Source organism: Phoenix dactylifera, chromosome 14, assembly GCF_051530095.1.
Source record: "Phoenix dactylifera cultivar Ajwa chromosome 14, Ajwa_hap1_PhDact_Kaust_v1.1, whole genome shotgun sequence".
Classification (NCBI taxonomy): Eukaryota; Viridiplantae; Streptophyta; class Magnoliopsida; order Arecales; family Arecaceae; genus Phoenix; species Phoenix dactylifera.
In genome coordinates, this window is record NC_143203.1 from 27,212,252 (window position 1) to 27,353,873 (window position 141,622).

At 40.6% G+C, this 141,622-nt stretch overlaps 12 protein-coding genes, 2 non-coding genes and 3 pseudogenes across 36 annotated transcripts in view; 7 read left to right on the top strand and 10 right to left on the bottom strand.

Moving 5' to 3' along the window:
• Positions 1 to 6,200: 6,200 nt before the first annotated feature.
• LOC103697080 (oxysterol-binding protein-related protein 3A-like) lies at positions 6,201 to 17,813 on the bottom strand. The gene is made up of 10 exons (XM_008778862.4): positions 17,411 to 17,813; positions 14,848 to 14,941; positions 14,009 to 14,125; positions 11,807 to 11,879; positions 11,608 to 11,726; positions 11,252 to 11,373; positions 10,839 to 11,015; positions 10,277 to 10,421; positions 6,992 to 7,170; positions 6,201 to 6,730 (listed from the first exon to the last, which is right to left on the bottom strand). The coding sequence occupies exons 1-10, from the start codon at positions 17,512 to 17,514 to the stop codon at positions 6,484 to 6,486; spliced, it is 1,377 nt and encodes a 458-aa protein (XP_008777084.1). The 5' UTR covers positions 17,515 to 17,813; the 3' UTR covers positions 6,201 to 6,483.
• A 1,490-nt stretch (positions 17,814 to 19,303) lies between these two features.
• On the top strand, positions 19,304 to 23,611 carry LOC103697089 (Rab5-interacting family protein). The gene is made up of 4 exons (XM_008778874.5): positions 19,304 to 19,582; positions 19,773 to 19,876; positions 22,840 to 22,969; positions 23,271 to 23,611. The coding sequence occupies exons 1-4, from the start codon at positions 19,478 to 19,480 to the stop codon at positions 23,307 to 23,309; spliced, it is 378 nt and encodes a 125-aa protein (XP_008777096.1). The 5' UTR covers positions 19,304 to 19,477; the 3' UTR covers positions 23,310 to 23,611.
• Positions 23,612 to 32,324: 8,713 nt separating this feature from the next.
• Positions 32,325 to 36,105, top strand: LOC103697097 (scarecrow-like protein 9 pseudogene; annotated as a pseudogene). Of its 2 annotated transcripts, none has more exons than XR_015973356.1 (2): positions 32,325 to 35,647; positions 35,738 to 36,105. The product of XR_015973356.1 is annotated as a scarecrow-like protein 9 pseudogene, transcript variant X1 (transcript). The 2 variants fall into 2 exon arrangements; XR_015973357.1 differs by having other exon boundaries at positions 32,501 to 35,647; positions 35,726 to 36,105.
• A 618-nt stretch (positions 36,106 to 36,723) lies between these two features.
• On the bottom strand, positions 36,724 to 41,319 carry LOC103697106 (UPF0161 protein At3g09310). 7 transcript variants are annotated; one of them, XR_015973360.1, is made up of 7 exons: positions 41,096 to 41,319; positions 40,919 to 40,979; positions 40,765 to 40,824; positions 40,208 to 40,348; positions 39,542 to 39,582; positions 38,035 to 38,120; positions 36,724 to 37,083 (listed from the first exon to the last, which is right to left on the bottom strand). XR_015973360.1 is itself a non-coding variant. In XM_039132476.2 (6 exons), exons 1-5 carry the CDS (start codon positions 41,246 to 41,248, stop codon positions 38,062 to 38,064), a joined length of 474 nt encoding a protein of 157 aa, XP_038988404.1. In that variant the 5' UTR covers positions 41,249 to 41,319; the 3' UTR covers positions 36,724 to 37,083; positions 38,035 to 38,061. The 7 variants fall into 7 exon arrangements, 4 of the variants coding, with proteins under 4 accessions (XP_038988404.1, XP_038988407.1, XP_038988403.1 ...); XR_015973359.1 differs by lacking the exon at positions 39,542 to 39,582 and having other exon boundaries at positions 40,179 to 40,348; XM_039132476.2 differs by lacking the exon at positions 39,542 to 39,582.
• Positions 41,320 to 49,257: 7,938 nt separating this feature from the next.
• Positions 49,258 to 49,329, top strand: TRNAD-GUC (transfer RNA aspartic acid (anticodon GUC)). The gene has a single exon. It is a non-coding gene; the product is annotated as a tRNA-Asp (tRNA).
• A 1,920-nt stretch (positions 49,330 to 51,249) lies between these two features.
• LOC103697141 (uncharacterized protein C24B11.05-like) lies at positions 51,250 to 53,677 on the bottom strand (annotated as a pseudogene). The gene is made up of 9 exons (XR_015973051.1): positions 53,601 to 53,677; positions 53,220 to 53,295; positions 53,071 to 53,136; positions 52,872 to 52,969; positions 52,723 to 52,760; positions 52,553 to 52,640; positions 52,198 to 52,458; positions 51,946 to 52,011; positions 51,250 to 51,570 (listed from the first exon to the last, which is right to left on the bottom strand). The product of XR_015973051.1 is annotated as an uncharacterized protein C24B11.05-like (transcript).
• Positions 53,678 to 56,953: 3,276 nt separating this feature from the next.
• LOC103697161 (ATP-dependent zinc metalloprotease FTSH 8, mitochondrial-like) lies at positions 56,954 to 70,494 on the bottom strand. 2 transcript variants are annotated; one of them, XM_008778971.4, is made up of 8 exons: positions 70,181 to 70,494; positions 69,857 to 70,088; positions 69,664 to 69,738; positions 67,983 to 68,116; positions 64,228 to 64,713; positions 63,285 to 64,052; positions 59,929 to 60,156; positions 56,954 to 57,549 (listed from the first exon to the last, which is right to left on the bottom strand). In XM_008778971.4, the coding sequence occupies exons 1-8, from the start codon at positions 70,238 to 70,240 to the stop codon at positions 57,064 to 57,066; spliced, it is 2,469 nt and encodes an 822-aa protein (XP_008777193.3). In that variant the 5' UTR covers positions 70,241 to 70,494; the 3' UTR covers positions 56,954 to 57,063. The 2 variants fall into 2 exon arrangements, with proteins under 2 accessions (XP_008777193.3, XP_088567260.1); XM_088711134.1 differs by lacking the exon at positions 67,983 to 68,116 and having other exon boundaries at positions 70,181 to 70,465.
• A 3,414-nt stretch (positions 70,495 to 73,908) lies between these two features.
• LOC103697177 (uncharacterized) lies at positions 73,909 to 76,398 on the bottom strand. The gene is made up of 3 exons (XM_008778989.6): positions 76,033 to 76,398; positions 75,781 to 75,924; positions 73,909 to 74,635 (listed from the first exon to the last, which is right to left on the bottom strand). The coding sequence occupies exons 1-3, from the start codon at positions 76,281 to 76,283 to the stop codon at positions 74,119 to 74,121; spliced, it is 912 nt and encodes a 303-aa protein (XP_008777211.3). The 5' UTR covers positions 76,284 to 76,398; the 3' UTR covers positions 73,909 to 74,118.
• Positions 76,399 to 82,007: 5,609 nt separating this feature from the next.
• LOC113461133 (cyclin-dependent protein kinase inhibitor SMR5-like) lies at positions 82,008 to 82,440 on the top strand. The gene has a single exon (XM_026800629.4). It carries the CDS (start codon positions 82,098 to 82,100, stop codon positions 82,317 to 82,319), a length of 222 nt encoding a protein of 73 aa, XP_026656430.3. The 5' UTR covers positions 82,008 to 82,097; the 3' UTR covers positions 82,320 to 82,440.
• A 3,757-nt stretch (positions 82,441 to 86,197) lies between these two features.
• Positions 86,198 to 89,057, top strand: LOC103697197 (laccase-17-like). The gene is made up of 6 exons (XM_088710745.1): positions 86,198 to 86,373; positions 86,478 to 86,629; positions 86,802 to 87,046; positions 87,131 to 87,259; positions 87,594 to 88,532; positions 88,668 to 89,057. The coding sequence occupies exons 2-6, from the start codon at positions 86,493 to 86,495 to the stop codon at positions 88,796 to 88,798; spliced, it is 1,581 nt and encodes a 526-aa protein (XP_088566871.1). The 5' UTR covers positions 86,198 to 86,373; positions 86,478 to 86,492; the 3' UTR covers positions 88,799 to 89,057.
• Positions 89,058 to 93,886: 4,829 nt separating this feature from the next.
• Positions 93,887 to 94,987, top strand: LOC148700142 (small polypeptide DEVIL 3 pseudogene; annotated as a pseudogene).
• Positions 94,988 to 98,907: 3,920 nt separating this feature from the next.
• Positions 98,908 to 106,670, bottom strand: LOC103697206 (putative protein S-acyltransferase 16). 13 transcript variants are annotated; one of them, XR_015972997.1, is made up of 7 exons: positions 106,045 to 106,657; positions 102,633 to 102,851; positions 102,426 to 102,503; positions 102,220 to 102,318; positions 102,043 to 102,136; positions 99,803 to 99,923; positions 98,908 to 99,581 (listed from the first exon to the last, which is right to left on the bottom strand). XR_015972997.1 is itself a non-coding variant. In XM_088710434.1 (6 exons), the coding sequence occupies exons 1-6, from the start codon at positions 106,291 to 106,293 to the stop codon at positions 102,131 to 102,133; spliced, it is 576 nt and encodes a 191-aa protein (XP_088566560.1). In that variant the 5' UTR covers positions 106,294 to 106,657; the 3' UTR covers positions 100,495 to 102,130. The 13 variants fall into 13 exon arrangements, 5 of the variants coding, with proteins under 5 accessions (XP_088566560.1, XP_088566561.1, XP_088566558.1 ...); XR_015972996.1 differs by lacking the exon at positions 98,908 to 99,581 and having other exon boundaries at positions 99,627 to 99,923; XR_015972999.1 differs by lacking the exons at positions 98,908 to 99,581; positions 99,803 to 99,923 and adding an exon at positions 100,495 to 101,019 and having other exon boundaries at positions 102,759 to 102,851; positions 106,045 to 106,670.
• A 989-nt stretch (positions 106,671 to 107,659) lies between these two features.
• LOC103697263 (aspartic proteinase PCS1-like) lies at positions 107,660 to 109,866 on the bottom strand. Its single transcript, XM_008779091.5, has one exon. The coding sequence runs from the start codon at positions 109,416 to 109,418 to the stop codon at positions 108,069 to 108,071; it is 1,350 nt and encodes a 449-aa protein (XP_008777313.3). The 5' UTR covers positions 109,419 to 109,866; the 3' UTR covers positions 107,660 to 108,068.
• Positions 109,867 to 113,012: 3,146 nt separating this feature from the next.
• LOC103697915 (amino acid transporter AVT1C-like) lies at positions 113,013 to 121,796 on the bottom strand. Its single transcript, XM_008779857.4, has 11 exons — positions 119,806 to 121,796; positions 117,643 to 117,935; positions 116,714 to 116,928; positions 116,571 to 116,594; positions 116,280 to 116,460; positions 115,964 to 116,183; positions 114,919 to 115,054; positions 114,555 to 114,717; positions 114,195 to 114,238; positions 114,036 to 114,098; positions 113,013 to 113,395 (listed from the first exon to the last, which is right to left on the bottom strand). Exons 1-11 carry the CDS (start codon positions 120,009 to 120,011, stop codon positions 113,297 to 113,299), a joined length of 1,644 nt encoding a protein of 547 aa, XP_008778079.4. The 5' UTR covers positions 120,012 to 121,796; the 3' UTR covers positions 113,013 to 113,296.
• Positions 117,955 to 118,035, top strand: TRNAL-CAG (transfer RNA leucine (anticodon CAG)). The gene has a single exon. It is a non-coding gene; the product is annotated as a tRNA-Leu (tRNA).
• A 3,913-nt stretch (positions 121,797 to 125,709) lies between the features above and the next one.
• LOC103697270 (E3 ubiquitin-protein ligase RDUF2-like) lies at positions 125,710 to 127,801 on the bottom strand. Its single transcript, XM_008779104.6, has 2 exons — positions 126,239 to 127,801; positions 125,710 to 126,122 (listed from the first exon to the last, which is right to left on the bottom strand). Exon 1 carries the CDS (start codon positions 127,370 to 127,372, stop codon positions 126,254 to 126,256), a length of 1,119 nt encoding a protein of 372 aa, XP_008777326.1. The 5' UTR covers positions 127,373 to 127,801; the 3' UTR covers positions 125,710 to 126,122; positions 126,239 to 126,253.
• A 12,883-nt stretch (positions 127,802 to 140,684) lies between these two features.
• The window catches only part of LOC103697924 (glycerol-3-phosphate acyltransferase 5-like), a 2,344-nt gene continuing 1,406 nt past the window's right edge, over positions 140,685 to 141,622 (bottom strand). Inside the window, exon 2 of the mRNA XM_008779866.5 lies at positions 140,685 to 141,622. This exon is cut by the window's right edge and continues 302 nt beyond it. Within this exon, the coding sequence (XP_008778088.1) occupies positions 141,007 to 141,622 (616 nt within the window). The 3' untranslated portion in view covers positions 140,685 to 141,006.

Sequence of the window (141,622 nt, forward strand, 5' to 3'; positions counted from 1 at the left end):
GGCTTGGCGCAATGGGTCGGGCCTGAAACATTAGTCTATTTAGTAAATAGGTCAAACTCCGGTTGAGGGATCAAAGCCCCGTCAAATCCTGGCCTGACTTGAAATTTGTTGTTATGATATTTTTTTTTTTATTTATTTATATTTGATGTATCTGCAAACTTAATTAACAACTATTGTTGATATGTAAACTAAATGGAAGAATATCTAAAATCTTAGAGTACCTTTTTTTTTCCAAGCAATAAAATTACCATTGACAATATTTAGTTATTCATATTTAGTATTTTAAAGTATTTAAAAAAATAATAATAATAAAAAAGGTTGAGAAGTCTCAGACCTAGTCCAAGTAAGGGCTAAGCTAGGGCCTAGAAAATAGACCCAAAGGCCTAGCCAAGCCCAGCTCAGGCCTAAGTAAAATATGTTAACCTTCTTCGAGCATAAAGCAGGAAATTTCATGCATTTTAATTGAATTTGCAGTGCAAACCACTATGATTTCTTTGAGAAAGAAAACACGGAAATTTCTGCCACTTTAGTTATGTTATCAACAAGGCAAAGGGAGCGAGGCGGACCATTAGATGCGTCATGTCCTATCTTTATCATTCCACTGTTTCAAAAGAAGAGAAGTTCTTAGAGTTCAGGATATGTTGCATGTTTTATAGACTAGTAGCTGAAAGCATCAGTATTTCTTTAATTATTATTTGATTTAATTTAGTTTAATTTAATTTTATTTTGAGAATCGGGATGGAAGTTCGACCAAAATCAAGATGATAATGAGACCGATCTAGGTCATTGATGTACAATGTAAAGTGACTTAACCCACTCAATCAGATGGCAGCCTAAGAGCATCAATGTTGATTTTTTTTCATAAAAAATATAAGTAAAAAAACCATCCGTCGTCGTATTAAATAGTAGCCAGAAATTACACTATTTTTCTTTTATCATTATTATAAAATGACTTATAGGTTGCTGCGTTGCTACACCTATAATACTCAGAATCCAGCAATTCAAACATTATAATAGCAACTAGGCCTTGTGGGAAGCTTGATTCTTGGATCAAAACCTTCTCAGAAGAAATGGCTAGATTAGTAACCTAGCCTGCAGTCATATTTTCTTGATAAAAGACGCAAGAGATGTACATATCCTCTAGTTGCCATTGCATATCATGGATTGGAGAAAGACAAGGACTGTAAGCATTCACTACATCACCTTGTAACCGGATAAACATAATTTTTGATCACCTTTAATCTATAGTTTAGTAGCTTGTGACTTATGAATAGCATAAAGAACTCCTAGCCAAGCAGCATGCAACTCTTCTGAAGGAATACGGACATCCAAGATTGGTGCATGAAAAAATAGTTTGTGTCCAAGATTGGGGTCTATGAGAATAAAGCCAAAAACATACAACAAATTTCTAAATGTTAGATCAGATATTATTCAAAATCATTACAATTCTAGGTAATTTTCAGGAAAATTAATGATGCAGCATTTATTAACCTGAGGTTGAGTATTTCAGTATTAATAACTTTTGATATCTTTAAGTTGGTAATACATTACAATTTTCTAGAAAATTCCCTCCCTCCAAATAAAGAGAATAAGCAAAAGAAAGAAAAAATTGAAGAGAGAGAATGAAAAGGGATTGTACAGCAAAGAGGGGAGTTCTTTGAAGCACCTTAGCTTTGGCATGGTGAGAAAAGACGATGTCATCAGTCAAAATCTATGGTATGCCCAACGGCACCTTTTCTAACATGTTTGCGTATTCACAATTTTATCAAAGACAACATTATTTGATCATTTTGACTCTCAAATCGGGTTGCTGGTGTCAGAAATTTAGAAAGAAAAAGATGTTTTTATTCTATATATTTTTTTAGAAAAAACAAAAATGATACCGATGCCAAATGTAGCCCTAAGTCTATCACAAACATAATATTCAAAATTTGTAGAATTTTAAGAGGCAGCTGGCATAGCAAATCCATGTTTGGACCATTAAAAATTCTATCGATAGTTATGGTGGATAGAGTTCGTATATGTATCCTTGTATATGCATGTACACATACGTCAAACATTGATGAAATGCACCTTCTGGTGCTATCTGTGGGTGCAACAGAGAAATTCCATTGCTTATCAAGGTGAGGGCACCCAAGCTTAGCCTAACTAATCTTCTAATGAAGATTACATCATAGCCACTAGCTCATTATTATTGTCTATTGATAAGAATTGGGTAGGCATAGGTCCTCTATAGTACATGAGTCCCGCAATCAGAAGATGAACAACCATCAAATCAACCAACAAACATCATGTATAATATGGTATGTGCTCATAGACCGCCTTGTTTGATGACTATCCATCTTCTGAAGGCAGTGCACAACATTCTTCGGTGTACAGGTTTGGCCATTTGATAAAGAAGTGGATCGCACGAATCAAGGGTCCACATGCAGCTGAAAAGAATATATCGCTTTTGGTCCCTACCTTTTATAAGTTTTATTTGATAACGATCTGATGGCAAAGAAGAGGACTTTCTCGCCTACTTCGACACTGATGACGCTCATTCAAAACGCAGCTGGGCCGGAGGGCCCCACCTCATCCTGCCCCCAGCCTCTAAGTCTAGCCCTTGCACATATGTACATGTCTCCAATATTTTATAAGAATTTCTCTGCCATCATCTTCTCGTGGTTGGATGTAGTAATAAGGCAACAATTATATGACAAATTGGTAGTTGACAACCAACCATATAAACTAATAATACTCATGATTTGTTCTCATCTGGAAAAGAGAAAAAATGAGCCTATGGTCCCACCTACCATTCGAAAGAAACACAGACAAATTAAGGCCATGGCATGTGTTGTTATACCTGTGGCTGGGGATGATTGGTCCCAGAGATCATAAACTGGGGTAAAGCCTCCCTAGTTTCTAAAAGAGTTTTGGCGCTATTTTCTTTTCTTTCTTTTTTTTTTGGTACAACAAAAGGGAAGAGGGGAGAGAGGAAGATCTCTCCAGCATAACAACCCCACACTGCCCCCCCTCCCGCAGGAGAATGTTCGATGCAGATGGACAAATTTTACTTATACCCTCTCCTACCCGTGGGTTACCCCACGTGTGAGTACGTCACATCTACACCACCTAAGTACCGGCGGACCAGATAGCGATTTCACCGGATAAACAAGCGGGGGGCATCCGGTCCCGACATTTAATCGACGCCCGCGCGTTTCGAACCTAGGCCACTCCAGTGAAATCAAAGCCTCATTTCCACCGTGCTACCACCTCGGTGATGTTTTGGTACTATTCATCTGCTATCACGGTACCATGATATCTAGGTCTCGAATAACATAGTAATACTGGGAATAATTGCAGCAGCAGCAGCACAACGGATAGTTGAAATCTTGGTGCTTTCTGAGAGATTATGGCTCGAACGCTTGGATCATGCTTGATGGAAATTAGAAGGTGGGTATGGGTATGTGTTTCCCATCTAATTTAGTTTCATGTTTGATAAATCATTTTTAACATGGATTTGCTGATTTCCATCGTAAAAATGTTTCGATACGTAATGATGACGGTGGCATTGTGAACATATAAAATGGAACAACAGATTCCTACTGGCTCCTCCTGTTTGAGGTAAAATAATTCCATCTCTGGTTTTTTTTTTTTTTTCTCCAGGATAAAATGAGGGGCAACTCCATTCCATATCATACATTTCTGGAGTAGAAACAGCACCCAAGTGTCAAACAAGAAGTAAAACAGCCCTTTCTCCCTCTATACATTAGAATGAAAGAAAGCATACCCATGGGACTAGGGAGCCGGGAAGGACTGCCCTTTGCGAGCCAAGAAAAGCAGGTTACCGAGGGAGCCATCGTCGTCCCATAACAATTTATTGGCAATTAGAAATGCATGCCACCAGAGGCCCACCACAAACATTCGCCAGACAATGGAATTGTCTTCTAATAACCCGTGAAAGATCAATGTGATATATGACAATGTGCACACCAAATATTCCTTTAGGCCAGCTACTTAATGTCTTGGATTTAGTTGAAACATGAAATGGCAAAACTTCTTACTTGTCAGAGAATGTTAGAAATTTAACTCTAAAAGATGTGTCACCATAAGATGCCTCACCATATTGTACAGAGAGGCCTTTTAAGTATATGAAGTTGGGACCATCCACCCACTGAGAGTCGTGAAAGCAGCGCTACCCACACTTTTATTTTTCTCTCTTTCTGAAAAAATTACAGTTTCACCTTTTTCAAATTTCGGCTAATCTCGTGTACGCTCCCTTATTCTTTTTTTTATTTAAAAAATCACCCTTATTTTTTTTTTAAAATAAAATAACCTTTCAAATTCTAAAAGTATTTCAAAATAAAGCTCCAGCTTGCCCGACTAGCCCATGCTATTAGCATATGATAAAAGATAAAAGAGTTCTTTGCACGAATACCCTTCTAAATATCAAATTTTACATGAATATCCTCCTAAACCTGATATTTATATGTATATCCTCGTAAAACACTTATTTCGTTATTCTACCTTTTTCTAATCCTCATTTTTTGTACATGTACCCATGTCATCTAACGCCATTAAAAAATTAACAATTTCAAAATAAAATGACTAAAACATCCTTAATGGGTAGATGTGCAAAAAAAATATTTATAAAAGACAATTACGATGAAAAATAAAAAAATAATTTTTAAATTATATTTTATTTTTAATTAAAATAAATATGATTTTTATTAACAATATTAGAAGAACCGTTATATTAGAAACATTTGTGGAAAAACAATATTTTACGAGAATACAGAAATAAATATAAATTTTAAAAAATTAATATTTGTACAAATTTAAATTTTTAGAAGAATATATAAATGCAAAAAAAACTCAAAATAAAAAGACGCTCCCTCAACAAAAATATCCCCTCCCTCCCACATCCGGGCCTACATTCAAAACCTCCACACCAACAGCTTCCGCCTCTTGGAGATGGCATTCGAGATGGCACATCTAAGACCTCCACCACACCAGCAAGAACACGTTATTTCTCAACGCATACGAGCAATCCCAGCAATCCCTTCGACGTGACGTTTCTTAGGGGGGAAAAAAAGAGCACCAAGAAGAAATAATCCACTTCGATAGATAAATTTACAGCAGCAAGAGAAAACAGGGAGAGTAGAATAAAAAAGAGGAGCTCCGTGGATAACTATACCCCTATCCCCATGGCTATCCCCCTCCTCCCTACCACCTGCCGCCCCATCGCTACGTCCACCCATCCAACTCCTCTTTCCCTCCCATGAATCCATTCCCACAATTCTACCGCTCCGACCATTTGCATTACCCCCTTGCCTTTTCTCCTCTCCCTTTCCCTCCTATGATGCCTGCTACAATCCCCACCCCAATTTCTATCCCCCCAACCCCAACCCTTATTCCTCCCCCCTGCCATTCCATCCCCTATGATTTCCATCCCAATTCCCCCAGCCTCCACCGCATCGATAGCTCCCACCATGAGTCCATCGCCTCTTTCAGACCGTCCCTCATTCTCCGACAGCTTCACCACCCATAGTGCAACCCCGACAATCCTTCACCCTCCGCCGGCTCTCGGCCTCTCCCACCACCATCTTGTTTAGGGTTCACCCGGACCAGAGGAAAAAGCCGGCGGCGACGATGGGCGGCATCATGATAGAGGAGCAGCACGCACAGGCAGCCTCCCACCACCGCTCCATAAAGAAGATTAAAGTCTACCTCCAAACAAGAAGGTATCAGAAGTATTTTTTGTCCTACAACTTTATGCTATGCTATGATGCGATAGCCGGCACCACTTTATTAACAGAAATAAATATCCGAATCATTTTAGAATAATTTGAAAACTCAAAAGATCGCTCCCAAAATTCTTAAAGATGAGGGAGTGTGTACCAGATTTCCCTAAACTTGAGTTTAGGGTGGAACGTTATTTTCCTTTTTGTTTTTTTACCTGTAAATTTCATGGCTATCTGCAATAAAGCTCTAAAAGTTCCGGGGAAAATAACATGACAGGTAACTCTAGCAGACAAAAGAAGTCCTGGAAAGTAAGATCAAATTTAGACACCCAACAAGCAACAACACCTTTTGAACCTGGAAAGCGTGCACAAACAGCCAACCAAACGGGTCTGACCTCATCATATTCAAGCCTTGTAACACCCTAGGAAACTTGAATTATACTTGTTGCAATATAAATTATACACAAATGGACATTGCAACAACTTTGGTGCTCAAATAAAATTCAGTTTCTGGAAAGAAATGCAAGCATGATACAATAAAAACAGGTTAAAAAGGAGAGGAAATCTCACAATGTAAAGCAAGCTTCTAAGAATAACTAATAGACAAATATATGAAAGTGCACACAACCTCAAGCTAAGTAACAGTAAGCCATACTAATTCAAACCATCAGCGCACCACACCAAATACAGAACAATATATAGCTCAAATGCATTTGTAAATGAAGGAAATAGGGAGATAGCATGCAGATCCGATACTTCATTTGGTGGATACATTACCGTACTGCCATGGGTTAAATTCAATTGATTTGATGTCAACCTCCTCAATGGAATCTGAGTTATCAATCATAGCCCTTTGTTCAGTGTATTTACCGTTGTACTCGTATACTTCCAAGTCTCCCCAAGGTGTCGGAGTAATTTCACCAGTCAAGTTGAACCATCTTGGAGTGAATTGGTGCCCATTTGCTTCTCTGTTTCTTTTTTCTGCTCTCTGCCTCTCCTCCAGACTGAGAACCAACCACATCAACCATAAGAAATGCAAAATGTAAAAGATACAACATGTACTTCAGTGGCAGCAAAGTTCGGCAAATGCATTCAAGCTTTAGGTTGTGTGCAACAATGGAAGGTGCAATTTTTCCCTCAGACATCCAGTGTCATTTACTAATGAAACCAAACTTCAGCGACGAGCACTCTTTTAAGTTTTTAACATGTTCAGTAATGCAACCAAAGTTGAAGGCACATGAACTCGGATATATGTGCAAACATACCTGCTCTTTTCTGCACCAGATTTAGACATATCACCCTTCTCAAGTGCATATCTATCAGGCCGCAATCGGGAATCTGATGCTAATAACTTCTTAGGTGCCGTGTCAAAGCTGTTTATTTTATGGGCAAAGTATGTGTACTGGTATTTGTCATTATCCGGTGTGGCAGCAACCCTCCAGACCTGGATTCAGATATCCAAATATTTTACCAATTACTGCAGCTAGAAGAAAAAACTCTAGATGTGATTGGATAATATGGAAAGCAAAATGAACCAAGCCATCGATGCTGCAGAATTAGTGACATCTGCTTGGCATATGGATCAGACAAAATGAAGTGCAGAATTTAAAAAATTGAGCTATAAAGAAGCCTTGATAGATAACCTGAACTGCAAAATGTAATTCCTAATCAAGTAAACATGTACTAGTCAAGCAAGTTTATGCAGGTTTTTCATAAATTAAAAACCATAAGTTCCTACTTGATAAATGACTAAGTTGCTGGAAGCTTGAAGGTCGTAATAACTTGCAGCCATTTCCAATTCCTGAATTATTTATTTTTTTTTTTTTGCAAGGGAAGAAGCCCACAATTTTTTTTCCACGCTCCAGTGAACCAGTAACAGAAAGAAGAAAAGCACTAATTCTTAATTATTCTTTTTACCAGATGGTGCACCAGAGAGAGAAATATACTGTCAGAAAAGTGCGACATGGAGGGAGGATTAACCAAGATCTAGCCTATGGTGATGATGCTTCTTCAGAGTATTGAGATACGACGGACCAGATATCCAGCAGCAAGGCTTGACATAACATATGCTACATATCCAGCAGCAAGGCTTGACACAACATATGCTACATATCCAGCAGCAAGGCTTGACATAACATAGGCTGCTTTTCTGAAACAGGGTAGCCCTAATATTTTTGGTTGTCCAGTGCCTTGTAGCTTTTACGTTTCAGATAACTGCTTTAACAAGCATGAACAACAAGGTATGATCGACCCTGGCCATCAGGCAACTTTTGTTTATTTCATCCCTACTATGAAATAAATTAGATCAGTCTTCATTCACCTTCCCCTTCAGAGGAAAAATAAGATAGCAAAAGTATAGGAACACTTGTTCATTCATGCACTCACAATTTCTATTGCTTGGTGTCTAGATCTTGAAAACGTAGCCAGATGTGATTTTTTTTTTTTAAATTCTAAAATTTACAGATTTTTAAGAGTGTAAGATAAAGGGGGTTGAGATTTGACTACTCTCTAATCAGCATGGATTTGGACAAATTATGTAGCAACTCTTCTTTTTTTAAAAAAAATTACATGTTAAGCTTCCATGCTAGGACTCTAAGAAACAGATGCAAGAGAGATTAGGTAGCACTGGGACTCTAAGAAAAAGATAAAGTTAAAAGTTGAACATTTTCTTTCTCACATGCTTATCACATAAGCAAACCATGGAATGCCTTCCCCTTCAGAGGTATTACGGACACTCTGGAAGACCTCTTGTATATAGTATAGATTTGTTTACTTTTACTAAGCTAAAATTACTGACTTGATACTTGTTGTTGATAGCCAGCAAAATTCTTCTACTACTGCTTCTGGGTTAAACTAACTTGCGAATGCTGACTGAATGCCCTATTCCGCCTAATACATATTGAAGAAATTTCTTTCAGATTTTTGATTACTTACATGAACCTCCAGTATACTGCTGATAACATTTTAGGTTCTGACAGGAAATACTGTAACTAATCTAGAATATATACGATCTTCTTGTCATGGCTGCAGGACTGTGTATTTCCAAATTTCAATAGGCCGAACCAAAATATCATAAATTTGTAACTGCATGCAAGGCTATTAGCAACCCTACTTCTAGATTCATAAAAACTAATACACATCATTTGAAATATAACATATTTAAAAGGCAGTGGTGTTAGAAGGAATCCAACTAATTTGATAAAAAATAGGAAAAAGGTGTAAACTTTGTAATTTCAAAATAAAAATTGAATAGAAGAGTAGCAAAACTACTGAGCCATAACAAGGAAATTCTGAAATGCCGTGAAGCAGGATTGTATCATACATAAAGCACCTTGAACACAAACCTGAAATCTTGATGCAACATCCTTCAAATTATATCCAGTTATACACAAACTTGTTAAGAACCTTTTCTTGTTACATGTGATAGTCCAATATGCCTTAAAATTTCTTAGTTGCTTTGGTATCCCCTTCCATTGCCTCAATCGACAGTGTTTACCTAGAGACAACAACTCTAGCCACAGATATTGCACGACTTGGTCGGCATTCAGATGCTCATCTTTTCTTTTGGTTAATTGCTCACCACCAAATCTGTAGCACTGGGAATTAAATCTCTTCACAGTTATTTGCTCTAGAAGGATTTTGAAATTTCAAGTATCATGATTTGTATACACGCTTAAACCTACATCAGATGTGATATATGCATCCCCTAAAGCTCAAGAAGAAAACATCGTGAAATGTTTAGAATACTTACATAATGCGGGCTATCAAGTAGAGAACTCCTCTTGCCAACTATATAGAACATGTCTACTTTTATAAAGTTGGACTACACACATTACGTTAACTCCTTTAACAATTCAAAATCAATGATCGATCATCCAAATTCAAGATCTAAATTGCTAAACATGATATACATCACAAAAATGTCTAAAAATCAAAATTCATATATTTTGGTGGTCTCTAATCTAATCATCAAGTAGGTATCAAAGTGGATACTTTTTATAGCATGATACTATGTTTTACTATGATTTAATCATTAAAACCTAGTGAATCTAAAACTACTCATGTTTTAAGATGTGCAGATCATAATCCATAAAGTGAATTTTCAATTTATGCGCCCAATCATGAATTTTACCGCACTAGTACAATTAATATCGTTAATTTTTGTACCTATTTGATGCATAGGTTAGAAACCACCAAGATATAAGAATTTTAGTTTCTAGGCTTTTTTTTTATAGATCATGTCCAATGGTTTAGATCTGTGGATGGCCTATCATTGACTTTAAAATTGTAAACTTTTTTTATAAGGAGTTAACATAAAGTATAGAGTCCAACTCATTTTTATACCCAATGGCAAAACTAGTTGGTAGCTTATATGCACAATATGGTAAGCACAAACATGGTCATCAGCACAAGGATCGAATGCAGCAACATGATAAAATCAATAAATGATGAATAACATGCCACAGAATAAACATGATGACAAGCTACTTAATGAAATGAAAGAGAATAACTATAAAATAATGACAATTTACATATAACATGAAATAGACCTCTTTCAGTTCAGTGCCTGTGAGGGGCTCTCCTTCCTGATCACAAGGTTGGCAACTCAATGACTCGTTCCATTTCCCAGTCATTAAAATCTTAGGTTCTTCTGCTGCATCATATACATATCCATCCACTTCATATCGACCAGCCCTGAAACAATTGGCAATTTCATATAAGATGCGGAGCAAAAATTCACTATAAGACCTAAATATGGTATTTGGTCTGCATTATTATGTAAAGTATGCAAGTCGAGTTTTGACATAGACTTTGCTTTTCATTGCAGTAAAGAAAAAGTTGGCATTAACAATCTTTCCTTTTGCCACCATTTTCCTTTGCAGCAGAGCAATATTATTTGATATGCAAAAATCATCAACAACAAAAGCAACCTAGGTAACCATATCACAGGTCATGTACAGCTCCAAGGATATTCCAGAGAACGACTTAACTGACAGCTTACACCACTCTTCAATGATGTGCTATACTCCAGTTTTCATTGCCCAATGCTATCAAACTTGAATATTTATTAAACTTAGGGCAAGTCACGTGATGTCAAGAAACAAACCATACCCAAACCAGCCACATGGTTGAAAATATAGCACAACTTTATCTCCAGTTGTCAAATTCGTCATAACCATTTCCCCAGGTGAGTCAACCCAGGTGCGCCCAAAGATAAGGTTATTAACCTTCGTGGGAGGGGGCACCAAATCCACGACCACACCAGACTTCTTAAGTGTCAACCTTGTCCTGCATCATAGTAAAGATAATCGTGTAAGCAATTGCAACACCTTAGCACCAATTTATGAGAGTGCGCACGCCTTTCATATGCTTTCTCAATTGAAATTGTTACAATTTTAATATCAAAATTAAATAAATTAAATATAAAGGTTAATAATGGAAGATATTGGTAAAAGTCAACACTTGAGAATATGTCATGATAATGGCCTTTCCGGAGGAGGGAAAGAAAGATACATAATGCTCACCTTCCAACAGGATATACCTCTACGGAGTTGCCTAAGAATTTAGTTCTTAATTTGGAAGTAATATCATAAATGAAGTGCTCATTCTCAGCATGTGCCGCGCCCATGGGAGGATGATGACTCACCTATATTGGTAAAGAAGGAAGACCAACTACGAGTCAATGAATTCCTTAGAAAAGAAAGCCACTATCATTACTCAATGGTATAACATTATCTCTTGTGAAGATTAGGATCATATATGAATAGTTATAAACCTACTCCATAAATTTGCATGTGATGTTGGATGCTCTGCAAATAATGCAGAAGAAAAATTTCCAGAAAAGAGCAAAAGAACAATACAAAGAATTAACAAGCAATACCTGCTCTGCGATGAATGTAATACCACCATGATTGACCATTTCATATGTCTCCCCGAGGATTGGATTAAAAGGCTTCCACGTTCGTTGATAGGCATAGTAGACGGATATTGCCCATGAAGCTGCATAGGATAGCCAGAATTCTGTTGTATCTAACACTAATACATGTACAGAATAAAACGATTCAGAAATGTGCACTTACAAGTATAGACCAGACGCATGTAAGGATCTTCACATTCATCTGCCATGTCTAACAGGTAAGAGTACTCCATTATCTGTAACAAAAATCACAAAATTTATCATGTTGCACATAATTAGCAGTGTCAAATAATAATATCTACCAGCAAAGCTGGCATGATGGCCAACTGCAAGGAAACATAACAAAAGAACCATTTTTTGGTAAAAATTTGACTGGATGGTCCATCTAAACTTAGCAAGCCAGATTATATAGTTTAACAAATGGACTTTCTTTTTTTTCAATTCTGGCAGAATTTAGAATGATAAAGTGGATGTATGATGAGTTTAGAGAGATAGGGGGAAAAGTGAGTAAATTAGATGAAGCATGCAAATTGCCCATAGAAAGGACAATGTGGTGGACAACCACTTGCAACAGCATGGGTATGACTAATGAAGATCCTGGGAGGCTTGGATAGGGAGAGAGATTAGAATTTATCTCAAGGAGGTTAGAGATAAGGAGTGGAAGAATAAGTAACGTCACTGTGAGTTCTGGTAAACAATGCGAAACAAATTGCAGGATGTCAAAATAGGCTGCAATCCAACCGTCTGACACTTGGAGGAGGCTCCAGGATCAAACCTTGGGAAGCATTTCCCCAAGTGTTTGGGATGATTGGTGGTGCCCCCATTGTAATTCTCAAGAAACTTGCAGTTATGGTCAACCTTATAATAATAGCCCTTTGTATAAAAAAATAGTAAAAAGTAATTTTAAAATCCAACACAAATAGTTAAAAGAACTTAAAATTATGGTCAACAAATAGTTAAAAGAACTTATAGTGACGGTCAACCTTATAATAGTATTCAGCACAAGTATTAAGTGATGCTACAGACAGTCTTCAAGGAGCTACAATGGCATGCATGTTTAGCACTTCTAGATTCTACATGGTAGATAACTCAGACATGCTAATCTAAAATTAAAATCCGATTATCTAAATACCCATAAATGACAATCGTAGTACTCGTTACTTGCTTATTAACCCATATAACGAAACTAACATCAAGCCAAATTTACCTGAGCAATATTTTTTTCAATTCATTGGAAACAAAGAATAGAAAATTGAGTTTTGAAAAAGAGGGGCAAAGCCTTATTATTTGACACAATCTAAGAAGTTCTTCTTGCATTTCCTGAATCTGCAATAATCTACAAGATCTTTAAGATATTAAAGCCTACTGTCAGTTTCTTGCAAGTTGCAGCCAACGAGGCAACTTATTTATTTATTTATTTCACAGCATCGTAGCTCAAAACTGAAACCTTTCTGTTGATCTGCTTATATTGACACTGCAAATTTTCATGTAGGCCATGTATCAAATCATACTCACTCTACTATTCAAAAAACTATGATCTGCAATAAATAAGGTTTAATTTACATTAATCAATAAACTAAAAATTAAAAAGATTTCTTAGTTTCTGCACTCCATTATACAGCTCTCTATGGTTGTCATTGCTGTTCTGAATGAAACGAACGATATTGTACATGAAGACGTAGGCCTTGCACCAGTGCCCTATATTAGCTAGTATTAGAGTCCAAGTAACGAAGATAATGATGGAGAAATAGAACAACTGCAATCTAGGAGAATGTGATATAAATTCGAATGGTCATGGACAAATAACAAGCCTTTATTCCGCAAGTTCATCATAAGGGTAGCAATTCACATCTTTTTTCAAAGCAATAAACATCTTATCAAATAAAAACCTCCCAGTCCTCAACTAAAAAAAACAATAATCCTCTATAATCCACCTCTTTAACTTCCCCATTTTTTAAAGAAATGAGACAAAACCAAGCTCCCAGATTATCATGGGCAGGAGGCACTTTCCCCTCATGATGGAATCATAACTCTAAATCAGAGTCTCAAAAATAGTTTTCAACCGCTAAATCATTGGATCTAATCTTTTAAACTCCATGATGGTTATCATTCATAAAAGATATGGAAAAATCAGTACCAGCACTATGGTAAGGCTATAATACATTGCATGTAATGACTAATGAGAGAAAAAAAGGCAATTTTGTGCCCAAATAATAACATGAAGCAGAATGATAATTGCATATTATGAATTAAATAAAGCAATATTTTGTTAAAAATTAAATCTCTAAATTAACAGCTGGGTTACATAACTTTTAGTGACAAGTCTCCTCTTGGTGACAGGTTAAAAACACCTTTCAGCACATACCTCTGCCATTTTCTGAAGCATTGTCATTGGCTCAAAAATGATGACCGGAAGTGTCACCATTGATGTAACATCTGATCCTATATAGTTTTGCATCATCTTCCAATAGCCATCCCGATCCTGTAAGTACAGAGAGATCAAAAATCACTAAATCAATATAAGCTTCAAAACAATGATGCCGTATAGCAGGGATTATGAAATAAGGTAACAAAATCCAAGAAACATGATAATTTAATCAACAATCTGATGCTCACATGTATGATAGAACTGAGCAAGTCATTTCTTGTTGATGCTAGAATAATCAATCAGAGCATTTACAATATAATAAATTGAGCAAAATATATACATAGTTAAGATAATAAATAAATAATCATTTCAGAGTATTTACAACATAATCTAGAATGATTAGTTAATAACATACTTGAGAAGCTCTTCAAAGGCAACCAAAAGAAAAAACCTTTCTTCATCTATTGTTGGTTGCTTAGAAGAACAGCAGTTAATTTTTATATATTATATAATTTAGACCTCTTTAGCTTATACAGTAAGTCATCCTAGAAGAATAGGAAAATTCAAATATATTCAAAAATGCTAGTTGCAGATAATAAAAAAGGATAGTGACAACCCTCCAAAAAAAACAAATCATGGATGGAAAGGGAGCTTCAACAGCTTGCATGAGCACAACCCAACCAAAACCAAAAGAACATCAACAAGTTCATAAACAGCGATGTTAGTAATAGTAACTTCTGGAAAAAATTAATATGTAGTTGAGAATGAAGTTTCCTAAAAAATAGTGGATAAAAATTCCTAAATGAAATAGTATGGAAATTGATGGAAAGCAAAACCTCCTGCTTCCATCTTCCTCTTTCAGCTTCAGCCTCTGCATCATCTGTGCCCCCTTCTGGGTTTATAACTTCAAGTCCTTCATAGCCCAATAACCTGAGATGTGAAAATATGTCAGTTGATATTTCTTATTTCTAGTATGAAATAAATCAAGTTAGTCCTACCAATAAATAAATAAATCAAGTTACTTGAAAAAATGTTGAAACAAATCAACTAAGTACATGAACTCAACAATCACTACAATGTTGAATAAAATCAGCACGAGCTGAAGGAAAAATATGATATACTCAAACAAAGTTGCCCAGGAAACGGGCTTCCTACTTCCCTGGGAATTTTCCTTCAAAACTAAATCCAGAAACAGATTCGATTTATTGGGGATACATTTTCCAAAATGCATATCAACTGTACAGGAAAACTTCATGGGAACAAAGAGGGAAAAATCGCTGAACTATAACTACAAGTGGATAAGGAGGAGTCTAAATAATCTCTTTGACGGATCTGATAAAATAACTGTCTTACCATGGCATGTTGAATCCTTTTTTCCCCTTCTCTTATGCAATAAAGAACAATAGCATGTGTGTATATAAATATATATATATATATATATATATATATATATATATATATTAAAACATGAGGAATTTCTATACTCAACTCAACAAAGCCTTAATCCAAACTAGTTGGGGTCAGCTAAAAAAAAAGGAGTTGCTATATCTTAAATTTATGATTACTATTAAACATCACCCTATGTCTGAAATGAAAATCCAATGAAAACTAGTTCTCTGTAGTGATTTTTCATGAGATTTTTATTACATTTTTGCCTATATATATATATATACACATATATATATTCTTGCTTGTTTTAGGATCATAATTTATGGTTTCCCAAATTAGGGTTGTTCTTAACCATGTTTCTTGTTTCATGCTTTGCTAATGTTTCTTGCACCATTTTCTGATCGTGGAAAGAATGACACCACTTTCCTAGAAGTTTTAAAAGAAAATATATTAGGATTTGCGATGCATGCATCTACCATTCACCAAATGAGTACTTTTCATTGACAAGATAGATGACACAAGTTGAATTAATGGTTTGGATATATCCAAACCCACAATTTCAGTTCATATGCATCTTAAGATGTTTCATCAAAAGATATATGGCCACAATACAACAAATCCTAGTGAAAAGCATGTATGTTGACCAAGGTCTGCTAAACTGTCCCGAACCGCCCGGTTCAGGGCGTTCCGAGCCGCCGTGACGGTTCTGCCATTGAAACCGAGATGCCTCGCTGAAGGAGAAGAAGGAGAAGAGGAAGAGAGAGAGAGAGCGGGGAAGGGAGGGAGAGGGAGAGGAAAAGAGAGAGAGGCCGGCCGGGGCCTCCTCTCCCTCTCACTCCCTCCCCTGCTCTCTCTCTCTCTCTCTTCTCTCTCGTTCTCCCTCTCCCCCGCCGTAGAAGATGTGTCAGTACGGGCCGACACGCACAGGCCCGGACCAACTCGTTCCGTCGGACAACCGGTACGGTGTCCGGTACCGATTTCGCCGTCCTTGATGTTGACCATACAGAGTGGCCATGATTTTAGCATTAAGCATTACTCTATGGACTTTTGTTTCCTCTAAAGTTCTACTATTGGAGTTCTCTTGAACTGCTGTCATTCTATGCCATAATTTCACTTTAATCATGAACATACGGCACAAGGCATAGAAGTAATAGCAGGTAAGAGAACAAAAAAAAAAACAAATATCAGCAGATCTAATTTAGATGTAAACAAACTGCACATGAAACAGTAAACCAGCTAAAATTTTAAAATAAAAGAATTGGAGAAAGGTAGCTCTACCAAGATAATTTTGTTGTTGGAGCGAGTATAAAAGAGGTCATTGCCTGGTGCAATGGCAAAGATTTGGGCTTGCAAGCACAATGACATGGGTTCGAGTCCTAGGCAGCCATTTTGTGTAAAAACATGCCAAAAGTTAGGCCTCTCCCCATTTCACGTAATGGCCCTTAGGGAATTCTAAAGTAAAAGTAACCAAAAAGTTACTGATTTCAGTGCACTTGAAAAGTCCAAGCTCTTCTATCATCAAATAAATAACCAATCACAAGCAAAAAATACCACGGTAAATTTATTATAAAATTCTACTTATAAATGGGGTTTGATAGTGCCGAATCTAACAGTCACTGAAGCTTAAGCATATCTTGACGACAAGACTAACAGTTACGGTTTCAAAAGGCAAACTTGAAATCCTGTGAATTAAAACAATAGAAGTTACCAATTTCATGGCGTTTAAAAAGGCCAAGCTCTTCTACCAACAAATAAATAACTAACAACAAGCTCAAAAATATGGTAAATTTGTTACAAAAATGTACTGAAAATTGAAATTTGATGGTCTTGAGATCTTATAGTCGCTTAAACAGTTAAACTAAAGCACATCCTTATCTCAAGAATAAAAATTAGGGTTTCCAAAGGCAAAATTAAAACGGCAGCGCTTCCTTACACTCATTCAAGAAATCTCGACAGAACATAAAATGAAAAAGAGTTAGAAAAAATATCAGAAATACGGCGCTTCCGTACCCATTGACCGATTTGTGCACCGCGCTCCCCCAACCCCTAACACTCGCCGTGATCGATGAGAAGAAGCCACCACCGGCCGCTGGCTTCTCATCCTTCGAACCCATCTCCGGAAATCCTAACTCCAAGAAGAATCCCTCAAATCGCAAAGAAAGAAGCCCTCGGCGAGATCTCGAGTCAAAGATCCCCAATTCTCCGATGAAAATTCCCTCGATTAACACGAAGAGATAAGAAAAGGGCGAAATCTAAAGGCGGAGGGAGAAGGGGCAACGACTTCTAAATTAAGGAATAAGAAAGAAAACTTTGGCGCTTCCACTGTTTCAAGGGCGGCCGGCGATATTTCTACGCGTGGGAGAAGGCTATCGAAGAAGACCTCGTTGAAAAGACGCATCTACGCCTAAGCGTCATTTTATGTGTTCCTGCGGAAACATTTTAACTCAAAACTGTTCCGCATCGCGACGGTCTCTTGAGCTCAACGGCTCAGATCTGCAGGTTTTTTTTTTTCCGGGTACATGCAGCTCACACCGATCTCGCATGTGAGCATTGCCATTAAAATTAAAAAATAAAATATTCTACATAAATATAAAATAGTTTAAAAAATACCTTTAAAATAATAAATAATAAAAAAGACGATTCAACCAGCAGCTGGGTTCATTTTCTAAAATATATACATAATCTGATTAGCATTCTATTTTCTCAACAACCTCCAGATGAGCGGATAATCAAATACTATCAGCTTTTTCTGTGCAATATGCTTAGTACTTGGACTAAGTCACCTTCCAGGATGTAGGCCTGCAGTTATGATTCGAGCGCTGTTCGTTTATTCCGAGAGCCTGCCGGAGCAGCGAGAGTCGGCGAGAGTGTTTGCTGGGCGAATTTGGAAACGAAACAAAGCGCCATAAAATACGGAATTCTTTTGGAACTTTGCAAACACAGCCTCCTGCCATGTTGTGTGAGCTGGCGGGGCTAGTAAAATATCATTGGAGTGATTGGGGCACGTGAAGCATGGTACTTGATTTTGCACTGTATTCGCTGTGCGGAGTTCGCCGGCTGCTGCCCGTGTTCCGGGTTCACATTGTTAGTTGCCGTATTCCGAAAGATTCCCAAAACGTGGAGCGGTAGAGCGTGCCGGAGCACAAAGAGCTGAGATCATTCGGACAAACTTACACATGGCCTTTGATAGCTCCGTACATATGGGACTTCCATATTACTCAAGCATCACTTTGTAGAGTATATTTCACCTAGGAGCCTCTACCTCCAAGTTTTCTCAAAGTCAATTTTGGCGGCGCTGTTTTGAAGGGCAGCAAAAGGGGAGGAGCAGGCTTCGTCATTAAAGGCCCGAGTTCCAGAGTGGTCGCTGTTGGCGGTCGCCAGATCTTTGACATCGATGTGCCAGGTGCAGAGCTGAGGGCGGCTTGGATCGGATTATATCATGCCAGGCGAGCATTCCGGGCTACTTCGATCATATTGGAGGGTGACTCAGCCATCGTGATCAGTTGGGTCCAAAAGAGATCAAGCTGAGGAAAAAAGGTACACCCGTTACTTCGAGATATATGAGATATAGCGAGTGATGTACTGACCTTTCAGGTTAAATGTGTGTATCGAGAAGCCAAAAGGGTTGCCGACTGGTGGCGGCATATGTCACGTGCCACTCAGGAGACACTTTATGGGCAGAGGAGGAGGGTTTATCTAGAGCACTATCTGACTTAGTTTTTGCAGATTCTAGTGGGTGTATTTATTCAAGTAATATATGAAGCATCCGGAGGAAAAAAAAAACCAACGTGGAGTGGAGTCTGATACTAGTCTCGGCGATATGGGTACCGACATTACATAAGCAATTTTAAATATAGCTGGCCATGGAATTTTAACTCCATCCGTCAACACGCCAGGAGTTTCGCGTTAAAATATTCGATCTTGGAGATCATATTGGAGAGCGCTCGTCTTCGTTCAGAAACCCTAGAATTCCGTAGTCTCCGCGAATTATGACTATTGAGAGCTAAGCGATCGGAGTTGAAGCAAGAGGAAGCGAGAAAGTTCCGGTCCTCCGTCCCACTCGAGCTCCCTCGCATCATGAAAAAGAGTAAATCGGCGAAGGTCCAATCTCAGCAGCAGAACGGTCACGTTCTTCCCTTCAAGTTCGCCAAGTTGCTAGATCCGGAGGCTTCTTGGGACAAGGTATAGAAGTCCGCTCTATCGGATGGTGTTTTCGTCAAATCTGACGCGGAAATTTAAGAGTTACATACGAAGATTTAGGTTTTTTTGTTCCGCAATTTTGTTCTCTTAAAAAGACTGGATCTTGACATTTTTGTTCTTTTTTTTTATGTGCTGATGATCTGTTTGTGTTGGTATTATTAATTTGATTCAGGACCAGTTGGGTGATGTTCTCCATTGGATCCGTCAAGTGTTGGGCCTTGTGTGTGGATTGCTGTGGGGTGCGATCCCTCTCGTCGGCGCAATATGGATTCTTGTGTAAGTTTCTAAATCGGCAATCTTTTCCCCTGTTGTGAGTTAAGTCGATACCTCTCCGATTTTTTTTTTTCTTATTCACATATCATCATATATTTAGAGCTTGCGCTGAAATAGCAATCATGCATCCGAAGAACAAACTACTTTTTTTTTAATTTTCTGCTAGGATTTTGATTTAATTCAACTCCTTGGGTTATTTTTGTGCTTTAGAGATGAATGCTATTGGACACAAGATGTCTTTGATTGTGCTAAACTCTGATGCATTGGTTCCATAGCAGTTGACCTTGGCGAAACTGAGTTGATTGTACTTGGTGGAATCCCAATTCCTTAAGCATGTGGATTGTGGAACGATATCCATTTCTGATTTTATGTTATCTAACTAGCTTCTCTTCCTGTTTCTCTTCATTGCTTTTGTTTTTTGTTGGTTTCTTAAGTCATGTAATTAGAATTTGTTGTTACTAGTCATCCATGTCGATGGAGGACCTAAGTACTCACAGAAGGTTAACCATTTGAATTCTTTCTTTAGATGAACTAATATTAGTTATAAGAGGGTGACTTATGATACATTACTAACATGGTTTGATTATCTATCCATATTGTGTTGTCTATTAACTCTTGAATTCCCAGACAATGCAATAAGTTGATGGCTTGTTTCACCACTCAGCACGCATGAACATAAAAAGCATATCTTATCTTATTTTTATTGAGCCGGCTCTGTGGGGCATATTCTTTTGTTAGGCTCTACAGCCACTAATGCTATTCAGAAAGCTCTCTCTCTCTCTGTCTCTCTCTCTCTGTGTGTCTCTTTCTAAATTGCCTAGGAATAAAGATCAAAGGAAGAAGAAAAGTAGGTGAATTTGTTGTTTACTTTGTCTGTTTTTCCCCTTCTTTTCTACCAAGAGATAGAGATTTGAGGGTAAGTTTTCATATATTTTGTTTACTGTTTGGTCTTTGATTGTTATATGAGTCTGTGGTGAAAGAGATTATCATGAGATGTTCCTAATTTTTTACTGGTATTCATATGATATGTAGTTGGTTCAGATAAAGACATAAGTTGAGGGTCTTCTGGTTTATTAGTTGAATAGAAGGTCTATTTGATAAACCAGTGTTCCCCAGATGGTCCCAACTAATGTTGGACTTGCCCACTTTGATCAAATAAAGAGATTAGCCATCAGTTGGAATGTTCAAGGACTTGTATGGAGCTGCTGATTATGGTTTTCAAGGATGGATGATGAGGTAGCGATTTATGAAAAAATTTGCAGAGGAAGATGCTATTTTTGTAGATAGAGTTCAGAGACAAGATCATTTAGCTTAATCTTTTGCAATTCAAGGGGGCAATCTCAAGAGGTAGAGAGTCAAGTTATATGAGGTTTCATGTGAAGGAGGTGATATTGTTAGAACTTCCAAGGACTTCTAGTTTGGGAATCAGTGGTCAATATTTTGTTGTATCATCTAACCCTAAAGAAGTTACAAGGGAATCAACATGTATGACAGAGAAGCTACATCAATTTGTGTCATGCTTGCTAATGTGACATCCGCAATATTTATCATGTGTATATGTCATGGGAGCTAGTTGTAGGACTAGCTCAGTGGGATGGGGTTGTAAAGTTGCCATCTTAAGTTGGCGTAGATTCTTTGATGATTGCAAGGTTCAAGCATCTGTTTCGAAGAAGTGGCATAAACATTCTCCTTACTGCGTACAATATAAAATCTAGCTGCACTTGCTTTTGCTTTTGTTGGTGTCTTGGAAGAGGGAGAACCAGGAGCATCATCCCTCATGCCGTACGGTGAGAAATTTGGAGGGATAGGAATCAAAGGTTTCCTAGAAGGTGGCCTTAGGAGTGGAAAAAATGTATTTAATATCAAATTCGTGTGTGCCCCTTAGATGCGACTAGATTCAAGGAATGTTGAGGGGTTCACTCAATCCTCTAATGTTGGAAGGCTATTGCTCGGTCGTATTTTATGGATTCATAACCAAGGATTAAAGTCCCAATCCTGATACCTGTCTCGGTCTAGTCCCGATTTAGGATGGTACCGGGATGGGTCAGGATGGATCAAGATATGCCAAAACAATCATCATAACTAACAAGAGTAAAGAGGGAAAAAATTAAATAAAGAAGTGCCTTGGGATGCCAGGCTCTCTCAATTGTTGGGAGTTGAGCGCAACATGAATTTTGCATTCATGTTATATGCAGAACATGAATTTTGCATTCATCATTGCTGCACACTTGCACTACTCATGTAAACAATTTAATGTCGATCCTCCCCCAATTGCTTCCTCCTTCCTTCCCCATCTTTCCCCTCACAGAATTGGTGAGGGATTTGCTGGACTACTGGACTACCTGTTTTTGCCTATGAATATGAAGATTGATTGTGCAATTTATGATTTATGTATATGTATAATTATTAAATATATGGACTTTTCATTTAGAGTGTCTCTTTTTGAATTGTTCGAATTACACACTAAAATTTGAGCTTATTAGTTGCTATCAGGTCTCCATCTCCAATAATAGTGCTCATTTACAATATTCCTTCTAAGAATACAAGTTAAAATGAAAGGAAATCCCACTTAGTCTTTGTGCATTTCATGTATATTTTCAAAAAATATGCTTGTAGACCTGCTAGTTTCAGTTCCTTTGACTTGCTACCAATTAAGTTTTTTTTCTTAGTGCACACTATGTTTTGCCTCTCAACTTTGAGGGAGCATGGTAGCTGTCAGTATTATTCATGTCTTCAAATAAATCCGGAATGGTATAATTGCAGTAACATTTATATAATACTAGTGGAATTTGCAATTTATTTTTCTTGACTTCATCATCAAGAAAAACATTCTTGTCTTTTCATTGATGTGATATCTTTCTTACAGTTATACCATGAGCAAAATGCAAAAACAAGTTTATCTTGATCTATATAATTACTATGAGCTTTTATTGATGCATTTATCAATTAATGCTCATTATGTTCAGATTCTTGGTGCTATCTTCTGGTATCATCTACGGATACTATGCGCACATTCTGAAGATTGATGAGGAAGAATATGGAGGCCATGCAACTTTGCTCCAAGAAGGGCTTTTTGCATCATTTACCCTTTTTCTGGTAAACTCTCTTATCTATTCTATTCTCATTTTAAGTGTCGTGAGGGAGATTATCCACTATACCATATACAGACCAGCTCATGTGTTTTTGGACTCCTCTTGTTCTGACATAATGTGGTCTTGATATGTGACCTCCATTGGATTATACCATGAATATATTTTATTTTTTGCTTCACCTGTGTCTTTTGTATGACTTCTACATTTGTGTGATCTGGATTCTCTGATTTTGTCGTGAATAGCTATAGTCTCAAATTGTGCTAGCTTTCCTGTATCTGAGAACTTCTTCCTTTTTGGGATTGCAGCTTGCCTGGATTTTGGTATACAGCTTGGCACATTTCTAATGGGGTACTGTGTTTTGATCGGAGAATGATTTCTCAGATGGGTGTCCTTATCTTTTTCCATTTTGAGCAACAGATGTATGATCTGCTGAGCTATTAAGCTCCACTTGTTTTCCTTTTAGAACAATGAAACAGAAAATGCATTCGTGGCACTGCCATTGATTGCACCCAAGTTTTTTTCTTCCTTCCATTTTGATTTTATCCAATTCAGATTTTGGAGACTGGCGACATCAAGTGAGTCCACAATCCAAGTGTAGTAACATAAATAGTTTTATTTATCTCATGCTTGTACTTAGCTTTGCATACTTTCTGTTGTTCTGTGTTCCATAAAATGGCTGCCAGTGGCCTTATTTCAAAGTAGTAGAATATGATTTGAGAGGGGCTTGGCCTTTAACTTTTCAGTTGATCAGAATATTTGCAAACCACAATTATGACTGCTGGGGATTGATTAACTAGAAACAGGATGAGTAACTTCTAGTTCCGTGATGTTGAGGAAAAGTAGTAACTAACTTATTTTTATATATTTTTGTTTTTCAATGTATTATTCCTTTTGATTTTTCTGTCCTATTAATTTGATTAGAGGGTTTATTTTCCTAATTTATTTAACTTGGAAATATATATTTTGTTGGGTGCTCTACTCTTTTTTCTCTCTACAACACTGTATCTGGAGGGACAGGCGTGTTCAGAAAGGTGTGCCTACTAAGATGGCCTGGAGAATTATTGATGCTACAATTCTTTGATAACTAAGAATTCATGTACAATTGAAAAGATAGATTTGCATGCATTGCATATAACTTTCGTTTTGCTTCTGTTGGGTGGGGAATATGCATGATACTTGGTAAAGGTCTTATCCCCTGTAGAATGCTCCTTATTGCCCTTTCTCAGAGGTCAACAGTTTTTTCTTGTTCCTTTTTTTTCTCTTAATAAAAAGCTTTGACAGGATCTGAGCCTGGTTGTTATTCCATCAATTGAGAGAGAGAGAGAGAGAGGGGTAAAAAGTTGTGACAGGGCTTGTTACTGACTTGCAATAGGAGAAAATTTGTCAAACGGGATGGAAGCATCCCAAAAATATGGGTTGGTGTTTTAGGTAAGGAGCTTTAATAGATAAGCCAATGACAATTTTCTATAACTTTATTGAACTGCTATGCTTGACTTACGAAGTGTGAGAACTATAGGAGAAACTTGTTCTTTGCATCTTTTCCGTGCCGAGATGTTGTTTGACATCAAGAGAAATTCAGAACGGATACTCAGGTCAGAAATGTTGTTGCCCAAAATGTTGGTCAGTTTTCCAGTTGTGGTTCAATTTGCGTCATTTAGATTTTTTTTTTTTTTTTGGCCCTGCAACAATTACCACATTATAATAAACTCTCTCATCTCAACTTTAAGGTGACACTTCAGACATGTCGATTTCTAGGTCTTGCTAAAACAAGCTGAGGACTTCCCTTCATTTAGTTCCCCAAAGTGTAGGTCTCCTCAAAATAGATGATCTTGGGCACTGCCAAACTCCACGGCTATAGTTATTATGATATTTGTAGTGCTTCTAAAAGATTAGAGCGTCCGCATAAAGAGCTTTACACATGGGCAATGATGAGGACGATCCATATGAGCCTCCCCCATTCATTGCGGTGGATCTTCATCCACCATTAGCCGATCAGATTAGGTCCCATCTGGCAAATGCTTTCTCCAATCATGACATCCTTAACTCGATCACCTTAGTTTCTCGGACCAGAAAATTTGCTATGTATAAATCTTTGTGTGCAAGTGTGTTTGTATGCGTGTGTGTGTGTGTGTGTGTGTGTGTGTGTGAGAGAGAGAGAGAGAGAGAGAGAGTAGTGATGAGTCCAGAACCACACCATCAATTAATAAATTGGATTTTATAAGTGTTGCATTTAAAATTCACTAGTCTTTTCTAAGTACTGCTTATCATGTCAAACAATACCCTCAAACTCCAAAATTCAAACTTGGCAATCGCATATGAGATATGACTCTTGGTTTAATCTCTTGCTATATTAACATGGAGGTACATGAGGGTGAGTCTTCATTGTTTAAGTAAGATTCCTTTGTTGAAAGCCATGTGTTCGAAACATAGAAAAACCCTCTCTACATATCGTACATTTAACCTTCTCCGTATTCTATAATGACGGGAGCCTCATTCATTGGACTTTTCTTTTTTTATTAATATTGGGGTACATCAACTATTCAATCTACTAGCAGCAGCATGATATATCAATTTGGGCACGAGACAAGAAACATCTGAAAATTTGCTTCCACGTGTCTTCTTACGTTGTCTCAGGTCTTTATGTCAGGAGTTTATGCCTCCTATCTCTCTATAAAATCCCTTTCCCTCATCTACTGACCCTCTACACTCCACTTGTTTCAATCTTATGACATTCCTACCAAACCAAACTCAAAAACAAGAATTCTCCTCCACTATAAAAGACATCAAGGCTTAATGGGCGTGAGGCTTTCCTCCATCTCAATTTTAGACTGGCACCAATTTCTTCTACCAAGCATTAGTCTTCACGCCCTGTAGCTTTCTCCTCGGACAAGATTGGTGCCCCCAGGTCCCACAATCATTCATGGTCATAATAGTGGAGGTGGTTCGAAGCTCAGGTCCTGCAGTGCCATGGCGACTTCACCTTCTTGTGATCAATTTCTTCCATTGCTACATACTTCTTGCTTTGGCAGAGCTAACTTTCACTAGAATTGAATCCTCGGTATGAAAAACCGATCAACCTACAAATCCTCTAGAAAGACGGACTTGCATCTAACCTGCAACGAGAAAGATTCATTTCAATCATTATTTCTAGTTGTCACATGGTATGCTAATTAAGCTTGGATCAATTAAAATTATTTGCAATAATGTTTCGGATTAATTCTTTAAAGAAATATTAGAAAACTTGGTAAATAATTGCGAAAAAGTAAAAAGAAAAAATGCACCAACAAATTAATGAGATAAAAAAAATTTAGTGCAAATTAACGAGAAATTTAGATTAAAAAAATATCTTAGATTAAATTAATAAAAACCCTCAACCTTAGGCTCATAAGACCAAAACATTTTGAAAAGCAACGACAAGCAGAAAGAGAGGCCAATACGTTGAAAAAGCAATGACACATGTTAGAGAAAAGTAATTTTGAAACTATTTTATACAGATGATCATTGCTTTTTCTTTTTTGGTGAGTCATGTTTATGGATTTAGATTTTATTTATTTTATTATGATACGTTAAAGCCAAGCTTTGACTGCCATTAGAAATCCCAACATGGGTACTCCTTCTTTCCCGTTGATTTTCGTTGCCCATGGTATGTACGCGTGCACATCCACACGTGCTGCATTTCTCATGGAAGCCCAATACTCTTGGGCCAAAGCATTGCCAAAGTTTTCTTGCACGACCAACTCATCCCGTCTTGCTCCTAAAGTTTATGTTGTCAATGTTCCGCGGAGCCTTGACTCGTTTGACCCCGTCCTTTCCCCTTCTCCTTCCACAAAAGCCATTCCCCAGGCATCCACGTCCTGCGCCTCCGTATACACCCACCAGCATTCCCCGCGCACTGCCCAAAGGACACGTACCCAAAACAAGTGGATCTGCTTTCGTGGCGCTATCTCATTGCGGGATCTGGTGGGCCCATGTTCGGTAGTCTGAACAGCACTTTCAACACGTGCAGGCATGGAAACATCCTTCGGAGGTTCGCGACTCATCCTTTCCGGGTCTTCGAGGGCACAACAGGGCGCCCATGGGTGGTCGCAGATCGGGCTTTCCTTCACACCGCAGAGGGCACCCATGCTGTCACACCGTCTCCTCTCAAGATGACCGGAAAAACTGAGGCTTTCCTTCTGTTCTGGTAGCATACAGAACTATTATGGTCTTCTGGGGGCTCACATCTACTGTAAGGTAAATTTTGACGGTAATATAAGCAAGGGAGGGAGCACCGAAGGTGTGGACTTCATCATTTGAGACCATGAGGCTACGCTGATAGTGTCGGAGGCCGAAGGATATTGAACACTTCAGTCTTTGGTGCTGAGATTAGAGCAACATGAGAGAGAGTCACCTACGTGAGACGGATACTGCGGGCGAACTGCATCCTCCTTGAGGATGACTCGTCCAAGGTGGTTGAGTGGATTTAAGGCTAGAGTCATGATGCCAACTTCAGACCGCTGCTACGCAACATCCGCTGGCTCTTAGCTGAGTATGGACCCTCTGAAGCCACGTATGTCTACAAAGAGGCGAACAGAGCGGCTGATTGGATGGCTTCATTCGTAGCTCACCACGTGGAGGCTTCATCTAGGCCGATCATGTAACGATGTCTCACGCTTTGTGTTATCTTCTTTATTCTGTTTTTGCTGGTTGCTCTCATCTACATGGCTGAGTTGTTATACCAAAAAAAAAAAAAAAAAAATCCCTTTCCTTCCTTCCTGCAAATCCATTGTTGGATCACCCCTATAAGCAGATCTCAAAGCAACCAGTGTACTCGTGAATTCGCGCGAAAAGTACGACCCATTGCACAATCGATGAGCAAACGTGTCTCCGGTGCTTTGCCGGTGTATGTGATTCTTCGGTGCCCCTTGCCCCACGCGGAGTCTTTGGAAGCGAGCGTATGAATGCAGGAGGTGAAGGTTGGTCAAAGGGTAGAAGAGGTCGACATCAATATCCGTGGAGGAAGGATGGAGAGGGCGGTGGAAAAGCTTGGGCACCAAGAAATGCACTCGGAGAGACTCGTTAAGCTGGCCACCGGCGGCTGCAGGTGTCGCGGTCAAACCCGGTCAACCGGGATTGCCGGTATCTTCTACAGATTCGTGTGCTTTCGGGGCCCAAAACGTGTACTCTCTCTCTCCACTGTGTGACTCCATTTTTTTAATACATATATATTTTAAACAGTCATGACTCCGACTCCGTGCTGTGCTTCGACTCTCTCGCGTTCGAGTGGGAGACTGGGTTCTCTCCATTCCATTACAACTCTGCCAATTCAGTGTTTAGATTACCGAACCCAAACCCAAATAAATATATAATATATGTATATTAATTTTTTTAATTTTTTAAGATACGACTAGTATTTGTTTAACTATCTAAAATTAAAACCCATGTTAACTATAATTAAAATTAAGATCCATGTTACCGTCATGCAATCATCCCTAGTTTTGTTTGTTTTACTTTTATATATTATTGACATGACATGAAAGTATTTATAGATGATTTGCCTAACTTGATCTGAATAACTTGATCCAATTCATCCTAATCTAAACGAACTCAGTTTTGAACACAAGCTCGAAATTAAGGTTGGGTTGGATTAGGTTCTCGGTGGAGACTTCAAGATCTTAGGTGAGGCTTGTATTGACCTCCAACGTGATCCAAACTACTCGATTTCCACCCTGCCAACTGATATGATGATAAGGATGTGATATTTATCTGTATATATTACATAAATATCTTGATGTTGATTGGATATCCATTTCTCATTTCATTTGCTATAAATTTTGGAGCAGAGAAATTGTCATTTTCTTGGAATGGATCAATATAATTGTAGTGGACCAATAAGTGTCATGTCAGTATATTATATGTAAACTAACATGATTGCATACGAGTGTCCACATGCATTTGCTCATTGGTGTTTAACAATTCCGTCCACAGGGAGCTGTTTTAGATTCTTATTCAGGTTAAAGTGGGCAAGTTATCGTCAAGTGTATGTTTGAAAGTACGCGCCACATATTTAAAACATATTGTATGAGAAATATAAGACAAGCCCACTTAAGGTGCACCAAATTTAATATCTTGCTTAGATTAACTTGAATCACCTCTTTCAACTGCTTCTATTTAGTCAGAGTCCCGAGGCACATAGTCGAATGGTCTCAAATTTTGACTTCATCGTTCCGTTCTTTATCCATAAACTTCCTTTTTCACAGAGAATCATTACTCAGTGTAACCTTTTTTGATGATCGAATGCTTGAATTCTTTTTGTAAATAATCGCATCCATATACTATTTTCTCCTACCAACTATCTCTGTGGGCTTATTTCTGATGCCATTTTGCAAGTTTTCTTGGAAGTGAAGTCTACAAGGTTTACCAGCTTTGTCCCGAGGCACATAGTTGAATAGTCTCAAATTTTGACTTCATCATTCCGTTCTTTATCCATAAATTTCCTTTTTCACAAAGAATCATTACGTAGTTAGTATAACCCTTTTTGATGATCGAATGCTTGAATTCTTTTTGTAAATAATCGCATCCATATACTATTTTCTCCTACCAACTATCTCTGTGGGCTTATTTCAGATGCCATTTTGCAAGTTTTCTTGGAGGTGAAGTCTACAAGGTTTACCAGCTTTGTCCCGAGGCACATAGTTGAATGGTCTCAAATTTTGACTTCATCATTCCGTTCTTTATCCATAAATTTCCTTTTTCACAAAGAATCATTACGTAGTTAGTATAACCCTTTTTGATGATCGAATGCTTGAATTCTTTTTGTAAATAATCGCATCCATATACTATTTTCTCCTACCAACTATCTCTGTGGGCTTATTTCAGATGCCATTTTGCAAGTTTTCTTGGAGGTGAAGTCTACAAGGTTTACCAGCTTTGTCCCGAGGCACATAGTTGAATGGTCTCAAATTTTGACTTCATCATTCCGTTCTTTATCCATAAATTTCCTTTTTCACAAAGAATCATTACGTAGTCAGTATAACCCTTTTTGATGATCGAATGCTTGAATTCTTTTTGTAAATAATCGCATCCATATATTATTTCCTCTTACCAACTATCTCTGTCGGCTTATTTCAGATGTCATTTTACAAGTTTTCTTGGAGGTGAAGTCTACAAGGTTTACCAGCTTTGTTTTGACCAACTAATGCGTGCATCGTGATATTGAAAACTTCAACTTCAAGGCAATAAAAATGATTCTTAATTATGGCATAAATAAATTAAGTAATGTGATCCTCTGCGAATTTCCTTTTTATTGATTATAGAATAACCAGCCAAACGTTTTTATAAACGAGAAAGTTTCAAAGAAAATATTTGAAGACCATTTAAAATTTGTCAAAAGGCCAAACATTAAAATTATTAGGAATTTATATCAGTGATTTTAAACACAGTTAATCAGACCGTTAGGTATTGAAGCTTACACTATTATACGTGAATATCTTTATTCGTTTCATCAAGTATAATTATATTGCGGTTTATATCAGAACCCCTACTAAGAAATTGAGAAACGATGGGCGGAAACAAACATAAGAAACGAAGTTATGATATGATAACATAGGATTTGAGTTATTTAATATAAAATCAGATGCTGACTCTACGGTGGTTCAGATTTTATGTCGACATATTGTTAACTTGGGTTCGAGGAGCCAAAAAAAAAAAAACAAGTGCTGAAGAAATGATGCAGATGTATATAATTAAATAGTATGCAGGTGTCGGGGGAATGCATCATCTAGAATGCGACCCCATGTTTGCGCACATGGGTAACATAAAAGAGTCAGAGGGCTGCGAGATCCCCACGTAGGTCCCACCACTCGCATTAGATTTGATGAATGGTCTTAATTTAGTGGAGATTCGCGCTGTACCAACGTGGAAGCATGTCACAGTCCGAGGTTGTACCTTAGCCAAATCTTTGATAACAATTAAATCATAGAAAAAGGCCTACTTGTCACCCCCACGAATCGCTGCTCACGTGACAGCGAGTGCTCGTATAATGCAACCAAACCTACGGCCAACCAGAAGCGATTCCTTCTCACCATAAAAAAAGAACTACAGCGATTACTTTCTCCGAGGGATGATTGCCATCATAGACACTAGACAAGGAAACTATATCTTACATCATTTGTTATTCGAGTGTTGTTCTCGTCATAGTTTCATAAATTACGGCATACGATCACCGGGAATCGCTCTTCACAATCTCTGGTTTTCCCCTCCCCCAAGGATCCACCTAATCTCGTTTTTTTCTTCTGTTTTTTTGATTGTTTCTGACGCTGCATTACAGCATCATGTGACTGTGTACATCATTAATCACTTAAAGGCTCACGTATCTTGATGCATCCTTATAAGTAGGAGAGGCCAGGTGGTGGACGTAGTGTGGGGAATGATTTCTTCTAGCCCACTACTCTTCTACTGTTGGAAAAGGATGGATGCTGCCTTCATCCAATGTATCAGCCAAAAGTAAACAGACAGCATCCTCCATGCAGCCTTGTACCACAAATCAGCCTTCTGCTGAGTGTCGCCAAGCCTGTTCTCGCATGGGTCCCACGTTGGCAATGTTATGGTGACCAAGCGTCCACCGCTGTAATTATCGAGATGGGTGAGGAAGTCGTGATAAGGAAAAATCTGGTGGAGAAGAGGTCTAGGGAAGCTGGAAGAACATCATTAATTAATATGGTTGCTTAGTTGTGGCAGTTTCATTTGGGCTTGTTCAAGCTTGATTGTAACATTATGAACGCATCCACAATCATGGTCGAAGTCTGAGAGAACGAGGATTTGACTAAACCAAGGAGTTGTTCCGTCCTCGAGGCAGGGCAGGTGTAGAAGCTACTTTTAATTCAAAAGTCGGAGTAGTTTTATATATGTTTAAACTGTTAAGCTGCTTTTATGAATTTAAAGAAATGAAAAAGTTTTTTTTCTCCATATTCTTCACTACAGATTAGCTGCTAACGTTTCCTATTGATATATTACATCAATGGTTGATTGCTATACAGAATAACAAATTGAGTGGTAAATATGATGGCGATTGAGAGCAATATGCCTTTCCTTTACGAAAAAATGGATCATACTAATTCAACATGGATCTTTTTACCTTAGCTAAATATTGTTCTTATTAAGGTTGAATGAATGATTTGAATAAGAAAAAATTTCCGTACTTATCGCCTCTGGTCTCTACGTGGACAAGGTTGGCACGTCTAAAATAGGTCCGGGCCCACCTACTGGTACGCGTCAGCCAAGGGGTGCACCACGAACCGGTGAAACGATACCTTCGCCACGTGGCGGGTAGAAGCTTGGCGGCCAAGCTAGTGGGCGAGTGCCGGACAACGGGGAGGAAATGGGGTCCGTTGCCGACTCCCGGTCGTCAAACTCGGACTCGCTCTCCAATCCGGCGGCGCGCGTGACCGGCGAATGGTAGAACCACCGGCTGTTGCCGGTGACGGTCTCCCCCGGTGCGCGTTCCGCGAAGGTTCCGTGACAAAATAGAGGCTGATTTTGACAAATATTTTATTGACCCCGGCCTTGAAGCCTGGTTTCTTATAAGGGCCAAGCGGGCCAAGGACTCGGGCGTTCCTCCCCAAGACCGGTGCCCCGGAGCCCCGTTCTCTTCTCTCCTTTTTTTTTTTTTCCCTCCGTCCGTTCGTTTCTTCCGTCTGGAGGGTCATTAAGGTGCGTTGTTCTCTGTCATTTCCTACTTCATTTCGATCGATTTCTGGCGTTTCGTTGCTTGAAATACTAGTTTTTCCTCTCTTTTTTATTTTTTCTTGCAAAAATTGGTGCCTATTACGTAGAGCAAGGAGGGGGGGGATGTGGTTTTGATTCCTTGTTTCTATTGGTATTTCTTGGAAACCTTCGATCCTGATTGCTCCTATTCTTGCGATCCTTTGTTGGATCATCTCGTGGTCTCACTTTGTCCAACCATTCGAATTAGTTTAAGATTTGGTCGCGCATGAAATTTTCTCCGTGATCAGTTTCAGTGCATGAAATTTTACGCCATTTTTTTCCTGGAGATCCTTGATCCGCTGTAAGCGTTTAGAAGTCATCATCTCATCAGCCTTCTGATTTCCTAATTTTCTTTTGGTGTTTTCTCGATGGAAATCTGTGATACAACGGGTAGGAATTTGTAAAACAAGTAATTCAAGATAGGTTCGCAACTGCTCTTCCTCATAGCCTTCTGAATTTTCTCTAATATTCGGTAGAATTTCGTAGAACCAGTTGTTGAAGTAGGGGTGGGTTAAGTTTAGAATGGTAATGATTTCTGAAAGGTTTTAAAGATCAGACTTTTAGGGTATCTTAGAATTCGATGATTATGGGGACGGGCATCCGTGACTTGCGAACCAGGACGAGCGGATTCGAATTCGATCAGCTCTTCTCCACGGCCAGCTTCAAATCAGAAGCGCCACCCATGTTAGATAAGAACAGCTTCATCGACCTCCCGAATTATTCCCTTGATCCAACCCTCTCTGCTACGCCCTCCGTTCCCACCACCGATGCCACCACCTCATCCTCTTCGGCTCCATCCGCGGAGGCGGATTCCGCGGAAGACGCGGAGATTTTCTCCGACATAGTCCTCAACTACATTAGCGAGATGCTCATGGAGGAGGACATGGATGATAAGTTCGAGCAGTTTCAAGAGCATCCAGCTCTTCTAGCTGCAGAGAAGCCCTTCTATGATATTCTTGCAGAGAATTTCTCTCCTCCTCCTGATCAGCCACCACTACATTCCAACCGTAGTCCGGAGAGTCCTGATGATGGTGCCAATAACCACTACGGGAGTTCCAGTAGCAGTAACGGTGTGGTGGGAGACAGCGGTAGCTGGCTCTTTGATTCACTCGAGCATCAGCATCTACAGTCACACCCTGTTTCTTTTGATTACTCCTCTCAGTCTTCGTTTTCCTCCGCAAATAGCGTCGGCAACATCGTAGAAGCTGGCTCTCTGCCAAAGACAGCTGCGCTCCCTGATTTCCTTACTCAGAGCCAGCCCGCTTGGGAGCAGTTTAGGAGGGGAGTCGAGGAGGCGCGCAGGTTCCTGCCTGGCGAACATAAGTTGGTGATTGATTTGGGGGCTAATGGCTTCTCTCTGCCTCAAGAACCGAAGCGAGAGAACGAATTGGTGGAGGTCAAGGCGGAGAAGGAAGAAAGGGAGCATCCGTCTCAGGGGTCAAGGGGCCGGAAGAATCCTCATAGCGAGGATTTGGAGTTGGTGGAGGGGAGGAGGAGTAATAAGCAGTCGGCTGTCTTCCCCGAGCAGACCGTTCGGACGGAGATGTTCGACATGATTTTGCTGTCGAACGAGGCGTGCACGAGAGGTCGTTATGAGCTTCGAGCTGCGATGGAGAAGGAAGCAGGCAAGAGCCCTCAGAGCAACCAATCCAGAGGATCCGGGGGTGGAAGGGGTCGCGGGAAGAGGCAGCCCAAGAAGGAGGTTGTGGATCTTAGAACGATCCTCGTCCACTGCGCTCAGGCTGTCGCAACCGACGACCGCCGGAACGCCGGCGAATTGCTGAAGCAGATCAGACAGCACTCTGGCCCTCACGGAGATGCGACACAGAGGCTGGCCCACTACTTCGCCGACGGGCTTGAGGCTCGCCTCGCCGGTACGGGGAGCCAGATCTACAATTCTCTCGTGGCGAAGCGGATTTGTGCCGCCGATATCCTGAAGGCGTACCATCTTTTCATGGCCGCATGCCCTTTCAAGAAGATCTCCCATTTCTTCTCCAACCAGACCATTTTGGACGTGGCCGAGAAGGCGACGAGGGTGCATATCGTGGACTTCGGCATCTACTACGGCTTCCAATGGCCATGCTTTCTCCAGCGCCTTTCTTCCAGGCCTGGTGGGGCCCCGAGCCTTCGGATCACCGGCATTGACTTGCCCCAGCCGGGCTTCCGTCCAACGGAGCGGATCGAGGAGACAGGGCGCCGCTTGGCTGATTACTGCCGGAGCTTCGGCATTCCCTTCGAGTACCATGCAATGGCAGCCAAATGGGAGACCATCCGAGTTGAGGACCTCAACATCGATAAAGATGAAGTGCTCATTGTCAACTGCCTGTACCGGCTCAGGAATCTCATGGAGGAGACCGTCGTGGCGGACAGCCCGAGAAACAAGGTCCTGAATACTATAAGGAAGATGAACCCGGACGTATTCATCCATGGGATCGTGAACGGCTGCTACGGTGCTCCCTTCTTCGTCACACGCTTCCGTGAAGCGCTGTTCCACTTCTCGGCCTTGTTTGATATGCTTGAAACGAATGTGCCGCGGGAAGATGCTCAGAGGCAGCTGATCGAAAGGGACCTCTTCGGGCGGGAGGTTCTTAACGTCATCTCGTGCGAAGGCTTGGAGAGGGTGGAGAGGCCCGAGACTTACAAACAGTGGCTGGTGAGGAACCTCCGGGCCGGGTTCGCGCAGCTTCCGCTGAAGCCGGACATTGTGAAGAAAGCGAGGGACAAGGTGAAGGCCTGCTACCATAAGGATTTTGTCGTCGATGAGGATAGTGGATGGCTGCTGCAGGGGTGGAAAGGGCGCATCATCTATGCCCTCTCCACCTGGAAACCCAACCACGCTTCCTAGCTTCATTTCCGCACAGCATATGACCTGTAAATGGAAACTCCTCTTCTGTTAGCCTGGACCTAATTAAGACCGCCCTTGATGACTGACGGCAAGGTATTTCGTTTGATAGCACGACAGCTTTTCTTCCCTAGTTTTTTCTATTGCTGTGCATGACTCGCTGGGTCTTACAAGGTCTTAACGCAGGCGACTGGGGTTCTGACTTTCGGAACCAAGATTGCCGATCGAGTCTGGTGAGAGCAGAAGTTGAGGAGCTCCTGAAGTAGGAAACGGGAAGAACACGATCGAGGATTCACATTTCACACAACCTTCTCTGTGGAGTGGTCTCCTAACACTGATATCTTGTAGTTAGGTTTTGTATGGTTTTATGAAGTTAGCGTTCCAGAGTTCTGTCTGGTTGCTCTGTGATTGTAAGCAGGTTGTTGTTCACTTTCTAGTCGACCCTGCTCCCAAACTTTGTGCTAGGAGTGGGTACTGTAAGGATGCACGTCTGTCCATAAATGAATGACATGCACATGTAGCTGGTCCACCCAAAAGCATACGTATTTAGAAAACTCGTATCTGCATGCTAGCTGGTCTTTTTGCGCTCCACTTTCGATCATCCTAGTACAACTGGTCGTGCTGATTGGTTAAATGCAGAGTTTCCGTGCGGCTGCATGGCGCAGGGACCATACTGTCATGCAAAACCCATGCCTTCCATAATTCTCTTCTGCTAGAGCGTAGCAGCATCGAAGTAACGCCAGTGGATTTGCCATGGATCCGAAAGTCTTGAAACTAGACGGCAGTTATCTCCACTTTTTCTCTTTCCACTTTGCTTTGCGACTCCAGTTGACCATACGATAGCGCATGCCTTCCATGGCGCACGGATTCGTTAACCAGTCGGTGAGCACCGGGGGCAGTGGAGATGGGAAGTGTTTCTGGTGAGAGTCCGCTCGTAGGCTGAAATCTCAATAATTAAACGGATAAGGCCCCCATAAGCCGTATAACATACTATCCCGTTAGCATTAGCAAGACCATTAGCGAAATAGACCGTCCACCATTATACCAATATTTCATGAAAGTGGTTTGCTTGTCCAATTCAGGCGGTGGCTTGCGTCCATGCCATCATCTGCACCATATATTATATACCATAAAGAGTTTTTCCAGTAATACTAAAATAGGCAAAAAAAAAAAAAAAAAAAAAACTACAAGGAGCTTTCAATTTGGCATTAGTACATGCAGGAGACATACAATTTCATGACAGTTCCAGCGCTAGTACAAGCGTTATAAAAGCTAGATATCAGTTCTGCAACGTCTTCATCCCATCTATATATTGATGTTTGACAAAAGAAGAGAAGAAAAAAAATGCGAGGAATCTTTTAGGTGGTAGTGGTAGATCATTGACCTTCTTCATAAGTCTCCGCATTGTAATCGCCTCATCCATCGGTCATAAGATGAATACCCGTAGCTTCTTCATTAAAAAGACATTAAAAAGACACTAACATAGTGGTTAAATTAATTCAGCACCGTGGTATACTTGGGGGATGAACCACCTGATAACCCAACATGATTCAGTCAAATTAATTCAGCACCGTGGAATGACGTAAAACAGTAGGTATAAGGAACATACGACACGAGCAAACATTTTTTAGAAATAGTTGAAACCCAAGTTACAGTTTAAAATTATGTATGATCATATAAATTTGCCACGTGGACCAATAATATAGGTGATCAAAATCAAACCTGACAATATAAATAGTGTTAAAAAAAAATTAAATGCAATAAGTTACATTAAAAAAAACAGCCAATGCTTGCCTCATCTTCTGACTTTGTTCTGCGTACATAATACGTTCTGAAGATTGTAGTGATCTTCTATGTGTTTGGTTCGCACATGAAATAGTTGAGAAAGGTTTGTGTCGGCACAATCTTACAAATGTTCTCCAGCGAATAGATGAAACATGAGTGACAACTTACCCAAAAAATAACAACAAAAAGAGAGCAAATTTAATGTTGAAAACTGCAGACAAAGGAAAACAATGAAGAGAGGTTCTTATATTTGTGCATCGCAGTTGGTGGTCCAGCCAGATCGGGTTTACAGTAATAAATCACATAACAGATAAAGGGGCAGAAAGAGAGGCCATTAATCACTTGCCAGAGAGGTTGCTAGCTCTAGAGATGGCAAAACTTTGTGCATCAGTAATTTCAATTGTAGTCCATGGTCTCAGATCAAGATCACATCTACTGCTCCCACAAGAAAATAAAAAGGAGAGATAACTCCCTCTTACCATCTCCAGCAAGCTGCCAGTTGAAACTATAATGGAAGAAGAAAAGCAGCAAGATCGCAGAACACACATACCAGTAAAAAAAAATCAGGAGCATACAGTGCGTGAACACCTCAACAAGTAAAATAGCATGAGTCAAGTTATAGATAAGTAGTGAAGTAATAATTATCAAGCAGAGCCATGACTACATGCCACTGATGAAGATGCAATATGCACACATACTTTTTGTCAACTACCACAAAATATTTATCATTGATCAAATGGTTCTCCCTCATCAAACCACCTTGGAGGATCAAATCCATGACCACCTGCAGCATATCAAATTTCTAGCTTAGACAGAGTGCCATATCTTCTGAACATAAAATAGTTAGAACTGTGTGAGAATGGTAGAAAAATGATAGCAATCCAAACTTTTGTCCTGAAGATCCACCTGTCAGATAAGTGAGATATCATAAGCATAACCATCAAGCCCTGTGCCCTTGTCCCAACAATTTGGGAGATAAAGTTGAGGACTTATCACATTGCGCAGACGTTTAGATGGTAAAAACCATATGAACAATTTACGTAATGCTAGTATGGCATAACTAGAAACTTTACATTCCTTTCGATGTTGTTGGACATTCAGTATTGACATGATAATTAATTAGCATTTAAATAAAGTCTATGAGATGTATTTAGTACTATTTGACCCATCGTCAAAATGAGATTTCTCTAGAATGAAAGTTGGAGAGCTGGGGGCATTTCAGAATAGAGATTAAATGCAACCAGCAAAAATGAGAGGCTTTCATTTTGAAAAAGATGAATATCCTAACAAGGTCCAAAGAATTCTTAATACCCTAGATCTGCCCGAAACATATTTCTTCGGATTTACCAGGGCATTGGCAGCTTGCAGTTGGACTGAGGACCTCTTGTTGTCGGGATGAGGGCAGCAGTTCAGTAAGTGGCCATGAACATATTCAGAGGAGGATAATGGGGAGGGCAGAGGAGAAATTAGAAAGTGCAACATGGTAGATGCTCGTACACTAGGATAAGATCATACAGGATCGGGCAGGCAATACCCAACCAGGGTCCAAGTTTCATCCCTAAGAAGTTCCCTACAATACTCACACAAAGGACTAGGGGTTGAGAGCATCGGATTTTTCTTTCTTTTTTTTTTTCTGCAAGGGCGGGAGGGGGGTGTAAAAAAAAAATAACAGAAAAACATTATATCATGATACATAAATGATCTTCTCTCTCTTCGACTTCTTTTAGAGTATACTTTGATTTTATTAATGCTTACTTTACTGCTTGCCACAAAGATATTTGGGGGTGGGAGGGTTGATGACTATGTTTAGACTGCTAATGAAATAAATTAATCTCTGCATCTGGAAACTTAATCACTAGTCCCAAGGCCTAGATAGTTGTTTCCCTAGTTTTTGGGTCATCTCCACTCACGACCATCTCTTAAGATCCTTTTCTAATTGTATAAAACTATAATAGAACTCAAAAACAACAGAAAGATATTAGATCATGTTATTCTTATGACCAGGAAAACACTAACTAACAATTTAATGCATTTCTTCAATCACATGCTGTGTAACGGCCAACTATCAATTTACAAAAGCAGCATTCGCCTAAATACATGTTCAACTATAAATACTTGAAAGATAAAAAAAAACAAACAACAAATAGACGTAAGATGAAATTGTGTAACATCTAGTATGAGGATTAGTAGAATAAAAGAACTTACTACTGATATCTATGAGTGGATGCCACGTTTAAACTTTTACTCTGTACAATTAAAGAAACAATATCCTTGGAATCAATTTGATGAATAACATCAAGCAAAGCATGAATGCAGAGCCTCGCCCCTTGAAGTAAACATATTTACTCCTCTATTTTATAATCTGTATGAAACTAATTAAAGAACTATACTCATCAAGATACACATATGCTTGTACATTAGCATGTCGATGATAACTGGATCTCCTTGAGCAGATAGCAGTAACAAAAATTCAGAAGGCAGTTTTTAGAAGTAAAATGAAACATTTACTTGATATTTGAAATACTTGACAAGGTGCAAACCAACTGGAAATGGGTGCAAAATGGAATCGGTAGCATCTAATGCATTAAAGATTTCTAGCACAAGCAAACAAGATATTGGTAGATATTTACATGCATCTATGCAAGCATGCTTACATCTTAGAAGTAAAGAGCCACAAATATGGCAAGATAAATAAACAAAGAATAATAAACCTAATTTAAAATCTTCAACACTCAATCTACAGTATGTACGTTGCATTTACATTGAAACTTCTACACTTATCAATATTAGAGAATAGCTTCTTATCAACGAAAACACAATCTCAAGCAATTAAACAAGATACCAATTTTGGTCACGTTCCAAGAAAGATACCAAGAGGGTTGCAACGGCAGAGACGCCAAGCTGTCAAGATTGTACCCTTTGCAACACCATACTTCTTATATGCCTGCATTGAGTACTCGCTGCACGTCGGTACATACCGACAGCTTCGTGGCAACAGTGGTGATATCTCTCCTATTCATTGATAATCTAAAGTTAGGAAGACAAAACAGATCATAACTTATAATCTTTTTCCAGAATTTGGGAAAAAAAACACATGGTCAAGAAATTATATAATATTTAAGACAGAGATACTGAAATCTCATCAGAAAAATCTTTAACTCACATTAGTATGCTCTGGCAATACAAAACACATGTAGAACGTTTTTTTCTTCGCATTCCACATATTGCAACCATTGAAATACACTATGTGAATAACTTTACAACATTTAAGTATAGATTAAATATTTTGCCGTATACTCCAGAGATTACTATAATTCATTCTTTACAAGAAAGATACCGCAATATAGATACCGAGAACCGTAACAAACTTCGGTAACACCACGAAGCCTCATCTTGTTATGATAACAGTACCAAGAAACGTGACTTACTTTTGTAAAATTTTAACACGGACAACGCTGCTCTGACCCCCAGATCCGTAACCTCCTCATCTGAGAAGCCCCAAAACCGAACAAAGTAATCGGGAAACTGAAAGGAAACGAATACGATACGACAGAAGGAGGGAAGAACAAACCAAAACCCTACCTTGCACCCCCTTCTGATCCGAATCGTCCTTCGGCCTATCGCCAGCCGAAGATCGAACTCGCTGCATTTCATTCGAAAGAAAGATGATTAAAAGAGAAAAAGAAGAAATTACGGAAGGATTCGAGATCGAGAGGGCAGTGGGCTTCGAGCACCGGGAGCTAGGGTTTGGCAAATTACGAGAGACGTAGGAGCGGAAACGCGGCCCAGGGTTCTGGGAGAGAGGCGAAGGGCGTCACTGCTTCGTCCGGAGATAGATTTGGCGAGATCGAAGCGAGTGCGGAAGGAGGGAAGCGGGCTCTGGGAGGAGGAGAAGACGACAGCGAACGCCATCGGCGGCTACAACGGTCATGAGGAATGTTATCCAGTCCAGCCAGCCAGGTTTGGGCCGGATATTTTATCACGGAACACTTTGAGTGGGCCGGGTTAAGCCTTTTATCTGGCAAAAAAGGCCACCAGGCTGCAGCCATTGTTTCCTTCCCTCACCACACAACTTTTATTTTTTATTTTTTTTTAACACTTGTTGATGCCATCCGCCGTTCATGGGACCATGCAGCAATAAGTGCAGGCATTTGCAGGATGCAACAGATCATCTTCCCACATGACATGCATTTCTAAGTCATGCATCTTCATGTACATAGCCCGATGAATGAACTTCAAACATGACATGCTTAATTTGATTTAGAATATCTGACTATAAATTAGTACTTTATCCTGTATCTATTTTTTTAAAAAATATTTTTTATTATTTTTAGAAAAAATGGATTTCACCTCTCTCTCTCATCCTTCCGGCTCAATCCCCCCATTATCTCCGCTCGACTTTCTCATGTTTGTCTCGAGTACGTGCCATCGTCAAGCACACCACTGCTTATGCGGAGGGCATGCACCATGGAGGACTCTTCTTGAAAAAAAGGGGTGATCAAATAAGGCACCACTGCTTGGGGTGTTGTCTTTGAGGGATAGGAGAGAGGCTTTAGCGGCTCGACATGCAGCGAGGTTTGTGTTAGAGCCTGATAGCATGTGGTCCTCGTTGATGAGGGACAAATATGGAGCTCTGATACCTGGAGTGCGCGGAGGCCGATTACATTCGCCGGTGTGGAGGGAGATGTGTGCTAGGGCCGCGCTGGTGCTTCCAGAGATGAGATGGGCCATTGGTGATGGGCGGTCTATAGATGTCTTGGAGGATAGGTGGGTGACTGAGCAGCCGATCAGCCGTATTCCGACTTTGGTGGATTCGGTGAGGATTGATGGATTTAGGGTTAGTGATTTGATTTACCGAGAGGGGGGCTGCTGGAGGGAGGGACTGATTCGGGAGGTGTTTGGGGAGGAGTTGGCAGTGACGATAATGGACCTTCCGATTCCTCTGCAGGAGATGCCAGATAGATTAGTCTGGTGGTCGACGGGTCGGGCGCAGGTGCGAGCTAGGGATCTCCACACTTTGATGAGCAGGGCGTCAGACAGGCAGATTGAGGGCAGATGGAGATGGCGGCTGCGATGTCACCCGCGGGTAGCGCTCTTCTTCTGGAAGGTGGCATGGGGATGCTTACCGACCAGGGGCATGCTAGCCGGACGGGGCATGCTGATTTCTCAGTGCTGTGAGCGGTGTTCAGGTATCGAGGAGACCATTGACCATGTTTTGCTGCAGTGCCCCAGGGCTAGAGAGATATGGAGTAGGTCTCCTGTTATGTTACCCCTTTCAGTGGAGTCGGCCCAGGACCTGATGCATGTGTTGAGAGCTTCTACGCGGAGGCCTTGTTCTGTTGAGGCGGGTATTATGATGGCACACTTGACTTATCATATATGGCTGGACAGGAACGCTGGTCTATTTGAGGGTAGGAGGTGGTCCGCGAGGATAGTGGTGGATCGAGCTATGCTGCATGCAGGGGAGATGGTCGCGACTACTGCGTGGTTCACCTCTGGAATGGCTAGGGACATCTGGGGTATCCTTCCCGCTGCTACAGCGCCTAGGTTCGCTCTTGTTTCTTGGGTACCCCCACCCCTTGGTCATTTCAAGGTGAATTTTGATGGTAGTTGCTCGGTGGATGGTGTCTCCGGAGGTGTGGGTTTTGTGATCAGAGACGAGAGGGGCAGACTGATAGCCGCCGGTGGTCGTCGCATCCCAGGGCTTACTATTGTTGGAGCAGAGCTAAGAGCTGCTTGGGAGGGCTTATCTTATGCGAGGAGGATCCTCGGCGCCGCCCGGGTGCATCTAGAGGGTGATTCTTCGGTGGTGATCGATTGGATCCAGGGTGTGGATAGGTTCGGTGATGGTCATCCACTCATTCGTGAGACTAGGAGGTTGGCTCAGGAGATGGGTGATTTTCATGTTACACATGTGTATCGGGAGGCGAACAGAGCTGCTGACTGGGTCGCCTCTTACGTAGCTAGGCATTCCGGAGAGTTTCTTTGGACTTCAGCAGCTGATAGTCCCACTCCGTTGTTATCTTTACTTTCTTTTGATATGGCTGGATGTACTCAAGTTAGAGTAATATGAATTGCCGTTTTCACCAAAAAAAAAAAAAATAAGGCACCTATTTAAGAGAGGGTTTGATATTTCTTTTAAAATACTTTTACAAATTTTAAGGTAACAGAGATATATTCTTAAGAAAAATTAATATTTGGTAACACTCTCTGAAAATGTTATTTCAAAGAAAAGCAATTTCTAGGAAAAGCTAGAAGAAGCAAGACCAAAAATGTACTAAGTATTCGAGTGCTATGGGCTTGGGTGCCGAGGAGGAGGAGGATGATTAATCTTGGGTAGCCACAATATGCAGCATCAAAGATGTGCAAGTGCATATAATTAATTTAGTGAATGAATAGTTAAAAACTTCTTTTTATGTTGGTACATAAATATTCCTACTTTATTAAGATGGCCCAATGCATTTAAGGACATAAGACGAACTCACTAAGAAAGGCTTTTTAAAAAAAAAAACGATAAAAAAAAATTTAATATGTGCAAGAGAGCAAGGATCTGCACAAATTTCACCAGAGTTTATTAGCTTAAATTCAAGATTATAAAAAATGAAGAACCAAAGACCTACCAAGAAAATCATGGGATATATATATATATATATATATATATATATATATATATATATAATCGATTGGAAAGTGAGCAGGGTCAAAAACTATTGATTTACTCAGGATTACTCCAGATGTAAAATTCTAGAGTTTAACAAAACCAGCGAGCTATAAAATTAGAGGAAAGAAAAACTTTTTGAAAGTTAAGGTAGAAATCCAACTAAAAATAATTTATAGATTATTAGAAACAGCCCCAAGGCAACAGAATCCCAGGAAACAAAACAAGGAATGCCACTTTTTAACACTATTTTGAGAAAGAATCAAACACTGGATGCGGAAATACATGAAATAATTCTAGAAATTAAGCTAAAGCCAATGCATGGATAAATTGATAACACTTCAAAGAAAAAGGAAGGCCAGCCCCATGTCTACAAAAAGAATTACTTACAGGCACATGAGAGTCCCTAGCATTCCTCTTAGCATCGGTGGCAGAGAAGACAGTGTAGACAAGGACAAAGGTGCCAATGATCTCTGCACCCAAGCCATCACCCTTAGTGTAGCCAGGAACCACAACATTGGCTCCTCCACCATTGCTCTCATAGATCCACTTCTGGAACTCCTTGACCACACCGGCACCGTAGATGGGTATTACAACAAATATAAATCTAATGGGCATTATAACAAACAAATGACAAACAACTCAGTCATGGTTCTTAAAATAAAAATAAAATCTAAATCTACGAAGTATTACAACAAACATAAATCTACCGGGCATTATAACAAACAGTTGGTAGACAACTCAGTCATAGTACTTAAATTGAAAGTAAAAACTAAATCTACTGAGCATTACAATAAACATGGGCAGCAGAGATGTCGGCCCATATCTTGGAAAGATGTTTTCATCCATATCCACTCAGAGGTGTCGGCCAGCAGCGCCAGTGCCACCAACTATGAACTGATGCAAAGCGTAATCAATGCTACTTCCAAGATGCTAGAACAGATGTGGATTACTTCATCTAAGCCATGCACAGATCTATCTACCCGTTCAAAAAAAAAAACTCATAATAACACCAAATGAAACCTTAAACAAGAGAAAAGGGAAAAGTAGAAACAAAAATGAATAACTTCACCACTGATCTTGCAAAAGATGGGAACAAAAGGAAAAGAAAACAAATCAAAGAAAGTCTGTAATTTTGACGTACTGAAATTGAACACAAAAAAAGAAAAAATAATCATACTTTATAATATGCGGATCTAGTCGCTGTCGCTACTCTGGTGTCGCAGTCATGGCCCTCGCCATGCTTCTTCTCCTCCTTTTTCTCTTTCTTTTGGTCGTGCTCATCTCCGCCGTGGATCCTCTCCTTGATCTTTTTGACGATGCCTTCCTTGTGCCCTTCCTCCTTATGGTGGTCCATGGTCCTCCTTGTGGTATTTCTCCTCCTCCGAGTGGTGTCGCAGAGAAATAAGAAAGCCAGTTCGAAATCGATCGGGAGAAGGCTCCGAAAGCGCTTCCGTAGCTCGACCAGCAACTCCAGACCCTCTCTCAGCGGGAATCCCTTCCGAAAAAGCGGCCCTCCTCCCCTTCCCTCTCCGGAATTCATTTTATTTCAACTTCTTTTTCTCTTTGCGGCGGGCCTTTCTTTTGGGCCGGGGCCTTAAGGCGACTGCCTAAGAATTAGGCTAGCCCTAGAGCCAAGCTGGTTATATGCCGAGCATTCAAACTTAGAATTAGCTGAGCCAGTTCTATTTACTTACTCTGTGATCTTTACCATAATGACAACGTAAAGCGGTAAGCATTTTATCATATTGTATGGGTCTCTCTGGGTCTAACAGTTTTTCAAGTTTCATACATGTGAAGATATTCTAATCTTGAATTTATTGCTTTGATGGAAAATATTTGGTTTTTTCTTCCTTACTCTTTTAATTTATTTGATATTATGTCTGCAATTGAAATCTTACAATATTTTCGGAATAAGGGATCGAAAAGGTGACTAGATATTTGAATGGCAAATGAGGTGGAGAACTAAAATCGATAGGAGTTAAAGATGTCTGCTGGTGGTATATATATCAAACAACATCTGCATCCTATTTGAGCCTTTGAGGTATATATCAAACAAGCACAAAAGCCTCTGATAAATAAGAGTTTGACTAAAGACATTTTCTACTTTTTGTGGAGGTTCATTGTTCCTTTTATTAGGAAATGTGTGGATGCACGTAGGGACTTCTATAAATGACAGTAGGTTTTACTATGAAATAAATGAGCAGCTAATCTCTAATAGTTATGCAAAGCCAATTAGTAATTTGAGTTATATTCTGCAAATCTCATGTGGAAGCAGTGCATTTTGTTGCTTACTGGCATATTAATCTGCATTGGTAGCAATTCTAGTCTGTAGATCCAAAAGGCATTAGAATGAATTGTTTAATAGAGTAGTTTTGCACTATTTTCATGTCTAGAACCATTTGAGTAATGGTTGCTATATGCAAGTGGTAGGTAAGGGCCAAAGATTTTGATGTATTTTGAGACACATGTTATGGTAGATACCTATACAAAATGCCCTTTAAAATGCTGTTGTATTGGGAGGCATGAACCATGAGGGTTAATAGTTAATTACTACTGCACTCAAAATGCACTGCTAACCTCAGTAACCAGAATTTTATATCTAGGAGAATACACCTGTTTGGGAATTTTCTTCGAATCTTGAAGTTGCACCCACTTTTGAAGTACTTCCCTACTAAAAGTGTTTCTAAAAATATCCCCAGCCATTCCTAGTTCTAGAAACTAAGCTGCTAACTCCATTAATGAAGTGCCTTGTTTTGTGTTTTAATGATAGCAGTCATTTGGGGCTGTGAATGTTTTCTCCATCTACATAATTTCTAAAAATTTAGTATCATTTCATGTTTTGCTAAATCTTTGAGTGATTTATATCAAAGCTATTATTATTCTGTTTCCTGTTAATTATACGATTGATGGTACCAATCTTGGTGTCACCTGTATGAGCCTTCATGAAATGTAATTCTTATTTTTAGAATCTTATTTCTACTTAAGTTTATGCCAAAGTTTTATTTGCACAGTACTCTATCAAGTCTAGCCTTGAAGCCAATGCAATATTGGCGATTGTGCTCGACTTTCAGAATTATAACACACAAGGTCTAATAGAATGGTAAGATTATCTTAGAAAGCCTCGTATGTCACTTCTCAAAAAAACAACCACAAAAGGCTCCACGATTTTCAAGAGGGACAACAAGATCAGACCCTTACGGTGTTTCTTTTGATGTACTGCTAAACTGCAGTATGCCATATGGTGCAGCGATTGGTGAATAGCTGGTATGCCACATGGCACTAGGAGGTGGCGCTTTATATGACAAACATCTGTCTCTCCAGTTAACTTGTGCCATGTGACATGTTAGGGAATGTTATAACTGTCGGATGATAGATGAAGGCAGTGTTATAGTAACACACATATCTCATAGAAACAATTGCACAACTAGAGGTGAAAGTACAATAGGAGGGGATGGAAAGGGGGAAAGTAAGCTCTGAAGATCTATTTGGAGGGTTAAAAAAGGAACATGGTATAGCCCTCTCTCCTGAAAAATGTTTTGGATCATCACTCTATTTGCATCCTTCCTCTCCTCTGAATGTCTTTTCTAATGGTTAGAAGGAAAACTATAGGGCTCATGTTTTCCAGAAATCAACTTGTAGCCAATGTTCTTACATGTGATCCCTTAGCAGGGAAGAAATCATCTCTAATACTAGCACTTGTTGGAGGTCCATATGTAAGATATCTTGCAACATGCTTAAACTAGTACTTAGCACTTGAAATGCTGGAATAGTTACTTACTTTCTTGCACATTCCTAACAAGAAAGCTCCCTCTACTACTGACATTTGTTGGAATGTAAGAGTGCCATGTCATGTTTGATACTAGTTCCAGAACTTTTGTATACCGAGAATAGTTCAGTTTTAATGTCTGCACTCTCACATATAACCCACTTTAAGATTCAAAAATTAAATAAGAGTTTCTTCTGCAATTACTGATATGGCAGATTTTGACAACAAACGACCATGATGCCTTTCGTTCCATCACCTCCAAAACTCCCATGTACTCTGTCTCTCTTCATTCTCACCCACTTTCTCCAACTTCTATTTTTTTTTTTTTTTTTTTTTTTTTTTTTTTTTTTGCTAATGCGGGTGGATCAGACCTGACGAGACCGGATACACCCAATAAAGTCAGAAAATAAAATACCTCGGAGTGCCAAAGGCAACTCCCCATCGCCACTCCATAAGGTGCCCCCGGAGTGAGAAGCTACATACGCAGCTACCCAATCCGCAGCACCATTACCTTTACGGTAAATATGCTTGGCCTGAAAGGCCCATCCATCCCTCGCCATAACCCAAATGTCACGGAGCAAGGGATGGTCACACCCGCCACGCCTTGGACCCCCCTGGATCCAACTGACAATGGTGGCTGAGTCACCCTCCAGGATAATGGACCTAGCCCGTAAGACACACCGGGCATGGCGAAGGCCTGCCCAGGCTGCTGTCAGCTCCGCGCTGGGAACTGAAGTGTCAAATAACTGACTGCCACCGGCAGCCACAACCCTGGCACACGGGTCCCGGATAACGAAACCCGCGCCTCCCCGCGTGCCACCATCCAAAACAGACCCATCAAAGTTGACCTTGAGGAAGCTCGGGGGTGGGGGCTCCCAGGTGAAAAACACCGTACGAGAGGCTGCCGAAGCAGAGTGGGAACCCCAGGTGTCCCGAGCTATCAAGGTCCCTCCAACAGGGATAGTGTAACACAGCTCCGCCGCTTGAGCGCGGGCACTCTCGACAACAAATCGCGGCGACATACGTCGTTCGCTGAAGGTACGAGCATTCCTGGCCAACCAGATCTGGTAGGCAATACAAGTAGCTCGGACAGCCTCCTGACACAGCACCAAGGACTCCGATCCCTGACGCATGGCCTGTAAGAACAGGTCCCTACATCGCCATACCACCGGTGGAACCCCTGCCAACCGTTTTATTTAACTTAGATATACCGGTGCAAGTAATGGGACAGACTTCACATTGGATTGGTATTCAAGGAAAAAAGGTGGGAAAGAAGGGGACTTGATGGATAGGCAGATGAGGCGGGTGCTGCCACTAGCGTTGCAGGATAATTTCTTCTTCTCACATGAAATTTTCCGAATAGAAAAATTTGGTTTGGGTTGGGTTTTCCGAATCATTTTAAACCAATCCAGCCTATGTATGTTTGTATAAAGGAATCCATGAAATTGTCTATTACATTAATATATTATTATATATTACATTTAGTCTACCGAAGTCGTTGTAGTATAGTGGTGAGTATTCCCGCCTGTCACGCGGGTGACCCGGGTTCGATCCCCGGCAACGGCGAAAAGTCCCCTTTTTTTCATAAAAACAATGGCACCGCAATATCATTTTTTTAATGAAAGGTGTCTCCACTTTTTTTCTTTTTTTTTTTTCCCATCCGATCTAAGATAATGCACAATATCTGCAAGTATAATCTAACACAAATGTTTCCGCCCAAGTCCATGGCATGCTGATAGATTTTAATTGATCGCAATAATGGAAGCATGCTCTTCATGCATGATTTGTCCTCTTAACTATTACATTAAGACTAAGGACTTTCCTGCATTTGATTAATTGTGAACTCTTGAATGAGATGAAAATTTCCTAAGGAATGGGAGGGAGAAGGTACTGTCAAGCTAGAGATAGCGATCATGGCCGCTTCATGACAACAATGAAATACCTTTGGGCGGTTCACATCCTTGTTTGCTTATATACTAACCACAAGATCATTTACATTGGCATAAAATATTTATCAAGTACGATTGAATCATTGTTTCTATTGGTAGCGAACTGGCACTACATAATGGGTGTAAAATTTTGCCATTGCATTCAAAAATGGCGTAGCAAAGTGATCAAGAAGGGTTCTCCCAAGAAAAAGTGAGAAAGAAGGGCAAGGCAGGACAACTAATACTGATAATGATATATTGGTGTCTTGTGGATTTGTTCTGTAGAAATAAGAGCTGGAGAGTGGAGGGATCCGAACTAAGCCATAAACTGCATTGCCTGATGGAGCTACAGATACTTGTCTAAGCAAAATGGCTTTGATAAGTGTTGGAGTTGTGATTCTAGGGATAAATGGGAGCTCTATTGCATTATTTTCTCGAAAATGCTGCTGTTTTTGGACTGCAGATGTATAATTGTAGGTGTTTCGTGGATAAGCCCCAAAGGATCTGATGTTAAAGACAAGGCAGTAATTGGTACAGTGGAAGAGACCGGGCGACAAATTTAACAGATACTTAATGTGGTTCAAATCGAGTTGAGCGTATTCATATTCCAGGAAGAATGGTACCACCTTCAGTGAAGTAAATAATAAAGTGAAAAAAGGCCCCAATTTTTTGAAAAAAAATGGTAAAAACCCATAAAATACCTTTTTTCAGGGTAAATGGGAGGAAGTAAGGGACTTCCCCCTCTTCATTAAACAACAAAATTACTTCCAAAGCATGCAGAGGAGAGCAGAAGAAGTGAGTAAATAGTTACAGTGGAGTTGGAAAATCTACCTAGAGGAAAGTGGTAATGAAACAATGGAAATAAGATACTGGAGACTTTGACCTGGCTTTTTTATTTCAACATTTCTGTTGGAACATAAATTTCCTTATAGATTAAAGGTGTTGTGATATATGGTTCTTCTTGAGGACCGTGTTGATCGGTGATCTTGTGTTTCTCTCATTCTATATCTGCCAAGATAGTGCTAGAATGAGATTTTTTTGGTATGCCATCCGTACTGAGTACCAGTACTGAACCGATATAATACGGTATGCCTTCTATCATCCGGTTTAGGCTCGTACAGCGAACCATGGTTTCTACATATTCGAATACTCATCTTTGAAGTTTGAGATGAATTTGCTGTCTGCATATTGTTTCTTGTTTAAGAATTTAATGAGATATCTAATACGTATGCATCAGTATCCTGATCACGAAGTTCGAACAGAGGTTATTCTGAAAGAGGCCCTGTTCCCATGTTGGTATCACGAGAGCATCGAATATTGCTTAACTAGATGCGCTTCTCTCTATTCCTCTTTCTGACAATTGTTCCCATGGAAGGCTTCGCTGCAAGTTGTTTTACTAGGAGAATACTCTCTCAGCCACCTCGTTCCCATGTTTGATTGCAGTAGTAGGTAAACACAAAAAAACTCGTTAGAATATCAAGTATCAGACATCCAGTTGCATACTCCAGTGTTGGCTTTAATCCATTTTTAGTCCAAAGAACTCACTAGTTAGTTAGATGAAAACGAGAAGAGTAAAAACGAGATTTATTTCTAAATACTTACTACTTATTGCTTATTCTTTGAAATATAAATATATATAGGAAATTTGGAAGGAAAATCCTGCACATATTTTTTTTCCCTTGCCCATGCCCTTTCCTCCACTACGCAGTCAATGAATACATGAGACATTAAGCAGACATTGTTGTTTCAATCCCAACCTTTCCTAAAGAACATCTCCTGACCTCTCAGCCTCCTCCCAGAGCTCTGGCAGTGCTTCCCTGATGTTGTGGATGCTCTCCAATGCATGATCGGCACCTTTGACTCTAGGAGAAGTACCCACCTGGATTCACAATTTCAGTGAAAATGATCAGAAATAGCAAGGAAAAAGTCTGCAATGTAACGTAGTTATAATTTGTGATTAGAAGATTTTCAGTCCTCACCAGGCATTGGCAACTACTTGGGAGGCAAGGAAACCACAAAAGTAAAGCCTCTAGATGAAGTTTTCATTGCGAATTTGAAATTTGGTTTAACCAATTATAAAATGGGTTAATATTTATATGGGAGATGAATGAAGGTAGAGTTTTAAAAAATAAGCAGTCTGAATTTTTCTTTTTTCTTTTTATTTTTAATGTAAATAAGTAGTCTCAAATAGATCCTCAGCAATTGTGAACTAACCCAAGAAATTTACTGCTGAAGCTGAATAAGAGGAGCTTACAAGCAGTGTGTGGAGACCAATGCGTTTGCCTGCCTGGATGTTGCGAACGCTATCATCAAAGAAAAGCTGAAGACCAATTTGCACCATCAAGCAGAATTAGTATAATTTATTATAAACTTGTACAAGCATATATTTCCTAGATTCTAGAGAGGAGATTTAACTAATTTGCCACGTAAATTTGAATTTATTGCTCTCGTAAGAATGAAGCAGACTTTTCAGTATTGCAGAGCCAGAGGGTAACAACTATCTTACCGTTTTCTGAGGGTCAATGTTGGCGATTTTGAGAGCCTTCTTTATAGCATATTCAGATGGCTTGCATAGAACTGGAGTCTCAGGCAGTTCTATACCAGCAACAGGTTGAAGCGAGTACTCAATGATGTCGAATATATTGGTTCTAGTGGCCTCCATGGATGGATTCAAAGTCTCAAAACATATGATCCCTTCAAAACAGCCTTCCAATCCAAGCCTCTTTAGCACTTTAGCAGTATGGATCCTGTCGGCATTTGTGAATATCTGTTTCAAGTAGCAAAAGCAAAGGAAACAGCAACATTTTCAGAAATCATAAAATGAGACAGCAGTTAACTGTTCACCAGTTGAAAAAACCTACAACTTTGCGAAGAGGCAGGCTCAGTAACAGATGTCTAAGAACTGGATCTGGCTTTATCTTTTCATAAGGTAGCCTTCCATGAACAAAACTGTTGTCACCAAAACAAAAGGTTATCAACTAACAGATTTGTACAGTTATTCATGACTTAAAAAAAGGAGGAAAATCAGAACCTGTGATACTCTTCACAATCAAATGTGTAGCCAATGGCCTGCGCGATTAACACCATAAAACAGCGTCAGTAAGGGAGGCTAAAATAAACTCTTTGCGCAAATGGTATTGAACTGAAAAATATTAACAGAGCTGAAGCAGCTAGCCATACCCTTAGTCCAGCCATTGTTGTCCCATAGTTCTTGTAGAGAAGATTACACATATCAGGGACTTTGCTTTCCTCAATCCCAAGCTTCTGGACCAAATAATCTGAACAGAAAAACAATAAGAATGGCATATTACTGTGCCTCCATTTAAGCAGAGGAATCTATCATCTTCAACAACTTATGAGGATCTGCAGCAATTATTACCTCCAATGTTCTTGAGAATCTCAGTTGAAAGGCCAGAACTCAGAGGGTATAGAGTATCATCAAGATCTACATATTAGGAGATAAGAGAAGAGAAACCTGTTTCACTCTTCAGATCCTTTAGTACCAAAATTTCAGAGCCAAGGACATACCAAAGAGAAGGCATTCGGTCTTGGGCCCCTGGTCATTTAGAAATCGGTCCTCGCATGCCATTTCGATCCACTAAACCTTAAAAACTCAAAAACAAACACATTTGGAAGGACGGAAGCTTTTGCAATTGGAGCAACATTGTTAAAATAAACTGCAATTTGACTCGACAGCTTATAACCAAGAAAGCACAACTTGTAATATATGCTGATCATCAAAACCAAAAAGGCCATGATGAACTCGAAAAGCCTTCAAATCCTCTCATATGTTGAAGAAAATCATATAATAGAGATAGGTTAGTACAATCATGCAATATGAAGCCAACTTGTCCATAAACATTAAGAAGGGTTCGACTTAAAAACACGATGGCGTTGAAAGAAACATACCGGATTCTGATGACCGAGATGTCAGAGGCTCAACGCCGAGGCCTCAGAAGAGACCGAGTAGAGAAAGAGAGAGGGGGGAGGAGAGAAGAGGGGAGTGGGGTGTTTAAATAGGCAGCAAGCCGTTGGTAGTATCGGCCAGTCGGGACCAGGAGCCAGGAGATTACGTTTGCGGCACGTGCAACGCATGGGTGAGGAGGGAATCTACCCTGTTGCTGAGGAGGATTCCCAAGGGCAACAAAATCGAATCCAAGTGTAAATCCGTGATATCCTTTTGGAATCCAATAGATTTTCTTGGAGATCCTCAGATTTTCTTCACACCTCAGGGCTTCAGTCACAACTAGGAAAGTCTTGCGCGAGAGGCCAAGTCTTCCACTTGAAGAGGGGTTAGTTCGAACTCCGAAGAGTAAATTGATCGTCTACTCTTTCGGTTGCCTCCAAACTGATGCAAAAAATTTATACACAAATCTCCTAGTTATAAGAGGGTGGATTTGCAAGTAAAGTTTAAGTTCTTCTTCTTTTTTGTTTGAATTCCTTTAAAAGGATTCAGGGGCGTATATGTAAAAAATGTAGATATAACTTTGTGAAGTGCTCGGCGACTTTCCTGGATCTCAACGTGAAAATTAACTTGCAGTCCCTCCTGAGAAAATTATTTCTGAACCCTTGCTCTAATCCCAAATTAGTTGTCCATTCTCCTAAAACCCGAGCGACTTCATCAATAAGCCAATGGCAATTTGGCAACATACACATAATCTCTCTCTCTCTAGAATATATCGGTGGTTTTCTTTCATTTCTTCTTAAGCCAATTAAACTAATTCACTACATCAAGCTGAAAATTCAGTTCGAGTCAAAATCGACATGGGACAAAATATTCAGTGCAGCCCGAACAATATTGCTTGAGCATGAAGGGTTCGATCATAACAAGTCAGCAATTACTGTCCACCAATTCCCTAATTAGCCAATAAGCCGTTTGCATGTTAGAAATGGTCAGGAGGCTGGATTGATAAGCAAATTTACATAAGACTGGATTGAATCCATGTAACAAACATAGCGCTTTGACCCTTTGGCTTCTGTTAGTCTCCAAAGCAAACCCTCATATCGACGATCTCCCTGATATCACGTTACTTGGTGTAGGAAAATGACAAAAACACTTAACAAGGGGAAAAGGCCAAGTCTACTCGATCATACAGCTGTAATGGTACCAGCGAGGTACGAGAGAAAGATGAACCAAATGACTACTCGTGATTGAAGGAAACCCTTGCAACCAAAAAAAAAAAAAAAAGTTTTGTTAGTTTTAAACATGAGGCGCGGGGGGGTACATGTACATGCAATGATGCAGGATTCTCTGTTTAGTGCGAGGATTGCGCCGCTGAATGATGTATCATATCCAATGGCCACTATCAGAAGATAAGACACTACCAACAATGACACGGCATGTAATGCTTGATGCGGCGTAAAGCATTGTAGTTAAAAATTATTGCTCTTTGGGAATAGGTTGAAGTGGGGATGGATGAAGCTCGACAATGGGCTAAAACATCTGGTGGCGTTGGCTTTTTAAGGACACAACACACTTATTTCTAAAGACTTTTGAGGACGAAAGGCAGAGGTAACAAGGCCATCCTCCGCTAGGAGTCGACATAATAACAGGGAAAAAGAGCGAGAGCAGAATGGTGCCGAGCATCATTTGGATCTGTCGTTTGTCATTAATATGTAATAGTTTTATTCACTGTTTTCAGAAAATATTTCAACTTGATCAAGAGTATCAAACTCACTTAGAAAGGTATTAAATTTGATTCCTTTATAACCTAGCAAGGCAATCCAGACCCACGTAATTTCCAGGAAACCCAAGCTTCATGGTTTGTATTGGTATTCTTTTCCATTCCACGAACTGCCCTCCAGGCAGCAGACAGACTGAAGGCAATGGGGATCTAGCCATTGGCAGGCTAGATCACATGATCCTGATGGCACCGAGGCATCCATCCAGACCAGTTGCTTGACCCAAATGAATTGTGCCTTCTATGTGATGTCCTTTCTGGCTTTATTCGCTTATGCAAAACGACGAAATAAATCATTTTAATGCATTATGCATCAGTGGACAGCTAGATGCCACCTTGCTCGAGTTCATGAAGTGGTACCAAGGTTCCAAAACTCCATCCCTCTTAGCCAAAAACAAGAACAGCAATTCATCGATTTAAGAACGTAGCGAGTCCTATACAAGATTGATTCTTTTTCTGAGTGCATTACGGCGCCTTCGAGTTGCAACATCCGTCCGCTCTTTTAAGGTCGCGCGGGTCCATGGTCAGGTCACCAGTGGCAGCTATCACGCTTCGATTGCATGAAGCCTATCACATCACATTGCCAAGGTGATGGACACTTCATCCCGAAAAGATGATGAGCGAGTGGATGCAACAAATGCTGAACATCTGTCTGCTACGGATTGCCACTGCTGAAGATTCAAATCCTCGCTCTTTGAAACAGTGGATTATAACCACTAGGGTGGCCGCTAGCATCCATAGTTTGATGCATTTTAGCTTGTCATTTTCCAATAGAGTTTGCCCTGTAAGGTAGTATAAAGTCGGCTAAATGCAACTAACTTTTAATCCATAATTTTGAAAATGACTCGCAGGTTACTCAAATGACAATGCGATCCTCGTTAAAACACTATGATTTATATGAAGGACCCGAGCGAACGTGATGAGTAGATCCTGCATGCTTATACAGAATTAAAAAGCTCAAAATTATACTTTCCAGCTAGCTTTTCTAAAAGAGATCTTGAGCTATTGCAACTTAGCTTGTAGGAATCCAGAGATGTCATTCTAGTGACATGGTAGGTAAGAAATCAAAAGATATGGTACGATGGAGCAGATGACGAATGAAATAAGATCGGCAAAGAAGAAAACGCTCGTTGAGTTGTCCCAACCATAGACACAAGTAGCATTGCTGAAAGCTCCATCACTTGACCTTTTAAAATTTTCCAAATATCAATAGCAAGACCATGATCATGACACCCTGTACGGCCATATGTCATTTCCTTCTCAAATCTAGCATGTTTGACATGTCAGGCTAATTAACATGGGGGCACAAGCGACAGACGAACGCTTCTCACATACTCGCCATATCTTTTACCATGGAACGGTGCATATGCGAGTGAAGGATACCAAACAAATTTTCACTCATCGTTCCACGGAGTAGAGCTCGAGTCTGCCATCTAACGTTTCGGGGTTTATGCCAGGACGAGACCTGTCGACAATAATACACTGCAGAGCTGTAGCTCTCATTATCCGAGCAAGACAACCTCGGCTAAAGACTCGCAGTTTTGAGGTATAAAAAATGTCCACGCAGAAAGACAAATTACATTGCGCCAACCAATAGTTGTTTAAATTTCAATATTTGTTTGTACAATTAGTCGACCTGGAAAGGCAAACAAGAACATGAAATTTAACTACACAGCACAAAACTAGCCCACCTAGGTGGGGACAACCTCCCCATCGAGGGATGATGATCCATCATCATCTGCCATGGTAGCAGCTTCGGATGTTTGCTGACCCTTCTGCTCCTCTTGGTCTTGGAACCCTTGCTTGAACCTATCATAATTTGTGGGCTCGCTCAATTTGAATGGCCGCTCGCCCAGGACCTGCACCAAGTCATCCTGGTGCAGAACTTCCTTCTCGAGCAGCAGCTCTGCAATCTGGATAACATGATCCTTGTGCTCCCTTATCAGCTCTACTGTTCTCTGATAGGCCTTCGCAACCCATTCTCTGACCTCAGTATCGATGATGGCTCCAGTCTTGCTGCTGTAAGGCTTGGTCATCTCGAAACCATCGTCTCTCTGGGGAAAAGATAGGAGACCGACCTTCTCGCTAAAACCGTAGACAGCAACCTGAGCATAGGTCATCTTTGTTACTTTCTCCAAGTCATTCTGAGCACCAGTGGAGATCTTCCCAAGCAAAATCTGAAAACCAATGCAATGAGGTCACTGTGTGAGATGTTTTACATATAGCATCAGGATTATCATGATGAACACGGATAATTTACAGCCTCGTGAATCTCATATTACGTGCATTCTGTGAAGTTCTGCTAAAAAATACAACTCGAATTCCACCAAATATCAAGGCAGACAACATAAATGTAGAAATTTCAATAATTCTCGCATCACAAATAATCAAGCAGCAGATAATGAGATGCACCACCCTTGCTACAGTCGCCATAACCTAGTAATACTCAAGGTCTTTTTCCCTTTTCATTTTTTGAGAGGAATGGGATGAGTGAAACCCCACCATAATCATACTCAACATCGCCTTTAACGAGGAAACAACAAAACTTCACGTCATAACATGATATGTTCACCAGCTAGTGCTTGGAGAACCTAAAATTAAAACTGAAAAGAAGGAAAAAGAACTTCATAACTAGTGGATGAAAAGCAGATGCACCAGACAGAAGGCAACAGGGAGCACCAAAAACCCAATGATATCGCATTTAAGGTGTAGATATACAGACTTACTGTTCCCAAGTAAACAGATAACATATTCTGTCCGATCCATGAACTCATGATTGACCATCCACTCCAATGGTCTAAATTGTTAATTGCATTCCACACTTTTATAGGCACAAGTACAACAAAATTCAAACATTTTAATAGTCCCAAAACCATAGATAAATTCAGATCATTATTCTGTCATTGAACAAATAATCATTAGTGGTCACATGATGCACACTCCAAAATATTTGAAAAATTTTTTGGTAAGGAATTTAACACTATTGATTCGTAGGAAGAATTTTTCCTCATCGGACCTGTGAAGCTGATTTCCCAGAATAGGATGCTTGGAAAAATGATTTTGGCATATTTGGTTGACCATGGAAAAGTAGTACAATCCTAAGTGGTTTGCATTTGGTTGAGCATCTACTTTCTAGAAAAGTTATGTAAAATATTTATTATAGCCTTAATAAAGGAAAAGACCTTATCCATGGGTTTTGATAGATTAAGGACAGTTTTGGAGAAAAAAAATCTCAATTCCCAACAAGTGGGAAAGTAACTTTTCCATATCCCTCATGGATTTTTCTTTCCCATGAAACATAAAAATCTAATTCCCATAGAAATGCTACTTTTCTATCTCTTTTCTTTGAAAACTCCAACCAAACAAGAGGTCTTTCTTCGTTTTTTCATTGACCACACTTTCCCCCTTTCTTTTTCCACGGACCAAACGAGTCCTATGGATCATTAACACTGCATCAACATGTATGAAAATAAGCTGCTATTTGAATGGGCAGAAAAGGTTGGCACATACCATGCAAATTACCACAAGCCCCTTCCCCTTGGTCCTAAAGACTTCAAAGAGATGATGGTATTTCATTGATTTAATAAAAGTATCAAACATAGTCACAAATTCGGCATTCACGAACAATTAATTTTATGATTCAGAGTTCTGGAAAAATCCAGAAAATTCGTCCAAAGTTCAGAGAGAGTTCGGATGATAAAAGAATTAGGAAAAAATAACAAACATAAAATATGGATTTTCTAAAAATTTGTAAGTTAATTTACTTAAACATAAGTACAGGAGAAGCACCAATAACAAATAATAGCAAAAAAAACATCACAATTAGCAACATATATATCATTAATTTGTAACACGTAAGGATACATAGTATCATTAATTGGTAACACACAAATTTCTTAAATAAGTCATGAATAAATCATAAAATTCATGTACAATTCATTGATTCATTTTTGGAGAATTATTCGGATAATCATCCAGTCAAGAGAAAAATCAAGAATAATTCAATAGCTTTTCGATAATTTGGAGAATTTTGCAACTACGGAATCAAAAGTGTTGTTATTATTATACCTTGTGGCTGCCTTAATATTTTAAATGGTCCATTATGATTAGCAGGGAATTTTTAGAAGGAATAAACTCAATCTCAAATAACATGAGCGCGAACAAATACCAAGAAATCATTTTGATTACTGAATTAGTTATTTGAAAATAAATTGAGTTCCCATATACTATCCATCATTTAAAGGGCATAAACTTTAGAAAGTAAACGAATGTTTAACACTTAGATTAATCAGAACAGAGATAAAATAAGCATATCCAAATATTTACTGATCCCACTGAGGCAATTGCAATATACAAAGAGAATTATGGTTTCGTACCAATGAGAGAGAGAGAATTATGGCATACAGCATCAAATTAGTCTAAAGAATTGTGGCATATAGCATCAAATTAGTCTATGGTCTCCGTTTTCAAACCTACCTCCCTTCCAAAACAGCTTTGATTAGGATATTGAAAACCAGGCACCAAAAAGTTAGGTGTGAAAAAGGGCACTGGTATACCTCTTCAGATGCACGACCACCAAGTGTCATACACGTCATGTCAAAGAGCTGCTCTTTGGTCATTAGGAGGTTTTCATTGGGCACATACTGTGCGAAGCCAAGAGCTGCAGTTCCACGAGGAACAATTGTAACTTTGAGAAGGGGCTCGGCATGCTCTAAAAACCATCCAGCAACAGCATGACCCGATTCATGATAAGCAACAGTTCTACGTTCCAGCTTGCTAATTACCTGAAACCAAACAACAACATTTTAGCTAGTCAGTGACAAAACTGAGTATTATCTTCATATGATCTGCCAAGGGAACATTCAACATTCCTATGGTAAACTAAACAACTGCTGAACATTAAAAACAGAAATAAAATCAGCTCATTTTTGTTTCCTATGCAGGGAATAGAAATTGGAAGCCAAATATGTATTTGCTTCTTTGGGCATCCATGCTTTCAATGAAGTGATTTTTGTAAAAATCTAGATTTGTCTCAATCGCTCCACCTAAATTTCATCCATTATTGGCCAAGATTACAGCCATGAATCTCCAAAAAATTTGACTCGAGCAAATGAAGAAAACCAAGAAAAGCTTTCACTTGGTTATACATGAAATTCTAATAATAAGAAAGTTGAATGCTTGCTGGAAAGGATTTGGAACTAATGGGCACCAAAGATATCCAATATCAGTCTGTTAGGGCACAGCTTCTTTCAGCAAAATTTTCCAACTCAGAAAATCCCAATCTACATCAGATACTTAATCAAAGAGTACATAATATTCGAACTAAAGCACTTTCCTAATCTGAACTGCAGTTGTAGAAAACTAGAGAGAAAAAAGATGTATTCTCAATTTGCAGAAACAAAAAAATATAATTGGCATAAGCTGTATTATTCTGCATGGTGAGGGAGGAACATAAGCCAACTGAGCACATGAATTAATTGAATCACCATCAAACAAGATGAAATTCCTGCAAGGTGGGTAGCATTTTTGACATCTTTTAAAAGCCAATAAGATGAAAAAGGATTTCTGCCTTGCGCTACTGCTCTAATTGTCTTCCTGACCATCTTTTCCTCATTACTGAACACTTGCTCACAAGCCTTCTTACTCTTACTATGCCTGTCTATTAAGTGATCAGTGACATCTAGTAAATATTGACAGAGGTAAGTAAAATACACCTAATATGTTCCTCTGAACAACCCTATCAAGAAACTTCAACACTGAATGATCTTTTTTTTGAAAAAAAAAACTTTTTTTCTTTAAATTAGAAACTCTTATGTGATTGTTCTAGCTTGCCAGTTTCAAGCAAAGCTTAACACACATATCCAAGGACTAGATGCTTAGCATTTGCACTGTTGCTAACAAACATGAACTCTGCACATGCAAAAAATTGATTTGATACAAGAATCTCAAGTTCTGATATACATGTTATTATGCCCTAAAGCAAAGAGCCCTAAAGATGGTGATATGAATAAAGTTTTTCAAACCCTTGAACAAGATTTAAGCCCCGCGTCATAGTCAGGGATGTATTCTAGCCTTAGGGCTATAATGAAATTGGCTAAAATTCTAGATGAATAAGACTTGCATAATTTGATTGTTTACTTGATTCTGTGATCCTAGTACCCATATATAACGGATTTCAAAGACACTAGAATGTTTAATAAGTTGCTCAAAAATGAAATTAGGCTCCAAGGAAATATCTATTTAGGATAGATTCAGATTCTTCATGACAATGACTTCTTGGATGACTAGAGGACCTTTTATGCTTTATCACATTAAGTTTGAAGAGTGTTGTATTGCCATATGATGATTAAGAGCCTTTTCATTAGTAAAGATCACTTTAGGCATGTCGGGGTGTCTTTATAAATATTGCATAGTGTAAATTGACAAATTTGTATCTTATTCCTCTTTTCTTTCCCTTTCTTCTTTCTCTTTCTCCTTTCTCTTACCATCTCCGATAAACTAGTGACAAAATTAACAGCATGCAAACCCTATGCCAAGGTCGGCGGAACCGTCCCGAACTAGGCGGTTCCGGCCGACCCGAGCCATACTGGGGGCTCACTGGTATGGTTCTGGCAACGGAAACAAGACCCGTTGTTGGAGCCGGAGAAGAAGGAAAGAGAGAGCGAGCAGAAGAGGGAGGGAGGGAGAGGGAGAGGTCAGGAGAACCGGCGGAGGCCGCAGCCAGTTCGCTTGCCAACTTCATTTACAAATCGCGAAAATTTTTAAGCCGTGGCCAGACCCCTGTTTCGTTCGAAACAGGAAAACCGGTCACAGCCTCCCCTGCAGAATGAAACGGGGGAATTGGTCGCAGCCTCCCCTACCCCCGATGGCCCTCCGCCAGCCCGCCAGCCTCCGCTTCCCTCCCTCTCTCCCCCTTCTCTCTCTCTTTTTCTTTCTCCCACGGTATCGTGACCTTGCTCGTCAGTATAGGCTCGGCACAAGCCATACCGGCTCGTACTGCCGAAAAACTGGTACGGTGCTCGGTACCGGTTCCTCCGACCTTGCCTTACGCACTATACTATCTACTAATTAGCATCATCATTCATATTGGTCATTTATCATGATATGCTAATTTACAGGATCATCTCTCCTTAGTACCTCAATCTCAAGTCTAGCTCTATATCGAATTTGGAAATAATCAGAGGCTATAAAGTGCACAAAAAACATTTATCTTCATGCATGTGTCCTTCCTATGGAGAGTGAAAAATTTCGATTACCCATTACACCAGGTGCACAAGCAACTAATAGATCAACAATGATAATAAAGCTAAATAAAGCTCTACAATAATGTATAGAAAGAAAAATATAGCTCATCTCATTCAAGCATGAACAGACAACAATAGCAGTTGTAATTTATATAGAGGTCACACATTCTACACAAAAAAATGGAGTTGTGAAAAGCTAGCTCAAGTCTCTTTGTTTATCAACAACACCCCCCGCCCCTCAAATAATAATAATAATAATGCTTCCATGTCTAGTTTCCCATCAACAACACTCACTGGCTTCCCTCTTTTTTTTAAAAAAAAAGATTATTAAGTGCAAGACATGGACTGAGCAAGTAAGGTATCTTTTACAGGAACTACCGCTAACCAAAAAGACCAATGTGATATATCATAATAAATTTAACCATTTTACATGGAAAGGAGATAATAAGGACAACGATAATTTGCACACAGTACTTAGATGAACTTGTCAAATGACATTTTTCCCCTAGATTAGATATTGGTTCATTTTTCACATTTTCAATAGCAGCAAATAGGTTAAATAGAATGCTCATGATGGATCATATAGTTGTTCATAACTGATGATAAACAATATATGGGTATTTTCTTTCAATGGAAAAGAAGAGAATGGAGTTGAGCAATTACACAACCTTATTTTTCTTCTCCAAGCCACCAATGATCCTGTCAATAGCAGCCTCAAAATGTTGCATTGTGACCTGTGTTTCCTCGTTTCTTGCAGCAATTAAAGCAGCCTCATTGCAAACATTGGCAATGTCAGCTCCAGCAAATCCAGGAGTGAGAGCAGCTAATCTTTGAGAGTAAAATGGTGGATCATTATCTAGTTTAATCTTCTTAAGATAAATGCGGAATATCTGTTCACGACCTTTTATGTCAGGCTTATCAAGTGTTATTTGACGATCAAATCGACCAGGTCTTAATAAGGCCTTATCCAGGATATCAGGTCGATTGGTACCAGCAAGTACAACCACCCCAGAGGTTGTTCCAAATCCATCCATCTCTACAAGCAGCTGATTTAGAGTACTTTCACGTTCATCATTTGCACCCGAGAAACCTCCACGGCCTCTTGCTCGACCAATTGCATCAATCTCGTCAATAAATATTATACTAGGTGCACACTGCCTAGCTTCTTGGAACAAGTTCCTCACCCTGGATGGTCCAACACCAACAAACATTTCCATAAAATCCGAGCCAGAAATAGACAAAAAAGGCACATCAGATTCACCCGCAGTTGCTTTTGCAAGAAGTGTTTTTCCTGTGCCAGGAGGGCCTACAAGAAGAGCACCTTTGGGAATTTTAGCTCCCAACTCCTCATACTTCTTGGGATTTTTTAGGAAATGCACAAACTCCATAATTTCTTGTTTGGCTTCATCACAGCCAGCAACATCCTTAAAATATACCTGGCTCACGTGAACACAATGGTCAAGCAAGGAGCTGATACAGATAAATTGATCATCAACCAACTATTCAATCCATAAAACAACAAATACAACTTAATATCTGACATGGAAAAGTGGAAGCCAAGAACTAGAGGTAAGATAACCAAAAGGAAAAACTGCAGACTGAAGGACTAACCTTATTTTTTGAATTCTTGTCCATCTTGGTTACATGAGCTTTTCCGATGTTAAATATCCCACGATTTCCCCTTCCTGGCCCACTACCTATGCTAAATCCACCCTGTATTCTTCTCCCCATCAAGTAGATAAGCCCCACAAGGAAGGCTGTTGGGGCAAATTTCAGCAGTTCCTGGTACCAAATTACTTCGGAGAGATAAGTTACAGGGACATAATCATGTGGATCTATTCCCAACGCTTCCTGAGCTTCCTCCAACTTTTCTTCGAATGATTCCACACTTCCAATATTGAAATAGTATTTATATTGGCTAGGTGTATGTCTAGCAGGAGTATCTGTCGTCGAACCATGGAATTGATTGTCTTGGGTTTGATTGTTTATCTGTGGTGAGCTCCTGACATAAACTTTTGCAACCGATTTGTTGGATACAACAATGTGATCGACTAAACCAGGTTCCAATAGCTTGTTTCTGAACTCTTGAAAACTAATCTACAAAAGAGAAAAGTTCCAAATCATACAGTATCAGAAAAAGTATAAAAAAGTTCTCCAGCCATCTAAAAAAAAATTGCAACCACAATATGGAAATTGGATGAACATATTATAATTGTTACCAACTTTTCAGAAGTTTAAGTCATCATATATAATACATGATTCTATAAGTAAATAATGCATTTCTCAAATTACTAACCATTTTACCAAAGATAATTGACCGTATAATGGTGGAAACTAGATGTATCTAATCATTAATATATTGACCATTAAATTGTTAAATTTTCCAGCCTGCAGAGCAAGCAAATGAGAAGCAACTGCAGGGATTATAAACATCAGTTGCTACTACTCAAAACAAGTGAGATTCCAATGTGATGGATCTGGGAAAATGATGCAGATCAGAAGCTATAGCAAGTGGTGGTAGAATTTCAGACACAGAATAAAGTGATGATCCATAGATTTAGCGTGCCAGCACAAGCCTCGTCTACTCCATCAAAAATAAACCGTCTTTTTTAACCACAAACTGTTAACTTCTGGCGCCACATGTTCCAGACTAACCTACCATTCATGAACTATGAATTACATTCACCCACCTTCCTGTTCCTAGCTTACATGAGCTACCTAAGCATAACACCTCAGCTTTTGTGATTTTGATTATTCATGTTCAGTTTAGCAAGACAAAAGAAATGAAAATATCTATTCTCTTATTATCAGCATCTGGATACTCTGCAGAAAGGGCTGCCAAATAAATCAAAGTCCTTTCTTTGGTGGAAGGATTTAAAATGTGACATAGGAAAAGATGCCAAAGTCCTTAGAGTGGCTTGGATACATATTCATTTAGCAATTTTTAGCAAAAATTAAAAAAAAGGATGGAATGGTACCAAAATTTCTAATGGTGACTCATAAAACATACATTCACCATAAGAGGCATGGTGGACCTACATAGGTGTGTAGGTCTCTTCCACCTATACACCATGTAGGCCCTACATGTAGCATCTAAGCTCAGAGAGCATCCCACCAGGTCATCACTAACCGACGGGGAAAGTGAACTCGCTTTTACTCTCCCTCATCGCTTTTCCTTTGCTTATTGTGATGACTTTCATGCAGTTGTCATTATTGGGAATTTGAGCATGACTGGAGCTTTACTTCCTGCTTCCAATTGAAGAACATGAAAAGGAGCAAGAGAGAAGATGTCAGGGAGGGCATTGCCATGGAGACAGGCATTGACACCCTCCGATAGAACCTGTGGCTGCTTACTGTTGCAAAGCATTGGCTACAAGCCTCCAACTGCCCTCTTTTAATTCCTTCTATAGCACAAACATCAAAACTTACGCCCAACATAATATTAAGAACCTCCTTTCATGTGTATCCTTCCCGATCCCAAGAAAGCAAGAAGATAACCACCAAACCTGTCCCCCAAGAAGGCCCTCAGGGAAACTTGAAGCTCAGGCATGGTTTATCAGCAAAGAATTCATCTACAATTCTCAAGATCAGAAAGTAGTTTCCTTCCTTCTAGTTAAGATCCCCATCATCTTCTACTCACTCTAGATCGCCCAAACCCAAAGAGACAGCAGTGTTGCTGCAACTGCCTGTGTTGGAGCATCCTCACCACCATCTTTATCATGCTTATCATTGTACCCTTGGCATCTTTATCACTACTCAATCCCTCCGCGTGCTTCATCTGTTTTTTCCATATAGTATTTTAAAATCATCATTACATTGCCAAAAACCTCAACAATATCAATATATGCCATAATGGTAGGTCCTACATAAGGTACCGAACTTGGAGTTCTAGCATGCATCATTGATGGAGATAAAGTTTGGGTTACTTGCACCGGGCCCCTCTAGTACCTGGAGAGAATCCAAACTTGGAATGAGCAGGGGAAGCGCAATGGATGGAGAAGAGAAGCAGATGGGCACAGCAGGGAGTTTACTGTCCCAATCAGTCACTAATGACCAGTTGACTTCTTTCTCAAATCCGATGCCACATCTATGGCCTACTGGACATGTAGACAGGGGAAGCCTACACATGCATGTAGGTCTAACGTGCATCATCACCACAATTGAGAGGTATTTGGTCAAAACAGTGGAAAAACATTGAGGGACTGTATTCAGTAAAAAAATTGAATAGAAAGGTCAAAAGACTGTACTATGCTTTATGTTTTCACTACCCTTAACAAGCCTAGTTAAGACCGAAGAAACTCATGTAAAGTCATTTGCTACCACTGAACCAAAGATTACGGATTATTTAACCACAAAAGTTGATGATTAAAAAAATATGGGCACACATAAATAACTTAAAAAACAAAAGTTGATGAATAGCCTTCATTTGCCAAAAAATATTCCACTATCTGGCCTTCCCTTTGCAGTTTCACAATGAATCATGCACACTGTTGTGAAGTTATGCGCCTCTGGAAAAAGACTATTTACAGTTGTGGGGTAGGTGTGGTGGTTAGTTTTCTGTTTTCAGCAAAGACCAAAATCTGCACTTAAGCATCCACTTAAATACAATAAAACTAAAATGATATAGTAAGTTAACGATAAAATGCAGCAAGCTATGACTTAGTGTGAGTGTGAACACTGTCACAGTTTTTGACATCGTCATCTAACATGTATCTCCATCATATAGTTGCACAAGGGCAGTTACTTATTCTATATAGAGTTAACTCTATAAATGTGCAATTCAATGCATGTGCATATGTACCCTCCATGTTGTTTTATCTAAATTTTTGATATATATCATGTCAAACACCAATTTTCATCTCACCATGTGCCACTCATGTCCAAGGCAACCATATCATAGGCAGAAAACCTATGCTAAGCTTTGGTTGTATCTTCAGTCTTATAGCACAGCTCCTGAGAAACTCATACTAACATTGGGCTTGAAGTTAAATGCCGGGTAATGGCTTAGCTCAACAGCTAAATTAAGAAACAGGGAGGTAGAGAACCGGCCCACTTATTGATCATATACCGATTTTATATGAGGAGCTTTTGAAGTGAGATGTGATGGCCATGCAGTTTAGAATTATAAAGCAATAAATTTCCCCTTCTATTGATGCATTGATGATGGAGCTACTACATGGAAGCCATCAGATAAAACCTCCTGTAGTTTCACAAAAGAAGAAGAAAAAGAGAATTTCTGAAATCCACAAGTTCCAATCAAAATTTCCGTAAAACTTTGCACAACATTGTCTATTTACTTGATAATAATTAACTAGCATGGAGTCAAATTAAATCATCATGCAGATAGTTATTAAAGAAAAGCTGACCTCTTTCTGGTCAAAAGAACCAGTAGAAAATGATGAAAGCAACAAGCCAATAAATATAAGTGGAGCTAGGAAACTCTGCAACTGCTTCATGAAATTCTCTTGGAAATTTCCATGGTCATCTGCACTTGAGTCCTCTAAAGATGTGCGAAACAATAATTAGGTTCAAGTGCACAACAATTTATCAAGCTAATTTCTTGGGAGAAATATAACTTTCATTCAGAGCTCGAGCTAAGAACATATCATGCAAATGCTGGATGAAGTCTCAAAAATATGCGACCTATTAGTGAAAAGGATCTGTACTTTGAATCACTTGAGTACCATAATTGGACTTGACATGTGTATGAACCATATAATGAAACATGTTGCTGCTATCTTAGAAAGGTAATCAAATTGATTTGTGCATGTAATGACCAAATATGTGACATTAGCATGAACTCTCCTAAAAGTATGACAAAAAAGAAAAGAGAATGCACATGGCATGAATTATACGCTTGTTGCTTAAATAGAAAGTTCTGCACTAGCTCAGAGTTTTGTTGCTGCAGTAAGGTTTGGCTTTGCCAACACCATACTTCAAATGAGGCAGATGTGTCTAAAATATGACAAAGTTACACTTTAGCCTTCCAAGCAAATCTGAAGCACAGACCTGGGATCAAATTAGGGGTCCTTGCTTGGTGCAATGGTAGAGGCTTGGGCTGATAAGTGCAGTGGCACAGGTTAAAGTCCTGGGGCAGCTACTTTATGCAACAAAATACCAACGGTGAAGTCTATCCCCAGTTCTCCCCTTCCAAGATTCCAAATTGCCAAGACCATAATTGGATAATGGACTTAAGGTCAAATTGAGCCATCTTTGGGGGTGAACCTCAAAGGGTTGTAGTTTTGGTGTGTAAGCATAAATTGTCCAGTAAAATATTAAAAAGTTGAGTTCCTATCTGCTGCTTAGAGAGTAAACCTTGGCACAATGGTAAAGTTGCTTCATTTTAATCTGGGTATCGTGGATTTGAAAGATGAAAATAACTTCTCCATATGCAGGGTTAAGGTTGTGTACGTATGATCCCATAGCTTGCAATGGCAGGAGCCTCATGCTCTGAGACATCTTTTTTTACTTCTTATTTATTGCTTGTCTAGATTCCATGACAACCCACTGAACCAAAGTTATGTGGAGACGATATGACATTAAGCAACTAAAAGTTGATGTACTTCAGTTGTATAGAAGTTTTCAAAGTTTGCTAACTCATTCTTTGACTTTGAACCACAACCACATACTGATGGGATAGGACTCATAGCTTGAGGTGAAGGTCAATGATACACATAAGCAAGTTCTCTCAATCTTTTAAAATAAAAAAAAAAACAAAAAAAAACATGTATAATGCAGATTGGAGTGCTTAAGTTACATATGTCAAAATACACAAGGGAAAACTTCCCATTTAAGTAAACAAAACAACTCTACCAATTCAATAAGTTTTCGTGCCTTCAAGGATACGGCAACTTGAATCACCAGTACCCGTGGTGAATTATCTAGATGCTATTTATCATTCATAAAATTGCAAGGTTGAACGGTTCTAAAATCCACCTTTTGCTTCCATAGATATAATACAAGGGCTACAATCTTGAAAGAAAAACTTATTTTCGGTGCATGTGTACATACAATTAGCATTCAAGAAGACAGATTGACACCGTCTACCTTTTGAATCTGATTTGTTATTCCCATCCCCTTTTGGAATTTCCTTCTTATTCTTCGGGTAGTAGTTCTCATAATCTACAAATTGAGAAGAAGATAAAATTATTTTACAAACAACAATTATATAAGCAGAATGGAGCGGCCAGCATGCAATATTTGGTCAAGAGATTGAAACTACAATAATGCCGCGTCTTACTCTTCTTCCTGGGAGATTCACTGGAAAAGAACCGCTTAAAACTAGGGTTTGCAAGCAGAAACCTCCAATCGCAGAGGCGATTCCCAGCACCAACAGCCTTACTAGCTCCGATGGACGTCAGATAACCCCTCAGAAACTCTAATCCTCCATTACCGCCTCGAAAGCAAGGCGATTGCAGGAGCGTTTCGTTCAGAACCCCAGACCTCGCGCCAAAACCACCCAGAAGAGCGGCCTGGATGATGGCAATCGGCATCCAGAACATGAACCGCGTATCAGAGAAAGATCGAACGAAGAAAATATCAAGAAAATGGGGAGACGTCTTACTCTTTGGGATCTGGAGCGTGCGGATCGCACGAGAGAGCGCCCGAGACTCGAAAAACTCATCCTTTGGTGCAATCGCACATGAATTGGGAAACCCTAGAAAGCGATAGACCGGCAATGGACGGGGATTTTATACGCGATGACCGATGAGAGGTTGGGGGAAGGAGACGAATCGCGTGTTCCGCTCGAGGGTCGGAGGGGGTGGGCGGTAACGAGGCTATAATAGCAAACGGTATTTCAGACGCAGCCGGTTTGGGGTGGCTCCTGCTCCATGATGTCCCTCGTTTTGCCGCGGGGGTGGTTTGGGGGGATAACATACCGCTGGTTTCAGACTAGGGGTGGCAAAATATGACCCGACCCGCCAACCCGACCCGTGTTCGACCCGCCATAAACATGTTTGGGTTTGGCCTAAACAGGTTCGGGTCGTAAACAGGTCGACCCGTTTAACCTGTTTATTAATTGGGTCGGTACGGGTTTTAGATATCTGACCCGTTTAAACCGTTTAACCCATTTAACTGTTGGGCAGGTTAAACAGGTCTAAACAGGTTAAATGGGTTAAACAGGTTAAACAGGTTAAACAGGTCTAAACAGGTTAAACGGGTCTAAACAGGTCTAAACAGGTCGGGTTGGGCAGGTTAAACAGGTTGGGTTGGACAGATTAAACAGGTTAAACGGATCAGGTTGGGCAAACAGGTTAAACAGGTCGGGTCGGGTTGGGTAAACAGGTTACCTGTTTATTAAACAGGTTAAACGGGTCGGGTCGGGTTATCTGTTTAATAAACAGGTCAGGTTCAGGTTTGCAATTCCTGACCCGTTTAATAAACAGGTCGGGTTCAGATTTATAGTTTTCTGACCCGACCTGTATTTGACCCGACCTGTTTATGCCTAACCCGACCCAATTGCCACCCCTATTTCAGACGTTGACGGCAAGGCAAACGGAGTGCCATCCCAGCGTGATTCCATGTATCAGGGAAAAAAAAAATCTCAACAACATATATAATTTAGTACTTCAATTTTTATATATTTTTATATTTTTTATTCTATATATGTTTTTTTTAAGTACAACGGCAGTTGCTTATACTACTCTAACATTGGTATAGCCAGCGGAATCAAGAGTGAAGAAACAACAAAGCGGTGGGGAAGAAATCTCCTGGTATGTTTAGAGGACCTCTTCGGAGTGCTAGGCAGTATAGGAAGCGATCCAGTCAGTAGTCATGCTCGTCTTCTCATATACATACATGGCCTCGAAGGCGCTACAATCTCCACCATCCAACGGATGTCGCAGAGTAAAGGTTTTCTATTCTCCTCTGTTCCTCATCCCATATCCAATCGATCACCGTAACTGAATCTTAAAAAGGATACGCTCTACCCTCAGTATCCATTTCGTATAGGTGATGCTTCTCATGCTGCCTTGAGCTTCGTCCCTATGGCTGTCAATCCAACGGTGCTTCGTCCCCCTACAATACATCTTGATGGCTAGATAAGACCTGATGAATACTGGCTAGTGCCGCGCTATTTGTATTTTGTTAGTATATAAAAATAGATATTGCTACATAGTTGATCGCTTTCTTGAAGTGAAAAGCATGCTCTATTTGCCTATTTAATTACTTTTGCTACTGGATTATAATGGGTGACGGACATATCATGCCCAATTTTATATAACTGTACTTGAATTTTAATATAAATAATAGCCTTGCATCAACTATCATGTATGTCTAAGATAAGTATAGTTGGTCTCTTGGGATAAAGAAAGTTTGAGGCGATTTGACCTCTCCTATCCTCTACGACTGCTTAACAACCAGTCTTGATATTTTATTCATCCTTAAATATTGCTAAATTCTTAATAGCAAAGATAGGATATTACTTTAGATGTTCATACAAGCAGCCAAGGAATGAACATGCATGTGGTCAGTTGTTAAAAGATGGCACAGGTGCACGTTAAAAAGTAGCTTCTTGTGATCGCATGATAAAGAACCACTTAGCAAATAAGAGTAACCGGGTTATCCGAATATATCCATTGTTGCCTATTGCCTTTGCTTTCAAAAGAAGTATACATGTCAAGAGAAAAAAAAGAAAAGGTTCCCTATATTGCAAACATATCTCTTATGCTCCTGAAAAGAAATCAATGTTAATATATGTGAATCACACGATGTTACCTTGGTCATACCAATCATAATCTATACTTGCAGAAATGAGTGTGATTTGTTGGAAACATGTTACTCTGGTCGCAAATAAGGTTCATGCTTCATCATATTATGTTGTCCCTAAAATAGGTGGCATGGATGGTAAGCATTAACACAAAGTAAATATCAGTTCTAGATATCTATGGCAATGTTATGGTATGATATAAGCATGTGCTACAGTGTATGTTGTTGCTATTTTTGGATGTTGGACAAGAGATTTTATTGCATGTTATGCAAAGAGGTCCATCAATAGGATGAACCCAAAACGTTATCCAAAATGGTTAGCCAGAAGATATTATTTAGATTTTTTAATTTTATATAAGTACCTAAAATTTTTCGAGTAAATAATCGATATGAAACTATATACACGCTCGTATAAGTCCTCAAAGCTCTACCCGGTGAACCGTCAAACTTCTTGTCTCAGGAAAAAAAAAAAATCTCTTGGTGTGTGTAATTATATCTCTATTCTTTATAATTTCAGCACATAGCCACCTAAACAGTGTAATTTTGGAGATGTAAGGTCCCTCTCTGTCCGAATGGTTGTTTCTTCCTCTTAAGAGATCAATCCAAATGGCTGTGCCTGATGGCGAGCCTCGTCCATGAAGCAGATCCTTATCGGCCCCTGTCTCTGCTGCAAGATCAAGGGTCTGAGAACTCTTCCGACTTTCTTCAAGCATTCCAAATTCTTAAGCGAAGGAAGCACATTCTTAGTGATGGCTCTTCAGCTTGGTTGGCTCCTACACAAGGAATTATCACTGAAGCGTCGCTCGAGTTAGGGCCAAGACCCATAGCTGCGTGTACCATCCGACCTGTCTTTGGATCAGGCTCTGTTTTCCCTTCTCCTGTATGCTCTGTTACCTTTTCTCAGTCAGCAACTTCCCCAATGCTGACCAACCTTGTATATTCTTCTGATCTTTTCTTCTAATAGAAGTCAGGGTGGCAGTTCTCAGCTGCCTCCCTTTACATCAAAAGAAAAAAAGATCAATCCAAATTGAAGAGCTGGCTGATGTATGAAACAACTTATTCGGGAAATTGATAGGGTAAATCCTCATCAACATGGAAAGTGAAGATCGACCAAGCCAAGTGAGGTAAGGAGACTATATTAATGGCTAGCTGAGTAACATCTAATCTCACATAGATCACTCTTCTATGGCATGCGGTATCCGCGTTGCTCTGTTTCCTAACTAGTAACCTTTATCGTACTGCTGCAATGTAGCTCTATATTCTTGTACACATTTTCTAAGTATTATAGGCTGTTCACATGTATGGACAAACCAAATTCTGTCCCAAAATTATAAAAGTGAAAAAAAAAATCTACAAGCAGACCTGTTAATAAAGCAAATTATCATCAACAGACCGTAAGTTAATGATATTCTCCTGCTCCATACACCTGGCTCTCAGTGCTTCATTGCAGAAACATGAGGGCATTAGTTACCATCATCAGCAGATTGTAAATTAATGCTTTCTTCTTTTTTTCGAAATTCTAGTCGTGAAGAAAATGGTGAAATTGCTGTTCTTTGTAAAATAATATATATCATGAAGACCGAATTTGAGATCACCATACGAGAAGGCTGGTATTAATTGTGCGCATAACAAGCCTACCAACATGTAAGGTGTTACACGTTGCGAAAGACAATTGGGCCCCAAAGTTCCATGGAGTACCCCAAGTATGAAACTAGAGAACGCTTATCTGTTTACCGTTGTCACTGAAATCATGTGAGAAGTGTACCCATGATCGTGACGAGCTGAATTGGGAGGCTAAGAATGGGATGAAGAGTAGGAAGGAGAAGATGGCTGAGAGGAAGAGGGAGGATCATGCATAAAGGTGGTAGAGTTGCATGGCTTCCTCACCGGCAGGGGTACAATATCTTCCAGCAGGCCCTGTGGGCACTGCACATCGTCTTCCATAAGCTCCCGTTGCATGCTTTCTTCTCTGACAACCGGATTTTGTAGAGCATCTTCGAGGAGCCTTAGTTGAAGGCTCTCCTCACAAGCAATCCCAAGCTGCTGCTGCTGCTGCGTGGTTGACGGTTCCTGCTCTGGGGGTGTCACCTCTGGGTTCTCGAGAACTTCGGCCTGGTGGAGGACCTTGGGCTTCTTTGGCGCATGAAGACTTGCGGCAGAGTTCCCCTGTGACCGGTGCAAGAAGAAATTCGAGTAGGCATAGTGGAGGTGGAGGCCTTCATAGGTGATGATCAGCATCTCTGGATCTTCTGTGGATCTCTCTACTTGCTTCTTCACATTGCAGCGAGGGTTGGTGCACCTGTAGTAACTCCTGTTCGCCAGAAAAAAAAAAAGGAACCAAAAAAAAAAAGGCGACAGCAGCTCTGCATTCAATCTTGGCATTCAGTGTTGGGATTGCGACATTGAACTACCAGCCTTTAGCACAAATTGGTAATATCCAATCGCATCGCTAGCACAAATTCAAGATCCTCTGTTATGTGGCTTTGATTGTTTATGGTGAATTCAATTCATTCAAGCTTTGCGTGCACGCCCTCTGGTGAATTCTGGTCGGGGACTAACATGGGAAGAAAGGCAGTGCTTTGATGCAGGGTATACGTTGTGGTATCGAAGACCCCGAGTAGTTCTCCATGGATCCAGAAGGAAGAGTTATCTAGGACACTCCGTAATATTTTATTTTCAAAATTTATTGGATATATTCGTACTGGTGTAGTATGATGCGTCCGCTCTAGCAGCAGCAAAAAAGAAAAAAAACCTAATGGTGGACTGCAGCTTATCTGTGGGTCCACCCCAAAATAGGTGCGGAATGAGATAAGAAATAGCATTTATGACAGGAAAATGATGCTCTGATGCCGCACCTACTGATGCTATCATGTCAGCTAGAACTTTGGGTGCAGAAGAAAAGAAGAGAGACTACCCTAATTGGAATCTTTACATGTCCAGGCCCTACCATGCTCCAAAATTTAGGGATATTGGGTGTTAGGAAAGTCAGAGCTAATCTTGCCAGTTGCTGTTAGAGAACTCCATTTCGGGTGTGCGACTACTGTGGCTTTTGCAGAGAGATGGTATTGAAATGCAGAAAAGGATAAGTTAAACACCACAAAGGATTAACCTCTTAGCAAAATCAGCAGCAAGCCATCAACTTCAGCAAGAAATTTTAGTATGCAGAGCTAGGTATGCCTACTATTATCAAATCGATTTGCATATAGTATTGTACTGATAATGAACCATGCATGGTATAGAGGACGTACTGACACTCGATAAGTCAAATTGAGTATAGATACAGAGTTCGGTACCAAGATGGTGTATCTTAATTCAAAGAATTCAGAGGAAGCCAAGAAGTGGGTGTGAAGGTAAAGGATTTTAATTAGTTCCTGGAAGAACAACATGCCTTGCAAGCCACCTCTTATGAGGGTAAATATGGTGATAATAAAATTGCTACTGGCACAAGAAAAAGACCTTGGGTTCGGGTTGTTCTTGATAGATTTCTGGCCGTACTTCCTCCACCTATAACCATCATCTTTGAGTCCATTCCCACAGCTCTTGATCCTTAGTGTATATTTGTTCTTCATTTTACCTGATTCTCTCTCTGGGAGCGAAACCCTGCAGTAAAGAGAATCGGATTCGCTGATTAGTGCAAGAGAAGTACGAAGGCAAACAATCTCGAGAGCGAGAACGAAGCCATGCAGAAGAGGAGCGGAGCGAACTTACACGAATTCAGAACCACCGGGGCCGTGTTGATAGCTCATGGACAGTGCACTCTCGATGTCTCCGATCGTTGGGCCGGAATAGACCGATGAGACGAGGTTGTTAATTACGGGCTTCTGACAAGCAACTTGTTTAGATTCCGGAGCCTCCTCAGGTGGGACGAAGAGAGGCGACTCCTTGTCAAGGAGCTCACGGACGAGTTCTTCCATCGACCCATCAAACCAAGCAGCCTCTGATTCAAACACTTCCTCCATGAAAATTGATTAAAAACTGTTTGCTCTGGAGAGGAGAGCAGAAGGAAGTCAGAGGAGGGCGGAGCTCATATAAGAAGGAAGCTGTGGAGCTCTGGAGAAATAAATCTCAATTGAAATGGCTACAGTTACCATTTTTAAAGACCGAGATACCCCTCCCATCTGCCATTTTTGCATGAAAGTAGCTTCTTTATCCGGTTTTAATGAGATATGATACATTACTTGAATCTGGACCAGCACCACCTCGCCAGTGACTGCCCAAACAAATGAAAAGGTCAACCACGAAAATCTCGTTGGATGATAACAAGTGTCCTCTCATTTGGACTCCAGCATCATACGATCACTATGAAGTGTTCAAAATAGGAATTGGATTAAATCAAGATGCTTGATGGAAGCGAATGCGATGGACCCGGAGGCAGGCTGACGTAGAAAAACCACAGTATATTTTCCGCGGGCTGCTGTTCTCTGACTTTTCCGAAGCTAGTGGGAGGGCAAATACGTGTCTCTTTCCCACTTGGCAATCGCCACGCTGGAGAGGAATTGCCTCGAACAATTAAATCCTCCCACCTAACCCATCTCTTCCTCCCTACCAACAGCAATCAATTCCTTCAATTTCCGACGGAGGCTTTGCCAATTTGTTCATCAAATTATTATTATATTTGCCCCCCTCCAAGTCCATTATATTCTCATCTACCTTTTAATTATATTCATTAAAAAAATGGCCATTCATTGACATTTTATAGAGCAAAAATACATTCAATAAAATTAGAAAATAATAAATCATAGAGTGCCTTAAATAATTTTTATTATCTTTTAATCTTTCAATATCTATAGTTTAGCCGTAATCTATGTGCTATGTTAGAAAGCACAATCTAACGTTGAATCTATCATTTTTGTCGAAGATTAAAAAAAATAAAAATTATAAGTCTGCATATTTGAAGCGCTATAAACGAGTTTGAGACAAAAAAATTTAAATATATTTCTTTGTATTTTTTATCGACGAATTTAGCCTTATAAACTTGAGGGTCGTCTTGGTCATTGCACCTCTCAACGTGGGATTTCCATCTCCGTGTAATGAAGGGAGAAGACTCGTGTCGAGAAGTGCAGGGGCCAAAGTGCACCAGCGTTGAAAATTGACTGGGCTTTTCAAACTTCCACGTGGGTTGACTTAGTTTGTCGGGAACGCCGGATAAGATCTTGGCTGGCCTCGATAAGCCGTGGGCCGGTAACACAAACCACAGAAGGAGACAAACGAAAGAAGCGAAACAAAAATGGGTGGGTGCAGTCAGTAGTTGGAAGCTCCTATGGTGGGCCTCATATATAATTTCAGTGATATACCGTAAACTATTTATATAAAAAATAATAATATTTTTTTTATTTTTTTATATTTGGTATATTTCAAAAATAATATGTACTTGCATACAGATTCAATAAAAAAATAATATAAACGATCACACTAATAATAAAAAATATTACTGATTAATATAAATTGTTATGTAGTTTCTAAAATTATTCTAATAAGATCATACTAATAAAAAATAATAAAAATTGATATAAAATTATGATAATAAAAAAATTATTATGAGTAATAAGATTGTTAGTCAGTTTGGCAGCTATCTGGCCACGTCCCTTCCGTTGCTCTTATGCGACCATGGGCCTGGGGCGGCCGGAGTATAATGGGACAGAGAGCTGGGCTTGGAGAGCGGAAGGCCGTAATTAATATAGGTAGTTGGGTTTCGCATCAAGCCCCGGCAACTCGTAGATATCCCTTCTTCATTGTTAATTTTGGCCAAATTTCTGATGTAGCTTTGGATGATGATCGAGGCAATTCACGGATTTGGAGTGAATCATTGGAATTCGCTAATACTTTTCCAGCTTCTTATTGGGTAATTTTGACAAGCTGGTGGGTACCACTACCCCATGTCTTCTATTTATTTATTATTTTTCCCTTAGAAAATCGTAATCGCTCTATTAAAATCTAGCAAGAAAAATTATGGCAAGATAAGGCTGACACGTCATGCAAGCGATATCCCGGCCCCGAAAGTTGATGCAATAATCGGCGGCATTTGTTCTAAGTACATGGTGGCCACGAAAATTCCAGAGATCAAGAGCTTTCAAAGCACAGTATAGATATATTGTCGCTAATCCATTCTTTCGCTAGAGCATGAAAGCAAGAGAATAGCGAATAATCAACATCGAGCACAGGAAGAGGGTAAGGGAATGGAAAACGATTCTTGATATCAAATTCAAATCAAATGAAAACAATAAGAGCGAACTACCTAAGGCTCAACCGGCTTGCACTCATTATGGGCCTCCTTAATGAGAACAATATATTAGGTGCGTTAATCAGCCTTTCTAGCTCAGCTTTTATGTTCCATTTTAGCAATTCACTGTTTGTTATTATGTTATTTTCAGCACAAGTAGCACTAACTGATCCAGGAGGATCATTGGATTTAATATGGATCATTTTGCCTGCTACGAGAAGGATTGGATAAGATTTACAAGCAAAATCCACTACATCGAGAAGCCAAATAAGATGCCCAACTTCGGAGATTATAACTTTGTCCATTTGATGCTTGAACGAGGTATACTTTTTTTTAAAAAAAATTGATAACTTTTCGATTTCATAATGTTGTTCTGCCTCCTAAAAAGTGTGTGCATCAAATGAGCATGGCCAAATTCCATCATTTGGATCCTAAAACGGCCCGATTAAGAATTTTTTTTTTCTTTTCATGAAAAACTCCGACCCGCATATCGTTTAATCCGAGAAGAATTAGATAGAGTGATAAAAATCCAAATAAAAATGGAAGTCGAGATCTATCTACCACAGAATTTTGGTTTTTTCATGATTGTTTTTAGTAGTTATATTTATTTCCAGAAAGTTTTGTCCTCTTTCAAGTAGAAGAGGAAATCAATCTGAATTATAAAAGGACGGACCTTACTAGTATAAATAAAACCTATGTATCTTATTTTATAATCCATTAATAAAAGAAAAGAAGATCTACAGTACCCTACTTTCATCAATTTTCTCTACTTTTTCTGGATTCTCAGTATTCATTTGGTTTGCAGAGAAAAAATTTCTTGCTAAAATATTTTTTCTGAGAAGATAATTTATGAAAATATAATACATAAGAAAATGGTTTAGCATGTTTAGTTGATCATGAAAAAGTGGCACATCCTAAAGTGGCTTATATTTGGTTGAGTATCCACTTTTATAGAAAAGTTGTATGAAATATCTATTATACCCCTAATAAAGAAAAAAAACCTTATCCACTGATTTTGATGGCTTAAGAATATTTTTGGAAAAAAATATCTCAATTTTCAACCGGTGAAAAAATAGCTTTTCTATGTCTCCTGTAGATTTTTTTCATAAAACATAAGAATCTTATTTCCATGAGAATGCTACTTTTCTATCTATCTTGTTTAAAAACTCCAACCAAACAAGAGATATTTCTTTACTTTTGTGTTGACCACATTTTTTCTCTTTTTTTTGTGAACCAAACGAGTCCTTAAGTTGAACAAATTAAAAGAATTACTTTTTTCTCTCCAATCGAATCAGTAATTATCAAAAAAATATTAAATAATTATTAAAAAATTATAAATACCAGCATATTCATTATTTAATTTCAATAATTTTTAGTACTTGTAAGATTATTAGCATTAATTAGTTTTATTGATTAAAAATAACATTAGCTATTGTTCTTAATTGTGCAATTATATAGATACAAATACTAGATCTTGAATTAATATCATAATGATATTATATATATATATATATATATATATATATATATATATATATATATATATATATATATATATATATATATATATATATATTTTTGGGGAATGCTTTGCACAATACAATATCTTAACGAATATTTGATGGGGAACCGTCTTTGGTTAACTTAAGAAAAAAAAAAATCTAATCAAAACTCATTTCCTCGCAAAAAAAAAACCTCATCTCTCATTTATGGTCTACGATTGCTTTGGCCAAGAATCGAAATTTATTTTGACACGAGATAGCCAGGCAGATCAGAAGAAGGGCATTCACCCCTTCCGGAGGTTCGCTTGATTGTTACCTCCTTTATTGCTAATAATTTCTATAGGAAGGTGAGGTCGCGCTCGTGTGGACAACCACATTGATGCTGTCCTTTGTAGTCGTTGTCTATTATCTCTGGATACCTCCAAAATATTTTGGTGATTGATACAAGTAGCTGTATTTAGTCCAAAACTTGGTAGAGCAGGATAGTTTTCATAAATAAATATAAGAACTAATATTCGAAAATAATAATTAAAATTTATACCTATATTGCTTAGAATTTTGATGTCCTGAAATCTTTCCATATTAATATATATATATTTTTTATCATAGTTTGTATTAGCCAATATAAAATTAGACTGTAGTTCAACTGCACGTATCAAGTCCAATGTAGCCTTATCCACAGTCTTTTGTTGCTAGTGCCAGCTCTTGGAGGGTAGTTGATACATGGCATCTTAATTGTATCATGGTTATTGTGCTAAACTATAACAATCCACTGTTTGGGTTTGCCCCAATTAATTCTTGAGATTGGAGACCCCACCGATTGGTGATGTTCAAAATGAGATCCCACGTGCGATAGAACCGGCAAACGGAGGAAACAACATGGTTTTTTGCTCTGTGCCAGCTCTAGGGGCATAGATGAGCCGAGCAGCTCAAGCCCGATGTCGATCCAAACTCGACTCAATTCGACTATTATCAAATTTGAACCCAAATAGCAAGATATTTAGTTCGAAGATTTACAAATCTAATCGAGCATATATATATATATATATATATATATATATATATATATATATATATATATATATATATATATATATATATATATATATATATATATATATATATATATATATTAAAATTATAAAATATTAATTTAATTATTTAAAATATAATATTAGGTTATATATATTTTTTAAACTATAACTAAGATTCGAATTTAAGCTCGAATTTGAGTATAGCTCATACAAGCCGAGTTGAGTTAATTTTGAGTATTATTATTATCATCATCGTCAAAGCGAGTTTGAATTGGATATTAAAGCTTAATCAATTTTAAACAAAAATTGAGTTCGAATATTTTGAATCGAAACGGGCTTGAGCTTCCAGCTACTCAACTTGATTCGGCTTGATTGCCATTCTGCCATTGCCTCACTCAATCGGCTGTCTTACCAATCCGGCGGGCTCTAATTTCCATCCTGGCTGTATCACCATCATCCAACTGGAAGGTTTAAAAAAATATTTAAATTATTGTGGTGCATGCCGCCAATCACCATGTTCGTTGGGCGCATTGGTTCCATTCAATAATATAATGCACTGCAGCGATTGGCGTGCATCAAGGTGGCGGTCAACCTGCACCCAATAATTTTTGCGGGTCCAGGCCCGGTCAATGAAATTTCCCCTCTCAGCTGACTCGCACGTGCCAGCCGAAGCCAAGGCGGTGCTGATATTGGACGGCGACACCATCACCTCTTCTCCGCTGCACACCTGTCCTTCTACCCGTATCCCGAATGATATTCGTATCACGTACTCCGAGATGGAATTCAACCAAAGCCCCGACAAAGTTTTGCGGCCACGAATATTTCCCGCGTCCGCCAAAACGCGGCCATGCGGATCGCCGCGTGGCAGAGACCACCAGCTGGCTTCCACCAAGTAGCTTCGCGATCCTGCCGCGGCCATCCTCCCGTACAAAACCTCTCCCCGCTCCTTCCAGCCTCTTCTTCAAACTTTCCCGCTTCCGGGTTCCGTCTTGCGAGAGGCGAGAGAGCGAGCGAAGGATGGAGAGCAACGAGGAGAGGAAGATGGAAGGATGGGAGACGCCGAAGAGGGTGGAGTGCCGGATACCGGCGGTGCTGCCGTGCCCGCCGCCGCCGAAGAAGAAGTCGCCGGCGGGGGCGTTCGGGAAGAGGAGGGATCCGCCCAAGAACGGCTACTTCCACCCGCCGGATCTGGAGGCGCTCTTTTCCCTCGCGCCCTGGAGGGAGGCGTCCTGCGCTTGATCCCGGGATCTGATCCGATCGGAAGAAAGACCGCTCGCGCCAAGAGACGGCGCTTTTCTGTAAACATTTCTGTTGTACCCTTGTTATCAGTACAAGATCAGGGCTTTTGCGGTTTCTCTCTGTGTCTCCGTATCTATGTGCAAGCGAATCAAATCTAACCTTTGTCTAACGTTAAATGCTGCTCCTGCCGCCGCTATATTGGTTTCTATGTTCTCTCTTTTTCTTCTTATTCGTCCATTGTAAAAAAAAGTTCCGGTCTGAATCTGGATCTGGGTGAAGGAAACAGGTCATTTGGGTATCCATTGGTACCTCCATGCTATCCATTAATTGTCTGCAATCTTGGTTTTTCCGTGGCCCGAAAGGAGAAACTCCGTGGTTAAATAGTATTCTATAACTCTTTTTGTTTGGAAAAGTTTGTTAACTGCAATGCTAGCTGTGTGCAAATCTTTTCAGGTGGTGGTCACGAAATTGAACGAAAGGGTATTCTCTGATGAACTATCGGGACATTTGGCATAATTACATAATTACATTATCTAATGGTATGGCGTTTTCTGTTGCTGTTGGATAGCTATGATCCCATGAGATAATGATGGAATGCTTGTAATTAAATTCTTCTCAAAGTTTATTTATCTGCAGATGTAATCTGATATGAACGTGCTCTCTTACTTAGGGACAATTTGTTGGAAAAGATGACGTGTTTACGTGGTAAAACAAACTGAATTGAGCCAGTACTCTGGGGGCATTACATGCACAGTACGTACTGATATTGAATTATATGATTGCTGGTAAACAGTCAATATCAAGCATGGTATAGAACAAGGATTGTATCGTTGACAAGTGTAAGCTTTGAAGACCTCTATAGACCATTTACGAGTGTTTCATGAATGATTGTAGCACAGTCAGAGCTTATGGATGCTTGCTGCATAAGCTTAGATATTAAGACAGAAACTATTTTAGAAAAGAAAATGAATCAGAGGTCATGACGACCCACGTCAACAGAACCTTTTGAAGGAGAGCTCAATCTGTCATTGGATGAACTTGACCAAGCTCTACATCAAAATGGCCAAACGAAGCCTAGCTTGAGTTGATAGCAGAGGCTAACAAAGGAATTTTGATTTTTTGGCGTCATTGGATGAACTTGACCAAGAACAAAGCCTAGCTTAAGTTGATAGCAGAGGCTAACAAAGGAATTTTGATTTTTTGGTGTCATGGGATGAACTTGACCAAGCTCTACATCAAAATGGCCAAACAAAGCCTAGCTTGAGTTGATAGCAGAGGCTAACAAAGGAATTTTGATTTTTTTGGTGCCATTGGATGAACTTGACCAAGAACAAAGCCTAGCTTAAGTTGATAGCAGAGGCTAACAAAGGAATTTTGATTTTTTGGTGTCATTGGATGAACTTGACCAACCTCTACATCAAAATGGCCAAACAAAGCCTAGCTTCACTTGATAGCAGAGGCTAACAAAGGAATTTTGATTTTTTTGGTGTCCCATGTACCTAGCATTTGCCATGCACGACTCATTGCGGGGACCAAGCATCGATGCTTGTGATCTAGAGATGTAAACGGACAGATGGGAGGCAAAATGGACCGTTCTACTCCAGCATGGAACCACCCAATTTCTGCCGAGCAAACCACAGAGCTGAGCAGGCCAGGCCTCGGTCCCGCTAAGAGCCAGGCCGATCTCGGACCCCGTCGAAGGTCGAGTCAACCTCGGACCCTGCTAAAAGCCGAGCCGACCTTGGCCCGAGACCGAGCCAACCTCGCTCCTGTTAACCTTGATCCCGCAGGTCCTTAGGATGCATATTCAAACAAATCTGGAAAAATATCTCGCGAATCCTCTGCCCGTGGGATTGATCTCCATGATTCACGCCACCTCCAGCTAATGGCCAGATGATCACAACTCGACCCGAGACATCAGGTAACAGCCGAGACCCTCACCCTATAAAAAGAGAGTAGGGGAAGGCCCAAAGGGGGCATGAAAGGCACTCAGAGACTTTTCCTAAACTTTGGATCTACTCTAACTTAGCCATCGGAGGGACTTCACCGGAATCTCCGGCCAAGGCTTTGTGCCGGTACACCGGAGCGCAGGAGGTAGCTTCCTTTCTCCATCCCAGCCGGCGGCTTCTCGGATTCCTCCGGCGTGGTCACCCTCAGGCCAAATTCCAACTCCAACACGGACTATGTCGGATTTGTTTTCTTCATTTTTTTCTTAAAAAAAGGGGAGAAATGTATAACCTAACCGAATTTCATGAATAAAAATGACAATAGGGAGAATAAACACAGTTTCATTTTAATGGAATGAAGGGTGGATTTCATCCGCCGTTTGCTATAAAAAAAAGGGAATAAATACAGAGAAGAGATAAACAGTTAAATAAGAAGCAAATAACCGGAGAAAGCTAATGAAACAGCAAAGGAAGAGAAGAGATTATGGTGGCCATGCAGGTCAACAATTCTAGTTTTTCTGGATAGCGAAATTCACGTTAAAAGTTGTACATTTTTTTATCCCGATGATCAGCCGAAGAGATTCCACAAGACGGCTCAATGCTCGCCAAGTCTCCCTCCTTGCTTAGACCCTCTGAAATGGAGCCTCCTACCAATCACTAGCTGTTCCCAGATATAGAGCTGCTCTCTCTGTCCAAACAGGACCTAGAACTTCCAATGATTTAGATACCAAAAGCTAATTTACTGTTTCAAAAATTTATGCATGAAATTGCATGGCTTATGACATGAAGGAATTTTATCATATACAAATTGCAACCGAAATACTGTGCTTAGATGCGGCTTGTTACCTACCTAATAGTCATTAGCCATCTTTTACAAAGATAAAACAGCAAAATTTCTTGGAACAAGTTATTCCAGCACAAGCTTGACTAAACCTAGGCTATCATAGTTTGTAAGGAATTAGAAGCGTGATTGAGTGACTCCAAGGAAGAACATATGACATGATAGTGATGAGGAAGTTGAACAAGATAATAAATTGACATGGCACCAAGAGCCCTCACCCACCCCATCAAAACGTCAGCTTAAAGCCTGTCACCTTTAGATCGTGCACCGGATCAGATATCCTTATCTCGGTGTATCCCAACATAAACCATCTGATAGTTGGAGTGCTTCTATGAAATGAACTGTTTAATGGCAAACATTCTTCCTCCAGAGCCACCAGAAATAGTAAAATAGAGGAACTTCTTACCAGCCAATATGGGAAGCCAGTAGAATGGCATCATATAATATATGCAATTAGGTTTTTGTTTCTAATGATTAGGTGCTACGGTTGCTACCACCATTAGTTCTTGTAATTATTAGGGTTGGGTGGTCTCCCTTGATCACCAAGACTAATCAAATTCCCTCTGGAAGTTGGTGACTGCAGAGGTTTCACTGCAACAACCGCACCCTTCTAAGCTAAAATCCCAAACCAAAGGGGTATTCGGAAGATTACAAAGAGACCCTTTTACCATGCAGTAGAAGTAGTAATCACATCTCAGCAATAATTCTCTTCTTATGATGTACATATCACAAACTGAAGGGTCTTGTTCATCCATTCATTACCATTCATGCATCGGTTATAGTAAGATGATAGAGATATAGAAGAGGTATAGGCTATAGGACTCACCCATATTATGTCCACGCCATTATTACTCACGGCAGATGGTGGGTCATTGAGCTGCTGTTCATGTCATGAACTAGAGACTCCGGACTGGTGAAGGTTGTTTTGGTAATCTAACCTTGGGCACGTTAAAAAAACATTCTTTCTTTGTGAGCACTCTAAAGTTCTGCTTGACCCAACGCCGGAGATAACCGGTTAATGTTCGACGTATCTCACCTACTCAACCCAACATATCTCCTATATATTTGAACCACCAACATTCACGTACTGCTGTGCCAAAGTTAAGAGAACACATCCCCTACCAATCTATCCACTAGCAAGCCTTAAACGAGTAGCAAGGGATGGGTGTTGCTCTTCCTCATCCAGCATTCTGCATGAGAACTTTTCTTCTTGCCTTCAGCATTTTCGGAGTTTTCAGCATGCACTACAAGGCATTTTAATTTTGATGTATGTGATGTAGCTAGTTTCAATTGTAGATCGGTCAACTATAGTTAAGCTAAGCTAATATAGCATAATTCAGTGTTTTATTTCACGACGATTTGGTTTTACAGATAAGGTTGCGGTACATGACACGATTGTGTCACACAAGGAGCATGGTGGTGGTGAACGGGCAATTCCCAGGGCCTAAGATCGTCATAAGGGAAGGCGATTGGGTCGTTGTGAATGTGGTCAACCACATACAAAATAATATCACCATACATTGGTATGAATTGCATATAAGCTTACATGAGTTAGAGCTGACGGTTTGTTTTTTTTACTTACTTTGGTTTTCTTGGGTTGATGAACCCTGAATGCATGAGTTAGAGATGATGAATTGTTAATTTTAACTTACTTGGGTTTGATTTGGGCCGATGAACACTGAAATGGCCGGACAGGCATGGCATCCGGCAATTCCGAAGTGGTTGGGCCGATGGCCCAGCATACGTAACACGGTGCCCAATCCAGACAGGCCAGAGCTACGACAACAGCTTCACAGTAGTAGGCCAGAGAGGCACACTGTGGTGGCACGCTCCCCACTCTTGGCTGAGGGCCACAGTCTACGGATCCTTCGTCATCCTCCCCAAGCGTGGCATCCCTTACCCCTTCCCCAAACCCTATAAAGAAGTTCCCATTCTCTTTGGTAATGGCGTCCATCATATCAAAACCTGTCGATTAGATTTGTTTCTTTAGAATATGCTCATTTTTTTTTTATTTGAAATCACAGGCGAATGGTTTAACGAAGACCCTGAGGCTATCATCGCCCAGGCCCTTCAGACCGGTGCAGGCCCAAATGTCTCCGAAGCTTACACAATTAACGGCCTGCCCGGTCCCTTGTACAATTGTTCCACTAAAGGTATTTTCCAGTTGGGACTAAGATAAAAATCAAACCCATATCAGGCCATAAAAACCGGATCCTGCATCCAATGATAGATGAGAGAAGGCATGTTTTCATAAAGGCAAATGGGGTTGAGGATTGGATGGCCTCCTTCGTGGCGGACCACTCAGAAGAGACCCTATGGGTTGGAAAAAGAAAGTTGCCCAAAGCTCTCCATGATGTATTGCCTTTTAATTTTTTTTTGAATGCATCCAAGGCTGGCCCAAATTCACCCATTGCTATAACTGCCGAACAGTGGCCTGGACGTATTGGTAGTCGAGTAATAACGTCGAGCATGTTGCGACTTTGACAGATACGTTCAAGCTAAAGGTGAAGCCCGGAAAGGCGTACCTCCTCCGGCTGATCAACGCTGCGCTGAACGACGACCTCTTCTTCAGCATCGCCAACCTCTCCGTGACTGTCGTCGAGACCGACGCCAACTACGTGAAGCCCTTCGACACGGACATCATCCTCATCGGGCCAGGCGAGACCACCAACGTTCTCCTCCGCACCAAGCCCACCTCCCCAAATGCCACCTTCTTCATGGCTGCGAGGCCCTACAATACCGGTCTCGGCACCATCGACAACACCACCGTCGCCGGCCTCCTCGAGTACGATTCCTCTTCATCCACCTCCAGGAAAAAGCTCCCGCTCCTCAAACCAACCCTCCCGGCTATCAATGACACCGCCGCCGCTGCAAACTTCAGCAGCAAATTGCGCAGCCTGGCGAGCACGCAGTTTCCGGCCGATGTGCCCCGAACCGTGGACCGGAGCTTCTACTTCACCGTCGGGCTCGGCACGAGCCCGTGCCCCAGGAACCAGACATGCCAAGGCCCCAACGGGACCAAGTTCGCCGCATCGATCAACAACGTCTCGTTTGCGTTCCCATCCATGGCTCTCCTCCAGGCCCATTACCTGGGGCAATCCAAGGGGGTCTACGCTGCCGACTTCCCCAGAAACCCTCCGTTCCCATTCAACTACACTGGGACTCCACCGAACAACACATTCGTGACCAACGGGACAAAGGTGGCGGTGCTGCCTTTCAACACGACCGTGGAGCTGGTCATGCAGGACACCAGCATCCAAGGGGCGGAGAGCCACCCCTTGCACCTCCACGGCAACAACTTCTACCCAACAAAGGACCCAACAAAGGACCCGGCCAAGTTCAACCTCCTGGACCCGGTCGAGAGGAACACCGTCGGAGTGCTGTCCGGCGGATGGGCGGCCATCCGATTCCGAGCTGATAACCCTGGTACGTCTAGGTTTAGCACTGATTTTTTGAGGAAATTTTTGCATCGATTAATTTTTCGATCGTTATATATGGACTATGCCATAGCTTGACTTAAAGCCGAGATTGACCGTGGACTTCTGCATGCATGCATGACAGGTGTGTGGCTCATGCACTGCCACTTCGACGTGCACCTGAGCTGGGGACTGAGGATGGCGTGGGTGGTGAACGACGGGCCGCTCCCTAGCCAGAAGCTACTACCTCCACCCTCCGATCTTCCAAAGTGCTGATCACATCGACCGCCGGATCTGGTCCGGGAGCTTTTGCTCAAGTTTTGGGGTTTAATTTATTCCTTTTGGTTTGCCAAATGATCAGGCCCATAGAAGGGGTTTGATTTGGGTGCGTTCGTTTTGTCGAGTCTCGATGAACAACATGCAGCCGGCAACGCGGCACCTTTTGCAAGTGCTGCGTTTTTGTTTGTTATGGTTTCGATTTCTTTTTGGGTGTTCTCCATCAATAAAAGATCAGTTCATGATCAATTTAATTCCTTAGTACTCACTCTTGATTCTCGGCTAACTGATCTTTTACAAGCTTACTTGGCATACAACACACTGTACTGTTGTAGTGCATGCATGGAAACTTTAGTTGGGAGACTTACTGTGACACGCATGTTGCTTTCATGTATCATGGAAATTATCTAATTAATATCGAGGTATCCTAGAAGTAACCAACAATCTAGGCCAAATCTTGTTCACCGTCACTCATGCGTCAGAAAATCTCATAGCTATATGAATACCTAAAACAACTTAATTTTGTCATACGGAAGGAGGATTCACGACCCCGACAAAAGGCATCATTTGGTTGGCCTTGATCACGTCGTCCCTCTTTTTTTGGAGAAAGGAAGTATAGGAAACGGACACGAAGAAAAGAATCCACTTACCTTGGCTAGCGATAGATTGGTCCCCTTGTTAGGCATTGCAGATAAACAAATAAACCAACAAAGCTTGAAACACTATGGATTGTTTACTAGCTAGTTGCTTGGCGTTGCGGCTGGGGATAGTTTCTGGGATTAAGGGCTCGTTTGGTTCGCGGGAAAAGAAGGGGGGAAAGTGTGGTCAACGGAAAAGTAATGAGATGCCTCTTGTTTGGTTGGAGTTTTCAAAGGAGAGAGAAGGGAAAGTTGTATTCCCATGGGAATGTGATTCCCATATTTCATGGGAAAGTCTTTCCCATGAGAAACATGGGAAAGTTACTTTCCCATGAGGCGGGAATCACTCCATTTTTACTTTTTCCCAAAACGTCCCTTCAGCATTAAAGAAGCATTAAAGAGGCATTAAAAAACTAATTTTTATTAAGGGCATAATAGAAATTATATATAACTTTCCTAAGAAAGTGGATGGCCAACCAAACATAAGCACCTTGGAAATTTGTCACTTTCCCATGGTCAACCAAACATGCCAAAAGTACTTTCCTAGGCATCCTCTTCCTAGGAATTTGTTTCCCAGGAATCATATTCCTAGGAAGGAAAATGCTTCCCACGAACCAAACGAGCCCTAATTGTAGCAGCTGGGTAATTAATATATCTTTTAGAGTTTATTTATTACTATCATGGTGTCTTCAAGAGCTTCGAAGTTTATTTATTCTGGTTCTAACGTTTTTTTTGGAGTTCTTATGAAACTTGGGTGCTGCATTAAGTGTTCATGCAAGTGATCAGGGTCATAAATATTTGTCAATATAAAGGATTGCAATTATTCACTTGATGCATGCATGGTGGTCTTTTATATCGCATACACATTCCACAGAACTTATGTTTCTATTCTTCTATTTCGTTCTTTCTTTTCTTTGACCAGCTTAGATCTTCTAAAACGAATTACACATATGTGAGAAACAAACAAAGCGAGCTAGTCGCCCAAAGCCATTGGTGCCATAGATAAATAAGAACACATATGTGATCCCATGTCTTTTGAGAGTGATCAGTTTGTTCATTTAACTTGCCACCAGAATTAAAATCGCTATACTGCTTGAAGTTTTCTGCCTATAGGTCAGCAAGAGTTTAGTATTGTCATTGTCCTTTAGCAAGGACTAAATAATTAAGGTCTATATCCATCACATAACTAGCTTTCATGCATTCAAATCCCGAGCCATAGGCCGGCCGTAGCCAACTATCACATGGCAAAGTTATGGTAGAATCTTAGCACGCGAGTCTTCACCAATCCGTAGATGCCTTTGCACCATAATTGGCAATTGGGTGTTTTCTACGATAATATTTGTATGTAACCCATCAAATAATTGAGGTCCGCGCTCACCAGCATAAGCCATGTCTGTATCTTTTTGTGTTTCTTAATAAAGGCTGGCTTTTTTCTAGAAGAGCAGCAGCTTAAAGAAGCCCATTCAATGCACATGGCAGACAGTGGACTCATAGATTATTGACCATTCAAGCTTTTCATGGGTCAAAAATTAGGTCCTGTCCACTAGTTTCTAAAATATATCCAAACTTCATACTAGCTGCACATGAAAAGTTAATCAATCATATGTGATGGATTTGAATGGATGCTGAAGGTCGACACTCGAGCAAAATTTTATGAAAAAAATTATGAAAAATTCTAAATTATCCTATAAATATGGTGTATATGAACCAGGTGATATCCCAAAAGGATAACCAATAAGAATGCGCAAAAAGGCCGAAAGACAATACTTGGGACACGGAACGACAAATTATTTCCCAAGACATATAATTAGGGGATATCATCTATTGCTCCCTCATTTGTTGGGTGCTCAACAAAAAAACTATTAGTTATGCACGGACAAGCTATCTTAAATCTTCTGCAAGGTTAATGCATGCTAAAGTTAATGACTTAAAATTATCATTTCTTAGACATTCAGAAAGAGAATACTAGCTAGCTAGAAAGATATCTAAATAATTTCACAACCTTCTTGGATTTTAGGAAATTCATACAGAGTCTTGGACCCTGAACGGATCCTACTGCCCTTAGCGACCGTTGACCACCGAGGTGGACTTCTGGTCCCACCAAGGCTGTCATTGACTGACACGTCAGCAACAATACGTCCATGCGAGGCCAGCTTAATTAGCAGTTTGATCGTTTGAAACTTCGGAACCATGCATGCAGCTCGATCCACGGGTGCATGGGCTTACATTGGACGGCTGCTGTTACGTGGAGGGGGAGTTTGAAATCATGGGAACAGTGCATGTCCAAATACCACAGCCATATCTCAACACCTTAGACGTCATCCTGTCTGCTGTGTTTCTCTACGCTTTTCCTTGGAAAATAAAAGGTGCATGTTTTATATAATTTTCTTAAAATACCATCGCTGCCATTTTTGAGATGGGAGAAACTAGCAGTGGATTTCGTGGTTCTACGCAACACCTTGAGAATGATGCTAAATGTGGAAGTGACTCGTGAGATGGGGAAGCCCAAGGCGGGCCTTTTCTCTGGTCACGGACCAGCATCCTAATGGGACAAGCCTTGAAGCAAAAAGGAATGCCTCGTGGAACGTGTCCTTAAGGGTGTCTTGCAAGCTAACGTTTCCAGGTTAATTTCATATTGAGGTGTTCCATTGTTAATTTGTGTAGTGTCTCCATTGTAGGATTAGCTTACTTCATTATAAAGCTTGTGATGAACATCCTTCCATCTGCACCTAGAACTGGTTGGGATATATAAGATTTTGCAGCTCCATCTATGTCGAATGAATGAGATCTTATGCGGCCAAATTTCTCAAACTTTTACGCCCAAATGAATTTTCGAGTATGATATCAAAAGTTTGCTAATATTTGAGCTGTTTATTGGATATGGAAGTGGAGCATTTATAGGTCATATTCCGTAACTCTCTCAATCATAATATACATAAGTGCCCCATGCTCAAACCGGATCACAAGGACAAACACTCTGTGCTATTCTTGACATTGATCGAAGACTCCATCCTCCCATCAGGTGATTATATATATTTAGATCCTAGGTTGCGTACAAGCGACGGACTTAAACCAGCAAATGGTAACATCTTTATTACGAAACCGAGAACACGGCCAAGTTGGAGGGATTTCGTATGGGCACCACAAAGCGTTATGACCATAACGTGTATCACACCATCATCTACAACATCGCCCACACCCCATCATAACGGTCCAATCTATCGATTTATATATTTTATAGGCTTCGTCTGATATACTGACGTTGAAGTTCTTTTGGCCACGCCATGTACGTGGTTTGAGCTTTTTTGATTACTCTGTGGGTAAGCCCCCTCCCTGGTCTCTGTGCTCTGCTGCAGTGCGCCGCTGTGGCCAGGGTGGCCTGCCATGGCCACCCATATATCGAGGACACACACATCAACAGTAGAAAAAGCGCAGGCAACAAATTGTGGGAGATTCAGCGCTCGCAGCATCACTTCTTTTTCTCTCTAGGACGAGAGATAACAGTAGAAACAAGTCATCTACAGTGACTTTTTTTTTTTTTTTTTTTTTTTGATCATGACGGTATTTCATTCATATACCTCTAACGTGAGTACAACCAGACATGTCAAAGAAAAGCAAACAAAATAAGGCGTGTGGAACGCCATCTAAACTAGACCAAAAGACCTCCCAGTGTGCCGGGCAACATGAGAGGCGACCCAATCTGCTGCACTGTTCGCCTCTCGGTAAGCATGGGCAACCTGACAGGAGATCAACTCCTGCACCAAACTCCGAGTGTCCCGTATAAGAGGGTGGTCATCACCATATATGTCCACACCACGCATCCAGTCAATCACCGTAGAGCAATCACCCTCGAGGACGAGTCTCTCGGCCCCCAGGACTCGTCTCGCAAACCAAACACCCTCCCAAGCAGCCTGCAGCTCAGCTCCCACCGCCGAAACGCCGAAGGTACTCCGTCCCCCAGCAGCAATAAAGGTGCCTCGGTGGTCCCTGATAACGAAACCCACGCCCCCAGAGGCACCATCCTCCGCTATACCACCGTCAAAGTTCACCTTAAGATAACCAGGGGATGGGGGTACCCAAGAAAAGAAACTGAACCTGGACGCTGAAACAGCAGTACAGGTACCCCAGGTGTCCCTAGTCCTCCCAGGTGGAACCGACGTGGTCATCTCTGCTGCCTGCCTCAGAGCTCTCTCCATCACAGCCCGTGGTGTCGACCGCACACCCTCGAATAGGCGATCATTCCTGGCTAGCCATATGTGGTAGGCTAGATATGCCACAATAGATCCAGTCTCAGCATCACTCGGCCTCCGAATAGATCTACAGTGCCTTCCATTTTAAGTTTTGTCATAGTTTTTCGCCTCGGCCTCTGGGAATTGCCGATTGGATCTTTTGTTTATTTCTCTCTCTATCTCTCTTCCCTGACGCCAGCCTCTGATCCTTTTGAAAATAGATTTCCTTTTAGAAAGCAAACAAAAGAGAGGTGGGTGCCCGGCTCCATTTTCTCTATAAGGGCCTCCCACCACCCCACAGTCGCCTCACCCACACAAAACCAACTCGCTCTGCCGTGTCTTCTCTTGTTCTCTCTTGTTTTGATATCTTTCTTTCTTCCTTGTTTTCCTTTTCTTGTCTCTACATTTACTCCACTCATCATATATCACCATATATAAAAGCTAGAAAACGAGAAGAAAGCTTGGGATGGAGGTTTACATGGATGACAAGTGGAAGCTCTCGAAGAAGGGGAGCAGGAGGGGGCCGGTGGGAGAGGGCAGTAGGCCTCTGTTTATGGGGTCGGCGAGCAAGGGTGAGGGGAGGAGGACGTCGCTCCCCCTGTCGAGCCGGTGCGCGAGGTTGGTGAAGGAGCAGAGAGCCAGGTTCTACATCATGCGCCGCTGCGTCACCATGCTCATCTGCTGGCGAGACTACCCCTGATCCGCCTCTTGTTTTCTTTCTTTCTTTTCTTTCTGGGAGACGGACTTCTTTGCCGTCCAGGGAGGAAAGGCAGCCTAGGAATATAACCAAAAAAAGAGGCAGAGATGAAAAGAGATCAGATGGCTCTGTTTCTTCTTTGCTTTTCTGTTTATATGTCTCCTATGGTGGCTATGTATTTTTGAAATTTTGGCTAGCCCTCCTCTTCTTTGTGCTGTTGAGTTGATGCAATGAATACCAGCCACTTCCATCTGATCTTCTGAGACACAACTAGATTTTGGCATCCATGACACATTTGGGCAAAAGATGCTTCTGGTTGCCCTGTAATTTTTGATGTCAAAGTTTCTGATGCTGTAGTTTTTCTGATGCTGGTTGCACTTCTGTTCTCTGATTACAATATCTGATCTCTCGTTCTGCAGATATATAGTACTCTTCTTTTTAACAAAATATTCGTCGTATGAGTTAATTTGTAAATCAGTATAAAGGCTTCGAGTTGGATATCGGCACCACAGCGTGGTGGCCTTCTCCCAACCAGGCTCCATAGGCGTTTTTTTGGACATATAGCCCGCAATCAAGGGATCACTTGTACCGGTAAATGGGTGCTTCCTTATGTACCAAAAAAAAAAAAAAAATCTACATCCATATATGGACTTCTCTCTGCCTATTCCATTCGTGTGGATCATTAAATCTTGTTGTTATAGTTTGTACAATTTTCTACACTCCTCTCTGTCTTGACTTTCTTGAATTAGCAAGACTGAAAGCTTGACATTATGTTTTTCAATCCATATAGAGGTTATCACGAGCATGCTCGGATACGGTTGTTATATTAAGAGGCATTACCATGTCATCTATGGTTTTTTTTTCCGGCATAAATATCCTACTATTGCTATCTCGCCACATCTCATGGAAGACAAACCATTACCAACTGAAAGAAGCCACTCCCTCTTTGAATCCACACCAGAATTTATATTGGTTCATATGCTCTTTGTTAATGGGTAACGTAAGAAAGGACGGTCTGACAGTCTCAGTATCAAATCACACAAACATGCGAACAAATCTTACTTGCCAGCCTTTCCTGAGGAGTAGATCCTTAGTATAAAGATGTTTCTTCAATGCTTAGAACCAGATATTCCAAACTTTATCTTCTTGAGGGCAGTCACCTTTCGATAGTGCCATAGAGTAAGGGCAATGAAGTTCTTCGTTGTTCATGAATTTTTAAGAGGACAATAGAATTTATCAAAGGGTTTCCAAAGAGATCGGCCTGCCACCCTCGAAGGTTACAATAATGGAACTGAGCAAATCCATGGGTAAACTGAGTTTTTGGTTCACCTCCAGATCTAGCAATCTTTTAAGATTAATGCACCATTTCAATTCTCTCCATCTCCATCTTGATGCCACCGCGATATTTTTCTTAAAATTTGATATGCTTGCTGATGGAGAAAATATTGGCCGTCTTCAGCTTGGCTTAGACCGACCTCGGTATTAACTAAGATGAACAATTTTGGTAAAAACCAAGGTGCTACTCTGCCCGTGTTAATAAATATCAGCAGCTGTGGAGATATCGCACTTAATACATGATTGGCGTGATTGCCGCTGCGTGCTGCTCGCACGGGACGGTTACTACATTATAAATGTGGTGCCGACCGCTACCATACAGTCAAGGCACGTCGCGCCAAATTAAGTAATGGATCTGTATCCTACCCTATATAAAAAGGTAGCTTGAAAATTCTAAAAAAATCTTATTTTTTTGGAGACCCTTCTCTACAAATTTTCTCCCTTCTATACTGTTGCTCTATTTTTTTGACTTAGGCATCGAAGGATCCCCTGCCGAAAACCTTCCGGCAAGCAGACTTCTTGCAAGTTGGCCTCGGCGGCGATCAATTTTTTCATACCTCAGCCACACCCGATCTCATTTCACTTCAATTCCAACCAACCTCGGAGTGCCCTCAGCAGCTACCGCCCTCGGCTCAGAATTTAGCAGCAACACTCCTATTAAAATAATATAATTACATAAAGTTTTCAAAATAATTTCCTCCTATTATAAAATTCTCTTTGATGTTGTGCATAGCTTTTCGGATTAATGATAGGTTGGTCTTCATAGCTGCAACAGCTGCAAGATCAAAAAGAATGTTAGACAACTTAACCTTATTGTGACGTGAAAATATAAAAAATCGAAGAAATTTTATTTCGAGAGTTGGTTGGGCTCAAGCCAATATTGATTAGTGTTTTCTCGGACAACAGTTCTAACAACAAAAGAATCTTCAATTTAAAAAGAGTGTTCAAAGATATCTGAAATGTCTTCCATAGGGTCTCAAACCACCATGGCTGCTCAAAAAAAACAAAAAAGAATCTCTCCTTCCATCCGTGAATGAAAGAAGGAGTACCTCGAATCAATTGGCGCCTTTCCGAGAAGAAAAATACTACCAATTGCTTTCCCAAGGATGCTTCTTTTAAGTGAACCATCTCTGGAAAAGAGAAACCGAGGCTCGGATGAAAAATAGGTGCCGATCGTCACCATATAGTTAATGCACGTTGTTCTAAATTAGGTAATAGATCTGTATTCTATCCTATATAAATAGGTAGCCCAAGGATCCTTGAAAAATAGCAATACATCTTATTTTGTCATCATATCTTAGACTTTCGTTTCTGCTGAGTTTGTTGTTACTGCCTTTAAATATATCTTTTTCAATGCTGCTTGCTTTATGTGCAGATTCCTACATATATAGATGTGATATATACTCCAACCATATAATATTTTCCAGAGTTCTTGTAAACTATGCCTCCATCTATGTTGTTGCATTTCCATCCCTGAATCTGAAAATCCCAGTGAAGTGAACTATTACCTCTTCTGTAATCTGAGAATGATTTATAATTTGATGCCAGTGGCTTGGAGTTGGGTTTCAATACATTTTGTAGGGTATTTTTCTGTATTTTCCACAAATAATTTCTTTTAGTCAGCTTGTGTGCTTGACTGCAAATTAATACTGATCGAGTTGTCTGACCATAGTTATGCATCTTCTCTATGATCTGATCAATTATCATCAAGATCTTCATCATGTTGATCCTTTTATGAACATTGAAATCCTATTTGGTCTCCATGTATTAGAGACCAAAAATTAATCATGACCTTTGAGGATCCTGGGTTCATTAGAGTCTTACTGATATCAAGGATCCAGAATGCCATATTTGCGGCCCAAAGTTTAACAATAACATTCTTTAGAGCACTGGAACTCTTCATATTTTACAAATTTCTGAGAAGCCAGGATGGGTACGTTGGATTTGTTTAAGCTAGGGATTTGTCTGCATGTCAGATCCACATTCATAGCAAACTAAAAGTTCTGGAATCATTTTGAGTACACTAGATGGCCTTCTCGAGGCTGTAAATTATGGTGGCACACTTTCCTCATCATACGAAGATTTTTGATCAACTGTGAGTCTGCTAATAAGGGAGGAAGGTCATTCTCAGTTTTTTGGCCACTTTTGCCATTTTCTTATTTGTTCTTTGCTAACCAACTAAAAATCTTACTTACTTGATCTTGGCAGTTCATTATGAAGGCACCCTAACACTGGTGAAGTTTTTGATAGTACATATAAAGAATACTTTTTTCTCATTTGAGCTTGGGAAGGGCAGTGTTATCAAGGCTTGGGATATAGCAATAAGAACTATGATGGGAAACTACATAGATTAATGAGGTTCTCCTCATTTTTATGGGAGGTATTTAGCTATATGGTCATCTATTAATTGGATTGTTCAAGGTTCGGGAAGTTGCAAAAATTGCTTGCTAGCCAGACTATGCTTATGGAAGTGCTGGTTCTCCTATATATATGCCACAAAAGTAATGTCCATGTTTTTTCTTCACGCTCACAAGTCCCAACCCTTTGGTACTGCTTTTTTATTGCTAGCAACTCATGAACTAAAAACCTAATTAGTAGCATTTGGGAGGTGCAGTGCGAGTCTGATCTTTGAGGTGGAGTTGGTGGCTTGCAGACTGCGAAAAGGTGCCAAGTCTTGGTAGTGTTTCAGATGAAAAGGCCAGGCTTGAGTGAAACTGTCCTTTCCTGCTGCACCAATCTCTGCTCAAAATCTGGAATTGCCTTGCTATGTCATGAGCTCAATTAGCCACCCAATTTATTAAAGGCATTGTGGAAAAGTTGACCGGCTAAACTGGAAACTACGTGCATATTTAACCTGCTTATCAGTTTGCATCATCTTCAATAATTCCAGTCTCACTAGAATACTTGTAATAACAAATCTTTGGGCCATCCCGATAATTATATACATGCTAATCCGATGCCCACCCCGCCTCATATTATGCCGGAATGGTATTTCCTACTGATCCATGCCATTCTTAGTAGTATACTTGACAAATCGGGAGGTGTAACCGCAATAGCTCCAGTTTTTATATCTCCCTTGGCTTTATCTTTTTTTAAAAGTTTGTATGTTCGTAGTTCAAGTTTTCGCCCCATTCACCAAAGAATATTTTGGTTGCTTTTGGGGATCACTTACTACTAGGTTGGATCGGATGTCAACTAAAAATTTCCTTCTTTCTTTTTGTTCTTGTTTTTTGCCGTAAGGCCCATTCTGGGACGGGTTGGAAGAGCGGATACATCCTTGCTGTTCCAATTATATTACTGAGGTTACATCCCATATGAGCAGAGAGGCACATACCTCTCAACAATAGGCCTACAATGTGAATCCCCATGAAACCCAATCATATTTTAATTTTCGATATCCATGACATAATGGTAAAAGACTGAAGGGTCTTAGTTACGCTCTTTTCAGTAAGATTGTTCTGCAGCCAGGCGCGTGAACTTTCATCAGTGGCCTTAAAAGCGGCAAAGAATGGGTTTTTTGTATTCTTTTATGCATTTTAGAAGGCATTTGTACCTTAATATAAGAGTAGCTAATGATGCTGGTCTATGATAATATTTATCTCGATCAGGGAATCAAGGAAGCAGAGGGAAATGGCTGCTGCGTTCAAAGAGGAAAAGAAGAGAAGAGGCAAAGGCTGCAGCTGCGGCCTTTATTTGAACCAAGTTAGAAGCAAAGAAGCACCAGGGGAAGGGCAAGGGAAAAGCAAGATAATGTTTTTGTCGTATGCTTCACTGACAAAGTTGGATACAGAGATGAATCCACGAAACATATCTGGATCCAAAAGTTTAAGAACATAAACATGTCTGGTGCCCCTTGAAGTTTGTAAAGCTTTCGTGCCATTCGTCTGAAAATATTGCAACAAGGTAAAGATCAAGCAAAACCACTGTCATCACATATACAGGCCTTGCTCTCCTGATAAATTTTATTTGAGGATAAAATGGGCAACTTGCTAACTACTTTCTACAATAAAATATACAATGACTGCTAGAGCAATAACCTTTCCTTGCACACGATCATGCGTGAAAACAGTAGATAGTGACAGCTTATTAGCATCAGAGGCGATACCTAGCATCATTGGCACAGAAATGTGTGAATTTGTTGTGCAGCCTCCAGATTATGTCAGCTACTACATGGATATTAACAGCAACATTGCTTGCTTTCTTGAATTGGGAGCTGGCAAACCTCACTGCAGGATTGGATGGCAGAAGTCAAGACCAAGCTGTTTCAAGTACAGTAGAGCATGGAGTTTTAGGGTTTCCAACTCTGTGATCAATTAAGGAGACGGTGAGAAAAAGGCGAAAGAGATGAGGCCTTTTGTTCCAAAAGTCACTGCTTTCTTGAGGGTAAGAAAACTCATGACCGTCTCAGGGTCTCCGGGAGCCGAGGGTAACATGACCAAAGAGGCACGTGGTAAGGGACGAGACATCTCTCGTCTAAGCCAAGAATACGCCTCTATAAAGGTTGTACATCTTGCCAACGTAGTAGAATTATAAAAGTGATGCAGAAAAAAAAAAAAAAAGAACGGAAAATATCATATCAATTCCTGGGTTGCAATTCAATTCTGAATCCCCCACGCCCGCCGGGCACTCCCTCCCTGTGAACAATTCCGTGCAGAACTTGGTTTGTTGCACGCCAAATTGTGTCTTGGCTTTGCGCAGCAATATTACATGTCAGAACGAGAATGTCAGATTCTAATGCCTGCATTCATTGGTGACCACCGTGGAGCAGGGGAGGATGGTGGGGTTTGTGAGGTTCCATATCAGAATACATCACCGCAAGGCAGCATATAATTTAACATTATATTACACTGGACTATTAAAGTTTATTCATAACATTAGCTTCTTCCAAACCCTTGAATACTCCCCCATCAAAGAATGTTCCATCTACTTGCCCCTATTTATAGAACACCCACAAAAGTAACTTGAAGCCTGCACGTCGGACCCAAAAAAAGGTACCGCAAGCACACTTCATGAGCGTAACCGGCACTCCCAAGTGAGGCTCGGCCACGGAAATTTATGCGGTGTCCATCTCCTATTAACAAATTACTTTGTCCTTTGCCACCTGATAGATACATCATGTTAGTGCTGTAAATATTGGAAGGTCAAATGCAGTGCGAAAGAGACCAGAGCCTTTGTAGTTGGATACAGGGCAGAACCAACAATAGATGTTAGGCCCTAGTGCCTGCAGGCAAAGTTGATTTTTAAGTCACTGGATGGTGTTAATGGCCAAATTTCAGATATCCACAGGCATGATCTCCCATGCTGCCGCCCCAGAGCTGGTATCTATATAAACAAGCAAGCATGAAATATACTTGTTGTCTACTATAGAAACAAGAGACAAAATTTGCAGACCAACCATGGCTACCTTCTAAAACTTATGCCTTCAGTTGGAACCATGATAAACTTATAGCTCAAAATACAGAATGCCTTGAAAGCTAAGTACCCTGAACTGAGAGCATGTGGAGGAGTAATGATGCAGAACCCCTAAAAAGGTCCACATAAAAAGTGTCCGGCCTCTTCTCAAATGTGAACTTCATGGAACCACATAATAAAATAGATGCTGAGAAACAGTAACATAAATATACAATTGAAATAATGCTGAGATTGAGAGTAGCAATGCAATGCCCAAGTTAGGGCAAGCAAGGATTAATAGGACTGAATATATCAATGCTGACTATCACCATAAAAACAGACATCTGACAAATTTAACTTTAAAAAAGGTAGAAGTCTTTATGATGACAACTAAGAGTAAGCAAGGGCAATGTCAGATGGTTTCAGATGAATGGCGTGTCACAGAACAGCACAAGCAGTTAACATTAATATAAAGTTCCCCACTCGCAATGGGAAAGGAAGAATAACAAAGCAAAACAAGAAATGCTAAAACAAAGATTACAAACATTTCTAGAGGAGCAAGTTTCAATTGACTGCCATCTTTAGAAAAGGATGGATGTTTCAGCAAGACATCAGCAATCGATGCCAGGATTCTGTCAAGGCAAGTATCAAGGGTATGATAATTCTTCTGAGGAGAACTGCATAAAATTGCTCAACCCACAAGCCACAGTTTAATGGGATTATTGATTTTCATGCCTTGGCAGATCATTATATAAAGACAAGTTTTACCATCCATGGTTTCAATATGAAAAACAGGTGTGATCATTTTGGTTATGACTGGACTGAACAAACATGACCTTGAACTCAATTTTTACCACAACAAATAATGATTGTCTTGGTCCTCCATGGCATGCATTTTGATCACAAACTACAAAACAACAGACAAAGAAAAGAAGAGAGAGAAACTTTTCTTACTGAAACAAGGTTTTCATAGACACCAAGATCATATGGATGTCTGTACATATTTCCTACTTTTTCTGCTAGCCACATTGCTCTGACTCCTTCATGACTGTAGAAAAAAAAGACAGCAAATTTTCTAAACATTTTATTCCAAAATCAAGTACTTAGCTAACTATGGAATTTTTCTCAAACCTCAATTGTGGTCTTGTTCTGCAAGATAAGGTAAATATGCCAACCCAACAGGATGCTTAGCGCCAAAGTTAAGGGACACAGAATAACTCCAGCAATGAGCTGTCAAATTGATAACTTCTGGAAGTCAATAACACGCTTAAGGAATGATGATATCAAGGTTAAGTCACTTCTCTTCACTATGTTTTCTTTTGAGGAAAGTTACTCACATATGTTATTTTATTAGAGTCAGTACTCTGCACCTGATCCTTCTGTGTATCACGAGTAAAATTTCTGACAAGAAGAACCTGAAATAATGTTGTAATTCTTTTTCTGCCACATTATAAACTTCCAGGTCACCAATTAACTACATGTAACTGAAATATACCATCAAGTAGACAGGCAATCACGCCATACAGCACAAAAATAATGAAGACCTTATAGTTTTCATGCCCCACACAATTGTTTATACAGATGCAGTGGTGATCCTGCAGGCATTCCAGGGCCATAACGAATACCGAGAAAAGTTTTCTGAAAAAGAAAATACAAGTCATCATACATACCATTCTCAAAATACATCTTTTGCAAACAAGGCAGTGATGCATATGGGGAGGCTTATCCTGAGAACACTTCTGGCAATACCTCAGATCTCCACCCTGAATGATTACAGTAACAATCAAAAAACATATGGGAGAATTAGAGGCTAATAACAGAATAAGGTTTCTCATGCTATGATCATCAATGTCATACAATTAGCTCACGCAAGATACAACGTCATAAAATGTTGTTTTCAACAAAAAATTTATAAGACAGATCACCATAGAATGTCCTGCAGCACTAGTCAACCCAAGCTAAACCGTACAAGAGCAAAATATCAGTCGCACAACTGTACCTATAAATATGCTATCGCAACCAGTGATTAATATAAAGCAAGGTGAGCAGTTACTTGTTAATCCCAATACAATATTTAATGACCCAAAGAAACAAAGAATTCATATTAGATGAACTGGGGGTCAATTGCATCAACAAACATGATGAAGAGCACCATCAAATTGCTACAGGAAGTAGGACCAGAACTTGCTAGGCATAAACATGGACCTACAACATCTCAAGCACACATATAATATGAACTGGACATAGAGAATGTGACTTACAGAAGCCAGTGATACCAATATGGAAAGATAGTACAGAATTAATATAGAAGAAGAAGGTGGGAAATACCTTATGAATGCAGGCATTTTAGGAAATGCAACCAGAAAGCATGACTACCCTAAACCCATGCAAGTGTAATTATGACTTGAGAAAAAACATTGAGATATACATGTAAATCAAAAAACAAGTAACTATTTTGATGATACAAACACAAAAAAATAGATTCTTTTATTCCAGTTCCTTTTAATTTTTACTTTTGAAGCCAACTGACCTTACACATAAAAGAGGAAGATTAATAATAAATTTAATAATATATGCCTTTGCTTTTCTTTCAATAATATGAGGTCCTTGGGCTAAATACGAAGAAAGGCCACCTGCATTGCCTCAACCCTCAAGGTCAATATCTGGGTGGATCCTTTCGAGAATCCCATAGACCAGCGCATCTTAACTCTTTTTCTGACTCTATTGCCGAACTAGCTGTCCATGTGTCAAGCTCTATTGTTTCCTGAAGCCAAGCGAATTCATGGGACTCAAAACTCAAACATCCTGCATGAGGAGGGTGCCAGACTATTAGGCTAAATCCTAACTGTTTACATGTGCCACCTATATTGTTAGTTGAGTCCTAACTGATTACACACGCCACATGCATCTTAGAAACATACCAACAATTTAAATCCTCAACTCATTTGTCGCTTCATAAACATTACAATCCATTTGCTATTGTCTTTCCCCAAAATTTTCCAAATAAGAGTCGCATTTCCAACTGTCTCTAAAGAACCATTGAGATTAACTATAGATTACATACTAAGAATGGGTTGAAAATTCAGTGCCTTCACTAAACCAAGAAATGAACACCTGCCTAAGAGGATAAGATGAGACCGAACAATAGGAGTCTAGATGCCTAAAACCCTGGAAGATGCTAAGGCAATTAAGCGGTTAGGTTGCCTATGCACTTGGTCGAGAATGTTCAGGCAGCTTTCTATGGCAACCTTGATCTCAACGACTTATACAATGACAAATAAGGAACGATTGCAACACATTGTTAGATTAGTAGAGGGAAAGATTGAGAGATTTTATTGAAGAAATTGGTGGAAGTTATATAATAACCAGATGAATTAGCCTTAGGTATGCAATGAGCACAAATATATCATTAGTTAATAACAAGGACAATCCCGTTAACAAATGGCATAGGGAAATTTGTTGATATTTTTCTATCAAAAAATTTGCTAACAAGAATCCTTGGGAGCAAGGTTCGTCGTCTCGGTACTAGACCCTGTACCGGTGCCATACTAGTATTGTGTCGATATAGTACGATATAGAGTTTTTTTAGCGTATCGAATATTAGTACGCCACCCATACTATATACGGATACCAAACTGGTATGGCATGGTACGCCTTCGTACCGTCCGATTTGGGCTGGTACAGTGAACTATGATTAATATTGTTCTATCCAGATAAACCACCTTGAACATTCTATATGGATACTAGTTCTGGAATATGCAGAAAATTTTCAATTATTCAAGCTACCGCACCCAAAAGGGACAGTAAGGCTTACTACCTCCGCCAATTATGTTTTGCCAATTTAGAATAAGATAAACACCAGAGGATCTTTTCTTTTTGAATAAAAAATGTTCCATCAAACACTAGCAGGGGTACATTATTCACGAAAGAAGTTAGGTGTTGAACATACTGAGCATAACAAACAAGGGAATGGAGAAAGAGCATTTAGCTGATAAAAGACACAAGTAGCTAAAACTTAGGCAAGCAATTCCAAAACAGTTCTTTAAATATAACAATCAAAAAGGGAAAAAAAGTTGATATAATTCAAAAATAACATTTTTCCTCCACCATCTTTCCCTGATCTAAACAACTTGATTCCTATAATCAACTAGTGTTCAATCAAATTGTTCTACACAGACTATTCTGTTTTTCTTGATAAGGATCTCAATTTTCAATCAGTGCATGCATGTTTCTATAATGCATCTGAAGTGTTTTAGCATCAATACATCCAATCATTTACTCTTGGTTAATCTCTTATACTTCTAGAAGGAATTTATTCATTTTCAGGGGGAAACACGGTGGAAAGGAATGTGTTGTTATGCTGACAAAACAGGAGTGCCATCAAAAACAGAGTTGAGTTTTAGTTCCGCACATATAAATGCCCCTTTATTGATCACGTCCAATTGATTTCATACAACATAAAATGGTAAACACGCAGAGCTCTCAATTACCAAAAACAGCGATTCCCATCTACCAACAGGGTAGCTATTGAATCAGGTCAGATGAACATCACTCAACTCGAAATGGTAAAATGCAAAGCTCCCGACTACCAAAGACTGCAATTCAGATCTATCAATAAGGACTTCAATAATAGTTTATTTCAATCAAAATCCCTATAAAAGAAAAGGGCACACTTCTGTCTAATGATCCGACGGAACTGCACCAGTCATGCAGAATCCCTCAAAGTGCAAAAAATCAACTCTATTTACAAGCAAAAAAAAGGTTAAAAAAAAGGAACCCAGTTTCCTTATCAAAGGATCTCCAAGATTATCCAAAAGGGCATCATCTTTATATCTCAGTTAGGCACAAATCCATAAAGGGAAAAAAAACTCAAACGTGACCGGAATAAGGACAAAATTATTGCAAGAAAATCGAATCTTACGCGAGGGCTAGCAGTAATATCATCAGCATTCGTACCTTCCGCTTGATTTCATGGATCGGGTTCTCGGCGTCCTCCATATCCGGAAAGAACGACGGCGGCACGCGGCCCGGATCCCTGAATACGGCGAGTAAATAGTAGAGGAAGACGGAGGCGTTCCCCAGCCCCGCCGCGGTCCAGAGCCCCATCCACTCATCGATCACCACGAAGACGGTCGCGTAGTAGAGGAAGAAGACGGTCGCGAGCACGAGGATGATGGGAAGCGTGACGTATCCCCGGCGGCTCATGTCGACGGCGATGACGTCCCTCCTCTCCCCTCCGGATCGATCCAGATGCGGCCAGGGTTCCGTTCGCGTTCTTGGAACTAGGGTTATATAAGGGCTCCCTCGTCGGCGTGGTCGCCTGCCGAGGGAAATTGGAGGAAAACGCCATCGGGTCTGCCGGGTGGCGGAGGCGCCGGCGCCGTTACACGACGGCGTCTCCACCTTTTCCCCAGAAGGCGACTGAGGAAGGAGGGAAAGAGGGGAGAACAGGCCAAAAACGGTAGCGGAGAAGAGGCGTTGCTTGCCCGGTGGCCGTTCTCATTTCTAGCGGCAACAATGTCGACAGGGAGCGCGGAGGCTAAAACTCCCCTTTGTCTAATTGCCTTTTATCATGGATAACTCCGTGACATTAATAGTTTAATACTATCTGTTTATTTATTTGTTTTGTAATTTTTATAAATCCGATTTTGGGTTTTTCTTCCTAAAAATATTTTTTTTAATAATTTAACAAATTGGGTTTCTCAATGGGAAATAACGAAATTTGGACTTCAGATGCCATTAATTTTCAAAAAAAACTGTGGACATGCTCACTTTTATGTCTGAATGAAGAACGTCCAGGAGTGTCCAAATTCCTTTTGAATCATGGTTTAAAAAATCAGCCATGCTATTCAGCAGCTTAGCCAATTTGATGTCTTGATCATGAAATTGTACTTTAAATTAAATAAGAACATATATGGTTATGAATAAGAAGAGGCTAAAAATTGGAAGAGAGCCCAAAAATATGTTTCCATGCAAATGTTTTTTTTTTCAAAAAAAAAAAAGCTTGGGTAGCTCAAAAAAAATTAGAGATGGGATGTACGCTAGATCAAAAATTTATGAACTTGAATCCAATTTGTTTATTAGATGGGTCAAAAATTTATATTCAAACTTGATTATTTTATTAAAGATATAATTCGATCAACAGGTTGAAATAAGGTAAATATATTAAACCGTTAAGCATTGCCATCTTTGAAGTGACACTGTAATTTGTGCCATTAAACGAAGCAAGATGCACGGTGCAAGATACTTGAATGAACTTTTGTAGTGACTTTTCTGAATGACCACATCGTTACTCTTATCCAAAATCGAACTTCATTTGCCTTCTTGGTATGCTGCATGTATTTTTCTTTTTCATTGTAATGATATATAATATAGTACATATACTATATTGCGAGAGGATACAATAATGCTGCTGATTTGGAGCTTGGTTAGGTTGCCCACCACGTCAACTTGAGCGCAGGGTTAAGATTTATGCAAGCAGGCTTAGATGAAGCGACAAGATAAGCCCATGCAAGCCCTTCGGAACTTTGGGCCGAGTTTGTGAAATAGGAACCCATCCTATGGCGCTGTGTTTGATTTGTAAAATGGAGGCTTCAATTGTGCTGGGCCTATTATTATTCTCTGATGCACCATTCTGCAATTTTTGTACATAATAGATCACACACAAACATCAAAATGGATCTCCACGGCGCTGGATACTATCAGAATAATAGATAGATAGATACATGTTCCAAGTATTAGATATACATCCATTTGTAACAAGAAGTGTTGCCGTTTCTCGATGCCGACGCCTATATCTGATGCACCCACAGCCATGCCATTCCTCGCTGTCGAGTCCACCAGATCTGGACCGTGAGATTGAAAATTGACAACTTTAAAGTCACCCACAGCCAAGGAGCGCCAGCCTTTCCGTCCGGGGAACACACAAAATCCCATGCAACATGTCACATGTCGGAGAATTAAAGAGAGTGGTCCATCCGTCACAGGACCACACCGAGCCTCTGGCTCGCGAGGTCGCATCGGACAGGCGCGAACCCGAGCCGGCCGTTTTCCAGATCGTACTCGACCCACACGTTCTGCTGGTGGTGGTGCCCTATAACGTACGCCGAGAGCGGCACCAAGTCGGAGTTCCCGAACGTTAAGCACCACACGCCGTCCCCTCCTCGCACCTCTCCGGCCACCCGGTAGAGCAGCCGCTCGCCGGAGACCTCCACCTCAGCCCCCCGGAACATCAGCACCACTGCCGGCAGCCGTGGGAGTGGCCGCCGCTCCGGCACCCGGAAGCAGGCGTCGAAGGCCCCCTGGAACACGAAGCTGGGCTCGTCCAGGGGGGTGAGAACTCCTTTGGTCTGCCGTAAAAATTCGATTTTCAAGGCGTCGTAGGCCGCACCGAGGAGGAAGGTGAACTGGGTGCCGGAGTCCACCATGGTCTGGCCGGCGCCGGTGTGGTCCGGGACGAGGACGGATTTGGGGATGGGGAGGAGGACGGTGCCGACGCGGATGCCCTCCAATTGGACGGAGTACGCGACGCGGTCGAAGTAGGGGAGGGGGAGCGAGATATCGACGAGAGGAGTGTAGTTGAGAGGGAGGAAGGAGAGGGCGGCGTGGCCGAGGAGGAGGACGCCGGAGGAGTCGCGGTCGGAGATGCAGTAGGAGAAGCGGCGGGTGTTGGTCTGGGAGACGAAGGAGAGGGACCCCCGGTTCATGCCGAGCATGCCGGCTGCAGCGGGGTCGCCGGCGGCGGAGGAATAGGAGGCGGCCATGCAGCCGAAGGCGGTGCGCAGGGGAGGGGAGGCGCCAAGGGAGAAGAGGTCGGCGGCGAGGGTACCCTCGGAGGAGGAGGCGTCGGCGTAGGAGAGGGCGACGTGGCAGAGGCGAGAGGCGTCGCAGGAGGCTGGGATTGGGAGGTCGCGAGTCTGGGAGCGGCAGGTAGGGGAGGAGCAGGGGATGGGGGAGTAGGAAGAGGAGGCGCGGGGGCGGAAGGACGGCGAGGTTTTGGAGTCGCAGAGGAGCCAGGAGAGCTCGCTGCCAGTGTCGAGGACCAGGGAGACGTTCTGAGGCGGGGAGCCGACGGAGAGGGTAATGGTGAGGCTGACATTGTGGTGGAAGAGCAGCTTGTTGGGAGGACTGGGGAGCGATAAAGACGCCACCTTTTGGGTTCTAAGGGGCAAAACAAGGGGTTTATCCCTCTTTGTTGTTGGCGTCGTGGTAGTAGTTGTTGTTGTCGTCGCCGTAGTTCTTGCGGTTGTCATGGAGAGAGAGTGGAAGGCTTGAAAGAGAAGAAAACATGGGAATATCAGAAGAATGGAGGTAGAAGCAGAGGAGGCCATAATGTTTTGCTTCTTTTGAGTATTCAACGACTAACCATTAAAGAAGGGGGGCTGAGGGTTCTGGAACGAAGGAAAATAAAGTCTTGAAGTGGGGTGGAAGTGGGAAGAAGATATCATATGTGTGTAAAGCGAGGGGAAGGAGAGCTAATGATGTGATTGCGATCTGGGAGAGTGGGGTGGTGGAGGTCGGGTATGGGGGAGGACTGAGGAGAGACTACCGGAGGGTTGTGAACTCTTCGTCTTCTATGCTTACCGACTTTGATTCCGAAAGAGACAAGAGGACTGTGTATTCCACTTTGAAGTCTAATCTAAACAAAAACGTGAGGTATTAACATATATAGTTGGGGTTCCCAAGTGCCGCTTGGCAAAATGGAGGCTTAGCCTCCATAATGGTAAATAGTAGAGACCATTAATACTTTCAAGAAGGCCTGTGGATGGTGGTTTAACTCGTCACAAGTTCAAAGTTCACATCTCAAATCATCTATATTCCCAGATAAGATAGGATTGGATAGATACCTATCCATATGAGAAGACTCTCGGCCAAGACCACTGACTTATTCTCCACGCGGACGCGCTCCGCCAACCGTGCGGGAGGTCCAAAATTCCCATCATGGACCGGCTGAGACAGCAAACAGGCTTTCCAGAGGTTCAGCATCTGACAGGCGTTCATCATGTAGCCAAGATACCTAACATTGTATCTGAGAAGGCTAATAGCCAAATATCGCTGACTGAGCCTAGCCCACCAACCCTGTCCCCACTGACCCAAAGAAAGCCCTGTGTCGCATAATAAAGTTACTGTTTTTTTTTGTGAAAAAAAAGAAAAGGAAGAAAGAAAAGCTCGTAGGAACAAAATAAAGCGTTACAGCTGTTTCCTTGGACCGCCACCTTGACCGCAGGTTCCCACATTCACAACAATTAATTTAGAACCCCAGAATTCTGCAACTTTTGGAAGATGACAGCCTTGAAAATAAGGACTATTAGAGCCACTCATAAAAAATTGTAATTTATAATATTAAAAATCTATTTAGTTGATTAAGTTGAAAATTTTATATGCTTTATAAATAGCAAAATCATATGATTAGAGGCTTGATTAAATCTATATTTATAAATATTTAAAAATAACTTTGGAGTTGGCAGCTCTGTAGTAATTTTTTTTTCGGTAAAATTTAGGCTGGTTCATTCTAAAGCTACTTTTAGATATTTATGAATATAGACTTAATCTAGTTTATAATTTTATGATCCTACCAGTTGTACTGGCTCAAATAAATTTTAAGATATTCTATAATTCTATTGGGAGGACAGTATTACGGTGCCAAAGATCAGTGAAGCTTGCTTGACTGCATGGTGATTTGTATTAGTTGGAACTTCGGAGCACGCGGGGAATTTCCAAGCCTAACGGCGACATGAACAAAGTAAAATAATCTAGATATCGGTCGTGCCGTCCATGGATGACCAGCCTTCGAAGCGGTGGACTTCACAAGGTCATGATTATCTTTAAATATTAGCCTCTCATCCAGTGTGCTATGACCTGCTTGTGGACCTACTTGGAATTCCATGCAATATAGTCAAGAAGGAAGTACCATGGGTTGCTAGGATCCTTCTCGAGGGGTACAGCTTGCCTGTCCGTGTCAAGCCCACTTAACTCCATGCATTCTACTGCAAACCAACCCCATTACTCCAGTGTGTATAATTACCAAGTAATCTCTCTTAACACAAGCTTGCAGAAGCAAGTTAATATATTTTTGTGAATGACACGTCTCTAACTTGTTTTTTTAGCGCCTGCCAGGTTGCATGGAGAGAGACAAGCTCCCCATTCCAGATGAAGTGCTGTAAAGCTGGCTTTAGCGATCATATTGGACTGAATGTATGATTGCATGAACCATACGTTTTGCTTTATGTTTAACAATTTCTTTTACCTCTTAAATTCTGGATTATTGACGCCATTGGTAGTATAAATAGGAAATGTTTCTACTGACATGCATATTTCTAATAAAAGCCTGCTCTTCTCAATATGACTAGCTACCAGTGTTTTAATCTATAATAACACCTTCAATCATATACCATACAGTATGTGTATATATATTAGACCATATGCTTTACTTTAACTATTTTATTTTAAAATGAATAAAAATTATTTAAATAAGGGATTGAAAGTATTGATTATGATCTAAACCAAATTGATACGTAAATGAGCAATATCAATTATGCTAATACTATAAAATACATGATAAAGCATATAAAGTGAAAATTGACCGGGCTTCAATCATATATGGGGGCAATGTAATCCACTCATAAACTGATGCCATTATCTTTGGTCTCATGAAAGCCACAAAGCAATTAATGGATGAGGATGGGCTCGCTCTCAATTGTCCAATTCAATGTCGGAACCTTGCGTGTTTGATCACTCAAATGATCTTGAGCCGCAGTAGGCAATGATTGGTCTCTGATAGTTTGCACGGATAGAAAACGTGGAAATCCATGCGGCCGCAGTTCTAAAAGTCAAAAGTCACAGCCTTTCAGGTAAATCTCATGCAAAGGAATTCAATGGCGTGAAACTTCTTGTTAACTGCTGATCATTGCCGAAATACCGGCTCCTGGAGGCATCAAACTTCCAAGTACAGCACTGGTTTTCAAGTTGGCCGTATGTCACAGCCTTAGGACGCAAACGACACACAGCCACACAGGCGCACGCTTGAAACGCTAGTCTTAGCAGTCTCTTCTTGCACATCAGCATGCATGGGGTGCACCATGAATCCATCATGTGTTGGATAATCAAATTAACCTTGCTCTCAACAGCCAGATCTTAGGGTCTACTCAAGTTAGAATGATTACCTCAAAAAAAAAAAAATCAAGTGAAAATGATTGCTATGCCATTTGGGATATTTTTCTAGAGTGAAGCAATCGTCAAATTAATGATTGCTATACTGATCTCAATTTCATATTCCATAATACGAGGTGCAGGTTATCAGATTGGATGATGATGGTAACGGGTTGTATCTTTCACGCAAAAGAAGGATTAATTAATTTATCTTTTTTCACACGAATCCACTTTTGGATTGCTCGCCACCCAAAACTCGAAGGGCTTCGAAGTCCATATTTCCATCCATTGATTACATATCACAAAGCGAGCAATGAATGATGCAAAGGTGGATTCACTCAAAGGAAGGTGAATCTTTCTTGCACATTGAGATATTTGGAAAAGAAATCGGTCATAGTGTCGTTGGTGACTCGATTATAAGTATGCAAATTAATGTAGGAAAGAGAGAAGATCTAAGAAGGTAATAAGATCTATAAGCAGGCAAAATAAAGGTTGGTTCATGCTATCTTAATGAACCAATCTGAGTATTTTACCCATATCAACCAGTAAACATTCAAGATTTATATGTTCAATATTGAAGTGCCTCTCATTCATGATATAAACATCTTTGGAAGAACAACATTAGGTGCTTAAAACCGAAACTTGATCAAAAAGGTGCATGGATATGCTGGACAAGCTTTTTTTTTTTTTTTTTTTTTTTTGCTACAACGAAACTTGATCAAAAAGGTGCATGGATATGCTGGACAAGCTGCTGCTTTTTTTTTTTTTTGCTACAACGGATGACTTATATACTTCTAGTATGAATATAAATGTTAAACAAGCTTGAAGAAACTGATTGCTGCATCATTAGAAAACTGGTATACAGGATCGAAGAATTGCATTCACGGGACTTGTATGAAAAGAGCATACAGATCAAGCAGCTTATCTGTTCCATTTGGTTCATCACCACTTGATTGGTGCTAATTCATTTATATTATTTGCTATTGGCCTGCCGCTGACAGCTTCGGAACTTTGGCCCGCTTCAGCACTTGAATGAATAAAATAAATGCTTGCAAGGAACCTAATGCCCTTTACGGTCAAGTATCTGCTTGATTGAGCTGTATGAACCAAAGCAAGAGCATACCACTCCCACCATGATAATTGAAATGCAAACAAAAACCTGAATACAAAATGTAGGAAAAACTTGATAATGTTTATGAATTATAGTGCTCGTCAAGCTATAAAATGAACGATCAACAGAAATTTAAAGTTACTAGTTCTAGAATGGCTAAGCTTATGAGCTCGGTATTTTTTTTACAATTTATATTTCCATGAACTTCACTGATGCTCTACTTGTTTGTTTTCTGTTGTTTTTGGAAAATGGCAATTTCTGATAGCCAGACGATACATCAGCTTTCAAGCTGCATATCAATGCATGGCTATTCATGATAAATTTTTGATATGCATATATGGTTTATGGAAAAATATCTAAGATTCTATGTAGGGGAAACAAATATCAAAAATTATGTATCCAAGGCATCTATTTAGAAGCATCGTGAAGCAAAATTTTCTTTTAATTATTTTCCTACATATAATTTCTGACTTCCATCTGAATACAAACTTTAACTTTTAAGAAGATACCTCCACAGGAATAATCACATAGCAATGCTCATATTTTCAAAAAAATATTAGAGCACGCTTGTTACGACTCAATGTCTGACAAAAGAGAGAGACAGCGGCAACGATTAAGAGTTTTAAGATAATTTTTATAGTGATGCTTTAGATTATGTCAATGAGATAAAATATATAAATTCTCTTACCTGTGTAAAATTTACTGATCTGCGCTGAATGCTGAGATAGCATGCACACGGTAAAATAAGAGCCTGCTATGGCAGCCACGGAGTGTAGTAAATATTTGAGCAGATTCTGATAATGAGATAATTTAAAGCATAATAAGCCTGCCCTAATGAAAAGCTTACCACTAACATTGTGAAAACAGATCCAAGCAATGCCATTACAAATCCTGCAATTCAAAGCAAGAAACATTTATGCTTCCTAGCAGCAGAAGTATAACATACTAGCATGTGTAACAGCTAGAGGACAGAAGCAATTTAGGGTACTCAAAAAGCTAGGCATTTACTTTCAAATTCAAAGTTAATAGGATTTGGGAAGTGCTATATTGATGGAGAATGCAGCCCTAAATAAAAATGAAATTGTTAATAGTTATGTTCAGATATCTAAGGGAAGTTAAAACAGTTCACAAACCTAAGGATATAATATGTAAACACCATACAAGTGCATTACAGAAATGGAAGAATACTACTGAAGGAAATTCTCACCAAAAAATGGAAACAATAGTGCCACGAACAATGTCGAGAAAACCAGAACTGTTCTAATCAACACCGCAACCAAATGAGATTGTTCAGTTGAAGGTAAAAGCTCCTCTAGACTCAATGCAACTGGAGTCATAGTTAAGGCGTATTTCGAGAGAGGATTTACAACCTACAGGCCAAAAACAAACCCACAACCTGTTATTGGAAAGTAGTTTGTGAAGAACAATCAGTCCCTCAATCAATTTTAAATGTGCCAAATTTTATAGGTTGAGTTAAGCAGGGTCAGTTCACGATGGTTATATATTCAGATTAACCGAGCATTGCATCCTATGCTTCATGTACTAAATCTTATTTTGGTTGTTGCTCATACCGTAGTCCAAACAGCAATTTTAGAGGACAGATACTGATGAGGCATATTTAGCGTAAACTGAGACTTAATAGACTCGCCAAACATCAGAAAACCTGCCACCGCTACCCCAGCGTACAGAATGGTGCACAGGGCAAAACTGCACCAAGAAAGTGACAACAGAGCAATCATTAATGATAAGACAATGAAAAGATGATATATATATATATATATTATTAGAAAATTTATCATGAGAGAGTCTCTTGAATCAGATAATTATGCACATAAGTAAAATGTTGACTGAGGATTATAGAGGGACGTATTGACAAGATTGAAATACTGGAGGTGCATATTGTCATCATCTCAAACAACTAAATCAGATAAGCTGTGAAAAATAGATGCAAAAGGTTAAGATTTTTCATAAGTACATAACTTTGTTATATGGTAATCAACTGTTGGCTAAAGACATCACTAATTACAGATCCTAATATAGGCATGCTTTTTTAACATCTAGTGTTAGGGATCCACCATAAAACCTCCATAGAAAGAATGTATTGCACATGCAATACAGAATGTTTCATTAGCTTGAACTAATGCAAAAAAGCCCTTTAGGGCGGAAAAGGAAAATGATTCAGCAAGGAAATGTAGTTTTGCAGTTTAAACAGTTTTTTTTTTCTTGGTGTTCATCAAGAAGTGGTGATGTTTCAAGTTGCATGCCTCACTAATTGTTCTTAATATCTGTAATCTTTTAAGCAAGAACAAATTGATCGCGGAGACAAATTCACTTTGTTCATTGAAGAGTCGAACCATTTTATTCTAGATTGTCAGAATATGACTTCCCATGCTTCAAAATGGCAACAGGCCCTTATCATCTATATAGTAATTCTTTGCAACCAGTTCAAGAGTTCACATCTGTGTCATATTAAGATCCAAGAAACAATGTTTAGTTGTTGATTTGGGTAGATATTTCGTTTTGTTGAATCTTAGACAGTAACATAGTGGCATCCACTAGAAGTCTAGAGCTTTCAGATCAAATTTAAAATGACAAATAATAACTGTTATTTTTTACCAGAAAATCAGAACTGCTGGAAATTGTGCCTGTATATTCATAGAAGAATATATGTTTGGGAAAACAGAATGCCCTGAATAGCAGAAGCCATATAACCCAACTGCCACTGGAAGGTTTGCAAGATCCAATGCAGTACCACCTGGATGGAACCCGACTCGATCCACCGCACCCACCCAAAGCAAGCAGATCACAACCAGTATAGTTGCAATCACACCACCAGCTGAAACAAGCACTCACGAACGTTTATGACTCAAACTGGCTGCTAAAGATCTGATACTGATCTGGAAAGCTTAAAAGGATTCACAATGAGCATCACCTGAAAGGTATGACAGCAAACCAAGGTTTCTGAGCCACACTGTTGGAAGAACCATGATGGCTGTTGTTCCAGCAAAGAGCTGGTGAGAACTCAAATCAACCCCCATGAAATTTACATGGGCATGGGGAAACAATGACGACAAGCTATCACCCACTAGAGTTATGTACTCGACGCAACTTGCCTGCATAGAAGAAGAGAGGCAACACTGATTACTTTTACACTGAAAAGAGTATGCCTAGATGGCAGGAAACGAGTAGAAAGATGGAAGATTTCTGAAAACATCTTACTTACATAAAGCTCTAGGTAAAGGACTATCTGCATCAAGCAAGTAAAACAGTTAGCAAAATCACACAAGTTTCTGTGATGGTGGTACAAAAATCTTCAGTCTTATAAACTCTAAACACATCTAACAGTTCGATGGTCAAGAAACATACTGATATCCATAAACGACCGGTCATTCCAAATGCCGCCTGTCCGATGTCAGGATATGTCTGGAGCTCTGGGGAGCTATCTAAGCATCTCTTTAGCAAGACCCCAGTGTAGCATGAGATGGCACCCAATGCAAACAGCACCAGCATGCCCAACCATCCACCTTCTTTGACTGCATAAGGGGTTGTAAGGATTCCAACTCCACATAGAACATTAATTCCTGTTGAACAAACACATTTTCAACCAGATGAACATATGGCACAAAATGGAGCTAGCGCAAAGTTAGCCATGCACTTGCATGAATAAACAAAATCCTTGTAGGTTTTAGGCTGGTGGTTCTTTTGAGTGGATTTACTTATCTAATGTTTAAAACTAAGTACCATGTGCTAACAATCAAATAGAATCACTCAAATAAAAATTAGATACATATATGGATAAAATAGAGGTCGAAGTTGTGCAGGAAAAGGCAACCCTGTCTTCTTCTAGTTCGTATAACACCAGTCACCAAATTTTTCCATTCTATATCTGATTCTCAGTTATCATATGGATCAAAGCATGTTCCATTGGATTCTTCGGAGAAATTTTGTTATGGGTTGTCCCAACCTGACTCAATACTATTGATTGGTACGGAACTTTTGGCCAAGACAACCCTGCAGAAAAGAGAGATCTGAACTAGGAGGGAAAGAAAGCAACATTTTCGTTCATGTTTGCTCTCTCTTTTCATCTCAATCACTGTTCACAATTAACATACGAGCAAGCACGCGTGCATGCTTGCATACATACTCATCTCCATGGCGGCACACGCAGTAGTGCATTGTGCTCAAGAACATACCTTGAGGCATATATGCAATCCATTCGAATATAAGAAAAACCATAGGATGGTAACATATAGAGCAAAGACATGATTAAAGGAGGTCGGTTGTGTCACTTATACCATTGACGATTGCTTGAGCTGTAGAGCACTGTGGTGAGGGAGGCAAGTCACGGTAGGAGTATGCACCGAAGGAACCCTTTGATGGAGTGGAAGGGAGGGGAGCGTAGGGTGGAGGCCCAGGATGGTCCGAGCCGGGGTAGATGAGTGGCTTGGTGAGAGAGGGCACCTCCTCTGGTGCTGATGGGGCCAGCATCGAACACCTGAAGAAAGAGCTGCCCGCCCGAACCAAGCTGGACCCCGCCATGAACCCAACGTTGGGTGAAGGAACGCTGGCCAATATATCAAGAGACTGCCTGCAACATCAAATCAAATGTCAAGATGGCCGAGTTGGTCTAAGGCGCCAGTTTCAGGTACTGGTCCGAAAGGGCATGGGTTCGAATCCCATTCTTGACAAACGATTTTTTTCTTAAATGTCATTTTTTTTACTTGTTCGGTATTTTTCCAAATCCTTTTTTTTTCCCCAAATCTTTATTTTTCTGTTTTCAAAACTTTTCATTAGTTTTATTATTGGTTCATTCTTGACATACAATTGCTTTTACTGTTGGTATATTTTTTTCCAAATGTTTTTCATGACCTCTATTATTAGTCCTCCTTTTACCCCAAAATGTTATGATTAATTTTATTGTTATAATTTAAAATATTTTACATTAAAAATTTACTGAATTATTGAATTTACAAAAAAAAAAGACTCAATCAACTTGTATAACTTTATAAATTTTTGTACGTTTTCTTGCAAAATCTTCTCAATGAGTTCGATAGCTACAATCCAAAAGAATTTTTATGAAAAAAAATATTTCATTATTGAATTTACAACAAGAGCCTCACTATTTTACGAAGTGAAATGTTTACAACAAACGATTTTTTTCTTAAATGTCATTTTTTTTACTTGTTCGGTATTTTTCCAAATCCTTTTTTTTTCCCCAAATCTTTATTTTTCTGTTTTCAAAACTTTTCATTAGTTTTATTATTGGTTCATTCTTGACATACAATTGCTTTTACTGTTGGTATATTTTTTTCCAAATGTTTTTCATGACCTCTATTATTAGTCCTCCTTTTACCCCAAAATGTTATGATTAATTTTATTGTTATAATTTAAAATATTTTACATTAAAAATTTACTGAATTATTGAATTTACAAAAAAAAAAGACTCAATCAACTTGTATAACTTTATAAATTTTTGTACGTTTTCTTGCAAAATCTTCTCAATGAGTTCGATAGCTACAATCCAAAAGAATTTTTATGAAAAAAAATATTTCATTATTGAATTTACAACAAGAGCCTCACTATTTTACGAAGTGAAATGTTTAAAATTCTGCTAAACAATTTTCTCATTTCCATCATAGTTAGGGTTACCAACTTTTATATATGATCATTCGTTACTAGTAACTATGATTGATTAATGTAAATGTAATTATTAATCTTAGGATAGGTAGGAGCATAATAGTAAGTCCAAAATAGATAGGACAAAAAAAAAAGGCGGCCCATCTTGGCAAATGTGAAAAGAATATGATTTTTCTTTTGTAAAATCTCCTATAATCTACCATCTTTCTCTAGGAAATTTTTCATTCCTTTTCTAATCTACTAAAGAGTTTACTATTATTATTTAAGTCTAGAAAAGAAGAATAAGGATTTTTTTTTCTTAATATTTGAGAAGATTTTTTCACTAGCATTTTTATAGGCTCACCAGTTACCATCTATCACTGTCCAAAAAGTGAATACTCCTACATCGATACTCCCTTAGAGTAGTATTCTGATCTCATCCATATATCTCCCATATATTTTATCAGTTCTCATGCAAGAGAAGGAGATAAAAACCGTAGATACTAATCTTTTATATTTTTTCCCTGCCATTCCTGATTCTGCCATCCGGTGCATCTCCTGTGTAGCAAATAGCCAATCTTTTCATATTCTTCAGAAGATGCATTCGAATACATAAAAGATACCCTATATTTATACATAACATATATTCTTCCATCGAGTCTAGACATATATATTCTAGACTCGAGGTCCGGCGACAAGAATTCTTTGTATCTACCACCACTGATTGCACTAGGTGGATTCATTTCATCCTAGAATAAAAATATCAGGTAGATTCATTTCATTCTAGATATACGATGGATCTAGTCCACCTGATAATTTCTGAAAAAGACAGTAGAGAGGACCTGTAGCTCTGGGGCCAACTGGGCTGATAAGAGCAGGGCTCTCCTGCATGATGTCGGGAATAATAGGACGAGTGAGCGGAGGGGGAGGACGAAGAGGAGGAAGAAGAGTGGGGGCAGTCGTCGTGCTGCTGCGCTTCGTTGTCCTCGTCGTCCGTCTCGACCTCGAAACCCCGGTAGTCCGGCCCCATCTCCTCGTCTGGCTTCATTCCGCCCACACCTCACCTCTGCTCGATCGCTGTCTCTTCCCCACAAAACAAATTAACAACAAAATATTTGCCACACGGTAGAACCAAAAGAACAGTGGACGGTCTCTTGGTTTGATTTATTTTCTCAGAGGTGGTGGAAAAGGAAAGAAGAAAGATAGAGGGAAAGAGGGACGTGAAAGGAAAGCCATGCCACCTGGACCTCCCGTTCTTGCATGCTATCGTGCTCGCAGGCACCCATTGATGCGGTTTGGGTGGCGACGACTCCGTGCTCCAGTACACATGTCGCAGTGTTGCTGGTTGTGTTGACCTCGGTCCCACATTCGAGGCTTGGCTCCAGTGGGCCCCAGATCTGGGTGCGGATTACGTGGGTGTTGTACTGGTGATTTGGTGATGCCCTAATTATAGGAGTCCTACAGGCTACAGCGCATGCTTCTCCTCTTAGCATGGAAGGATCTTAACGTATTCGAAAAAGAAAGAAAAGTAAAATAAAGTCTAGGTTGTCTCGGCAATAATTAGCACTCATTTGATAGAAATCTGGCCTAAAAATGGGTCTATCAGGCATTTCTAAAATGATCCAATGTACCAAAAGAAGAAGAAGGAGGAGGAGGAGGATGCATGTCTCCAAAAGTTAGCATCATCCAGGACTCCACTTGAGTCACCACCCCACTATAAAAAAAAAAAAAAAAGCCTCTCCTCTGGTCTACTATTGGTCGTATGTGTCCTAGGCCTTTTGGCCTTTTACATCCAAGGAAAAAAAGGGTTTGGAATGTTGTTAGCCATAAGAAGCTGCTTTAGGGGTGGTACCACTAGTTAGGGTCTAGAAATTTTAGTTAGGGCTGGGTATGGGTCAAATTTTCTGACTCAAATTACAAGCGAGTCGAGTTTGAAACTGAATTTTGTCTCAACTTGGATTATAAGAATAGAGTTCTATTTTGGACCAAAACAATTTAGGTTAGGTTAAGTTACAATTTTGGAGGAGAATTTATTGAATGATTGATTTCTCTTAATTCTAATTATGTAAATCGTTTTGAGAATTAGCCAATGAAAATTTTATGGAATGGATTTGACATGTTAACTTAGCTCTAGAGGGATTGAGCCTAGCAAAAATAAATTACATTAGGATCAAATAGATAACCCAAAATGACCCATAGATGGCTATGGATCGATGGGTCTTGACCCAATATCAGGTTAAGTTATTTCTGGTATGGGTCAAGATATATTTTATATGTTGTTGCCCTTACTTGACCTAGCCTAGCTCGCTCCATTTTCATCCCTAATTATACAAGAGTAATTGTAAAATATATAAATTGAGGAAGTAGAAGGAAAATGCTTGCTGAATCCAAATATGAGACAGATCCTGAGGAACAATTAATGCATTATCAACAATTTCATGTGCATGATAATCCATCTTATCCTTTCAACAAAAATTAATACATTATCAGCTATTTCATCAACAATTAATACATTATCCTGAGACAAAGTGTGAACCATATAAACCATCTATTGTTTCTTATACTTTTTTTAATGATTTTCCTGGAACTAGAAATAGGTAGGTGTATTATATAGTAATGTTGCTTTGTATTATCCATCCGTCCTTCCAAGTTTGATGACGTTACCTTTCAAGCAAGTGGAGAAGTGATGCAATGGATGAAAAATAGGTGATAGCCATGTTTTTGTATTAAGAGCAAAATATGGATTACCTATGCTACTTCGCTGCATTAACAGGTCGTATGGACCTATAATTTTCTCATTGGTTTAATGTATTTTCCTCATGGTGTTGCATTTAATCGTAAATTCTGAAAGTTCTAATGAGGTTATATATATATATATATATATATATATATATATATATATATATATATATATATATATATATATATATATATATATATATATATATATATATATATATATATATAAGTTATGATTTTAAAATCAATGACATGCTATTCAAATTGAAAATCCAAATGTTGAACATGGTATACACTTTAATTTTTTTTTAAAAAATAAAATTTATATTTTTGTTGGTCTCTAATTTATGCATTCAGTCTGTCCAAAAAATAACAGTATCAATTATGCTAGGATAATAAAAATACATAATAGAGCATGTAAATTAAAACATGTTTTGTGAATCATGGTCTATACATCTTAAAACATAGGTAAATTTAAATTCTTTAAATTTTAATGATTAAATCATAGTAAAACATAGCCTCATATTATTAAAATTACCCATGCCGATACCTACTTGACGATCATGTTAGAGGCTATGAAAGCACATAAATTTTAGTTTTTATGCATCTTTTTAGTGCAGATTATATTCAATAATTTATATCTTGAATTTGAATATTCTACCATTGATTTTGAATCTTCAACTTTTTTTTTTTCAAAATGTTAACATAAAGTGCAGAAAGATGAATAGACAGATAAATCAAGCGCCTACACTCCATTTGGAGGCAGACCTGTGTAAATTAAATTTACTTCAAGCCCCAGGCTCCAAACCATCTCCCAACCCAGTACCAAAACCAGAGCAAACCAACAAACAAAACGTAGATATGGATAATGAAGAGTTCTGGAGCAGGTAAGGAATGGCGTGCAACGAACTGGCAAAGCCAGTGCAGGGGACAGGAGCTGCGGCTGTGCCAATTCAGTGAGTTCATGTCGCCTCCGCTATCACCCTTCCCAATACCCAGGCCTCAGACGATGGTGTCGTTGGATTCGCCCCATGCATGCATTGGCATAATGCCCAACGCTATACTTTGGGTGCCCTCTGACTCCAGCCAGAGGGACCACTGATAAATTTTTCATCTGTCGGCAGGAAGCACACATGCATCAGCCTGCATGCAAGAAGACTTGTCACGAAGGTCATGAACAGTGGCTTCAGTGGCGATAGCAGTCCTCCAATTTAAAGAGAAGGAGAAGGATTTTAAAGAACAAAGATACGAGATCATGACTCTAGACTAGTCGCAGCCAAGGGATGATGCAACTTCAACATGACTATCATTGAAATAGAGCTGAGAGCTGCTTGGAAAGATGAGGCTCGTCCTTAAAGAAAATTTTATCATGGTGATCGAATGGATTCAAGGCTTGTACAGAAATGATGACGGACAACCACTGCTATGCGACATACATAGGCTTTCGAAAGGATGTACCTCCTTCTGGGTCACTCATCTTTACCGGAGGCAAATATGGTTGCTAACTGAGTCCAATATTGGAATGGGGTCTTTGAGAGAATCATAAGACTATTACTTTTTCTCTTTATTATTTTTTTTTCTGATTTTATTAGTCGTACTTATGCAACATCGGTATGAGTTGCAGTTGTATCAAAATAGAAAAAAAGAAAAAGCCCGGAAGAGATGAGAGAGAGATGGGCATCAGGAACACTGTTTAAAGTGCTGGGCTTGGATGAAAGGCCGTGGCCGAGCTCCTGGGGCAGTGCAGTCTGAAAGCGATGGGCCACAAGAAACATCATGTTCCCTAAAATTTGGCTGTGCTCCCGCAGGCTTTTTGAATACCGACTTCCTCCCAAATGGTTATGGTCTCATAGGTCAAATGCATCGCCAGGTGTAAAACAGAACAATCTCTGGAGAATCACATATCTTGTTCTTTGGAATGCGGACCAGCCATTGACCTCCAAAATAAGAGGAGCAAACCGTACGTGAGAAAGACGCAGACAAGTGAGATGACACATGTTAAAACTACATAATAGAGCTTTAGAAGAGAATAAATATGCCAATCTACATCCCACCTGTAGAAAGCCATCCAAATGAATGAGAGCATCACAGAAAGGAGAATACGAAGTCATCAATCCAATCAACCATGCCACTCCGGGACAATAGGCAGAATAAAGAAAAGCTGGTGATGCTTTACTTTAACCTGGCTACTTTATTCTCTTTGTTTCATTCTAGCTATTCTAATTTCTTAAATTTCGTTGACTTTGGTATGAACACTACAAATATAATTCTTATTTATCTGCATATGCAATCACTGTTTCCATTGTTTTTTTGTGTGTGTGGAGGAATTCATTACTGTTTCTTTCTCACGCTGAACCACTGGGAGTCAACCGGATTTCTCACCATTCATCTACCAATTTTTGACATACAACTGATTTTACCTCGAAACTCATAAGGATGAAGCATTTCCCTTCATGTGCATGATTTCATAAATAATAAGTACAAGGATTTTTCAAAGGAGAATTTTCTGAGAGCAAAGATTTTCAGAGGTTAGAAACATAAATAAGTGACATTTAAATGTTCAATTTTTCTCTGAGCTCTAATCAGCACTTACATCTAAATTTCTAAATGACAAGTTCAGCAAAGCGGCACAGCATAACATTTTAATTAATCTGATGGCACTCAAAAACAACTTCCAAGAGATAACTCCTCTGCTTAATTTCAGTCCCAATTCAAAGTATTTGTGGCCCTGAGATCTCCACAAGCTCAGAACACTGATGCCGAGCCTCTCACAACAAGAAACAGCCAAACTCAACGATGGAGGAGGACAGAGAGAAGACAAAATCTAGTCAGCTGGAACGAGGATTAATGAAGGAAGATGAAGACAAACACCAGTGACGCCATAGGTTTCTGAAAACACCAAAAATACTACACCTCCTAAAGAAGGCCAACCACTTCAATTATTAATATTACTTATGCACATAAACATGAAGCTATAATTTAAGACCAAGTACATCCACCCTGCAAGAAAATAACAAGAACACCTCTTACAGAAATTAGGAACGGACGCCAGCTACCCTATAACAGCAGTTATATACCACCATAGCAGCAGCCAAAGAGTTTCTCAGGGTTGTAACTACGCAACCATATCTAAAAAAAACTGAACTGAAACCAACCATTGGTATATTTTTTAGCATGGTTTTTCAAATATTAGAGAACCGGTCAGCTACTACAGAACAACCAGGAGAAAGGAAAGCATTTCAACATTGCCGCAACTGGGGAAGGAAATTTAGAAAACCTACAAAAGCAGGACAGATGAATAAGCAAAAGGTCAACAATGGCTTACAGGGTCAAGATTCTTTGATTTAGAAACAAAATTTTGGAATCAAATCTCAGCGGACAGAAGAGTTAAACAATGATGGTCCATCCAAATAAGAACAATTAAGCACTTAGAACTGCATCCAACACAAGGATATCTATTCCAATAATCAAAGTACTGATTTGATGGCACCACATGCTACATTTTCCTCTCTATATAATGGAAATAAATGCGGAGCTACTTTCATCTACATAACAAGAAATTTGCACAAACTATGAGCATCTAGGGCGAAATTGCTATCGCAGGAACATGCACCAAAGAAAGTCTGCGTAGATTAATGCGAAAGCGAGAACAACTCACCATTGCCGATTAGCACTGCAATTAAAGGAACAGCAGAAGTATACCACCACATGATGTATAAAGAAGACCAATGTATTTTCTCACTGCACTAGATGGATTTCGATGCCACTTAACAATAACACCACAAATATTTACATAACAGTTAACTTAATCAACCCAAAAGTGCAGCAAGTCTTGAACTTGTAGATAGCAATGAGGAACTATTATCAGATAACAAAATCCAATCACAGTTGAGGTTAGCTAGATGCAAACTCCCCGATCCAATAGAGTACAGACCATCGAGTATTTGTTAAACAATCATGGCAGTTCATGCAACCCAGTTAAACCGAAATTATAAGCAAGCTAAACATAATTCAAAAGGAGAAGCTCGAGATAATGCCCAACACTTGAGTGACAATAGATCTCGATGCTCCATGTATAATGAGGAGAGCAGATAATCCAAAGGTTCGATACACTAAAAGATGGATCATATGACAACATAAGCTTGAAAAAAGGGGGGCAACTTTAGCACACAACTTAAAAAAATAGTAGCAATAATGAATCTCTGACTCATAACATTTGCAATAAGCATGGTGCATGAAGGCTTAACCTTCATAATTTCCAACGCAGGCGGCATCTCAGACAACTTCTTCGGTTCTTCCTTTGTCTTCCACAAGGAACAGCTTCGATTGGAACCAAGCAGTGCAGGAATTGCTTCCATTGCTTTTGTATTTACAGTGGAAGTAGAACATAACTGAGCTTCAGCTTTTCACAAATTCTCTTCTGCTCGTCCGGCACAGATATGAGCAAATAGATGAACTGAGATGAGAACCCAGAAAGAGAGAGAGAGAGAGAGAGAGAGAGAGAGAGAGAGAGAGAGAGAGAGAGAGTTTTCTCACTTTTTCCTGTCTCCATTACCACCTTGCTATTGCATTCTCATTTCTATCTTCCGATGCCCAACCGAGGCGCCCCCGTGAATTCACTGTAAGAGGGCCACTCCGGCTTCTCCGGGAAGACGATGACCCAGACTCTGAATTCGATCTAGGAGAGGAAGGCCGTATACACCTAAAAACTGAGAAGATATTTTGAATTGCTCGGCGAATTCCTCCGCTCTCCGGCGACCGAGTCCCCCGAGAGGACCAGGAAATCCTTCTCGGCGCACCCCCAGCATTGGCTCCACCATCCATCTCCGTGTAGATGGCAGGAACCTCTCGATCCCCGGTTCGCCTTGTACTGGTGAACCTCCCAACTGCAAACCCACCACCTGGAAGCCTCCAAATTGTGAGCCCGATCATATCATCATTGCCATCCAACTCCGGGGATCTGGGAACATCCGAGGGCAGCTCTTGGCGGCACACGGGGCACGAGTTCCGGAGGGAGAGCCACGGCAAGATGCAATCTTGATGGTAGATGTGCTTACAGGGCATCTCCCGGGCCTCGGCACCGAGCTCGAACGGCTCCTTGCAGACAGCACAGTGGGACTCGGTGCTGACATGACTGGCAGCGATCTCGATGGTGGGCATCGACTCGATGGCGGACTTCGACGCCGGCGGGTGGTCGTACCCCTGCCCACCTCCGACCCCATGCATCTCGATCTGGGCGAGCTGGTCCAGGATGCGGTCGAATCCCGATCCCATCAGGAACTCTGACATGCTGGAAGGCAGGGGACGGAGACCGGTGCCGTCCCCGTCGTCGTAGTAGAACTCGAAGTTGCCGGAGGCCGCGCGATCTGAACCGGAACCGCCGCCGCCACCGTCGGACGGGCCACGGAGGACGATGACGGGGTTGAAAGGGGAGTCAACGGCGGAGGCCCGGCGGTTGCGGCGCATCCGCGCGTCGGCCTGGCGATCAGGGGCAGGGGGATGGGCAGGGAACCGCCGGCGACGGGTCTCCCCCGTGGCAGCGAGGCGGGGAGGGGTATCCACCTCCTCGAGGAACCCCCCCTCGCAATGAGGACAGACGACAGCGTCCTCTGGCAAAACCCACACGAAGCGGCTGCACCTGTAGCACCAGTACGACGCCGTCGCCGCCATGATCTTAAAACAAAGACCTCGAGAAGACGAAGAACCAGAACCTCTAGACCCAAATCGAAATAAAAATCCAATCTTTGGGAACCGGGAGGGCTAAAAATCGGATCTTTTCATCTAATTCGGAACAACGAATTAGAAATTGGAGATCTAGTAACGGAATTTCTTGGGAAACAAAAAAAAAATATGCCTCTCAAAATCCCTTTTCTTCGATTTCACTCAACTTCCTCGCTGATCGAGGGGCGACGACGACGGAACCCCGGAAAGAGGAGGAGATATGCGGTGGGGAGAAGACGAGAGGCGGGGACTGGGGATTAGGAGCGACGGGGCGACTCTCCGACCGGCGGAGGGGGGTTGGAGATCTAGCGACGGAGAGAAGAAGTGGGGGAGGCGGTCGTTGCAAGGGATTAAAGGGCTGGACGGAAGCGTCGACGGCGGAACCGCGCGTGCGTTTTAGCGTGGCATCGACGCCTCGAACGTTACGGAACAATAACGTCCCAAACACGTGGAAGTGAATCGTTGGCTCAGTATCTTACGGCGTTATGGTCGTCGACGTTAACCCGCGCCGCCTGGCTAAGCAATGTCCCAAAATGACCAAAGAGCTACTGAGAGATTAGAAATTATTCAAGGGCTTTTGCGCAAATTGAAATTGACCTGCTTCGGATTTGCTGCTTCCTACCGAACAGCGAGGGGCGAGTTATGCTAATCATTGCCAGACATCTGGTGCGGCAGAGGGATCAAGTGGACTGTTACAGGAAAATGGCGGCTACAATGGTGGTGGAATATAGTGCTCCGTGTTGTGAAGGAAGCAGCTGTGGATTTGAGGACTCGCCATTCCACCAACACGTGTTTATTCGAACATGGCAGGCGTTTTTTGCGCTTGTATCCGCTGGCTACAGGCTGTGTATACGGGCGGTTCTATATACACCCCCCCTATTGCTCAGGACACCCCCCAAAAATTAAAAAAAAAATTAAATACTCTCTACACCCCCCCCATTTGCTAAGGACACCCCTAAAAAATTAAAAATTCCTAAATTACCCCCCACCCCCTCACCTAAATTGCTCTCTACACCCCCCAAACCCCCCCCACCCCGCTCTTCCCCTCCAAAACACCCGCCGGCTTCTCCCTTCCGCCCAAAAAACCTCGCCTCAAGCACCTCGCCGGCGGCCAAACCCCCTCCGTCTCCCCCTTCTCCCTCTCGTCGCCGGTCGGTGCATTGCACCTCGCCAACGCCCAAAACCCCCCCGTTCCCCCTTCTCCCTCTCGTCGCCGGCATTCTCCCGATCTCCGACCACCTCGCCGGCTTCTCCCGGAACCACCTCCCCGGCCATCTCCCGAGCAACGAGCACCTCGCCGGCGCCTCCACGACCACCTCGAGGTAGCTCCCCCCCCCCGCCTCCAGTGCTCCGTTCGGCACTGGATCGCCGAACAGAACCCTTCTGTTCGGCTGAACAGTGCCGAACAGAAGCCTTCTGTTCGGCAACCCTCAACCGAACAGAAGCCTTCTGTTCGGCTGCACAGTGCCGAACAGAAGCCTTCTGTTCGGCTGCACCGTGCCGAACAGAAGGGTTCTGTCCGGCTCTGTGCAGCCGAACAGAATCCTTCTGTTCGGAACTGTGCAGCCGAACAGAAGGCTTCTGGTGCCAAATCGCGTGCCGTGCTGAATTTTGTGCCGAACATTTATGTATGCAATTGAATTATTTTCTTTGATATAGCCTAACATTGAATTTCTATATTTTCAGACATGGATCCCCGTCCCGCCAGAGTTAGACCTACGGCGTCAGCTAGGAGACGTCGTGCTAGGATTGCTTCTCCCGAGCCTGCTCATATGCCATCGGACTCTCCTGAGTCAGAGCATGATGATATGCCCGCTAGGGGCGAAGACGATGAGTCCGTTGGACCATGTCCAGGAGGTCCAGAGGATGAGTCCGTCCTGATCAGTTTCAGGACGCATATAGCAGCTTCCATCTGGAGGCAACAGGTATTGTTTATTTGTTATAGCATTATATTTTGTTTATTGATGTTTTATAAAGTAGTAGTAATTATACATTTATATTACAGGAACGAGCTCCACTAAAGTGCATGAACCATACTGCCAAGATTGGTGAATGGAAGTGGTGGTCTTTAAACCAACCAAATACCAGGTTCAGAGCACTATTGAGGCAGTCGGGCCTCGTAGAGTTAGTACAGTGCTCTTATCGATTCATCGATAAGATTCTGATTTCGGGCTTCGTAGAGAGATGGCAGCCCGAGACGAACACCTTCCATATACCATTTGGCGAGATCACTATCACGTTGGATGATGTATCCGCCATTTTAGGGATTCCTGTCGCAGGTGCCTCAGTAGCAGTTTCTCCTGAGAGGATGAGTGATCGGGATGCTGAGGAGCTACTTGTGGAGTTGTTGGGGGTGTCAGCTGGAGACGCGCGTCAGGAGGTACTGTCATCGCGCGGTCAGTCTGTGAGGATGGAGTGGCTGAGGACTCAGTTTCACTCTGTATCTGATAGAGACAGCCAGCAGAGGATAGAGTGTGCAGCACGAGCCTATTTGTTATTTTTGTTAGGCTGCACACTCTTTGCTGATAAGAGTGGGACCAGGGTGCCTATAGCGTATCTGTGTTTACTGCGGGATCTGGATAGGGTGAGCACATATGCCTGGGGTACAGCTGTCTTAGCATATTTGTATCGGCAGTTGGGGATTGCGTCGAGGTCATCAGTGAGACAGATCAGTGGTTATATGACGCTTCTGCAGGCATGGATTTATGAGCATTTTCCAGCACTCAGTCCTCACCCGTCGCTCGAGTATACTGATGCCAGTCCCCGCGTGCACCGCTGGATGCCCGGTACTCCATCCCGTACCACGATGGACCATTTAGTGGTTCTACGTGAGTCATTGGACCTTTTGAGCATCGATGAGGTACGTATCATATTACCATTTGCTTGTGTTTGTCAGTACTTTTAATATGCGATATAGTATAAAACTGAAATGGACCTTTTGTTTTGCAGGTTATTTGGGATCCCCATCATCGGCTTCGGGGAGATCGCCCATATATTGATATCGCATTTTTTAGTGGCTCCATCAAGTGCCTTGATATCGTAGAACCCTATCATCCAGAAAGGGTTCTTAGACAGTTTGGTCGTATTCAGACCATCCCTCGAGCGCCACTAGCCCCTAAGTGAGCCAACAGAGGTTCCACAGCAGGCTCGTACCGGATACATTACTCCTATATGGATCAGCTTTGGGAGCGGTGGGAGGACCACGTGCTGAGCCAGGCGAGCAGGAGCCACCCAGTTACCCGGCCATCAGACAGCGTACCGGGATACATGGAGTGGTATCTCCGTATCACGCACGTTGCAGTTCAGCCTCCTCATCTGCGCTCGAGTACTGATTCTAGAGCTAGGGGAGGTCATGATGTTGCTGACATGCACCGGCGGCGTAATGCAGCTGCACTCGGTATCAGTACTGACATTGTACGGATGGGTCCCTCAGAGGCTACGTCACTAGGTGCCGGGCACCTATTTGATGCTATTTCTCAGATGCATCAGGTACTTCTGGATGATGAGCCTGGCCCGAGTACAGCACCCTCTCATTCGGATCCAGCACCCTCTCATTCGGACGTACAGCAGTACACGCGTCGACGATGGCGTCATAGGGATTGATGATGGAGCCTTTGTAATCTTTGTAAAGCCTTTGATATTAATGAAAAATATATATTTTTGGTACATTTACGTGTAATCTTTGTAAAGCCTGGCCCGTTCTATTTTACACAAATATAACAGTGCACATAACAATCAATCTAACAATGCGAAGACAGATATTTTTTGATTTATATTGATGATGGAGTTTCACAGAGAACATCCTCATGATCTTTCAACATTTTAAATACATAGCTAACATAACTGTTGCTTATCAGAAAATCCGCCTCAATCATCAAAGGCAAACATTTAAAAGATGCTCTACCACCCCCTTAATTTCTCACTCCCCCAAATAAAGCGCGCAGCCTATTTGCGCTTCGCTCACCTGACCAAGAACATCACATAGCCCTCTTTTCCAACAAAAGAAATGATAATGTCTGCTCAACTTTTCCTTCAGAAATGATGATGCCTGCTGTAACGTACCCTGATGTAACATACAACTAGATTCACTGACCCAAAAACAAGAAAGTGAGATGGTGCAATCAGAAGTTCTTCCCCATGATACACTTCACAAGGTCTAAGATGCGAAAATAATCATAAACAAGAGATGAATGTTTACCCTCCAGCCCATCACGACTATAGCGGTTGCTACCTGAAAGATTATTACATGGACTTCCACCAATAACCAGATCAAACCCACCAAATGTGTTAATCATCTGCTCAAGCTTGTCACCGTTAAGTTCTTGTACATCAGAAAGGTCTATTAGTTCCCCTGTGTGCTAGGATTGCTCCCACCAGCTCTTAAGTATGTTTCTGTTTACATCTGAAATCTCAACGGAAACAACAGTCTTCATATGTATTCCCAGCTGATGGAGAGCCACCTCAGCACCCCCAATACCCGAAAAATGCGAAGACAGATATTTTTTGATTTATATTGATGATGGAGTTTCACAGTACATGACTCTAAGAGCCCAAAAAAATTTACAACTTTCAAAAATTGTACATATATAAAGAATCAATCTAACTCTACTGTCTCGCTAGTTATAACATTAGGTGAGATGCTCTCTTTGAACTGTTGAATCCGTGCTTCATATGAATTTTTCCATCCGGTAGCACAAGGAAGATGATATTTTCGCCAGTTGGTCGCTACTGGCGGAACGGGATGTCCCGGCAACAAGAACACCTTCAAAATTAGAAATAAGAAAATATTAATAGCTACAAAATTATAAATAAGCAAAATTAAATAAGCAAAATTAAATATTCGCAAGTGTTGTGAACGTAGTACCTCAACAAAATGATTTCCATTTACGAATCCGATAGCGATATCTTTGCGGGATAGAAGAGGTACTGGCACAGAACGGAGAGGTAGGAAGGTCAGACATTGTTGCAACGAGAGATGGTATAGGACAACATTATAGCAGGATGCTATAAGATGACCCATGTCCGACATAGTCATCCATCTGTCATATGGTGGACAATCATCATAATATGATAATGCATGAGTGATCTCAGCAATCGTCCCTTCCACACCATATAATGTGCGATAGTGGTCCGAATGACATTGCAACTCTTGCAATAAATCCTTCCTAACACGCACCCAGTCATCTTCTCCAAATCCCAGTAAGTCAGCTATTGCCCTAAATCCGCAATTCCCATCAGCTTTTACATCCTTGATATGCTGGATGTATGGTCTCAAGGCAGAAGAAATAGCATCAATATAGATAATGGGCGTATGTGACTGGGCTCTAGTACGAAAAACCTGCAAATAATATCAAATGATAGAAAATATGTAACAATGGCAGAAATATCCAAATAGTTATCCGTCTCAGCACTTCCCGTACCGGCACGGCACGGCACGTCCCGACATGTCCCGTATCGGCACATCTCGACACGGCACGTACCGACATGTCCCGTATCGGCACATCTCGGCACGGCACATCCCGTATCGGCACATCTCGGCACGGCACGTCCCGACATGTCCCGTATCGGCACATCTCGGCACGGCACGTCCCGACATGTCCCGTATCGGCACATCACATACCGGCACGGCACGGACCGTCCCGTAGACGTTGTGATACCTATTGTAAGGAAATAAATATTTGGTACTTACCTTTTGCTTGGGCCGCCTCTTTTGAATCTGAGTAGATGGATTGCGGATGGTAACTTTCTCAACACCAGGTGAATAACTATCCTGTCCAGATAGAACCAACTCAAACGCAGACGGGTCACGTCGAGTAGACGTATCAACCTTCATTGAAGCGCGCCCACGTGAACCAGTCTTCCGTTTTGCAGGCTCTAAAAGAGGTGTACTATCTGGACTTGCAATCTCTCGTAACTTCTTGATCATCTGCAATTGAGAAGCCCCATCTAACTTCTTGAATCGTAGCGCAATCAAATCTAACTCTGCATCACAACTCAACTGAATTGGCTGCACGGGGGGGGGGGGGGGGTAGGCAGAATATCAAGTTTCCTCCAATGAGGATCTATGCAGTCGAGAGGAATGGGCCGACCTTCCACCCTGTACCGCGCAATCTGGTGAGCACATGGTATACCATGTGTGCGTCGAATAGCGCACCCACAATTTGAATCATCAAACCCAACTGAATTGGCTCGTTTCGATTGGGCGAGGACATGATTTAACGCACTTATAGATATGAAACCTCGCAACTCTTTGAATTCAGCTGGCTTGAAGTTGTGCTGCACTACCAATAAACTCTTCTCCAATGAGGCTTTAACGGAGCTGTGCTGCAACTCAATCAATCCATGTATTCTAGTCCAAGATGACTCGAAACTTCCTTGGCTTGATCCAAGCTGCTTTTTGAGCTTTGCATGTGCACTCTCGACCCTAGTAAACAAATGAAAGTTAGATATAAGAATTGAGGCAAATTAAAATTAAATGAGTCTTTATTTGTGATACCTATTTGTCGTCACATTTCCGTAGTGCCTGCATGTATCCGTCTACGCCGCAACAAATCTTTCCTTGTATTTGCTCAGCCAAGTATCTGACACATACTGTAGTGCATCTGGATAGGTACCGAACTCTCTCTGCAGTGCACTCCAGCGATCATTATACTCGTCTTCCGTGGAGGACAGCACTAGTACATTCCAACTCATAATAAATTTATCCCATTTCTCCTTCAATTCGAAAAATTTTTTGCACTTGGCCAAAACATTCCTACTAATATGCCATCTACATAATAAATGTCTAGCAGTAGGAAATACTCTATGAATTGCATTCATCAAAGCCAAGTCTCTATCTGTAATAATCAACTCAGGCAAAACATCATCAGCTATGACACTGCGCAATCTCTCTAATGCCCAAGTATAGCTTTCTTCCCCCTCAGAATTTAAGTATACAAAAGCAACTGAAAATGTCATGTCAGTAGATGTCACCCCCACAATCTCTAAGAGCGGAAGACGATACCTATTCGTCTTGTACGTGCAATCCATTATCAACACACGGGGAAATGCACGGAACAAATCAATGCTGCCAGGGTGTGCCCAAAATAAGTCATGCACAACATCCGTATTAGTACAATTCCTATGTCACTCAATATATTTAGCCTCTGATAATTTACCTAATAGATGTTGCATTTCAGACCTCCCGGCTTTCTCTGCAACCTTAAACCGTTGACGTACATTGTAGATAGTCTTGATAGTCGTAACATTGAGGGCATCTCTTTCCTTCAATGTGGATAATATGTCCTTTGGACGAACCAAACTCTTCGACATATCCACTAACAATTCCGTCTCCTGCTCAGATAATCTCCCTGCATATGAGTGCCCCTCCAGATTCTCTGCAGCGGGATGATTGTGCACTCCACATACGACCAGTAATATCCAATCATCCGCAGTATCCAATTTCTTTCCTCTTAATGCAAAAGGGCATCCACACTTCTTTGTCCCACAGGCAGTCTTTATTCGCTTTTCTTTTTTGGTTCGGTACGTCCCACCCCTCTCACAACCTAACGTAATTCTGGGTTTCTTAGAAATGGTACCTGCATCGGATGATTTGATTACAACAACAAAACCATTTCGCCTCCCAGCTTCACGACACCAATTACACAAGTCCTCTCTACTCTTGAAGATCTATACATTAAACAATTTATGTAAGTATACAGTTGTAAAAATAGCTCGCTAAACTATTACAAAATTGCACAATACATTATAATACCTCGTAAGTTGTAAATTCGCTTGTGTAATCCAGTACAAATTCTGATCCAATTATACTCGATTCGGTTGTAGCATAGCCCTACATATAAAATAATTTATCACCAAGAATTAATGAATCAGAGGATCTGTTCGGCACAAAATTCAGCACGGCACGCGATTTGGCACCAGAAGGCTTCTGTTCGGCTGAACAGTGCCGAACAGAAGCCTTCTGTTCGGCAACCCTCAACCGAGCAGAAGCCTTCTGTTCGGCTGCACAGTGCCGAACAGAAGCCTTCTGTTCGGCACTGTGCAGCCGAACAGAAGGCTTCTGCTCGGTTGAGGTTTGCCGAACAGAAGGCTTCTGTTCGGCACTGTACAGCCGAACAGAAGCCTTTTGTTCGGCGATCCAGTGCCGATCGGAGCACGAACCGTGAAAAAAAAAAATTTCGAAACAAGGTGGAACACGTACCTTTGCGGCCGATTCTTCATCCCAAATCACTAGTTGCTTGTCCATGCTTCGAATGGGGCTTAAATCTCCTTCAAAGATCGCCTAAACGATGTAAATGGATCGAGGGGTTTAAGGAGGGTTTGAGGGGGGGTTTTTTTTTTCTTTTCAAAACGAAATGGAGGAGGAGGAAGGGGGGGTGTATGAGAAAATTTCAAGGGCAATATGGTAATTACACTAAAGGTTAGTTTGGGTATTTTTTTTTTGGTTTTTGGGGGGTGTCCTGAGCAATAGGGGGGGTGTATATAGAACTACCCTGTGTATACGTATACCACGGGAATCTAATGTAATATGCTTCGCTTCTTATCAGAACGGCTGGCGCCGGCTTTAGCGGAAGGCAATACCGGGTATGGCTCTCTCGGATCCTCCCCTATTTGGTAGGTCCAATCACCTACCCTCCGTTCAGAACAGTACAACCGATCAATTGTAGATGATCGATCAAAACAAAAACAGGAAAAAATCGTGGTATATTTGGAAAAACAGCCATTTTACATATCTCAAAACAGCCAGATGATCGAACATCAGATCGCATCTTGCACATATCTCAAAATAGCTATTGCACGATTCGACAGAGAATTCATGCAAAAGATACAACACCTATCCATGCAGCAAGCCAGCAACTTATTAATCAGAAACTATACATCAACTTTTTCTCAGATTTGCTAAGCATCGAACTCTATTGTGTTGGTGCAAGAAATCTCAATCTGGTCGCACACCTACTCTGTTTTTCGATTCGGGCTTCCACCAATCCTATCTTTCTAATTTATTCTATTCTGGTATTAAACTCAAATAATGGAGTATTATTTTGTAGGGCTCCATGTTGTGTCTGTCTGCCTACCATCCATATATGCTAAAGCTGTTTATAATGCACCGTACTCAATTATTTGGAGAGGAAACGATGAAAGAGAAATAATCCCCCAGACTTGAGTGGCCACCTATCAAACTACATGAAAAAGATGTTAAGTGACTGATGGCTGTGACATATTCAGACATGCAATGCTTACTCAAGATAATTTCCCTTGATCTTTTCAGAAAACAATCTTGCTCGAGATAAAGGAGTATGCCAACCAGACATTTGATGTAATTTTTTCCATAAAAATCAATACACACGCAGTCCAGTATGCTTGGTCCATGTAATATCTATACTTTCAATAGGGTGGATTTATGTGGAAAAATGTGTTCTGATAAAAAGAAAAGATAATATTTTTAAAAGAGATCTAACAACTGCAGAAGCTTCAGCCAAAGCATATTTTAGGTATGTATGTGACGAATCTGCACATCAATCACAAACGAAATATATATATATATATATATATATATATTCACTAGGACACTTTAATTAGCATTTTATACAACCTTTATGTGTGTAAATTGTCCATCAAATTTAGTACTCCTACCTGAAGAGCCGACTTCTAAAGTAAATCGATGAGGCAAGTAAATATGTTTCATAAATCCAAATGATCATAAAGAACCATATACTATGCTACTCAATGCAGTTTGAGTTTATGAAACAAGGAAACGACCCTCCAAGCTGAAAGCTGGCTGTAAAATGTTGGCAAATTTGATGGCTCATACATTAGATCCATGTTGTAAACCCTTATAGAGAAGCAAAGGCTCCTAGTTCAACTCTGGTTCAATCCTAAAGTGCACTGCATGTGAAATGTGATTAAACGCTAACACGTATTCATCATGATCAGAATCATAATGCATGAGATTGGCTATACAATATAACTTGCTTGCCCTCACTGTAGATACATCTTAATGTTATAATAATTGTTCGTACCCAACTCAATCTAACAAAATGAATCAAGCATAGCGAGTTCGAAGCCAGTTGCAAAGAGGAGAAATATGATTCCAAGACTAACAATTAGCTCAAGACATTTATATTTCAGTACTTAGAGAACATTTTGTAGGGTTCAGAAAAAGGGAAAAAAATGAACAAAAGGAATAGACTACCCAAAGCCCCTAAAGATAAAAAATTAGGATTAATGATGATGCCAACAAAAAATCTATGAAAAATAAATTAATTTGAAGCCATATTTGATTTTGAGGTATTAAAAAGAAAAAAGAAAAGAAGAACCCTTTGCCTCTGGCGCTCGATTCCCACTCTCAGATATATAAATCCCTGCAAAAATGGAAGTAGAGTGGAAAAGAACGAATTTTTCCTAGATTCCTCTCTCTTGCTAAGCTTTCGGGCTTTTACTTAATTAACTAAATGCAGGCCTTCCAGAATTTTTAATGTCGTGCAGCTAGGCAGGCTTTAACATTAGCTTGGGCACATCAACTGTCCTAAAAATGCAACTGTCACGCCTTGAACCCATCATCTGGGTCGACTATATAACACGACCGCATGAGCTCTAGAGCAGTGCTTCAAAGATGATACAAGGCCTAAGATGAATAAAAATATAATAGCTCCACAATTCACCAATTAATCTAAATAGATAAATCCAATATATCCAAATAATCAAACTAGTTCAACTACAAGAACTTCAAATGTTCATCGGTATCAAGAAAAATAAACTAATTAACTAACTGATGACTCTGATACTTGAACTCTATGCCCAACCCATTTGAAACTATGCATCTTGCGACTCTAAAAAAGAGAAGGAAGAAGAAAGGGTTGTGAGTTTTACAACGCAGTAACAATCTCCATATATCCACACCAATACAATAATAATATAAGTTTAAAAATTGCAAGAAATCGTTGCACACATTACGGAATCACAAACCGACTATTAATAATGCTCGAATAATTAGAATAAATATGTACATGAAATATTAATAGAAATTCAATCACTCAAGAGTGATATAGCATCTGATATTTCATAAATTTCCATTAATGTTTTCAATACTTTTCATTCCACTCCTTTTTAACTTGATGAGAATCAATTATATTTTCGACTTTCAGCCAAATTTTGATCATACTTCTGGCCCATGATGGGGCAACTAATAGTATCGCATTTCCAATCTATGACATGGCAACCAATAATTTCACATTTTTGGCTTGTGATGGGGCAATCAATAGATCACATTTTCGGCATGTGATAGGGCAACCAGTAGTTTCACATTTCTGGAATGTGACGGGGCAACTAATAGTTTCACATTTTCGGCCTGTAATGAGGTAACCAGTAGTTTCATATTTTCAGCCTATGACGAGGCAACCAATAGTTTCACATTTTCGGCATGTGATGGGGCAGTAAATAGTATTATATTTTCGGCCTATGATGGGGGCAACCAATAGTTTTACATTTTCAGCCTATGATGGGACAGTCAATAGTTTTACATTTTTAGCCTATGACGGGGCAATCGATAATAAGGAGATAAGCCCAAAGTTTTTGTTAATTTAATTCGGTTCATATCCACACATCAATTCCTTTTTATTTCCAGCTTTAGAATAACCACAATCACATTTTGTGCTCTCGACGGGCCAATTAATATAACATGGTTAGTTTAGAGCATCACATCCATTAATCCGATTATACAAGTGCAAGTAATGCTCATATATATACCCATCATACTATCAATTATAAACATGATCAAAATACAATTTAATACCAAAACCATAATGAAATTATCATTGCTTCTTACTTATCTGGATTATAGCATATCATACATATATAGTTACAAAAATTTCTATATCATGTAGGTCAATATATAAGAATTCTTACCTCTTTGCTGACAACTAGACAGACTAATCACCTGCCCACACTGCGATCTACGAACCGAAATGCGTAGAACTTTGCTCAACGTCTTTTTGTCCAAAAGATTATTTTCCTACAGAACCAAATCAACATAAAAAATTATCCAAAGTATCCGACAACTCAGAATCTTCTACTAATCCACTAAAGGGTCCGCCATCACATAGCAACTCAGGACTATCCGATAATCCTCATAACCAATGACTTCCTCGGATCAAGCTAGAGAGAAGTACCAACAGGCAGAGAGAGAAACTAGAGAGAGGAGAGAAGTCAAGGAAGAGGAAGAGAGGACCGAGAGGCTCCCTCTCTCTCTCCCTCTCTCTCTCTCTCTCTCTCTTTCTTCCTAGATGAAGGGGGACGCTCAGCGGCAGCACCGCCCATGGAGCGACTCCTAGCAGTCGATGGCCCATTGCAGTGTTGGTAGCCCGCCATGCCCGGCGATGGCCGGCCAAATGGGAGGAAAAGGAACAAAACATGGGAGGCTTGGTTTCGATCAATCCGGCGATTACCCAGCCAGAATGATCAAGGTGGAATGGTGGCCTAACAACCGGAGAAAGGAAAAGAGGAAGCTTACTTTGCCTCCAGCAAGCTCTTCTAGCCGAATCGATAGCGGATACCCCGAGTTTCTTCCATAGATTGCTTTAGATATCCAAGCTTCTAATGGCAGAACTCTCAAGGTGATGCCAAAGGAGAGGAGAAGAGACCTTTTTATAGATGAAGAATTGCTCAAACTTGGTAGGCTCTGATCACTCTAGACCCCTATTTTGGTGGAATCGGGGAAAAATCAAAACAGGAGAAGAGAAAAACTCCGATCGGGAGTCTCCCTCCCTTGCACACAGGCCAAGTGGGTGTCGCGGCCCAAAGGCCGGCCCAGGCCCAAAGAACATGGGCTCTTACAGCAACATTCATCCATGCACAGATTTTGATCCTCTTTGCATATATATCCTTCTCCTTCATGCTGCGACCCAAATCTCTATTTGAATACTGTGTCGACATAAGTCTAAATGTAACATCACAAATGGTTAACTGAGGTGGCTTTGGGTATGCTAGTATGCAGACATAGGAACCAGGCAAAAGGATCGCAAGCATCAGTGATGCTACAATTATTCATCTTAATAAAATAAATATCATTCATATATGAAACAAAATTGCGGGGGTTTTTCCAAGTCGTACACAAAAGAAAATGGAGAAAAAAGAAACATACTTGGTAACTTTTTTTTTTTTGCTAAAAATGACTACTTATTTCATATAACTCTAATGTGAGTATAACCTGCTAAATCACGGAAAAGTAAAGGATACAAAAAGGGGTGAATGTCTGATACATACGTCCAAAAAAAATATTCGGAATGCCGAACAACATACTTGATAACTTCCTAAACCGAAGCGGCATAATAATTTGAGACATTACGCATTCATGTTGGCCAAGAGCCAAACCTTCGCACCTGCAGCACTTTAAACACTTAGGTGCATCAGCCTAAGTTTAGCACGACTCCACAAAAATAAAAGAGCAATAAGCTGGCCCAAAGCTCCTGGACCCAGTTATTAAGACATGAAAGAATCCTAAAAATAAGAACCCACTGTTACATCTACTGAAAGTTGAAGCACACGACATGCCATGGAGCCTTGCCCAAACCCCCCCATCATCAACACTAGTGCAGCAGAAACCTCAGCACCTCCCTTACTCTCCCCATCCACGGCGTCGTCGACTTAAAACTGATCACGGTCCCATCGTTGCCGGCGAGCACTCGGTATTTGTCCTTCCTTGTAAAGTTGGTGCACTCGAACCCGAGCGCGGCCGCCAAGATTCTCTGCACATAGTTGGCGACGTCATGCGGGCTCTTCCCGGCCGAGCATGTTGCCTCCACCGGCAACTGGTTCAGAAACGTCACCTCATACACCGGCCTGGGGTTCATGAAGAAGAATATCGGGTCCATGGCCTTGCAGCCCCTAGCAGTGGTTGCATGGAAGAATCCAACACGGTAGTTCATGGCCACCGGCACGATCCGGTCGGTCAGCTCTGCGAAAAGGGCGCTGAATCTTAGCAAGAAGGGCTCTCGGCATGTCGTGCCCTCCGGGCACACCACAAGGTCGCCTTTCGCTAGCTCGGTCTTTATGCGCTGGGCATCCACTTGACGGTCTCGACTGAGCCGGACTGTGGGGATTGGCGACAGGATCTCCGATAGCCGGGAGATGGAGTAGGTGACGACCGGGACCTTGCGACCGAGGACAATGGAGAGGACCACCGGGTCCATCAGAGTACGGTGG

Coding starts and splice junctions, on each gene's coding strand:
- LOC103697206 (XM_088710432.1), bottom strand. CDS start 106,293: ATGAGCCGCCGGGGATACGTCACGCTTCCCATCATCCTCGTGCTCGCG. Junction 102,852..106,044: donor TCCATGAAATCAAGCGGAAG/GTACGAATGCTG, acceptor GTAATCATTCAG/GGTGGAGATCTGAGGTATTG. Junction 102,319..102,425: donor ACTCTAATAAAATAACATAT/GTGAGTAACTTT, acceptor TCAATTTGACAG/CTCATTGCTGGAGTTATTCT.
- LOC103697263 (XM_008779091.5), bottom strand. CDS start 109,418: ATGGCCTCCTCTGCTTCTACCTCCATTCTTCTGATATTCCCATGTTTT.
- LOC103697915 (XM_008779857.4), bottom strand. CDS start 120,011: ATGAAGCCAGACGAGGAGATGGGGCCGGACTACCGGGGTTTCGAGGTC. Junction 116,184..116,279: donor TTTGCTGTCATACCTTTCAG/GTGATGCTCATT, acceptor TGCTTGTTTCAG/CTGGTGGTGTGATTGCAACT. Junction 115,055..115,963: donor CCAGCAGTTCTGATTTTCTG/GTAAAAAATAAC, acceptor TTCTTGGTGCAG/TTTTGCCCTGTGCACCATTC.
- LOC113461133 (XM_026800629.4), top strand. CDS start 82,098: ATGGAGAGCAACGAGGAGAGGAAGATGGAAGGATGGGAGACGCCGAAG.
- LOC103697161 (XM_008778971.4), bottom strand. CDS start 70,240: ATGAGTTTTTCGAGTCTCGGGCGCTCTCTCGTGCGATCCGCACGCTCC. Junction 64,714..67,982: donor GTTCTTTTGACCAGAAAGAG/GTCAGCTTTTCT, acceptor TCTCTTTTGTAG/ATTAGTTTTCAAGAGTTCAG. Junction 57,550..59,928: donor GTGGTCGTGCATCTGAAGAG/GTATACCAGTGC, acceptor ATTGGTTTTCAG/ATTTTGCTTGGGAAGATCTC.
- LOC103697080 (XM_008778862.4), bottom strand. CDS start 17,514: ATGGGTTCGAAGGATGAGAAGCCAGCGGCCGGTGGTGGCTTCTTCTCA. Junction 11,374..11,607: donor TTACATTCATCGCAGAGCAG/GTATTGCTTGTT, acceptor TTACCAATATAG/GTGAGTCATCATCCTCCCAT. Junction 6,731..6,991: donor TCTGGTGCAGAAAAGAGCAG/GTATGTTTGCAC, acceptor GTTGGTTCTCAG/TCTGGAGGAGAGGCAGAGAG.
- LOC103697089 (XM_008778874.5), top strand. CDS start 19,478: ATGAAAAAGAGTAAATCGGCGAAGGTCCAATCTCAGCAGCAGAACGGT. Junction 19,583..19,772: donor CGGAGGCTTCTTGGGACAAG/GTATAGAAGTCC, acceptor AATTTGATTCAG/GACCAGTTGGGTGATGTTCT. Junction 19,877..22,839: donor GGCGCAATATGGATTCTTGT/GTAAGTTTCTAA, acceptor CATTATGTTCAG/ATTCTTGGTGCTATCTTCTG.
- LOC103697270 (XM_008779104.6), bottom strand. CDS start 127,372: ATGGCGGCGACGGCGTCGTACTGGTGCTACAGGTGCAGCCGCTTCGTG.
- LOC103697177 (XM_008778989.6), bottom strand. CDS start 76,283: ATGGAGGAAGTGTTTGAATCAGAGGCTGCTTGGTTTGATGGGTCGATG. Junction 75,925..76,032: donor CCCGGTGGTTCTGAATTCGT/GTAAGTTCGCTC, acceptor TCTTTACTGCAG/GGTTTCGCTCCCAGAGAGAG. Junction 74,636..75,780: donor AAGAACAACCCGAACCCAAG/GTCTTTTTCTTG, acceptor TCTGGCGAACAG/GAGTTACTACAGGTGCACCA.
- LOC103697197 (XM_088710745.1), top strand. CDS start 86,493: ATGACACGATTGTGTCACACAAGGAGCATGGTGGTGGTGAACGGGCAA. Junction 87,047..87,130: donor AGAAGTTCCCATTCTCTTTG/GTAATGGCGTCC, acceptor TTGAAATCACAG/GCGAATGGTTTAACGAAGAC. Junction 87,260..87,593: donor GTACAATTGTTCCACTAAAG/GTATTTTCCAGT, acceptor CGACTTTGACAG/ATACGTTCAAGCTAAAGGTG.
- LOC103697106 (XM_039132476.2), bottom strand. CDS start 41,248: ATGGCGTTCGCTGTCGTCTTCTCCTCCTCCCAGAGCCCGCTTCCCTCC. Junction 40,980..41,095: donor TTTCCGCTCCTACGTCTCTC/GTAATTTGCCAA, acceptor AATGAAATGCAG/CGAGTTCGATCTTCGGCTGG. Junction 38,121..40,207: donor CTGCCGTTGCAACCCTCTTG/GTATCTTTCTTG, acceptor GATATGCTGCAG/GTGGTCATGGATTTGATCCT.